The following is a 144179-nucleotide window of genomic DNA, read 5'->3' as shown; positions in this document are numbered from 1 at the left end:
AATATGTTCAATATGTGTTTACTGAATGAACTATAATTGTGGTATTTTTGCTTATATGCACCTCCTCCCCCGCCCCCACTGCACACACACTTCTTAAATCTAAAGCTTCTTGTGAGCAGAAGGCTTATCTTACAAATTGTTGTATCCCTAGCTTCTTGAAGGGTATCTGGTATGTTATAAACATTCAATCAACATTTACTGAAATGGTGAATGAAATTCAAATGCCAGGCTTATACAGGTGTATGGTATCCTCCCATACCTAGGTGAATTCGTTTCTCACCACTGCCTTCCTTCCTGTGAGGTGAGCCTTTGTACCATTCGAACTCCATGCAACTATTCCTACCAATTCCCTCATATGAACTACCTCATACAAACCACTGCCTACTTAAATTCTATCCTCCTTCAAGTCCCAACTGAAGTCACATTCTGTTCACAAACGAGACTTCTTGACTCCTTCAGCCCTCACAGATCTTCATGTCATCCAAACTCAGAGTGTCTATGGCCTTTACTTAAATTTGTCTCTACTGACTCATTCTTCCATTGTTTGCCTCCTTTTAAATTCCTGGATGATGTTATCTATTTCCTTCACTTTGGCATCTCTCACATGTTAATGCCACCACACTCCTTCATCTCGAGCCCTGATCTCAGAGCATCAAAACTCATTGTTTCGCAAGTCCTCAGGCTCAAAAATGTTAAGTGAGTTCATGTTGTTCAATTCTGAAGGTATGTTCATTGTATTGTTTTTGTCATAATGAGTCTTTTTGCCATTAGAGATATATATCAAAATACTTGTGGATGAAATGATATGCTATCTCAAATGTATTTCAAAATAATGTGGGAGGAGACAAAATAAAGCAGGTGTATTATTCTATCTCCTATTGTATGTGTTTGAACTTTTTCAAAAGGTTTTAAAAACTTTTGTTTTCCTCAATCATCACCTTCCATCACTTTGAACCTTCTCTTCTTTTGCTTAAATGCATCACTGTCCCCTGCATCCCAACTTTCTGGGACACTCACCAGGGTAAAACAGAGATTGACATGTGAAGCTGAGTCAATTCAGTTGCTCATGAGATAAGAGTAGAAGATACTGGTGCCAAGTCAATTATTTTTTTTTAAAATTTTTTGACGCAAAGGGACCATCTATATTTTTTAAAGAAAAATGAGAGAGATGAATTATCCTGCCACCCCACAATGTTTCCAACTTTGTGATTCTCTAAAAAGAAGACAAGAGAACATCCCAAATCCGCGACTCTGTTGTTTCCTTTTTTGAACTACATTTCCCTTCTCCTGTCTACTTAGAAACCGTCTACTGAAGCTTTGAGATTCCACTGAAACATCATCTTGTCTGTTGTATTCCTGAATCTCTGTCTCCCATAGGCCGAATCAAATACTTTTTCATCAGAATTCCTATAGGACATTATACCCACTTGTTTTTTTAGTACTCACTGTGGAATATAAGTTATTAGTTTACGTGTGTTCGGCATTGTGCTGATGTGGATGGAGAACTAACTTAGATCATCTCCACAAAACTCTAACCTCTGAGTTTTCCTCTCCCTCTTTTCCTCTCCTTGATCCCCCAGTTAGCATAGTGTATTGGAAAAAGTGGATGTTCAATGAAAGTTTGAAATGAATCAGACAGAATCTAATTTCTTCATATTCGTTGATCCTTTTTTTCTCCTAATAGTCATACATCAAGTCTTCTTTCCTAATCTCTCCAACCCAAAAGGGCTCCTTCTTCTGAACTCACAATTTTTTTTTTTTTTTTTTTTTTGAGACTGAGTCTTGCTGTCTTGCCCAGGGGGGAGTGCAGTGGCACAATCTCAGCTCATTGCAATATCTGCCTCCTGGGTTCGAGCGATTCTCGTGCCTCAGACTCCTGAGTAGCTGGGATTACAGGCATGCGCTCTCATACCTGGTTAATTTTTGTAATTTTAGTAGGAACGGGGTTTCACCATGTTGATCAGGTTGGTCTCGAACTCCTGCCTCAAGTGATCCGCCCACCTTGGCCTCCCCAAGTTCTGTGATTACAGGCGTGAACCACTGCACCCAGCCCACAATTTTTTTTCCCTTCATAGCACACATGTCATAATCTGCTTTGCTTTTGGTGAGATGTATCCCATTTCCTTTCTTGTCCAAGACTTTTGAGGACAATGATCATATCTTTTCCTCTTGCTACTTTCTATACTTCTTGAGTGCACTTGATAAATTTGTTGAATTGAATATTTGAGTGTAAAAGAAATGAGGAGAATCTCTCTTTCTTATATGAGATCAGCAGTACCAAATACTTGATATCCAAGATCTGCCTAAATGATTTCATGAGCTCCATTATTCACTGAGGGAGTAAGGAAGTCTGTGCCGGCTACCACACTTGACAACATGAGTACTCACACAGTTCTTTAAGGTTTTCAGAATTATGCAACGGACTTGAACCATTTCATTACTTAATTCTCACAAAAACACAGTAATTAAGGACTTGTATCTCCATTTTAGAGTTGAAGAAACAAGTTACATTAGTAGCAGTTTCAGAGACGGAGTTAAGAATTTTATCCCAAGCCTTTTTGTAAATCCAACTCCATTGTCCCCTCACTCCTAGATGCCTGTGTATAGTGTATAAATGAGAATGGGCTTAGCCCATCTAATACTTCTCCCCCATTACAGGTATTTTAAAGAAGCATTGTAGCAAAGGGAGTTAGGAAAAATCTTCTGAAACCAGATTGTGTTCAAATTCTGGTTCTGCCTAGCTGTACGACCCAGGACCAGCCAACAATCACTCTGAAGAGGGGAAAAAAAAATTACTTCAATCGCCAGTACTCCACACTACATGTAATGGTTTGCTTTTATTACTACTTTGAATATTTTTTAAGAGTAGAGCATATGCAATATATTTTGTATAACGGGAAAGGAAGAAGAATTTAGTAGCTTTTTGAGATCAATGTTTGAGACTAGTTCTAAGATATTTGTGGCGTTACATCTAAAATCCCTTTCATATTCTCTACAACCTTTCCAAACATACTTATTTTGCAAAATCAGATTGGAAATTATACAGGAATAGTTTTTCTCATAGTATTTCAGTACTTTCAGTTCCATTCCAGCTGGAGTCTAAAATATCCTAGGATGCAGAATTGTAAAATTATGTGAAAACAAAATAATCCAAATGTATTTTTTATCCATTTTCAAAAAATGTGTTTTTGGTTCACATGTGGAATAAAAATAAATGTTGCTATTTACTTGATATTACTGGAATATGAATCATCTCAATAACAGGGCAACACATTGAGCACTATGCTAATGTCTGGTTGTGAAATAAAACTAGCAAAGGTATAAACATGGATATATAATTTATTTAATCATTGAGTCTATAAATATCTATCTCATGTGAGAAGTGGTGCTATAGAAAAAGCACACCCTTTAAAAGTACTCCACATGGGGCTTATACCTCCTGGTATAAGGAGAAATAAAATAAGTGAGTAGTCACATCCTTTATGATGGATGCTGTGGAAGGAATGCACAGAGTGATATGAGCTGCTAGACTGGGAGGCAGAAGGGTGACTTTCCATAGGGCTCATTTGGAAAGATTCAAGCAAGAGAGAGTAGAAAAGACGAGGCAGAAACAGAGGTCTTAGGATACTGACCCTTGAGGCCATTTCACAGAATTTGGTGATACTGTATTATGAAAAAATAAAGAAATATCAACCATAGAGAGATAAATTACCAACAATATTGGGTTTTCTTTTTTTCATTTTGATGCTCAGTCTACATAGATTTTTTTGTTCCTATCAGTAAAATTCTTGATTTGGTTCAAATGTAGTTAAAATAGCTTAGACAAAGGTCAACACTACCCAAGATTCACGTGGTTGTATGTCCCTTTCTTTTTTTCCTTTTGGCATAAAAGTACTACTCATATTAAAAATTGTGGAATAAATAACAGAAATTAAAAATAAAATAAAGTTCACCCACAATCGTGAAACCTAAAAGTGGATGTTATTAATTTGTTGGTCTATTCCTGAAGCAGGTTTGTTTCCCAAGTTCTGTTTGTGGTTATCTAACCTTTGTGAAATGAGGTTAAATAAAGCAGGCAGCAGATTCAGTTTAGAAAAAAAGACAGCGGCAGCAGAGGTCACACTGATACTCAGAGTTCAGATAGTAACAGGCATGCTTTGGCTTAAAAGTTGCAATTGATCAGCAAAAATTGTTGTGGTCAGAACAGTATTGCCAGATAAGTGTTTTGATTTCAAATATTGCTAAATCTTATCTCTCTGAGTAGTTGTGTCAATAAGAGATAAGGTCCTGCCTCACTTTGGAAGTAATAGCTTTAAGAGAAAGAGACCCTCAAGGAATGAGCCTTGTTCTGATGGGCAGAGGCTCCCATGGTGGGTGGTGATGCTTTTGGCCCTGACAGGGTCCCAGCTGGGCCCCAGTCCATAACAAGGCCATGGCAGGGAATACTGTTCATTCATATCATCTGAAACCCAGTTTTTCATAATGATCAACATCATATTTTCCTCTGCCTTCTATCTCTCCAACTCTCAGACTTAGAAGCCTATAGGTTATAACCTGCTTTTCAAGGCAGTACTGAACTTACAGACCTTAGAACCACCCTCCACTAGACAGTGTGAGACTTGTGCTTCAGGGGCTCGGAGCACACAACACTTTCTTCACTTCAACTCTAAAAACAAGCAAAGACATTGAAAACTAAGTACCAGCAGCCGCCAAGTCTTCTAACAAGAGGAGTCTATCCATATCCACTCAAATAAGAATATGCTGATTTGAAGAATCTTCTGCTTGGGAACCAGGGATAGGAAATTAGAGGTAGAGATGATTAGACCACTCTTAATTGTTCTCTCATTTTTTCACTTTACACAATAATGAGACTTTTCCCTTTTGCAGCGCCTAGTGTCAAAGAACTGATTAGACTGAATGATGAACATAGGCTAGGGGAAATTAAAGTACATTGATTTTATCTCAGGAATCACTTGGCAATTATTTCTTCCAAGTGCATGTGTGTGTGTGTGTGTGTGTGTGTGTGTGTATAATCTATCTTCAAAATTATATATAGTATATAATATGTAATCTAGGTATATATATATGCATATACATGTATATATATATTCTATATATTTATCTATTTGTGTGGGTGTGCATTCATTATTGTAAATACTATTCTGTATCTTTTTCATTAAACATAAGCATCTCCCCATGTCATAAATTAATCCTCAAAAACATCTTATAGAATGACTAATAATCGATCATCCAGATATATCATAGTTTGTTTAATAAAAAGTACCCTATTGCTGAACTTTCAGTTGGCTTTCAATGTTATAAATAATACTATAAGAACATCCTAGAATATTTATCTTTTTCTAGTCACTATTGGTTTTTTAGATTAAAATCCCTAGATATAGATCCAGTGTGATCAATCATTTGTAGATTTGTTAAGTTTCTTGACCTATATTGTCAAATTGGTCTTCTCACTAAACCCAGCAGCATTAACTATCTTTTAAAAAATATTTACTGGCATTACTTGTAATAAAATTTAAGGTATAAGTCAGAGTCACTTTTTATTTTCCTATTTCTCTTTATTTCTATCTTCTTAGGAGGTAGGGAGACCAAAATAGGACATGTACAAAATTATTAACCACAGTTAAAACACACACGCACGCACACACGAGCATGTAGTTAAAAAAATGCACACAAGGTTGGTCTATGTGTTTATTTTTCAGAACACTGTTTTCTTAGGGCCATTCCAGTGACCTTGGTTAATATGGCTTTTGAATCCCACACGGCCAACTTTGACTATTTTCAAGTAGAGAAATTCCTAGAACTTATTTGGATACTAATACACTTGAAACAATATGAACCATGGGTTAACATTATGCATTTAAACTACAAAGAAGAGGCCGGGCATGGTGGCTTATGCCTGTAATCCCAGCACTTTGGGAGGCTGAGGCAGGCGGATCACCTGAGGTCAGGAGTTTGAGACCAGCCTGCCCAACATGGCAAAACCCCATTTCTAGTTAAAAAAAAAAAAAAAGCAAAAATTAGCTGGGCATAGTGGCGGGTGCCTGTAATCACAGCTACTAGGTAGGCTGAGTCAGGAGAATGGCCTGAACCTGAACCTGGGAGGTGGAGGTTGCAGTGAGCTGAGATCATGCCATTGCACTCCAGCCTAGGCGACAGAACAAGAGAAACCGTCTCATAAATAAATAATAAATTACAAAGCAGAATATCTGAATAATTTGACTCATGGAATAATGTAGAAATAGCATGGCTTAAACATTACGATTTATAATCTACATTGTGCTTGTTTCATTTAACTATTTCTAAGTGAAATAATTTAGCCTTTGAAATATTTTAGAAACATTTCGTTTTACTAAAATATGTAATGAAAACTTCATTCTGTGGGATTCAGCTGAACTGGTAAAACAAATTCTTTTCCATAGCTGTCAAATCAGACAGCTGCTTTGCTTCTAACAACATGTTATCTTTTTCATATTTGTCATTTCCTTTGTGGAGAGTGTAAACGAGATTGACCAACTTTTCCCCATAATGCTCATTTTCCTCACTCTCTACCTACCTATAATTTATCTATTTTTATACATCCTTCTTATTTAAAATTTTTTTTTATTTTTTTTTATTTTTTTTAATTTTTTTTATTTATTTATTTATTTTTAATTTATTTATTATTATTATACTTTAAGTTGTAGGGTACATGTGCATAACGTGCAGGTTTGTTACATATGTATACTTGTGCCATGTTGGTGTGCTGCACCCATCACCTCGTCATTTACATCAGGTATAAATCCCAATGCAATCCCTCCCCCCTCCCCCCTCCCCATGATAGGCCCCGGTGTGTGATGTTCCCCTTCCTGAGTCCAAGTGATCTCATTGTTCAGTTCCCACCTATGAGTGAGAACATGCGGTGTTTGGTTTTCTGTTCTTGTGATAGTTTGCTAAGAATGATGGTTTCCAGCTGCATCCATGTCCCTACAAAGGACACAAACTCATCCTTTTTTATGGCTGCATAGTATTCCATGGTGTATATGTGCCACATTTTCTTAATCCAATCTGTCACTGATGGACATTTGGGTTGATTCCAAGTCTTTGCTATTGTGAATAGTGCTGCAATAAACATACGTGTGCATGTGTCTTTATAGCAGCATAATTTATAATCCTTTGGGTATATCCCCAGTAATGGGATGGCTGGGTCATATGGTACATCTAGTTCTAGATCCTTGAGGAATCGCCATACTGTTTTCCATAATGGTTGAACTAGTTTACAATCCCACCAACAGTGTAAAAGTGTTCCTATTTCTCCACATCCTCTCCAGCACCTGTTGTTTCCTGACTTTTTAATGATCGCCATTCTAACTGGTGTGAGATGGTATCTCATTGTGGTTTTGATTTGCATTTCTCTGATGGCCAGTGATGATGAGCATTTTTTCATATGTCTGTTGGCTGTATGAATGTCTTCTTTTGAGAAATGTCTGTTCATATCCTTTGCCCACTTTTTGATGGGGTTGTTTGTTTTTTTCTTATAAATTTGTTTGAGTTCTTTGTAGGTTCTGGATATTAACCCTTTGTCAGATGAGTAGATTGCAAACATTTTCTCCCATTCTGTAGGTTGCCTGTTCACTCTGATGGTAGTTTCTTTTGCTGTGCAGAAGCTCTTTAGTTTAATTAGATCCCATTTGTCAATTTTAGCTTTTGCTGCCGTTGCTTTTGGTGTTTTAGACATGAAGTCTTTGCCCATGCCTATGTCCTGAATGGTACTACCTAGGTTTTCCTCTAGGATTTTTATGGTATTAGGTCTAACATTTAAGTCTGTAATCCATCTTGAATTAATTTTCGTATAAGGAGTAAGGAAAGGATCCAGTTTCAGCTTTCTACTTATGGCTAGCCAATTTTCCCAGCACCATTTATTAAATAGGGAATCCTTTCCCCATTTCTTGTTTTTCTCTTATTTAAAATTTAAATACTACAAACAAGACCACTGTACCTTTGACAATAATCCTAAATTCCAATCCCCCTTCACAGAGCCAATAATTGCTACCATGTTAGTGTTGATACTTATACAATTTTGTTCTATGAATTTGTAATAATCAATAGTTAACAATGAAAATAAATAGTGTCGTTTTGTGTTCTTCTTTTATATAAATGGTATAATAATACACTTACTGTGAGACCAGAAATTTGATTGTTTTTGCTTAACCGTGCCTTCTTTCTTTTAACTTGCCTTCTTTCTTTTCCTTTTGCTGCATTATATCCGATATTGCATCATCTAGCAATCTCTCTATACATAGACATTTAATTCTCTTCCAGTTCTTGATTGTTAGAAAGAAGATGGTGCAGTGAACAAGCTTGTACCTGCCTCTTTTTGGACCTAAGCAAGTAGCTCTAAACAAAAATAATATCTCACTATTAAGGATAGTGCTTATTCTTGGTAGATTCTTTTATGAAGACAAATATATTTCCTTTTTTCAAAAAATTGTTTTAATTATAATAAACATATTTTCTTCAGAATGCTTTTCCAAAATCAGGTGAGATGATTAAATGGATTTCCCTCCCTAAATATATTAATGTAGTGAATTCCACAGAAAGATTCCTAATGTTGAGCTATCTTTATATTCCCAAGATAAATCCATACTTCATTATGCTATTTTTTTTTTTTTTTTTTTTTTTTTTTTTTTTTTTTTTTTTTTTTGAGACAGAGTCTCGCTCTGTCACCCAGGCTGGAGTGCAGTGGCCGGATCTCAGCTCACTGCAAGCTCCGCCTCCCGGGTTCACGCCATTCTCCTGCCTCAGCCTCCCGAGTGGCTGGGACTACAGGCGCCCGCCGCCACGCCTGGCTAAGTTTTTGTATTTTTAGTAGAGACGGGGTTTCACCGTGTTAGCCAGGATGGTCTCGATCTCCTGACCTCGTGATCCGCCCGTCTCGGCCTCCCAAAGTGCTGGGATTACAGGCTTGAGCCACCGCGCCCGGCCATATGCTATTATTTTTAATTGCTGTTTTCAATGTGTCACCATTTTATTATAATTTTGTATCCATAGTAATCCTGTTGAAGATAGAAACTTTAATGCAGTGGCTCACGCCTGTAATTCCAGCACTTTGGGAGGCTCAGGCAGATTCCTTGAGCCCAGGAGTCGGAGACCAGCCTGGGCAACATGGCAAAACCCCATCTTTACAAAAAATATACAAAAATTAGCCAGGCATGGTGGCACATGCCTATGGTCCCAGCTACTTGAAAGGCAGAGGTGGGAGGATTCCTTGAGCCTGGGAGGCCGAGGCTGCAGTGAGCTCTGATTGTGCTACTGCACGCTCTGTTCTGGGTGACAGAGTGAGCCACTGTCTCATGACAAAATGACAACAACAAAAAATACTTGGTCATAAAAAATCTGAGTCAGGAGCCTTGCTGGGGGCTGAAAGGTAGGGAAAATCATTACTTTAATACCACTTCAATGTCTATTATTTTTTCTCTATTTAGGTTTTCCTGTTCTTTTGGAAGTTTAATCAAATTAATCAAATCATAGGCTCAACATATAATAAACTGCAGCTTTTATTCACATCAGTAACAGCCAGTTAGAAAATAAAGTATATGCCTCGATGTCTGTTACTATTTTTTCATTAAGTTTTCCAGTTCTTCTTTTGCCAATTTTAGTAGTTTTGAAATATATATATTCCTCTTATTTATTAATTTTTAAAATCCATACTTTATTTTGTCTTAATCCTAATTTTCAAAGGTTGATTTATTTTATATGACCTATTAATGAATTCATTTTTTCCAAATTATTTCGATGAATATTTTAATTTATTCATTAATTGTCATATTTACCTTTCTTGATTCCTTTCTTCGATTTATTTTTGTTCTTTTTTTTAGACCATTAGAATGGTTGCTTAGTTCTTTTATTTTTAACCGTTCTAAGTTGGTTTTTTTTTGTTTTTTTTTTTCCTGTTTTTGAGGCAGAGTCTTGCTCTGTTGCCCAGGCTAGAGTGCAGTGGCGCGATCTCAGCTCACTGCAAACTCTGCCTCCCGGGTTCAAGCAGTTCTGTGCCTCAGTCTCTCGAGTAGCTGGAATTACAGGCACCCGCCATCATGCTTGGCTAATTTTTGTATTTTAGTGGAGATGGCCAGGCTGGTCTTGGACTCCTGACCTTGTGATCCACTCGCCTCAGCCTCCCAAAGTGCTGGGATTACAGGCGTGAGCCACCACACACAGCCTCAAGTTTTAATAAATGCATTTAAGTTGACAAACTTTCCTGAGTATTACTTTCTCTACATATCACAGGTTTTGAGAAATACATTATGATATCCATACACACACACACACACACACACACACACACACACACATATATATGTATTAGATACAGACAGATATAAGCTTTCATCCACAGTTCCTGGCTTATAATTCCCATAGCCCTTGTTATTTCCTAACTGATTAAACAATGAGCATATATTTTGTTAAAGTATTTGGCCTTTGTTCTTGGTTCCTGAAGCAGCTTCAGAATAGTTTCAGAGCAATAATGGTAAAAGATAGTATTTTGTTGTAATGTTGGGGCACTTTAGGCCTCAGAAAATAGAATCTCTCTCTGCCTCTCACTCCCTCCTTTCACCTTCTCCTTTTTCTCCCCAAGACAAGCCACAGAAGCTAAAATCTACTCTAATTTTCCCCAACCTTTCTGTCTTAGAGCTGGCCATAAAGAAATTCTCTGACCTACCTTGTCTGATTGCAGGTCATAAGACCTTCATTTCAGAAGAGGTCCTGCCCATACCTGGAAGGAATGCTACACAGTGAGACTACACAAGAAGACTCTGAACAGATAGGCCTTTCTGGGTTTCCCCTCTGCGTCTATTAGCATCAGCTCTATCCCTTTTGTTCCATCACATTTCTACATGGTTGCTCAGTCTTCAATCATGCCCATTCAGTGAAATCTCCGTAAGAGGCCCAAAGAGGATGGGGTACAGAGAGCTTGGACGGCTGCACACAAAGCAGCTTACAGGAAGGTGAACAAGAACTCATCTACAGTAGGGTGGGAGCACCCTAACTCCACGGGAATGGAAGTTCCTGCACTTGGAATCTTTTCAAACCTCACACTATGGATTACTTTATCTGGCTTTTTATTGATATCCTTTAAAATATCCTTTGTAATAAATGGGTAAATGTGTTTCCCTGAGTTTTGTGAGCTGCTCTAGCAAATTGACCATGCTTAAAGAGGGGGTTGGGCCAGGCACGGTGGCTCACGCCTATAATCCCAGCACTTTGGGAGGCCGAGGCGGGTGGATCACCTGAAGTCCAGAGTTCGAGACCAGCCTGACCAACATGGAGAAACCCCGTCTCTACTAAAAATACAAAATTAGCCGGGTGTGGTGGCGCATGCCTGTAATCCCATCTACTCCGGAGGCTGAGGCAGGAGAATGGCTTGAACCCAGGAGGCAGAGGTTGCTGTGAGCCGAGATCCCACCATTGCACTCCAGCCTGGGCAACAAGAACGCAACTCCGTCTCAAAAAAAAAAAAAAAAAAAAAGAGGGGGTTGTGGGAACCCCAACAGGAAGCTAGTAGGTCAGAAGTTCAGAGGCCTGGACTTGTGACTGGTGTCTGACGCTCGGCAGTCTTGTGGGATCTGACACTATCTCTTGGAAGATGACATCAGAATTGAATCGGATTAGAAGACACCCAGCTGGTATCCACTAGAAAACTGATTGCTTGCCTGTTGGTTGGGAGAAATTTCCACACATTGGGTGAAAGAAGTTTTCTGTGTTGATTGTTGTGGTGTAAAAGCAGAAGAAAAAGTTTTGTTTTTCTACACAGTATGTAATGGTCTTATTTTGAATCTATTCTAAGCATACTTTTTTCAGTCTTTGCTAACATAAAAATTTACATTTTCTTTAGTTATTTAATTTGCTATATAGCCTTATTATCCTTGTATTCCTTGGATACTTGGGAGATGAAATGTTTATTCTCAGAAAATAGGAAAGCCATGTAGACTACAGAGATCATACTGGGTGACCAGAGATGAAATAGTGCGCAATATTTCATTCCTATAAACATGGATCCTTAACGTGTGACCTGGAGAAAATATTATCCATGTAATGTCCTCTAGTCTTCCAAAAAGACTTAACATTCCTTTGAGAAAGAGAAGAACAATAATCAGTTGAGACTGGAACCCAACACGCCGGCTCACATTATTAATATTTTTATTTCTAGGCTCTAGAAAAAAGGCTGCTTCTAATTATACTCAAGGTCCAATGGATTGTAATGTTTTTTAAAAAAATATTAACAGTTCCCTCTTGTAGCCTTGGTCAAACATGAAGCCCTAAATGGGTAAGGATATCTATTGGACTGAAAAAGATATTTCTCAGTGTCTGGGAAAGGAAGAATTGGTCAGATGGTGTGAAGTTCAACTGTGGGACTCATAATCTCTGGCAAATTATGCTGCTTCTAACAAAAACATTCGTGCACACTCATATCCTTTCTTACACCAACTTAATACAGAATTCTGCTAATTTAACTAAGGTAAATGTTTCACACAAAACCCAATTTTGCAGACATTTTATTTTTCTTTTATGTTTTGATTATCACCTTTCAGCTCAAAGGGTTTTAGGGAGCTAGAAACTCTATTTTTGCAGCGCACAGACTTTCTGTTTCTCCTTTTCATTCACATTTCTAAAGATGATTGGTTATGAATTTAATCTTGTTAACACCATGACCGTTTCACTACCAAGTTTTAAGAATTACCTGTTAGACCACTGAATAGTACCATTAGCAAGTAAAGTATATGGGATATGTGAAGTTATCAGGCAGAGCAGTATTTGTTCCCTATCAATGTGTATCTAACAAAACATTACACAGAATACTTTCTGCCTGCTTTGAAAACATTTCGATTCATTTTCTTTTTTGTTCTAAGATGAAAAATATTTACATTTCAATTAAAATTTAACTAAATTTGGCAAGCCATGGGGAGTTCAAAAGTTTGTGAAGGTCCAGAAATCTTAATATTTTATTTGAATTGAATACTCACTTTTTAACCTTAGCCATAAAGCTATATTGGTCTGTTTCCCACTTAGAACTAATCAGTTCTTGTACGTTATTCAATAATTGGTCAAGTACATGTGACCCAGGAGTTGCTGATGTGACATTGTCCTTAAAGAAAGAATATTCTGCAAATAATTCATGATACCTGTAAAGAATTTTTGGGGTCCTAAGTGGTGGAGATAGATTGTGACTGTATTTACTGATTTTTACTAGAAATTTGCTTAACTCACTACCTTAACCCTTGCCTAAATGGTTGTGTTAGCATATACAAATTAAGTATACATATTAGATTTAATTTGTAAGTTTTATTGGTCGGAAAAAAAAAAATCCTTTCATTTTGGCCAGGTGCGGTGGCTCATGCTTGTAATCCCAGCGCTTTGGGAGGCCCAGGTGGGCAGATAATGAGGTCAAGAGATCGAGACCATCCTGGACAACATGGTGAAACCCCATCTCTACTAAAAATACAAAAATCATTAGCTGGGCATGGTGGCAAGTACCTGTAGTCCCAACTACTGGAGAGGCTGAGGCAGGAGAATTGCTTCAACCTGGGAGGCAGAGGTTGCAGTGAGCCGAGACTGCTCCACTGTGCTCTAGCCTGGGCAATAGAGTGAGACTCCATTTCAAAAAAAAGAAAAAAAAAGCTTTCATTTTAAGAGTAAATCCTAGATTAGAAGTAATAGCAATCAACTGCCAAATAGTAAAACCTTGTTAATAACATATTAAAAACTCTAAGGAAAAAACTCTATTTAAGGTTTTTATTAAAAGTTGTATACTTATATCTACCTTTATTCTTTTAAAGAGAAACAGAAAGCCTTGCCTTTGATTTTTAATTAGTAAATATTATGAATTTGTATTAAGTGAAATAGGTTTTCAATTTCTACTTGTGTAAAACATTTACCTGCCTTAAATTACAGTCATGAAAATGAAGACAAAAATCAAAATACAGTCTCAGCCATCAAAGTCAAAGAACATGATCTTTTTTTTTTATCTCCAGGTTAATTTTTAGTGTGAAAGCAAACTATCTTAGGCACAATCACATCCTCTTATAATGGTTAAATTCACCTTGTTTTGAGGAGAAAGGCTGCTGTGGAACTTCTTTTGAGAATTGTATATTCATGTCCTTAGCCCACTTCTTTATGGGATTGTTTTTATTTTGTTACTTGGTTTGAGTTCCTTGTAGATCCTGGATAGTAATCCTTTGTCTAATGCATAGTTTGTGAAAATTTTCTCCCACCCTGTGGGTTGTCTGTTTACTTTGCTGATTATTTCTTTTGCCATGCAGAAGCATTTTTTTAAATTAAGTCCCATCCATTTATCTTTGTTTTCCTTGTGTTTGCTTTTGGGTTCTTGGTCATGAACTCTTTGCCTAAGCCAATGTCTAGAAGAGTCTTTTCAATGTTATCTTCTAGAATCTTTATGGTTTCAGGTCTTAGATTTAAGTCTTTGATCCACCTTGAGTTGATTTTTGTATACGGTGAGAGATAAGGATCCAGTTTCATTCTTCTACATATGGCTTGCCAATTATACCACACAATTTGAACATTTGAATAGGGTGTCCTTTCCCCACTTTACTTTTTTTGTTTTGTTTTGTCGAAGATCAGTTGGCTGTAAGTATTTGGCTTTATTTCTGGGTTCTCTATTCTCTTCCACTGGTCTATGTGCCTATTTTTATACCTTTCCATGTTCTTTATACAGTAGATTATCTTTTGATTCTTATGGTTATTAAACACGGAGCCTGTAGCTATTTGGCTGTTGTGTGTTTGTTTAGACACAGGGTCTTGCTGTATTGTCCAGGAAGGAGTGCAGTGGCACAGTCATAGCTCACTGCATCCTTAACTTTCCAGGCTCAAGTGATCCTCCCACCTCAGTTTCCCAAGTGAGTAGCAGGGACTACAGGTGCATGCCACCACACCCAGCTAATTAAAAAAAAATTTAGTAGAGATGGGGTCTTCCCTTATTGCCCAGACTGGTCTCAAACTCCTGGCTTAAAGTGGTCTTCCTGCCTCAGACTCCCAAAGTGCTGGGACTACAGGTGTGAGCCACCATTCCTGACCAAGCCTGTAGCTACTTGTAACCCAGTCCTGTAAATGCTCAATGGGCCTGGTCTTTGCTCTTTGGCTATGGCTGCTTGCCAGCTAGTTTATAAGCTGCATTGGCTTCTCAGCCCGATACATTTATCTTACAAACTCATTCCAGAGCATAAAAAAGGTACATTTTTTTTTCACCTACATACTTATGGCTATTAGCTCACTAATCCAGCTCAATTATCTAGATATTCTGTTGGTATGCATTTGTTACCAACGGCCACCTGATCCAAAGTGCTGATGTATTTAGTATCTCTTCAATGATAAATTAGTTTTATGTATAGCAAAGACTAGTTTATCCTCTAATTTGATTAAGAGATAGAAAATCAATTGATGACAAGCCATTCACTTACTCTCGTAACCTTAAAAGTCAGTCAATATGCATGTTCTATGTTCTTATTGAATTTAAGGTATTATCTCCGGGAAATTATCTGAGTTGCCAAATTCATCTAGAATTGCTAGAATTAGGCAAACTTACATTACTATATTTTTCCTTCCTGTATATTTTTCCTCCCTGCCCCCTCCCTTTTATCCTTTCGCTCATTTCATCTGCTGAATACAAAGTAAATAATGATTACATTCCATTTACATGGTCACAAGAAAAAGATCTAAATTTCATCTATATACTTGGAAACACATCACTACCAGTCATAAAATGGGAGCTAATATTCGTTGTACATGCTAATTGGTTTACATGTGCTATTTCATGGCCATTCTAGGAGGAATGAATACTGTCATTATGAGTCCTGTTTTGCAAATCGGTATAGAGAGGTTAATTAGACTACCCAAGGTCATACAGATAGTAATAGTGACATCAGGATTCACTCAAATTATCTAACTCCAGAGCCTATAGCCTAGGAGTGCACACTCATGTACACACACATACACTTTCTCTCTCTCTCTCTCTCACACACACACACACACATACTATATATATATTAACATTTAAACTTCATAACTTTTAAAGTAAGCACAAATATGTATTCTATACAAATAGAAAAACTGAGGCACGGAGAGATTAAACAATTTGCTCAAGTTAGCACAACTGGTAGTCAGACAAACTGGGAGCCCAAGCATTTTAGCTTCAGAATCTCTGCTTTTAACTGTTATAGTCTCTGTGAAAAATGCTCATAGCAAAAACATGCCATGTCTAGCAATAAATATGTGTCTATATGGAGACACATTTGCAGAAATAGAATGTACTACAAATATACTTATTTTTGTTCAAAAGCATCTTTATTTTCCATCTCTATTGCCAATGTTGTTGTTGTTGTTGTTGTTTTTTCAGTACTTTTTTTTATACTTTAAGTTCTAGGGTACATGTGTACAACGTGCAGGTTTGATACATAGGTATACAAGTGCCTTGTTGGTTTGCTGCACCCATCAACTCATCATTTACATTAGGTATTTCTCCTAATGCTATCCCTCCCCCAGCCCTCCACCCCTCCACAGGCCCGGTGTGTGATGTTCCCCACCTTGTGTCTAAGTGATCTCATTGTTCAATTCCCACCTATGAGTGAGAACATGCGGTGCTTGATTTTCTGCCCTTGTGATAGTTTGCTGAGAATGATGGTTTCTAGCTTCATCCATGTCCTTGCAAAGGACATGAACTCATCCTTTTTTATGGCTGCATAGTATTCCATGGTGTATATGTGCCACATTTTCTTAATCCAGTCTATCATGCAGTTTCCCAGAGCTGGCAAAACCGTACACATTTGTATTACACAAATTCCACTTACGTTTCTGATTCATCCCAGTTATTCATAATTAATTTTTTGCTGGTTTTTACATTTACATTTGGCTTATTTATTCTAAATGAGAATCAAATACAAAGGGAAGATATATTTGGTGTCTGAGAATGGAATTAAGGTGGATGGCAACTTAAATTTGTGAAATGACATTAAAAAAATCTTAGAAAGATGGATTCAAACACACAGTCTGTTCACACCCAGATCACATTCACAGTATGAGGTGCTAATTGATAAAAACATGACATTGATGACAACAGATTAATTCCAGATACAGTTTCCATAATATTATGACTAGAGGAGCAGTAATGAACTTTTCATTCTTATTATGCAGTAGAGAGAACCATAATTGTTTCACCCAGTGTGACTATTTGATTAATGTTTGTCATTGTCTCCATTCCCTACATTCCATATTCACTCAGAAACTAGGCCTATTTTAAATCACTAGTGTATGCTCAATGTTGGTCCCAGAGAAGGCCCTCAATAAATAATGAATGAATGAATGGATGAATGAATGGAAGTATAATAGTGACTGAAATATAAGTGCATAGAAACCTAAATTCAATCCCTCATACACCACATATGAAGTCAATGGCACCAAGTTTAAGTTTATCTCACCAGATATAGGGCCAAACTGGTATGGTACCTCCTACCTTGATGGAATGGCTGAGTCATGACTAGGAAGACAACTGTGATCAGAGCTGGCAGCATCTGGAGACATTTGTCTCTGTTTATTCCCTGATTCAAAATAAAAGAATCACTCCTCAACTGAAGCTATGACCCTGTGGATCACTCCTTCCTCCTTGACACTATTTCTTTAGTTGGCTCCCAAGACACCACATTCTCCTTGGTTTCTCCTATCACACTCTTCACTCATTTGGGTTCTTTTGCTGGTTTCCCTTCTTCTTCCCCACTTCTTGTCTTTTCATTCTTTTAATAGTGTCTTTAGAAGAGTAGACTTCTTAAGTTTGAGGAAGTCCAATTTATTATATTTTTATTTTATGGAGTATAGTTTTGGTACTACAGCTAATACATCTCTGCCTAACCCAGGATCACAAAGATTTTCTCCCATGTTGTCTTCAGGAACTTTTACAATTTTCAATTTAACATTTAGGTCTATGATCTATTTAAAGTTAATTTTCATGTATGGTGGAAGATACGAATTGAAATTCATATGAATTAGCCATTGGGAAAATACAAATTAAAACCAAGATGAGTTATCACCACACACATATTAAAATGGCTAAAATAAAAATTGCTGACTATATCAAGTGTTGGTGAGGACGTGGAGCAGCCCATACATTGCTGGTGTGAGTACAAAGTGATGCTGCCACTTTGGAAAAGAATTTGTAAGTTTCTTATGAAGTTAAACGTGCATTGCCATATGACTCAGCAATCCCACTCATAGTATTTACCCTCAAGAACTGAAAACTTATAGTCACATGAAAACATGTATATGAATATTTATAGCAACTGTTTTTATAATTGCCAAAACTGGAGTCAGCCAATATGTCCTTCACTGGGTGAATGGACAAAGAGTTATTCACACATACAATGGAATACTATTCACCAATAAAAAGAAATGGACATTCAACAACATGGTTAACTCTCAAGGCATTATACTGAGTAGAAAAAGCCAGTTCGAAAGGTTATATAATATATGATTATATTATATGACATTCTCAAATATAAAATAGGGTGATGGAGAACAGATCAGTGGTTTTCAGGGAAGGAAGAAGGGAGAAACATGACTCTAAGGGGATAGCATGAGAAGGATTTTTGGGGTGGCAGAACTTTTCTGTATCCTATTTTATATGAATCTATACATTTGCCAAAATTCATGTAATGATACTGAATAAATACTGAAAAACTGCAAATCTAATAGAATTCTTATGCTCATAAATATGTTCAGTTGTGCCTTGGTACCTTCTTTTCTCTGGCAATCTACTCATATCTGAAAGTAAATGGAAAACTAGGAATTGATTGATCAAAATTGACATTACTAATGAAGTATCAGAGATATATATTAACTTGATGAGATTAATTTTAGTAGAAACCAGTTCTTTTATGGATAATTTTAGCTTCATTCTCATTCTTGTATTTATTCATACCAGAAATATATATTGAGCACCTACTATGGGCCAGGAAGTATTTTAGGTACTGGGATACAACAGCAAAAAAGCAAAGTCCCTGTCCTCACATATATTACTTTCTACTGGAAAGAAATGGACCAAAAACAAAACAAATAAAAAATCCACAAATAAATATAGGGAACATGAGGGATAAGGATTCCTGTGAAGGAAAAAGCAGAATGGAGGGTTAGAGACTGAAGATGGTTGGGAGAAAGAGAGAGTTGCTATTTTAGATGCATTGGTGCTGGAAGGGGCACCAAGAAAGAGATATTTATTTTGGCAAAAACGTGACAGAAGATATGGCTATCTAGGTATTCCAGAAGAGGGTAGAATAAGGACTAAGACCTTGATGGGATTCTGGATCTGAGGTATTCACACAACAGCAAGGAAATGAGAGCAGCTAAAGCAGCATTAGGAGGGAAGCTGTGGCAGTTTGGTGGCCATGGGTCACATCTCACAGTGTAGTCCGTTTAAAGAGTGAGTGAGATGCAAAACCACTAGCAGTTTTAGGGAACAGATTCAAGATCTGAAATGTGTTTTAAAAATAATTGGGGCCGGGCGCGGTGGCTCACACCTGTAATCCCAGCACTTTGGGAGGCCGAGGCGGGCGGATCACGAGGTCAGGAGATCGAGACCATCCTGGCTAACACAGTGAAACCCCGTCTCTACTAAAAATACAAGAAATTAGCCGGGCATGGTGGCGGGTGCCTGTAGTCCCAGCTACTCGGGAGGCTGAGGCAGGAGAATGGCCTGAACCTGGGAGGCAGAGCTTGCAGTGAGTGGAGATTGCGCCACTGCACTCCAGCCTGGGCGACAGAGCCAGACTCTGTCTCAAAAAAAAAGAAAAAAAATTGCTCTAGACTGGGTAGAGATCAGATCTCAGGGTGGCAGAGAGATAAATTATGGTGCTATTGAAATTACCAGAGTATGAGATAATGATGACTTGAACTAGGTGGGGGTAGAGATGATCAATAGTTTATCAAATTACAAAGCACATTAGCATAAAGGCTTACATTACATAAATATTTCAGTGTAATAAAAAAATTAAAATGCTAATTTTTTGTTCCTCAATAGCCTAGTTAGCATTCCATAACAACGCATTCATTTTTCTCAGTTTGATTTTATTATGAAATTATTATGTATTTTTTTATTTGCAGCATTAGGTTAAAGGTATAATCTATTTTAAGTGGAAAGACACAGCATATATCAAGATCTCTATAAAAATCCAAGGCCATATTTTGGAAGTTATATTAAATATAATAATGTCATAAGGAGATATTTGGAAAAAATGAGATTGATGATTTTCTCCTTGTATCTTACTGGAATTATTTGAGGATAAATAGTTTTTCAGAACAAGCAAGACAAACAAGATCCTCCTCACTGCCAAATCAGTGAACTTCTCAAGTTCAAAAGAACTCTTTGGCTACTGCCTAGAGCCATTTCCTCATTTTTGATGACAGCAAATGAGTGGTTCATTTTCTGTTTTACAGTGTTATGCCCTTCAGCAAATTCTGAATAAAACTGCTGCACTTGTTTGGTGAGAACTTTTTCAATATTTCATGCTGAACATATCCACTATTCATAACCAGAGCAGATAAGTTCAAAGACTAAAGGCAGCTTTCAAAACACAAATGCAAAATAAAATGAAAATATAATAATGTGAAACTTCAACGTTGATTTGCCAATGATCTGTCTTGAGTTGTTTATAAATCTGACCATACCTTTGCAGTGCCAACCCAGGCTGTGCAATGAGACATTTAGGACCAAGATTCCGAACAATTCATGCATGTTTCACAGGCCAAAGTTCAACTCATCGTTTAAAACTTTTACTCAAGACCTTACAGAATCAAGTCATGCTTTCTACGAGTCAAAATATCTGCTGGTGCACTGTTCACCTCCTTGTAAACATTGCCTAATATATGGAGGAAAAAAGTCATATAAAACAAGGTAGTCATGACAAATGTTCAACACTGTCAGCATAGTCAAGAGTCACCACTTCTCCTGAATATATTTGGTGCTACTTCTGTTAAGCAAAATAACTTCCAAACGTAAAATTCTGCTACTTAAAATTCAGGCATAATTTTCCTGGGGCTAATGTATATTTAAAATTTCTACCAATGTCTATGTGTCAGCACTCAACCATGACTTCAGTTTACTGTCAACACACAGACAAAGATTATGCATAGACCATATTGATCAAATTATTTCTTATCAGAGTCTCATTGAAATGCAAAATTGTTAGTACTTAGAAAACCATATGAATCAATTATCCTAATCTGGAACTTGCAGACAGAATGTCAAATGAAATTGTAAAGTCTTATTTTATCTGCATGTGAAATTGAGAGCTGTGAAATATGAGTTTGCTAAGGCTATTTTTGGTTTGTTAATGGCAGTAACAATGCATGCTCATTAAAAACTTATTTTGTCAGGTATGAGTAACTTCTATGGACTTTCTCATCTTTAGCTCATTTATAATAACTTCTAATTCCTGACTTAAACTGTAAGATAGAAAAGAAGACATGGAAAAAGAGAAGAGTAGTTCAGATTCAGTGTTTGAATGTGAGGTGTTTGTAGGACTTTCAAGTAGAGATGTCCAGGAAGCACTGAACTTGTACATGTCATGGTTTAGGAGAGAAACCTGGGCTAAAGATGCAGATTTCTGTCAAAGGATATTGGTGCTAGAAGTAGCTATGTATGTGGAAAAATAAGGAGACACGAGGAAGAAAAGTCCTGGGCACACCAATGTTTATGGGATAGGTAGAAGGGAAGTCCCTGAAGAGAAGGGAAAATAGAGGACAAAAACAGGACATGGTGTTAAGGCTAGGGTGGAAAGCGTTCAAGGAAGGGAGAATGGCCAACAGCATTATCAGGTGATGCTGAGACATCTGTCTCATGAATTTATCTAGTCTAGGTACTTCATATAAGTGGAATCAGACAATATTTTTCCTTTTGTGGCTGTCTTGTTTCACTTAGCATATTATCCTCAAGTTTCATCCGTGTTGTAGCCATATGTCAGAATTTCCTTTCTTTTTGAGGCTGAATAATATTCCATTGCACCAGGATGCCATGGATAAGAATTCTTAATGTGCATCTAGTAACCTAAACTTTATGGACATACTGTCTAAAAAAGTTATTAAAAACTGAAAATTCAATTTTGATTGAATTGGTTGAAACAATTGGAAGGTATAGAGTCCTGAAACTACAAATTAATTTAGACAGTTTCTGATAAATAACATTTGTACTTTCTCTAGCATAGAACAATTAATAGTGGGGGAAACAAAACAATAATAAGAGTTTAAATTGTATGAGTATATGATTATTCAGATAATTTTGGTCTTTCTTCTTAAATGCTGTGACAGTTTCAAAATGAGAAAGATGGGTAGTGGTTGTACAACATTGTGAATATACTGATGCCATTGAATTTTACACTTTAAATGATTAATTGTATGTGAATTTCATCTCAATGAAAAAAATGCTATAATAGTGGAAATGTTCCTTAAGCTTGGAATTGGAGTTGTATTTTTACTACAAATGTCATATCCCATGTGTTGGTATACAATGCTGATACATTTATATTATAATTAAATGGATTGATTTAACATTACAGTTCATTATTGATAAAAACAGAAGGAAAAAGATTTTTAGAGATGCCTTTGCACATATGGTTCTCTCTGCTCAGTATGTTTTCCAAAGTTTGTTCATCCTGCAAGGCCCAACTTATTTGCCATTTTCTTATGAGAGTCTTCCTCATCACATAAAAATAAGTGTTTCCTTCTTTTTATGCTCTATTATAGCTCTTAACCTCTGCCTGGTTGGGTCTGTTCCCTCTGCTGAACTGAAGGTTTCTTGAGAACAGGATCATGCTCTCTTCCCCTTTGTATTTATCAATCATATAGAATATATACAGTCAATGCTGGTTATGTTAAAACTTACTGTATATAGAGCATTGAGCAATGTCCTTCTGATGACAGTCAGTGTTCTTGAAACAGTTAGATATAGTCAGTATAGATCAACCATTCATACATGAACTCACTTAAGGACAAAGGCAAAACACTTGTCCAATGCAAAATTAAAAGCAATATAATAAGCTGGTTATGACACAATTATCTGTAAAATAGTATGGGTGTGTATCAAATTATTTCTCAGGTAACAAAATGCCAAACAGAAAGAATTAATGTGTGCGCCAAATATTGAGCCTTAGATGTGGCTAGGTTTAAAGATCTGAGGATAAAAACATGCAAAACAAGACATTCTGGAGAGAGAGAAAAACGACAAAGGGAAGTGTGTCATGGGATCCTAGAAAAGAGATTCTTATTAGGGAAGTGGGCAAAGATAATCTGGGTCTTTAGAAAAAGATTAGAAACCTCTGAAGATGTGAATAATGACAAAACGTCTGTAATAGAGTTACAAATTTACTCACATCTCCACTCAGATTTGGAAAGAAAATGTTGTCTCTTCATTTCTCTGTACCAGTCAGATTGTCTCCATTACGTACACCTACAGGGTAGAGACAACAAAAAATGAAAAAATCTAAAATATAGTCCCATTGGAAAAACTAAATCCATTAGAGTATTAGTCCCTGGTAAAATGAGCAGTATCTTAGAGGCCCTCTTCTTCAGCCGTTATCTGTTTGTGCTGTGCAGCAGCACAAACCAGTGGTGCCCTGGTCTGCTGTATGGGCCAAGTGGCAGGGGAGCATCTGTGCAGTGTTCTGGCACCTGCTGAGAAAGTGTAAGCTGGGGGAACTCAGGGTGTGGACATTCTGGACTTGGTTAGGACACAGTTGTCTTCCTGTTGATTCAGCCCCTCCTTAAGCCTCACAACCATTTAGCTACACAGCCCCGAACCCTGACTTGAGAGTTCCCTAGACCAGCCTGACTCTCAATTTACTTCCACCTGTCTCCCTCAGGGCACACAGGCACTTGTGAGCCCGATCTCTGACACGCAGGAGGCAGATTACAGGAGGAAGCCACACTCAGGCCTTCTTTCAGTCTACTCTCCACCACCAAGTTGATCTGCTCTGTTGGGCCAGCCAAATATAAGAGTCTTTGGGGGCATCTCATTCCATGTCACACATCTTCTCCCATGAGGACTTCAGCCTGGAAAGAGGAGATCTAGACACAAGTGTCTCTCCGGCTTCCTCAATCTGCCATTCCCTTTCTCTTCCATTCAACTCTTGGGACCAACCGGACAAGATTTTCCTTCTTCCTTTTTGACTAGAACCTCTTTTCCACAAAACTCTATGATTAATCTTGCTAGGCCAGCTTCTAGAAGTTTTAAAGGGGAAAATAAGGGAATTTAGAAAATCCTCTCAGATATGTAGTTTTCACTGTCTGCGCACTGGCTTTGAGAATATCTTTCCTTCTCTGTGTTTTTGTTGAAATTCACCTAATTTCTACTAAATTCCCAAGTCTGACTATGGGAAAAAATATTCACAAAGAAACATAAAAAACATAAGCACATTACATTTCTCAAAATATTACGTCCATATAGTATACCTATCCCCCTAGAACTCTATTCTTTCTCTAACTGGAAAAATATATAGATTATCCTCCTGTGCTCTATGAAATTTTCCTTAAGAGAAAACTGAAGTTTGTTTGATTTCTGAACTTCTAATGCGCTTTCTTTTCATTAATTTTTCCATGTTTGTAGATTCTTTCTTGGTAATTAATGTTACAATCCTTAGTTTTCTAATGTTATAAAAATATGTTTACTTTTAATTATTAAGCAGTTCATAGTATTTTCTGGATCTTAAAAAGAAAAGCTAATTGGGTTTGTAAAAGTTTTGAATCAAATATACTAGCATTTAAATACCCTCTTTGAACTCCATTGTGTTATTTTATTTTCTTTATGACCAGTTCGGTTCACAATGCTGATTTTAATCCAAATATTTGCCTTCCAAGATGCTGGTTCTACCATTTACAATCCACACTGTACCTCTTTGTAGAACACTGCTCAGAATTATCTGCAAAGTGAAAGAGAATTTTATTTTCCTGATCTTGTTTGATTATATTTACCTATTGAATTTTTCATTGTGAAACAAGCCCTATGAACATTTACAGAATGCATGTTTCATTTTTTTTCGAAACTCTTTCTAGTAGAGTTGATTCTATACCAGTTGTTTTTAAACAATGGAAATATAAATATATTTTTGTCAAAAGGAAAAATTTGAGAGTGTATATGGATAGCTTATGAGAAGGTGGCTCAAAAATTCAATTATGTGATTTCATCAAATAAAAAAGTAGTTGGCACAGTTTTGACTCTAAGTACCAGTCATATCAGTGGGAAAGGATATTTAAGCTAGAAGTTATAGACATAAATCCATTTTAATTATTGTGCATTTTCCCTACTGTTCTATCAGATTACCATGTATAGCAACTCGCCATTCAGCAGTTACTCATTTCTAAGGTTGTAAATGTCGAGAAATACCAGACTATCACCCTGGACTCCATAGTGTTGATTGTTTTATGTGTGTGTATGTGGTTTCATACCCCAGTGAGTCATTCTGCCAAGAACCTTGAGAATATCGGTCTAGTCTAGACATTTCAATCTTAATGATTGATGCTCAGCTTTGGCATAAGATTATGCATCATTAGAAAGAGGATGTGGGTGTAAAATGGTTCTGTGCAAATACAAACATTATATACTTAAGCCCACAATATCTTGACTAGTCATTTCTTCTGCTAAACCTTTCCATTCCCACTATTTTTTTTAAATCATCACTTGTATCACCAACTGCTCATCAGTAAACCTCGTATCTCTAGAATAATCTCTGCTGTCCTATTTGTATTTCTAGCATACACTATGATGTCTGACTTAGTAGCTTCATAAAAATCTATTGAATTGGCCAAGTGTAATGGCTCACGCCTGTAATCCCAGCACCTTGGGAGGCTGAGGTGGGCAGATCACCTGAGGTCAGGAGTTTGAGAGCAAACTGGCCAACATGGTGAAACCCTATCTCTACTAAAAATAAAAAATTAGCCAGGCATGGTGGTGGGCTCCTGTAATCCCAGCTACTTGGGAGGCTGAGGCAGGAGAATCACTTGAACCCAGGAGATGGAGGTTGCAGTGAGCCGAGATCATGCCATTGCACTCCAGCCTGGATGACAGAATGAGACTCCGTCTCAAAAGAAGCCAAAAACCAAAACCAAAACAAAACAAAAATGTATTGAATGAATACTGACTTCAAGGGACTCAGGAGAAAGCCATCTTGTATGTACCTCTGATATTTTCATCCAACACTTCTTTTCCTCAATCTATTTCCTAGGTATTTCTACAGCTTCTAGGATTTTGTCACTGTTCCTCACAATGTTCTCCTATTTTGTCAACCAGTAGATATAATAGCTCTGAATGGTCATACATATGTTACTGTTATCAGGGTTTTTTGTTTTATAGGAAAATTGAAGAGAATTGGAGATTTTAAATTTGGGAGAGTGTCTTTGGGAATATCAGTCAATTGAGGATGAATAAATCCGCTAGTGATCATCATAGCAATTCCTATGAAAGTTTAAAAAACCGGATATCAGTTTCACCCCATGCTACTCTTTGGGGGCTCCGATCTTTAGAAGAGTTTGGACTCAACTTGGTAAACACATTTTGAACCCAGTACACCTCTCATGAAACATCTTGATGAGCATGATATAGAGGGCATACCTTGCCAAAGAGTAAAGATATATATTTTATCTTTAATGAGAAAAATGCTGATTTTTCATGGGATAAGAACAGGAAATCCTTTTAGAATCATCAAGGGCAGCATCAAAATGGGAAATATAGTATGGAAAGTTCGATTTTCCTAGGAAGAGGAGAGTAAAAATGCTCTGCCTTTTGAGATTTGGAAAGAAAAAAATGTCCACTGCTTTGTTTGAGCCAAAATCAAGGCTGTATGACAGCTGATATGTTCAGTTGTAATTATAAGCAATTCTATACTGGTTGGTATAATAGCTGCTGCTGCCATATTTGCCCTATTCCTTTTCCTGTAAATAGGAAAAGGAGAGTAAGAGTGTTCTTTGGGTTTGGGGATTTGGAAAGAAAAAATGCCCAATGCTTTGCTTGAGCCAAAATCAAGGCTGTAATACAACTGGTATATCCAGTTGTTAATTCATAAACAATTCTATATTGGTTGGTATAATATCTGCTTTATTTGCCCTATTCGTTTTCCTGGAAATAGAAGAACTTCCAGTTAAGTAACTAATTGGTGAATGCTCAGGGATCTCCAGGACCCCTCCTAGCACTACAGCTTGCTTTAGTCCTGTTTCATCTATACCCAGATTGTGTTAGCCCAGCTGGAACATTCTGAGTTTAGGCCTGCCAAACATGAGGTGGTAGAATCCCTTTCATAGCAAACCAGCACCCAAGATAACAAGCAGAGCTTCAGAGGACCCAGCCCCAGCCAGTCTGCCAATGTCCAAGATTGAGGTCAGCTTCATCCCTTACAACTCTAGTGCTCCACCAGAGGGATTTTACAGCCCCCCAGTTCCTCTGGCATAACTGTCATCATATTTTGAAACCATCTGCCTGCAGAAAACAGCAATCCATGCCCATAGAATTGGTCCACCACAGCCAAGTCCTCATAGCCTATGCTCTACACTTCATGCCTGTGAAACAACAAGGAGTATGAAGATCTTCAACCTAAACAGCTGAGGTGACTTTGGGGAACAGTCTACCATGCATAATGTTGGGAGAGGCCTGTATCCACCCAAGTCAAAGTATTACTGGTAACTTGGCCCACAACTTTCCAAGGCTAACCTTTATTCTCTTTGACAGGCAGGGCATTGAGATAGGAACAACCCAGTCTGGACTGAGACATCAAACATGCAAAAGCACCTGTGAACTGTGGAGAGTTAATATATATTACTTCTTCCTGAAGTGTACTTAGACAAAATACTGAAAAATAAATAATCATGCTCTCATTTGGAAGAAAATTCTTTGCTCTCTCTTTTTTTTTTTTTTTTTTTAATGTTGATCAACTTTCTTCGTGATCTCAATAATCTATCGCCTTTTTTGTCTAGCTTTTCACTATAACACCTATTTCTCACGGTTGTTGACCTCCCAAAGATGTTCATGACCTAATCCTAGGAACTTGTCACTACATGACTATATTATGTTACATAGCAAAAGGTTATTAAGGTTGCAAGTAGAATTAAAGTTGTTTATCATCTGACTTGAAAACAGGGAGATTATCTTGGATTATCTGCATGAGCCCAATCTTTAAAAGCAGAGAAACTTCCCTGACTTTCTGGCCAGAAAGAGACGTGACAACAGAAGAATGGCCAGAAAGATGCAACTTGAGAAGGATTCAACCCAACTGTTACGGGTTTTATGTTTGTGTCCCTTCAAAATTCATTTTGAAACTTGATCTTCATTGTGATGGTCTTAAGATGTACGGCCTTTGGGGAAGTGATTACAACACCAGGGCTCTGTCTCCAAGATAAATGGGATTAATGTCCTTATAAAAGAGGCTTCAGAGAGCTGCATAGTCCTTCAATCTCTTCTGTCATGTGAGAATACAGGAAGAAGGTGCTGTCTTGGAAGCAGAAGATGCAAGTCCTCACCAGATGCTAAATCTGCTGGCATCTTAATTTAGGACTTTCCAACCTCCAGAACTGTGAGAAAAAAAAATCAATTATTTATAATTTACAAAATACCCAGTATTTTGCTGTAGTAGCAACAATGGACTAGGATATGACTATTGCTGACTTTAATGATGGATGAAGGGGACCATGAACCAAAGAATGTGAGCAGCTTTAAAAGCTGGAAAAGGCAAGAAAATGCATCTTCCCCTGGAGCCTCCAAAAAGAAATGCAGCTCTGCTGACACTTTAATTTTAGCCCAGTGAAACTTGTGTTGGACTTCTAACCTATAGAATTATAAGATAATAAATATGTCTTGCTTAAGCCATTATATTTTTGGAATTTGATACTACGGCAATAGAAAACTAGTATACCAACTATCCCTGCCCCGACCCCACAAATACCAAACAAAATAAGTTTTTAATACTAATGACACTACTCTCTTAGGTCGCATTCTCTGAAGCAAAGAAAGATGAAAGCTGTCCCTCTGAATTATCTTTCATTTGGGAGACATTTGCTTTGTTGTTGGTCTCTGGTCACAATAGCCAAGATTCGGAAAAAGTCTAACTGAATAATGCTGTGGTGAAGGGGCTTGCAGATGTTTCTTGAAGATAGTGATTTTATTTCCCTTGGATATATACCCACAGTGGGATTGCTGGATTATACAGCAATTCTTTCCTAATTTTTTGAGGAACCTCCATACTGTTTCCCATAATGGCTATACCAATTTATATTCCTATTAACAGTATACCAGGGTTCACTTTTCCCATATCCTTATCAACACTTATCAGGGATGAGGTGATATCTCATTGTGGTTTTGATTTGCATTTGTATTCTATGATTTTCTTGACGATTAGTGATGTTGAGCACACTTGCATATATAGTATCTATTAGCCATTTGTATGTCTTCTTTGGAAAAAAAAAAGTCTGTTGAGGTCCTTTGCTCATTTTTATGTCTTTTTTGGTCCTTTGGCCATTTGTATGCCTTCTTTGGAAAAAATGTCTATTGAGGTCCTTTGCTCATTTTGGGTTATTTGGATTTTTGCTACTGAGTTGTATTAGTTGCCAATATATTTTGGATATTAACCCCTAATTGCATATATGGATAGCAAATATTTCCAATGATTCTGTTGGTTATCCTTTTATTTTGTTGATTGTTTACTTGTCTATGCAGAAACTTTTTATTTTGATGTAGTCCCAGTTGGTTATTTTTGCTTTTGTTGCCCGTGTTTTCGTTGTCAAATCCAAAAAAATAATTGCCAAGACCAATGTCAAGGAGCTGTTTCCTTCTACTTTCTTCTAGGAGTTTTATGGTTTTCAGTATTATATTTAAGTCTTTAGTCCATTTTGAGGTTATTTTTGTGTATGGTATAAGATAAGGGTCCAATTTTTCTTTTTGCATGTGGATATACAGTTTCCCTAACATTTATTGAAAATTAATTGACCATACATGCAAGGGTTTATTTCTGAGCTCACTATTCCATTCCATTGGTTTGTGTCTGTTTTTATGTCAGTATCATACTATTTTGGTTACTATAGGTTTGTCACGTAATTTGGAATCAGGAAATGTGATGCCTCCAACCTTCTGCTTCTTTCTCAAGATTGCTTTAGCTCCTCAGAGATATTTGTGGTTCCATGTGACTTTCAGAATTGTTTTTTTCTGTTTCTGTGAAAAATGCCATTGGGTTTTAATAGGGATTGTACTGGATCTGTAGATACCTTTGGGTAGTATGGACATTTTAACAATATTAATTCTTCCAACCCAGGAATGCAGAATATATTTCCATTTTGTGTCTTCTTTAATATCTGTCATCAATATTTTATAATTTTCAGCATACAGAACTTTCACATCCTAGGTTAAATATATTCCTAAGTATTTTATTTTTTGATGCTATTGTAAATGTTCTGTTATTTTCACATAGTTCATTGTTAGCATATAGAAATGCAACTAATTTTGTATGTTGATTTTGTATCCTGCAACTTTACTGAATTAGTTTATTAGTTTTAAATTTGGGGGGTGGAGTCTTAAAGGTTTTCTCTATGTAAGGTCATGTAATTTTCAAACAGAGATAATTCTGATTTTTCATTTTCTCTTTGAATATCTTTTATTTGTTTTTCTTGCTGGATTGCTCTAGTAGGACTTCCAGTACTATACTGAACAGAAAGTAGTGAGAGTAGGCACCCTTGTCTCAGGTTCCTGATTTTAGGAGAAATGCTGTCAGCGTTTTACCATTAAGTATGATGTTAGCTGTGGACTTGTCATGTATGGCCTTGTTATATTCCTTTTATACCTAATTTGTTGAGTGTTTTTACCATGAAAAAATGTTGAATTCTATACAATGCTTTTTTTGCATCTATAAATGTAATTATATTATTTTTATCCTTCAGTTTGTTAATGTGGTGTGCTACACTTATTAATCTGCATATATTGAACCATCCTTGCATCCCAGGGGTAAATTCCACTGGTCATGCTGTATGATCCTTTCAGTGTACTGTTAAATTCAGTTCACTAGTATTTTTCTAAGGATTTGTGCTTCAAAGTTCATAAAGAATATTGAACCAATAATTTCTGATAGTGTCCTTGTCTGGTCGTGTTATTAGGGTAAGGCTGGCATCATAAAATGAGTTTGAAAGTGTTTATTCATCTGCAATTTTTTGTAATAGTTTCAGAAGACTTGGTATTAATTCTTTTTTAAATATTTGGTAGATATAACAAACTTGCACATGTACTGCCTGAATCTAATACAGAAGTTGAAATTATTTTTTTAAAATTTTTTTCTTAGATGTTTGGTAGAATTCTACAGTGAAACCATCTGTTCCTAGACTTTCTTTTTTGGGTCATATTGCTTACTTATTCAGTGTCCTTACTTGTTATTGGTATGATCAGATTTTCTATTTTGTCATGATTCAATCTTCATAGGTAGTACATTTCTAAATATTTATCCACTGCTTCTAGGTAATCCAATTTGTTGACATAATTGTTCATAGTAGTCACTTATGATCCCTCGTATTTCTGTGGTATCAGTTGTCTGTCTCCTTTTTCATTTTTTATTTTCTTTTATTTCTTTTATTCTTTTCTCTTTTTTAATTCATCTAAAGGTTTTGGAATTTTTTATTTTCAAAAAACCAACTGTTTTGTTGATCTTTCTATTGTTTTTCTAGTCTCTATTTCATTTACTTCTGCTCTGATCTTCATTATATCCTTCCTTCAGTTAACTTTAGGTTTAGTTTGTTCTTCTTTTTGTAGTTCCATGGGTGTAAAATTAGAATATTTGAGGTATTTATTTGTCTTCATGTAGGTATTTATTGCTACAAATATCATCTTAAAAATGCTTTCGATGCATACTATAGCTTTGGTATGTTGTATTTCCATTTTCATTCATTCGGAAATTTTTAAATATTTTCCCTTTTGATCTTCTTTGACCAATTGATTGTTTGGTAGTTTGTTGTTTAAATTCCACATAATTGTACATTTTCCAGTTTTTCTCCTATTATTGATTTCTACTTTCAAACCACTGCAGTCAGAAAAGATACTTGATGTAATTCAATTTTCACAAATTTGTTAAGACTTGTTTTGTAGCCTAACGTATGATTTATCCTGGAGAATGTTCTGTGGGCACTTGAGAAGAATGTGTGTTTGCTACTGTTAGATAGAATGTTCTGTTTATGTCTATTAGGTCCATTTTGTCTAAAGTATAGTTCAAAACCCAATGTTTCCTTATTGATTTTCTATCTAGATGATGTGTCCATTGTTGAAAATGAGGTACTGAAGGCCTCTACTATTATTGTGTTGCTGTTTATTTCTCCCTTCAGATCTGCTAATATACATGATATGGTTTGGCTATGTCCCCACCCAAATCTCATCTTGAATTCCCATGTATTGTGGGATGGACCTGGTGGGAGGTAATTGAATCATGGGGGCAATTCTTTCCTGGGCTGTACTTGTGATAGTGAGTAAGTCTCACAAGATCTGATGGTTTTATAAAGAGGAGTTGCCTTGTACAAGCTCTCTGTCTTTGCCTGCTGCCATCCATATAAGTCATGACTTGCTCCTCCTTGCCTTCTGCCATGATTGTGAGGCCTCTCCAGCCACATGGAACTGTAAGTCAATTAAACCTCTTTATTTTGTAAATTGCCCAGTCTCAGGTATGTCTTTATCAGAAGCATGAGAACAAATACAATGTGCTTTATATATTTAGATGCTCCAATGTTAGATGCACATATATTTACAATTGTTATATTCTCTTAAAGAATTGACTTCTTTATCATTACATAAAGATACTCATTGTCTCTTGTAACAGTTTTTTACTTAAATTCTATTTTGCCTGAATAAATATAGCTTCCCTCTTCTCCTTTGGTTTCCATTTGCAAGGAATCTTTTTCCATCTCTTCGCTTTCAGCCTATAGGTGTCTTTAAAGGTGAGGTAAGTCTCCTTAATCAGTATATAAATGGGTCTTATTTGTTAAAATTCATTAGACCACTCTTTTGTTGATTAACTTAATCTATTTATATTTAAAGTAATTTTTGATAGGTAAGAACTATTTAAATCTATTGGCATTTTGTTGTTTTTGGAATGTTTTGCAGATTTTGTCCTATTCCTCTTCTCTGTGTTCCTTTGTGATTTTATAATGTTGTATAGTGGTATGCTTTGATTCTTTTTTCTTTATCCTTTGTGTATCTACCATAGATATTTTTCTTTGTGATTATCATGAGACTTATATAACACTTTTTATAGTAGCACCAGTTTATTGTAAGCTGATAATAACTTTGATTGCACGAAACAACCCTACCCTTTAGTCCCCACCCTACCACATTTTATGTTTTTTGATGTCACAGTTTACATCTTTTTATATTGTGTATCCATTAACAAATTATTGTGTCATTATTACTTTGAATGCTTTTGCCTTTTAATCTTTATACTTTAAAGTGATTTACTCACCATCTTTACAGTATAAGAACATTCTGAATGTGACTATGTATGTATCTTTGCCAGTAATTTTTATGCTTTCATATGATTTCATGTTATCATAATTAGCAGCATTTTATTTCAGTGTGAAGAACTCCCTGTAGATTTTTTTGTAAGGCAGTTCTAATGGTGATAAACTCCCTCACTTTTGTTTGTCTGGGAGAGTCTTTATCCTTCATTCATTTCCATAGGACAGCTTTGCTGGATAAAGTATTCTAGGTTGGCAAGGTTTGCTTTTGTTTTTGTTTCTGTTTCCTTTTAGCACTTTGAATATATTATCCCACACTCTTATGGCCTGCTAGGTTTCTGCTGAGAAATATGCTGACACCATTAGATTCCTTTGTATGTCACAAGGTTGTTTTTCTCTTTCTGCTTTCAAAATTCTCTTTTATTTTTCACAGATTATGTGTCATTGAAGACCTCTTTGGTTTGAAACTGCTTATAAACTTTTGAGCTTTATATTCCTGGATATCTATATTTCTTACCAAATATGGGATATTTTGAGCCATTATTTCTTTAAAGAAAGTTTCTGCCCCTTTCTCATTTTCTCTTCTCCTTCTGCTATTCTCATAATGTGTGTATCATACCACTTGCTGGTGTCCTACAAATCCCTGAGGCTTTCTTCACATTTTACTTTTTATTCCTTCAATTGGATAATTTCAAATGACTGTCTTCGAGTTCGCAGATTCTGTCCTCTGCTTGATCAAGTTTGCTATTGACACTTTCTATTGCATTTTTCATTTCATTCATTGTATTCTTCAGTTCCAGAATTTCTGTTTGGTTCTTCTTCATGATTTCTATGTCTTTATTGACCTTTTAGTTTTGTTCATGTATTGTTTTTCTGATTTGTTCAGTTTTCTATCTGTTCTCTTGTAGCCCACCAAATTTTCTTAAAATAATTATTTTGAATTATTTGGTAACTCATAGACATCCATTTCTTTGGGATCAGTTATTAGAAAATTATTGTATACCTTTGTTGATGTCATGTTTCCTTGTTTTTTTCATGTTTCTTGTTCCTTGCATTGATGTCTGCTCATTTGATGGAGCAGTCACCTCTTCTAGACTTTACAGACTGGTTTTGGTGAAAAACACCTTCACATGGAGGTGGGTGCAAGAATGCCATGTAGGTGGGGTGTGACAATTCCAGGTTTGCTGAAGGCACAGTATCTGTGCGGGTCTGTCAGCTGCAGTGAGCATCAGCAAAGGTTGCAGTGGTCCTCAACAGCCAAAGTTCTGGGTGTCTGCAGTGGTGGCAAGGACTGTTGGGATCCTTGATGATAAAGGATGTTGGGGTCCACTTGATCTCTTTTTCTCCCCCAGATAAAGTTGTGGCCAAGGGGATCACTCTGGGTGCCAAGGGTGGCTCATGGACGCTCATGGGGCAGTGGTATCAGTATCTGATGCATGGTCGCTATGGAGTGTCACAGAGTTGGGGTCTAGAATGTAGGCATGCATGTAGGAACTGCAGCTCCAGAGTCTGTGATAGTTGGTGGCATGGGTTTCCAGGGCCCCTGCAGCAGCACTGGTAATACTGTGTGAGGCTTGGGTGTTTATGGAGCAGCTAGGGAGCTAGGGTCAAGAAAACAGGCATTTGCAGAACTACAGCAGCTCTAGAGTTCAGAATGTGGATGCTCCTGCTGTGGCAGTGACTTGCTGTCCTTGGCACATGTGCTCATAACGCTGCCACAGAGCTGGGGTCCAGAGAGTTGGCATGCACAGAGCAACCACAGCTCAAGGGTCTTGGGTACAAATAAGCCTAATATGGCAGTAGCTCTGGTGTCCCTAGGAATAGGTGCTCAGTGTGGCCATGGAGCTGGGATCTGGAGCATCCCAGCTCCATGGATCCTTGTCTGGATCCAGTCTGGATATGCAAGCAGACTGCAGACTGTTGTTTCAAGGTATGGAACAATATACCTATGCACATACCTGCTCTAGCAGTGGCTGTCGTGTCTATGATGCAGGAACTCAGAGAGAAGCCATGGAGCCAGGGTATAGAGCAACAGTAGCTCTAAGGTCTGGAGTGCCAGCTGGCCCACAGCAGCAGTGGCTTTGGTGTGTGAAAATGTACATGTGTGATACAGCCATAGAGTTAGGTTCTGTAATGAGGGTATGCACACAATGGCCACAGCTCTAGGGTTCAGGGTATGCATGGGGTTGGTAGGGCAGTGATAGCCTCAATCCTAGAGTAGCAGAAGAGTGGCTCCTTCTTGGCTAGAGGATTGGGGAAGCAGCTTCCTCTCCTGGGAGGTGCACAGTGTGAATGGTTATTGGTTACCTTAGTGGCAAAAGCTAAGGCATCCTCTGTGGAGCAGGCCACTGTGATCCACATAGATAAACACTAAGGGAACCTCCATTGCCAAAGCTATGGGGAATCCATGGCTGTGGCAGGGGCTACTGAGGTCTTTAATGGCAAAAGCTTCTAGGTCCTCTGAAGAGCAGGCCACTGTGGACTGCAGTGGCACCTGATGCATGGCTGGCATTGGTAGTCCCTGCTTTTCTTTGTTACTAGCCATCTTCAGATGTCTCAGGTATACTGCTCTCTCCAGCAATCCTTTCTGTGCTATTATTATCTGTTTTTTACTTCACTATGTTCCTGCAGGTTTTTATTTGTACTATTAAGCCCTTCTAGGGCTATTTTCATTTGTGAATAGCTGTCTGTTGTTTCTGTGGGGGAACAAAAGCTAGTATCTCCTACTCCACCATCTTCCTGATAGCACTCTTATTACTTCTGTTTTGAAGGATGCAGCAAACTATGATGAGACAGAAATTAAAGAAATCAAACTAACAGACTGATTTCATATCCTGACCTGGTACAGAGAGAGCTTAAAAATATTGTCAGAAAGAAAAATCAGGAATGTGGTATTACTAAAGCTTGCTGAACAAGTTAATTACTTGGAATTGCCAAGTAGATTTATAACCAGAAATGATTTTTTTGAAAGATTAAATATTTTCTTTACAGACTGAGAAGTAGACACTATGACATGTGGCCTGAATCTAGACCTCATAACAATCCAATAAATCCAAAACTGGGTTAAAGAAACCACATCTAACATTATCCCTTTCCTTTCCAAGCCTTCTGCCTCTGTGCTGCTCATGCTTGTCACCCTCTTAGATCAGACAGTAAGAGCTATACCCTGGCTCCCAGTCTCTTACTCTTCTCACCAGCCCATCTCTAGCCATCAATACTCTTTTCAGAAAACACAAATGTGATCTGATCTTTCCCCTGCTCAACATCCTTCAATTATCAACTGGCCCATAAATAATAGCATGTAAACTCTTGTGGTTGGGATTCTCTAGTGTGTGGTTCCTACTTTGCTTTCCAGCCTTACCTCCTGTTTACAATGTGCCCCCCACTGCCACTAACAACTTCACCTCCAATATACTCTAACTGCAAGTGTCTAAACATTTCTTGCATCCTGCTGCCTCCATACAAAATAGAACAAACGTGATATTTTTAATGGGAAATTCGGGGTTTAGTCCATCATTCACCAACTTTGACTTGGTACAAGTCACTTTCCCTCTCTCTTCCTTGATTTCATCATCTATAAATAGGAAACTAGGAAGCATATATACTTTACAGAGCAACAGTCAAGGTCAAAGGAGAATGATGGTGAAAGCACATTTTAAGTTGTAAATTAGCTTCTGGATGATAGTTATTATAAATATGGCCATTCCCCTTCCCAGTTAGATACTTAGCTCCTGTAGGTAAATGCCTTGTCTTCATTTTGATATCTCAAATCTCACAATAATATCCCCTCAAAAAATGTGTGCTGAATAGAATGAAAACATTCTGTATTTTAGGTCCTAACAATTACAACATGCATCATTAAAGGTTTACACGACACAGGGCTATGGAGGACAGAATTCTCACACCCTCACAAATGAATTTTAAAGAAGCCTACAGATGAAAGAATCCATCTCAATAATATGCATTCTGTTTTCAAAAAGTAATTAGGTCAAAGGAATTAGCACTATTATGATAGGTCTTATTATTACTACTTTTCTTATGCTATTTCTAATAATAATACTATTTACAAGGATCCTGGGAGCTACATAATAGGTAAAGTATAGAAAAAGTCAATGACTATTTTGTAGAAATTTTCACACCTTTAGCATTCATAAGATCCATGAAGTATTAGCATTCATAATTCATAAGATCCATGAAAAAGTTTTCAAGATGCATTAGTTTTAAACTAAAGGGTAAAAAAATGAAGGAAAATGGAGAGAAAAAAGAAGATAAAAAGAAGAAAGAAGTTGCCTTTGTTCATTCTTAATTGTATAATTGCATTTTATATTATAGTTACCCTTTCTTTCTTTACAGGTAGTAGCATCTGAGAAGGAAAGAATCAGAGAACACAGATTTTGAAAGCTAAAAGTTTCCTTATGGGTTATCAATTCTGCTGTAGTTTGGATATGGTTTGTTTGTCTCCCCAAAATCTCTTGTTGAAATTTGATCTCCAGTGTGGTGGTGTTGGGAGGTGGGGCCTGGTAGGAGGTGTTTGGGTCATGAATAGATCAATGCCGTCCCTCAGGGGTGAATAAATTCTCACTTTCTTAGTTCTTAGAGAGTTCTTAGTTCTTAGTTCTCACGTCTTAGTTCTTGGAGAGTTGCTTGTTCAAAAGAGCATGGTACCTCCCTTCTTCTCTTGTTTCCTCTCTCACCATGTGATTTCTTGCGCTCAGAATCCCCTTCACCTTCCACAATGAGTGGAGGTAATCTGAGGCCTGTACCAGATGCAGATGCTGGTGCCATGCTTCTAATACAGTAGGTAGAACTATAAGGAAAATAATCCTCTTTTCTTTATACATTAGCCTCAGGTACTCCTTTATAGCAACATAGAATAGACTAACATAAACTCTAAACTCATTTTTCAAATGAAGAAATCGAGGCATAAAGATGAACAGGAATGGCCCAGTGTCTTAAAATCTGATAAGAGCAGATTAACTTTCTGCAAACTGATTTGACAGTTATCTTTAAATATGTATTCCTTCTAGAAAAGCAGACACTGCCACTTCTGTCTCATATAATGGTAACTTTATTTCCTAGAGAGTCTCTCCAATGTGACAGGAAGTGGTTTTCCTAAAGTTATGATTAACAGCCTCTATGCTTTGTGAGGCATCACAACTACAATGCAGGGAACAATACTCTAGTGCCCTCACAGAGTTTCTGAGCCTCCCACGGCTACTAATTTACTATGAGGGAGTAGGTTAGAACTCAAGAAGATTAGATTCTTCTTTATTATATCAATATCCTTTTATTTTGTTAACCTAATGCCCCTAACATTTCCCACCATTATACTTCTTTCCTTCCTTTTATACCCAAAGTCCTTAAAATAAGTGGTGTATGCTTACCACCTCCTTTAACTTTCTCACTGTTTAATCTGCTTTTTGGCTGCTTTCCATATGCCAATATTCTGCATGTCAGGGACTTTCCTTTTAGACAAATTCAAATGTCTTTTCTTAATATTCTCCCTCTTGATTCCTTGGTCATATTACATAAGTTTAACTAATGCCCTTCTTGAAACTCTTCCACAATTTGGCTTTTATCATCCTGAACAACAAACTTTCCAACCAACACTGACCACTCCTCTAATTATAACTTATCCTCTTGTCTCTTTTCTGTGGGTATTTCTAAAGCTTACTGGTCTTATTGCTCTCTTCTCTTGGCAAATTTATCTATGCTGATGGCTTCAATGACCATGTCAATGTTAATGATCCCCAAATCTTGGTCTTTATTCCTGATCGCTTATGAACATTCTAATCTTATAACTCCACCATTCTCTTAGATCTTTGCCATATGCTAACTTATGTCTAAAGCCAAAGTCATGGTCATACTGACTAAATTGTGCTCCTCTCCAATATACCATTTTAAAAAACTAACACTAGAAATTTCTCTTTTTTTATACGTCAAACATATAGTCATCTTTACTCCTACTTTAAAATGATTTGAAGAAAGGAGTATTCAAGAATAAACTGTATTATTTATTCTTTGTTTTCTTGGTAAATGCCTTCATTTCTATATCTGTTGTCATTACCTGCATCCATTCACCCACCCATCCATCCATCCATCCATCCATCTATCCACTCACCATCATGTCCTGGTTTGTCTTCCTCCAGATAAACCTACTCATAAGTGATCTGTACAAAAAACTTGCAGTGCCAACTTTCACTTGATTAAGTATATTAAGTGTTCCTGAATATATTAAGCAGTTCCATCTGATATAACTGTTAGTTTTCATCTGCTTCTAACTTGAATTCTCTCTAAATTAAGCATCATGTGCCCAAGGCTGTGCTCTGTTACAAAAGGGTGGTATCAGTACAGCCTATAGCAGCTGCACTATGTCTTTTGTTCATTCTTATTTGGGTTGAGAGCAGTTCCACAGGGAATAAAGAAGGTGGAGAGAAACGTCCCACTGCAGTGACAGTTTATTTAATAATGTCCTCGTGCCAATGTCATCCTCACTCTTATGAAGTATTAATTCAAAATCTCTAGTTGTCATTTCTAGATTTTGCCAAAGAGTTACTTCCCTTCATGCAGCACAGCTTCCAACAAGATAGAGCCCTTGGCTGCTGTACTTGGAGAGGCTGGCTTCTGTGCCAAAGACATGTATCATTCTGTGTGCTTTCTAGCTGCAGTCTCTTTAAAAGCCAACTGTGGGTAATCATCTCAGGGAATAGGCATCTATGTTGTAACCCTTGAAGAATGTTAGCAATCCTTCATTTTTCTACATAATTTTTAAGTCCTGTTGTTTCATAAGCTTATTTATTCTCTGTCTTCATTTGGCAAATATTGTTTGACAAATATTCTTGAGCTACTACCATTGGATACCAGGTATTTTGTTTGGTTCTGAGAATAAAATGTTAAATCTAATAGACCCAGACTGTGCCTTCATAGAGTGGGGAGGACAGATACTGGACAAACAATTACGAAGAAGTTTGAGGAGTATAATGAGGGAAGTACAGAGTTCTGTAGAAGCACGTGGTATTAGCATTACTATTTCAGTTCCACTACTTGTTGGCAGTAAGATCATAATAAAGTTGCTTAATCTCTCAAAGGCTCATTTCCTCATACCTAAAATTGTGGCCAATAATAGCAGCTGCTTCATAGATTATTTTTATTAGGATTAAAATTTTTTAAATGCATTTAACGCAGAATTTGTCACATAGTAAGTACCCAATAAATGTTAACTGCAATAATAAAATAACATTAATTTTACATTCCAAATCATTTTATTGCATTAATTTATACTTCTAAAACTTTAAATTCTGTTTTTTAAATTCCTGGCAGCTATATGTTTTCACTTCTGACTCAATGCTTTTAAAACTTCTATATGTTTGTCCATTAATTCAGTTCCTCAGGCATTATTTTATTTAACAAATATTTATTGGGTGCCCACTATATACCAGACCCTGTGTCAGGCACTGATAATAAAATGCTGAGCACAACAAATAGGATCCTTTCCCTGAGGAGCATACAGTCTACTGAAACAGAGGGGCATTAAATAAACCATCACAGGAAGAAGTATAGGATGACAAATGGTCTCAACATAGATGTAAGTACATTTAAAGAAAAAAAAGATAATGATCTTTAGCAGGGCAAAGGCAAACGAGATGCAAACTATAAAATTAGAACTAGTCCTAATATCATGAAAATATTATACTTTCTTCTAAAGCCCCAATCCAAAAATTATAAACATTAATCTTAAAGCCTAGAATATGTGTTTCCAAAAAGCTTCTACTTCTTTGCTCTATAAGGTAGCTGAAAAAATCATACTATTTGTTACAGTTTTGCAATGGGCTACATTATTCAATTAATGACAGTTTAAACATGGTCATATTATTTAAAATGATAGCTACACTAAAACTCTGTTAACATTAGAAATATACTACTCTATTTCAATCTAACAATGCCAGCCACAACATACACGCTTGTTTTGCCAGTGAAAACAAGCAGACACATTAATGAATACACTGATGTTTTATTTGTTTCCAGGCCCCAGTCAAAGTGCTTTAAAATGTGGACTCTGGAATCTACCCTAACTGTGAAACCTGTGGCTAGTTACTTAGAATCTCAGTGCTCAGTTTCTTTATTTAGTAAAGTGGGGTTAACAATAGTATCTACCTGAAGTGTTAGAAGAGAATGTGACATGTGCCAGGTGTGGTGCCTCGTGCCTGTAATCCTAGCTCTTAGGGAGGGAGAGGTAGGAAGATAGCTGGAGCCCAGGAGTTTGAGACTTGCCTGGACAATATAGCAAGATCTCATTCTCCAGAATAAGGAAACAAAAAAGACAAAGAAAAGAAGAGAATGTGACATGTATTGAGAACCCAGTAATATTAGGGATGAAATGGTAATATTAGGGATGAAATTAAGCTATAGACTCTAAGCATAATTTTTTTTTTTTTTTTTTTTGAGACAGAGTTTTGCTCTTGTTGCCCAGGCTGGAGTGCAATGGTGTGACCTGGGCTTACCACAACCTCTGCCTCCTGGGTTCAAGTGAGTCTTCTGAGTCAGCCTCCTGAGTAGCTGAAATTACAGGCATACGCCAGCATGCCTGGCTAATTTTGTATTTTTAGTAGAGATGGGGTTTCTTCTGTTGGTCAGGCTGGTCTTGAACTCCCAACCTCAGGTGATCCCCCATCTCGGCCTCCCAAGTGCTGGAATTACAGGCGTGAGCCACCGCGCCTGGCCTCTAAGCTTAAATTTTTAAAAATGAAGGATTTGAGGATATGACTCAGGGTGATCAGTCTCCCTAATTTGCTGGGGACTGTAGGGTTTCATCTGAGGAAGAACTTCCAGTGAGTCTCATGAACCAATGATGAAATGTATGATGAATCAAGAATCATGATAAATCTAATTTGGGATACTTGAGGGTCATGAATTTTAGTCCTTGAATTTTGATTGGTTAACAATATTTTAGTGTTTGCCATATCCCAGAAGCAGAAAGCCAGGAAATAATAAATGGTGCTTCAAGCACACCTGGACTAGTCTACTACTTCCTAAAATAGGCAGAATTTAGCACCTGTCCTTTAACAAAGGCTTGAATAACCATAGCATTTAGAGAGAAGAGTTAAAGGTAAGAGAGAGACCACTGGTCTTTAGATATGTCCTAAGAGCATCACAATAGGTATAGAATGAATAATAATGCTAAATTAAATTCTGGCATTCTTGCTTTTTTATTCTTCTTCTCATGGAAGGTATATATATTATCTTGATGTATTGTTTCCCTTATAAACCTTGAACCTTAATATGGTGTCTAGCAAATGTTTGGTTTTTAACAAAAAATTGTAGAGTTGAATATTCTTAAGGCTGAAGAGATTAACTTTTTATATATATATTTTTTCACTTTACAGATCAGTGCCTGTTGTGAATGTATATATCAATTTAAAGAGAATTGGAAAGTTCCAAGGTTTATTGTCACACAGTTGACTTTGCAGGTTAGTATTTATTTTATCAAACATCACTTACGTGCCCTTTACAAATCTAGCTTTGGGAAATTGCCATGGTTGGTTTTCTTAGCTCATGCTTCATGATGTACATAGTTTTGCCAATTGTTGTAATGTCAATATGGGACATATAATATGCTAAATACAGTACTGTATTTAGCAACTGTTCCAGTAAAGCATTCTCCAGCTGTCTGGGAGCCACAATCCATAGTCTTAAATAGATGTATCTGTCATCAGTTTCATTAACTTTGGATTATATGTGTCATCTGTTGGTTTTGGGTATAAACTGGAATGTGCAAATATTTTTCTCATAATGTATTTTTTTAAAAGGCACACAATTCCCTAGATATTCATTTTATTCCACAAATTCAGAATCCATAAATTTATTCCACAAATTCAGAAACTACAAATAATTTTGCATTTTAATTATACGTTATATTCTCATTTATTTGATCTATTATTTATTATTATCATCTATTTCATTTATTACATCCATTATATTTTCATTTCTGATGCCAGAATCCACCTGTGACCATTAAAGATGTAGAGAGGTTTGTTTGCCCTACATCATTCCCTAGTTCCTGCTGAGCATGTACTTAATGGAAAGCTGCAGCAGAGGACTGGGGAAAGCCTTAAATTGTTGGGTAAATGGTAAAGGAAAGTCTATTTTCATCAAATTGAGAGGCTGAGTTATTAATGTACATGTAATCAACTTAACAGATTTGAGGCAGTTTGCACTGTAAGCACAGATGGGCTAATGATATACAAAAGTAAAAGGAGAAAATCTTTATTAAAAGATCCTACGACACAGAAATATATAAGAAGACATAGACTTTAACCCTGAGTTTCCTCGTTCACAAGGGTAAAAGAGAAACAGGACAGTTATACTTCACTTTGTTTAGAACAATGACTCCCAAATTAGTGCTCCCTAAGGAAAGTTAAAGACAAGTGATCAGGACCTGGGTATCTCTCATCCCTGAGTCAAACAAACCAGTTCCATGTTCACCTGTTTTCCATATTAGACTAGTTGGTAAATGCTTAACAGTGCTGGAGAATGAGAGATGGGAAGGTTTAGTTTGTAGTACCTGAGACTTCAGGGGTGTAAATGTACATACTATGTCCAATTTCAAGTTATCAACATGACATAACCAATCACAATGTTGGGAAGAGATGCGCACAGTTGACTCTCATGAGGTAAATACTTGTCTGGATGACCCGTTGGCCTCTTTAGTGCATCTGCTGTGCAAATTACAATTAATTACCAGTGATATGTTGATCACTCCAAGTATATCTCTGGCTTTTCTTTCTCTCCTTAGCCTTTAGAGTCATTTTCTAAATACCTCTTGGATACCTTTATTGTCAGGTTCAGCAGACAATTTGTACTCAGTATGTCCAAAACCAAACTCACTCCCCCATATATATACATATACTTCTGAATTCCCTCTCTCTTAATGGCATCATTATCTGCCCAATCATTGACAAGGAAACATGGGAGGTATCTTAGAAAACTTTACCTTCCATATCAGTTGAGTATCAAAGACTATTTATTTTACGCACAAAATACTTGCCAAATCAATCCTATTCTCTCCTTCTTCATCTGTACTCCTTTAGTTCAGACCTTTATTTTTGTATTATAATAACCTCCCTACTGGTTTTACCTTTTCCCCTTCATTTCCACATTTTTATGAGTTATTTTACCAAATATCGTTTGTATAACAAAACACTCATTGAAAACTACTCAATGAAAATCCATGGACCTCACAGACACTAAGATGTCTTCCCACAGTTTGCTTCCAGCCTATTTTTTCATTTTCAACTGCCAATGAATCCCCTACAATAAAGATGATAAAAAATAATTTCTGCTTCTTCTCAACCACAAGCTTAAGACAGATACCACAAATTAATCACAACCAAGCTTTCACATGGAATAAGGATATAGCTTCAGAAATCTCATGATTCAACCATGGCTTTCAAGTGGCTACCTACACACTCACAGGAATTTGTTCATGAAAGGCAGCATACTTGGCACCCGTTTATCTTCTCTTCCACTTTTTATACCATAACAATACTTGTCATTCAAAGAACATACCATGTGGAATTATGCCATCACGCCTTTGAACATGCTATTGCTTTTACCTGAATTATCTTCCCCATTCATATTTTTCAGGTATATTTACATTTCATCTTTCAAATTTTCTCTCAGGTGTCACTTTTTCTTTGACATTTCCAAGACATCATCGAATCCCCCAAACTCCAAGGAAGCTAAACCCTTTATCCTCTGTGCATTGCAATTATCTGTATGCTGACTCCTCAACTAGATTGAGTTTTTGTAGAAAAGGGAAGTATCTAATTCATCTTTGTTTTCTTAATATCTAACATATTTCCCAGGACACAATAGGTTCATAATAGGTGATTGTACAATTATTGAAATATACAAGAACACACACACAAACCTGCCTCTAGCCTATTCCTCACCCCAATTAATCTCCCTAGACTAATTAGTTTTAGATGTTTATAAAGTGTAGAACAAATATCAGATTCACCTTTAGTCCCCATGATGACTTTACTATTAGTTAAAGTAAGATGAGTAATTTGGTACTTCCCTTAAAAGATTGAACTGGTTAATTCCAAACCATTCTGGCTCAAAGAGATAAGAATAATCCAATAAGTCAATAAGAATAACCTTACTGCATCAATAGGAACTAGATAGAAATATAACTCTAAAGCTCTATATCCTTTCTTTGTATGTCTTTTAAAAAGAAGCAAAAACATTGAGGTTATAAAATATAGAAAACATTTTTAAATCAGAAAGAAAGAAATTTGTACATTTCAGGAAGATTTTTCTACCACTATATATAATGCTATAACTAATTATAGGATTTTCTTACAAACTTCTGAGAATTAGAAAAAAATCATTCCCTGAGTATTCTTTGGAATTGCCATTTCAATGGTGATGAGAAACATGTATTTGAAAGACAATATGAATAACAATATGCTTTGTCTAATGTCTACTCTCAGTATTTGACTGGTATACTTGGAGGAAATCCATGAAATATTTGACCATAAAATTGTCAACACTGCAAGAGGATTTTCCTTGCCCGATGTAAGGCTGCCAGATATTTAGTTTGAACTCAGATTTATGGATAAATAAGAATCTCCATCCAAACTATGAACAATTATTGTCCTTGATTTCCTATTCGACATCACCAGCAATGATCCTAGGTTCTTAAACATTCACCACAGAAATAACCTAAGTTTATATATGTTGCAGTATAGACTTTTTTTCCTTCTCCTTCCAAGGCTCGTTTTTTTTTTTTTTTTTTTTTTAATTCATTATTTTCTCATTTCTTAAATCAGAGATTCTTAGGATGAGTTTATGGTGTCCATGAACCCTTAACACTACATATAAAACATGTAAAATATATGTATATTTTCCTTGGGAATAGTATAGTTTTAATATTTTTTACAAAGGTATGTGCATCAAAAAACCCATGAAAGACTGCTCCATTAAAAGTTGCTTTCTGTTCAATATTCCCTCTTCAACAATATTTTTCTTTTATTATTTGCTATGTGTTCAATCTCTACAACTGTGAGAGCTTCATTTCCCATTTAGATGATATCCTGATTATGGACAACAGCTACCACACTCAGAATCGCTCTTAAGCTCTAGATCTGTATTTCTTAATGCTACTGGACTGACCCCTTAACCTCATTACGTCATTCCAAAATAATGACTGGAGGCCAATTCATTGGATTTGGCACTGGAAAGACAAAGCAGTCTGCCTCAAAGATGTTTTTATCCTTTACTGAGCACATAGTATGCTCTAGGAATTGTGCTACAGATTTTACCTTAAAAATCGCATCCCATTTAATTCTCCCAACAAATCTGTGAGATTTACAGATAAGGAAACTGAGGTTTAGAGAAATTATATAACCTGCTTAAAATTACGTAATAATTTAGTTGGGAAGACCAAATTTGAATTGATTTTGTCTGTCTCTAGGGTCCAAGTTTTTATCACTATGTACTTCTTTTAATGGTTCATGGTTGGAAGCAGGTCATTGCAATAACATTTACACTATGGTAAGCACAGGATCACCTACTACTTAAAAATCCTCTACAATTACCAGTGGCCTCAATAACCAAGTCCATAGTCTTTGTCATCCTGTAGGCTGGAAATTCATTTGTCCCTCTTGTCTTCTTAGGATAATTATTTTATTTTCATAACCTATTCAAATGAGTGTCACCTTCTAAGTAATTCACTGAGGCAAAATTAGTGAATGTGCCTCCCTGTTTTCCTATAACACTTATGCCCTTACCACAGGGCTTAAATGTAATCATTTGTTTACTGATCTTTCTCCATTCCCAGATAAATCTCTTGGGGAGAGGAGCTATGTTATGTTTCTCTAGCACCAGTGATAATAGTGCATTGCCTAGAACATATGGCAGGGTATTCAGTAAGTGTTTGTATAGTGAATAGTATTCAAGCTTTATCTGCCTTTGATGTTGAGCATCTTTATAGGACAGAAAACCTCAATATAACATATCTTTGATATGGCCATTTTCTGTATACATAAATATCATTTAAGTAATATTACATAAATGCTCCACAAAATATGGATAGCTTTTAGATTTTTATGTATACATTTTACATTGTTTTCTAGAAGTTTGACTTTAACTCTTCAAATGTTTGACCAACTGACACATATATAGAGGGGAAACTATTATATGGGGCTATGAATAAGATGATATTTTCTAACTTGCTTGCTTGGTAAAAGAATATTTGTGTAAAAAATGAGATTTCAGAAAAGTCATAATAATTAAAAAGAAAAAAAAAAAGAAAATACTTGGAAGAGGTATGAGAAAACCCATGACAGTCTGTTCAAGAACAAGATGGCAATGATTAATATTGGAGAGGGGTACCAACGTAATTCAATGGGAGAAACAACAGTCTTTTCAGCAAAAGTGCTGGGACAACTGGATATCCAGATGAAAAATAATGAAGTTGTACCCTTACCTCACAAAATTTACAAAAATTAACACAAAGTGGATGAAATATCTAAATGTAATAACCAGAACTTTGACAAAACTCTTAAAAGACAATACAATAAAAAGAATAACAATAACAAATCCTGGCAAAGATGTAGAAAAATTTGGACTTTCATATGTTGCTGATGGGAACATAAAAAGGTACAGCCACTTGGAAAACAGTGCGGCAGTTCTTCAAAAAGTTAAACATATAGTTATCATATAATACAGTAATTTTTCTAGATATACACTTAAGAGAAATGAAAACATATGTTCTCATAAAAACTTGTATACAAATATTCATAGCAGCATTATTCAAAATAGCCCAAAATAGAAACAACCCAATTGCCCATTAACTGATGAAAGGAATAGACAAATGTGGTATATCTGCACAATGAAATATTATTCAGGCATTAAAAATGCTATAACATAGATGAACCAAAAACATTATGGTAAGTGAATGAAGCTAATCAAAAAGACCATATATTGTGTAAGCCTCCCACCCCTGCCTTTTTTTTGAGATGGAGTCTCCCTTTGCCACCCAGGCTGGAGTGCAGTGGTGCAATCTTGGCTCACTGCAACCTCTGCCTCCCAGGTTCAAGCGATTCCCCTGCTTCAGCCTCCCGAGTAGCTGGGATTACAGGTGCCCGCCACCATGCCCTGCTAATGTTTGTATTTTTAGTAGAGGCAGGGTTTCTTCCTGACCTCAGATCTGCCCACCTTGGCCTCCCAAAGTGCTGGGATTACAGGCATGAGCCACCCCATCCAGCCTTGTATGAGCCTATTTATATGAAATTTCCAGAATATACAAATCCATAGAAGCAGAAAATAGATCAACATTTTCTAATAGCTGGCAGAAGGAGGAATGGGTAGTGACTGCTAATGAGTATGGAGCAACTTTTTGGGATGATGAAAATATTCTGGAATTAGTACTGATAGCTTCATAATCTTGTGAATATACTAAAAACCACTGGACTGAACACTAAAGTGATAAATGTTATGCTACGTAAATTTTATTTCAGTTTTTAAAAAAGTACTTTTTTACATAGCATTGCTGTAAGACTAAATTAAAGAAAGTATGTAAAGTGCACAGGACCTGTATTCGATAAATACTAATTCTTATTATTTTTTTAAAGGATTGAATGGTAAAGATGGCTTTCATTCATTTGGGGGAAACAAAAATAATTACAGTTTATATGAGATATGGAAAGAGGATACAAGTCTGTTAAAATATTGTTTTCAAAATACTTCGTATAGGGCTAATGAATCAAAAGGACCACTTTATCCACATTTTCCTGACAAGTGAAATTTGCGCTAATGTAGGTACACCAAGATGTGCTTCTTATAAGTATCACTACAATAACAAACACCTAGGGATGGACACAGCACTCCATCCAATAACTGTGTGAACTCCTTACCAACTTATTATTATGACTAATATGTTGGTTGCTATATCACATAATAGATATGAAAAAATACAATGTAATCACAATAACAAAGATGTCAAGAGTTTCATATCATCATTAATAGAGCTACTGGCTGTAGCAAAAATATTTTAAATTAGCAAAGCTAACCTATAATGTTTTCACAGGTACAATATGTAGTGGTGAACATATACCTTTAAATAGCACAGCACATTGTAAAAGTCACTCTATGTCATAAGAAGTGTATATAAATAACTGTTTATGATTCTACATCCCTGAAAAATGTGCATGCTGCACTAAATGTTTAATGTGTCCTTGTCCAAAGGGGAATACAATATTAATTTTGTTTTGAGGACAAGTTGACTCTAGACAAAAATAGGTAAGTTAGGTAGGTACAACAATTTTAGAAAATTCTGTTCCTGAGGTGGTGGGATTTTTTGGGAACTTAAGCTTTCTCAAGAACATAATTTTAAAAGACACTCTGTAAATTCATCAAAGTTTAATGATGAAGAGACACAATAAATGTTATGAAGTTTAGTGGGGGATACTTTGGAAGTAAATGCCAAAGATTAAAATTTAGAGAAGACCAAAACCACAAAACAGTTCATAAAGTTTTAGTTGAATGAAAAATTGTAAAAAATCACATCCAATTTCTTCAAATAATTTGTTTCTTCTGAGATTTCAGGTTTAATTTTGGTTATCCCATGACATGTAGTTCACAACACTGGGAAAAGAAGGGAAAAAAAGAAACAAATATATTTTATTTGCATAGTTCATATTTTTAATATTAATGTACATATCTAAGAATGTTTTCTTCATAGAGCTTTCATTCTACTTTTGTTTTATGTGTAATTAAAATTCAAGAGGATTTGACATCCCAAATACTTTTTTTTTAAAATTATACTTTATGTTCTAAGGTACATGTGCACAACGTGCAGGTTTGTTACATATGTATACATGTGCCATGTTGGTGTGCTGCACCCATTACCTCATCATTTACATTAGGTATATCTCCTAATGCTATCCCTCCCCTCTCACCCAACCCCACAACAGGCCCCGGTGTGTGATGTTCCCCTTCCTGTGTCCAAGTGTTCTCATTGTTCAATTCCCACCTATGAGTGAGACCATGGAAACCATCATTCTCAGCAAACTATCACAAGAACAGAAAACCAAATCATTTTTAAATGTTTTTCTGTATATGGTCAGCAGAAAACACAAAATAAAGTGATCCTTCCACCTCAGTTTCCCAAGTAGCTGGGACTACAGGAACGCGCCACCAAACCCAGCTATTTGTTTATTTTTCATAGAGATAGAGTCTCACTATGTTGCGCATTCTCCACCTATCATTTCTTTATTAATTCTAACCTTAATGAAATAGTCCCTGATTTTTAGATTTACCTCCAATTTCCCCATCCCATCTTAAATACTACTCACAAACTGTTCTGAATACTCTTTTCTAAATACACACAAGTTTCCTTCTCAAGAACCCATAATTTCTCCTTGTTCATCAAATCAATTTTAAGTATCAATCCTAAGATACCCCATCAACTAACCTAACTTTGCTTATCTAGTTGTATTTTCCCCATTCCCTAACACATACCTTCCACTTCAATCAGACTAATTTTCTTCATTTCCTCAATGTCAGACTCATACTTCTCACTTTATCATGTTTAATTATAAAACCTACTCATCACTTACTTAAATTGTACCCATTCTATAAGATCCATCTTGTGAAGTACTTGTTTGTGCCATATGTTCTTCACAATAACTTATATCTTGTATTGTTTATGACATTTAATAAGCCACGTTTCTCATGTAATTGAAGAATAGGCTGGTGAAATCTTAAGTGCTTAACCAATGTGCATTGAACTGAACTAAATTTATATAGTTAACTTGAATTTATATACTTCAATATTGTACTGTTGAGGTTAAACATATTAAAAATTACTTTCATATTATTTTATATTATTTATTTGGTCACTTCCAAGTTTTCTCAGTGACAGAGCTCATGAGGTTGAGACCACAGTGAGCTGTAGCTGTGCCACTGCACTCCAACCCAGGTGACGGAGCAAGACCCTGTCTCAAAAATAAATAAAAACAAATGACAGATGAAAACTTTATTCCATCATATGATGTAATTTTATACATGTGGAAGTAAATGAATAAGCTTTCATGCACAGAGCACTGGAAATTTTGATGTAGTTTATTCTGTCCAATATATAAAATTATCTAGCAAAGTAATGAGTACTTAGTGTAATTCTCCTGTTTTCTGAGTTCACCTGTTGAGGAAAAACTGAAGGGTGTTTTCGTAGTCAAGGTTCAAGTGAATTTAAGTCCTGAGGGATGAAAACTAAAGTATATATACACATAAATATTTTAGGGAACTTTCTTAGGAGACACAGACACACAGACACACAGACACACACACACGCGCGCACACACACACACCTCCTAAGAAAGTCTCAAGGAAAAAAATATCAGTGGAATGAGCCCTTTTAGGAGAAGCAGAATAAAAGACTGATTACAAATCAAAAAGCCAAAGAAGAAGCCATAGACAGAAATGGAGACAAGATCCAAAAGCCAGGCTGAAACAGGAGGGCAACGAATCAAGTCAGGAAATAACTGATGTGAAGCACACTGGTGCCTTAATAGGGGCTGAATATGTGGGCTAGTTTAAAGGTGAAAAAGTCTCTTGACTCCATAGATACAACAACACATATTTCTAAAAAGAAATTCATTGAAAAGGGGGAGGAGAATTATTTTATTCCTTTAGAAAGTGTAAGATCAAAGGACAGAGGAACATTTTTCCAAATCTGCTCAAATCTTGCCAGACATGGCATTGTGTCATTCCACTTCCACTTACAGAATTAGCCATAGTGCTTCTAATTATGACCACTGCAAAAAAAGTAAAAATACTAGTAAAATGTAAATTGAAGTGAAAACTATTCATTTATAGGAAAGGTATCATAAAACTCACAGACATTCTTAGAACTGGAGATTTATAAAATCTAGATACCAACTGAATATGCAATTGTTTCTTCTGCATTATTTGCCAAGGAGAACTAATACTTCACAAACTGTGTTTAGACTATATTAGCTGAGCAAAATTAATGACAAGAGAATGCCATGAGACAATTTTGATGGTGGCTTTTCATATCATGAATACCTATCTTTCAAAAGAGGAAGCAATATTAAATATGCTTAATATGGTTTAATCCTCTCAAAGACTTCATAAGGTATGAATGAAATTCGAACGTGTGTCAGTTAGGTTTTAGTACAGGAAACAGAGTAAGTTTCAGGTATTTTAAGTAAACAGGGATTTAAAACAGGGAATAACATGCTTACTAAATCTTTGAAAAGACTAGAGAGAGAGGCTCTAGGCTGGGAATTCAGAAATGTTTCCAGAACACTGTAGAACTGACTTATTAGAGAAAAATGACCTTTGCTTCAATCAGAAAAGTGGGGACTCCAGAAGTCACTACAAAATTTATTGACTTCAAAATCATACCACTGTAGCTACAATTAAGAGATCAGGGAGCCACTACTGCTCACACCCCTACAGCCTCTCAGACCCTAGAACTCGGATGCTGGAACCCATCACAGAAAAATCATGTTTTCACATCTCACTTATTAGCAGAAAACAATGGACGCAGCAGGAAGATGACCTCCACTTGACTTTTGCCTCCAAATTTCAACAAGTGCATCTAATTGGATGAAACTTATTTACATTTAGAAGTTTAATGGCACAGGAATCTGGGAGAATGCAGTTTTTAGCTTTCCAGCTGCTGTAGTATAGAAATACACAGTATGAAAAAGTGCAAATGGTTGCCAGTTGGCCATATCCACCATACTGAGATTCAAAGGTTTTACAAATTTCTTATCCAAGGTCACAGAACTTGTGAGTGCTAGAGCAACAAACTTGAATTCAAAGATTTTGGCCACTTGCCCAGTGCTCTTTCCACTACATCAGTCTACAGCACTGATTACTCTCTGAAGACATTTGCCAAAGGAGACATATTTTCAAATCTTGTGCTAATTATATTTTTCACTGAAGCATTAATTCAGGCATCTGTGAACATCGTTACCTTTTAGTCTTATGTCAAACCTAGTTCTTCTTCCAAACTCAGACTTAATCTTATTTTACAGTAATTACAGTTAAACCAACACTGCTAGGGTTTAATACCTTCGAGTATTTTTCTCAGCAGGCTTGCTGCTTAATCCATTTAATGTCAGAACAACACAAACCTTCTTATTAAAATGGGGGAAAGGACATTATTAGAGACTGCATTAGTGTTTTTTTCTTCTTTGGGGTAAAACCTACCAATACGGCAATATTTGCACCTTATCTTTATTTTCTTTTCCGTTGACCATATACAGAAAAACATTAAAAAAAGAAAGATTTTGGATGTTAAATCCTCTTGAATTCTAATTACACATAAAAGAAAAGTAGAATGAAAGCTCTCTGAAGCAAATATTCCCAGATTTGTACTTTAATATTAAAATTAAAAACAGGAACTGTGCAAATAAAATATTTGGACAAAATGAAAAAATATAATGCCTCAGTAATATCTCATTAATATTCAATTAAATCATCACTTTCATTTCAAATGCACTTTAAAGTAATTTGGGGAACATATTTTAAAATGCACATACAATGACCTAAGTACAAAAATTCCTAACATATACCATAAGAGAAAAATATAAATTACTACCTAACACTTCTGATTAGACTTAAGCAACAATACTGTGTTAAAATTAAAGAGGTGATTAAATTCATATAAATAAAAGGTAGATATCATTATTATAGTTAGAAGAGATTTGATTGTGCTCTTTAAACAAGGAAATAATTATTGTCCAAAAGTTGTTAGATCAAGAGGATCTAGTAGTTTTGTGCTAAGAGCATATAAAAAAAAATATAATAGGCCAGGCGCGGTGGCTCACGCCTGTAATCCCAGCACTTTGGGAGGCTGAGGCGGGCCGATCATGAGGTCAGGAGATCGAGACCATCCTGGCTAACATGGTGAAACCCCGTCTCTACTAAAAATACAAAAATTAGCCAGGCGTGGTGGTGCGCGCCCCTAGTCCCAGCTACTTGGAGGCTGAGGCAGGAGAATGGCGTGAACCTGGGAGGCAGAGCTTGCAGTGAGCCGAGATGGCGCCATTGCACTCCAGCCTGGGCAACAAAGTGGGACTCCACCTCAAAAAAAAAAAAAAAAAAATATATATATATATATAAAATAAACAATGTATGTGGTTTTTAAGGATCAAATAAAGAAGTTATCTGAGTCTTATGTAGGTTAGATTACATCAGTTTCACAGACTATTTATCTCCACATATTAATCAGATACAGAACGTTAACTTTGTAAGAGCTGACATATTTTTAAATCAAAGACAACTATTGTGTTCAGCATAGAAAGCAGTGAAGGCTGTGATTAACCTCGAGAGAAGTTTGGGGTGCTTGCTAGAGAAAACAATTGATCCTGAGATTTTTTCTGAACATTTTTATTTGTCATTGGAACCCATCTTTTGTAAGAGACTCTTTTCACTCCTGAAAGTCATTATGCACTCTCTCTATCTCTGTGTGTACACACACAAACACCTCTATATATAATATACACACATAAAAATGTTGAGGGGTATATTAGAGAGACAGATCGCACAATAAGGCTTTTTCCTTTGCTTTTTACATAGGAAACTAAAATAATAAGTTCAGTTTAACTTCTAAATTCATTCAAATTAGAAACAAAAATAATTAAAAATTGTGATAGCATATTCTTTTTTGTTGAAGGATCTTTCACATTAAAGTCAGCAGTATTATTTGGTAAGTGGGCTAGAGAGTAGAACTTAAAAAATACATCCCTATCTCGGTAATCCCATATATTTAGTATCCTATAAGAAATGACCAGGCTGGGCATGGTGGTTCACGCCTGTAGTCCCTGCACTTTGTGGGGCTGAGGCAGGTGGATCACCTGAGGTCAGGAGTTCGGGATCAGCCTGACCAATACGGTGAAACTCCGTCTCTACTAAAATTACAAAAATTAGCTGGGTGTGGTGGCGTGTGCCTGTACTCCCAGCTACTCGGAAGACTGAGGCTGGAGAATCACTTGAACCAGGAGGCGGAGGTTGCAGTGAGCCGAGATTGTGCCACTGCACTCCAGCCTGAGTGATAGACTGAGATTACATCTCAAAAAACAAAACAAAACAAAGCAAAAACAAACAAAAAGAAATTAACAAAGACCATAAGTTGTAAACTACAGAAGCTGAAGGCACCTTTATAATGACTTTATATATACATAATTATGTATATTATTTAATATGTATGTGTGTGTGTGTGTACATTCTTTTTTAAACACTTGCTTTTTAAACAGACTTATGTTGGACATATATTTCAATGTCAAAGATAGTGCTTTTCATTATTCTTTAGGTAAAATAATGAGGTGTACATGACTCTAGTAAGAGCTAATTGGAAAATAACAACATTTGACACTCCTTTTCTGTTTTTGTTTTCTTATTTTTTGACTATTAATTAAAAGGATGTGCAGAAAAAATATGAAAAATTAAGTGTTAATTTCATGGTGACAGATATTTACCATCTATTTTTTCTGAGCATAACATATAGTAATATAGAACTCAGAAATTACTGGCTCAATGCTATTGTTTATTACCAAATTAACCATTATTATTCTAGTCATCTACTGAGCAGTATAGTTTCCAAATAAAACTTAAATTGCCACTTAGAGACCCGACCCTAAAGATGTAATGACATAAAGTGCTCAGTTTTGAGAAGTGTATTTCACTTTGTGTACTGATGTATTTTCCTCATCTTGTTGAGCAGATACTAAAAGGTAAGAAAAGGGCTATTAAGCTACAGCTATTAAGTACTATTTATTATTATTGAAAAAAAATCACCTTTAGCTCGACTGATAATGACATTTCTTTTAGAAGGACTGAGTGTGTGCCTAAAACCACGACCTACTTCATAATTGGCTAATACCTTCAGTATGAACAAACTTTTTAAGAATAAACTGTTGTATGTGAGGCTATTTCTTTTATTAATATTTCATGTAGGGCATGTTTATAAAGATGTGAGAAAATTCTATCAGAATGTCAACCTTTTTGTATCCTAAAATAGGCAAATATTAATTAAAACAAAGTGGTCTGGGGGATTGAATTACCCTATACTGACCTCCATTTTTCTCATCATCTTGTTAATGCAGTTCTTACTGAAATTAACATTTGTCTGAACTGTTCAAGAGTAACTAAAAAAAATCAAAGTTTGCATTTTATATCATTCATTTGCTTTACATATACAATCAAAGCACTCTAGCAGGATACAGATTGGTGTTTTTACTAATACAGATGTATGTCGACTTTCTTTTAATAGAGGAGATTTGCTTCAAAGAATTATACAAAAAGCTGGCATAAATATGACCACTCACAAAATGTGTTTAAATAATAATATGGAAAAATGCAACACAAATATGTAATGAATATTTGAAAACCCTAGTTTCTGAAGAGTTTAGATAGGGATTGTTTACATTATAATCTACTTGGTATTTCTTTAAATACCAATGTATCCCAAAATAATTATTCGATTCACATGCTTTTCTCTGAAACATATTTGCTTTATGTAATTCTTTATTTAAAGACTCAGATCACCAGAATGAATTCAACCAAAAGCCAGGATTAAAAGAATGTAAGAGATTTGTCCAAGATCTGGGAATAAATTGAATCCTTCCTACTCATTTTCATCAGAAGCCCTTGCTTCTGTGAAGGCAGATGGGAGCTCCATCTACATTCAGGCAGGAAGACCACTCAACTAAAGTTTAAAGTTTTACAAGGAAAATTCCTACAGCTTGCTTTAGGAGGGAAGGGTGGAGACCATTCTGTTTTACAGGACACTCCACCCTCAGCTATATCCCCTTGATTAATTATGTAACCAGATCTCCTTCATCAACTTACCAATCAGGTAATGGCAGGTATTTCTGATGCTTGGTATAGGATCTGAGTGAGGAGAGTCCTAAGAATATTACTTATAGCAGCTGTTTTGCATAGTATTAATGTGAAAAGATTTAACTTGCAATACAAGTTAACATTTGTTCCAAAAGTTTTTTTTAAAAAATCTATTATTTTAGCATGTAAGTCTTATAGACATAAGTCCTGTCTACTGATACATTAGAAAGTCTTAGAAAAGTCAGCGATTATATACAGGAAAGTGGATGCATAAGAACAAGCAAAAAGGTATTAGTAAGGCATTAGAAACTATTACCATCTTAGTAAAATAACTGGTGAATACAGCAAAATGAATAATTCGTGGTTAGTATAAATCAGCTAAATTCTTGAAATGCACAACTAACTACACATATTCTTCAGTCCACAGAGGCTGTACAATGGAGATTTGGGATTCTAACTTTGTTTTTAAACTGGAGAAGTGCAGAAACTTTGAATCTTTTTAAATTTATCTTCCATCTGTTTCCTGTAATATCAAGATTTAGAGCAAGGTCTAAAGCTTCATCTTACGTAAAAGTTAGGTGCCTAATATGTCTCCGTCCTGACCTCCCATGGAAACACTTATCAGGCTTCAGATATTTTTTCCCTCAATTTTTTAACTTGGAAGTACATGGCTATTTATTTTTGCACATATTTTCTTTCTATTGTGCAATTTTTCAACACATGGCAAAGTTGAAAGAATACCACAAATGTTTGTATACCTTTCACAATTGTGTATATGTGTGTGTGTGTATGTGTATGTGTGTATGTGTATATATATATGAATGCTGCAGCATTTATTTCCTGAGAATAAGGATCTTCTGTTACATAGCCACAATACCTCTATCACCCGTAAAATCCCGATTCCAGGACACAACCTAGATAAATTAAACAAAAATTTTTGTGGTGGAGCCAAGGATCAGTAATTTTTACAGTTCTCAAGTGACTACAATACACAACAAATGTTGAGAACCACTGTCCACGTATTAATTAAATTTGTTAAACATTTTCAGTAAAGAATACATTTTGTTTCTTAATATGAATAAGAATGATAGCCTTTTGAAGTTTAGCAAATCTAAATTATATATTTTAGGTCAGCGTTTTACAATAAGTTACTTTTCCTTAAGCTGTTCTTATCAAGTTAATAATTTTCTGTTAAATAAATGTATTTTATCTTAATTTCAGTTTCTTCTATATCATGATTTAAAATGCAGAAAGTATGTATTGTTATATAGATTCCAAATATATTTATCTCCAAAGTTAAATGGATTTTAGTAAAAATGATATTTATACATATATATTTTAATAAAATGTTTAATAAATTAGACATGAATCTTAGCACGTGAAACACAAAGCTTTTTTTATAACTTTCCCCATAATCAAATTTTAAATTAGTGAGAATTAAAGGGCCGGAAAGAAAAAAAATCAAAATCCAAACTTACTGCATGTATTTTAATAATGTACTTTCACGTGTTAAAAACCTAAACGTTTTTTACAACAAAGCATTATCCATAAGTGAATTAAAAAAATTCTGACTAATAACAAATTATTCCTATATTGTAGTTTCTTTGTCAGAATTAAGATTAGCATTATCTATTAATTACTTCTCTGTGGCTTCTATGACACTGTTGTATCCAAGCAACTGAAGAAGACATTAAGCATTTAGATGTCTATGTCTGTTCTTCGGTGTTAAGAGTAAAAGCAAGCAATGTGTAAACTGATTATTTTTAATAAATGAATCAGAACAGTTCAAAGTGAGATAAGTTATACATTTTAGACTGGAGTAGAAGTCACAAGACCCAGATTCTAGTCTATGATTAGCACGGCACTTGATCTCTCTGGGCCTGAAGTTTCTCACCTGTTAAATGCAGGATTTAGTTATGCCAAATGTCCCAAACTTTCTCAGTTCACAGCATTCCTAGTGTCTCAGTAATTTTTTCATGGTGTTGCAAGCTAAAAGAAACACCTAACAGTTCCATTTATTAAACAGTTAAATCCAAACTTATGTTTGTCTATCCTAACAACTTAGTAGCTATTTAAAAAGTAATATACATTAACATTTTTCATTCTTAATGGGATGTGCACATCTGTTGGGCACTTTATAACTTCTCAAATCTTGGAATAAACTTGGAATCCACTACCCTCATTCCTGTTCTACAGTAATTTTCCCATAGTCCTTGTGTTTTATTACAGCAATTTACAAAAACACAGCCTCACAAAGATATGATGATGTTGTCAAAAGGAATAAAGTACAATTTAATGTGTAGAAGTTCTGAACTACTTCAAGAAAGTGGTTTGCATGGTGTCTAACTGATGTCACTGTGTTGGCCTTGAAAATTTAAAATATTCCATGATAGTGCCCCTCTAAGTTTGTGTGGTGCTCCTGGGGTGCCTCAGTACATAGTTTAGGAAGTATAGACTATCCTCTGTAAAATACTTCATATAGCTACAATGTATGCTGTAAACTGTAAAAGCAGAGTATGAGTGAAACAGATAATTCTGAGGGCCTGAAGTAAGGAGCTGCAGAATTGAAGAGGAGATTAAAAAGTGATACATGTTCAGTCTGCATGAAATACCCCTTCCTCCCCAGCTCACCTATAAAATGCCTACCCATGCCTCAAAACTCAGTTCAAGCTCCCTCATAGTAACCTCCCCTTACCAAGTCAAATCCACCTATTATACAATCTCAGAGTATTCATTTCACAGTACTTGTTCCAGTTGTAATTATACATTCATTTGTGTAACTATCTGATTAATTCTTGTCTCTCTCGTTAGAATGGAAGCTCTAAGAGGAAAGAACATGTCTGATATCGCTACCATAACCCACAGTGTCTGGTATATTATATGGGGCTAAAAATCTTGCTTAGTGAAATGAACTGTGATAGAATAGGTTGAGCATTCATTTTGATTATTTTCCTTTATTCAAGAACAGCTGATATTTATAATAGCATTCCTAAAACATTTTTCTCATACTATTTCTCAGGAGAAAGAAACCCATACACATACAGCTGCATCTGAAACCTCAGAAAGTAAGATCAACCCAATTGATTAAGAGGATGTTCTTTGGATAAGGTAATCAAATGTTCACTGACTCTTATAGCCAAATTAATTGTTATGAGAAAAAAAATCATGTAACTACAAAAAAAAAAAAAAAAAACTGCTCACAAAAAAATTTTTAAATCTTAGCAGATGGCCACAAACCATACTTTGAGAACCATGTTCCACAGTGCCAGTACAGGAAGTTTCTAGATAATGGCAGCTCATTTTTTTTAAATGGCATTACACTATACAAGTTTTATTCACATACTAGCAAAACTGTTAAGGTAAGTTCAGTTACTATCAAAATGAATTCTGGGAATTTAATTGATATTCAATTTTAATCTTAATTATGCAAATATCTGTTACTTAACTAAGACTGTGTAACATAATACAGCATATGACTTCTGGATAATGAAAATAACCCTAAAGTTAAACATAAAAAATAAGGGTATGAAAGTCAAAATAAGGTGGAAAATGACTGTACCAAATAGCCAACAACTTTAAAAAGGGTAGGATATTTTTAAATCTCTAAATTAAGATTGGTTCATAGCATTTAGTACATCTCTTTTATGAAGAGGAGTTATAAGCTACAGAATCAATATATTATGTTTTGATATAAAATTTTCACCCTTCAAGTTCCTAGCTAGGAAGAAATTACTCTTTTACATTTACACGTTTTGAGTAAGCACAGATAAATGAAGAAATGAAAGAGAAGGGAAAATAGAGATGGTTGATTTTGCCTCTGCAATTGCTAATTCATAAACATCAAACTTTCCCAGTGTACACTGTCTTCTTTGGGAATTTGCTCCATCTTTTTCCTTAAACTGAAAGCCGGCTTACTGAGGCTATCACTTTCCTATAAGCTCTCCCAAATACTGCCTAATTATTTTCTCTTATCACACATCCAGGATATAGAGTGGAGTCCACCTACTTCCCTGTTGTCACTTCCCAGATCACTTTTACTTTATGCTCTTCTAAAATTAAACAAAGATCATCAACCACAAAACACAGTTGTTCTTTTGTAGCTCATGCTAGAATACCCTTTGTTCCATCTCCTTCATCTTTCTGATCCAAAATTTAGTAGCCTACTACATTTCACCCACCATCCTTCTTTCCTCCAGCTATGGTAGAGAACTGCTCCTCCAACTTTATGTACATTTGAATCACCTGGGAGTTCTTGTGAACTTCGGGGTCTGATTTAATATGGACACCCAAAGAGTCTGCATTTCTTATAACTCTCATAAGAAGCTGTGGAGTACTCTGAACAGCAAAGTACTGGAAGTGCTGTTTCTGTTAGTATCTAAACTATTAGTCCTAATCTCCCATTTATGCTTTGGCACTCATTCCCTCCTGCTTTCGCTATCTTAATATCTATCATTCCTTAACTGTTCCCTCAGGTTCCCTACATAGTTTATCTCCACCCCTCTAAGCTACTCAGTATCACCCATTAAAGAACTAAACCAAAACAAAACTAGAAAACCCTCATTTAACCCTTCACTCCCCCTACATACCATCTGATGTGTCTCTCATCCACAGTTAAACTTGGAAGAATTGTCTGCTTGAGGATGCCATTTCATCATCTCCAGCAATCCTGTACCTACTTCAATGTTATTTGCAGGCCCATTACCCCACCAACACAGCATTCACGAAAATTATCAATGACTACACACTGAGAAGACAAGAATGACATTTTCAGTTCTCATCTAATTTGAATTTCTCAACAGCATTCAATACTGTTAACTATTCCCAATATTTTTCCACATTGTCCTCCATGACACAACACATAATAGTCCCCTTATTATCTATTTTCCTGTCTATTGTAAAGACTTCCCCCCACCCCAAAAAAGGTCAAGAAAACCCCTAGCCTTCAAGTCTCAACTCAAATCTGGCCTTCTGAAGCCTCCCCAACTAGGAAAATATATAGTCCCATTGGTTGTCTACCAGTTAATTGTAATTCTTAGCCACAAGTCAGCTGAACCACCGTCTCTCAAACAGGCGAAGTTAAGCTCTATATTTGGCATATCTTGATATACTTTGTATAGTCTAGCTACAATGAGTTTGCCTATGCGCGAAGATGGCTACCGGCGGGGGGGCGTCGTTACGTCCTACGTCATCACGTGCCGGGATGAGGGTGGGGCCCTCAAGGAAGATGGAATGGAATCCAGATGGGCGGGGGCAAGCATGACGGGGCGGGGCTACGCTGGATCTGGGCGGGGCGGGGCCGGTGAGGGGTCGGGGGTACTTGTGCTATTCAGCCGGTGCGCGCGGCGGCGGGAGGCAGCGGCTGGGGAGTCCCCTCGACGCTCTGTTCCGAGAGCGTGCCCCGGACCGCCAGCTCAGACCAGGGGCAGCCGTGTAGCCGAACGGAAGCTAGGAGCAGCCGGGACTGGTGGCTGGCCCCCGAGCTCCGCAGGCGGGAAGCACCCAGGATTTGGGAAGTCCCGGGAGCAACGCGGCGGCGCCTCCCTCACCCAAGGGGCCGCGGCTACGGTCACGGAGCGCGGCGGCACCGTGAGCGACCCAGGCCAGGATTCTAAATAGACGGCCCAGGCTCCTCCTCTGCCCGGGCCGCCTCACCTGCGGGCATTGCCGCGCCGCCTCCGCCGGTGTAGACGGCACCTGCGCCGCCTCGCTCGCGGGTCTCCGCCCCTTGCCCCCCCTTACGGCGCCAAGCCCGGGCAACTCACCTGGACTGGCGCGGGCTGCGGGAGCCTGCGGTAGCCGAGGCGCGGAGGCGCAGCGCCCACGCCACTGTCTGGAGAGGACGCAGGTGGAGCGGGCGCGGCTTCGCGGAACCCGGCGCCTGCCGCCGCCGTCGTCCCGGCAGACACCAGGTCCCGGGGACCCGGCCGCCAGTGCCCGGGGAGTAGCCGCCGCCGTCGGCTGGGCACCATGAACAGCAGCAGCGCCAACATCACCTACGCCAGTCGCAAGCGGCGGAAGCCGGTGCAGAAAACGTGAGTGTCCCAAGCGCGTCCTCATCGCGGGGGCTGGGCGCACAGGCACGCGGGTGCGGGAGGCAGCCCCACCCCGCCCCCAAATCCCTGCGATCCTGGGGATTAGGTTCATTCCCGGCACTGCCCGTGGAATCGAGGTTTGGAGGCCGGTCGGGAGACCGAGGACTTGAATTCTCGCGTTTTCAATGATTGCATTTTAAAAATTGTCCTTCCACCCATCCTCTTCCCCCGCACCGGTACATACACACCCTCTCACATTTGTAACTTTGTTCTCTCTGATTTGGTCCTGATTTGTTGACAGCTCTGATCTGCCTTGGGCTAATGGATTAGTTAGTATAAACCTGTCTTGAAATCTCCTTCCACTTTTAATATCCGCATGGGGTAGGTTAGAGGACAGTCTTAATTCTCATTCTTGGTAGAGTTTGGTAGGGCGAGATGTTTTAAAGAGCTAAACACGTGCTGACTTTTACGAAGGGGCTGAGTGCCTCTAAAGGTACTTTTTGGTCCCCACCTACTGGCTTTCTGTTGCGCTCTTATTTACTTATTTGGCAGCAGTTTTGTAGCGCTCATCGTGACCATATCGGTAAAGTGGATAGACGTGGTAGCAGGTGGGAGTGGATGCAACGGACAGGATACGGTGGAGGATTTGTATTCTTCAGACATCTTTTTCGGAAGCTTGCTTATCACTTTTGGGGTGGCTTTAGAGTCTGTAACATAAAAGATTTAGAACTGCATTTGAGAGAGGTTTTCATTCTTAACATTTACCTCTAATTATTTTCCCCTTCAAAGTTTTGTTCTAATTGAGTGAGTACAAACTTGCTTTTGTCGTTGTCAGTTGATTTTGGTGGAATATTTGTGTGAGATGGCAAATACTTTATTTTCTTGTGTGTCAGAAAAAAGTATCCGTGCTGGAAACTTTTCCTGTTGTGTGGTGGTTGTATTCATGTATTTGTTCCAATTTTTTTTATTTCTAGTTTTATCTCTGAGTTACTTTAGCTGCATGTTTTTCAAGTTTTCGTAAACAATTTTAAGAACTCTTGAACGTCCTCTCAGACCAAATCAGAAGTGTGCATTTTGCTTAGACTCCAACTGTCACTAATGGGAACCAGAAAAATAACACTTTAAGATTTACATTTAAAACCAGTTATTGGTTTAAAGTTTCATTCTAAAATTTTAGTTTCCTTTCAGAATTTCAGTTATCATAGTTCTTCAGAACTAGACTTGTGAATTGGCATTAACAGAGGATAATAATCTGTAAATAGACTGATTAAAATATGGAAGTTTTATGGTAGAGTGTGTTTTAAGGGAATGTTGTCAAACCAGCAGTTTTCTACCTTGGCAGTTTGAGACATCGGTTTATAATACTTTTAATTTCGTAGAATGATTTCTTACATTAAAGTATGTTTGTCTTATTTGACATTGTCCTTCATGGTTAAAGTTGGGAGGCATCACAAATGTCTGTTCTATGTGTTTATTAATGCAATAATATACTTAGCATCATATATAATAGGGACGTCATAGGTTTTATGTGTATAGTGAGAAAACAGGAAGCTTTCCCTGATGTGTTTTTAAGATACTGGGTTTCAGTTAGGGTGTTATAAAAGGACCTGGGTGGCTTTGTAAACAAAAACAAATGCCATAATTTTGTATTCATTATACAGTTTAACATTTATGGATTTTAGTTACTTTGCGTAAAATGTACTTTTTATTAGATTATCCTAATATACTTTCTTAGTCTTTAATATGCTTGTATTAATTTCTTACAATATAACAAAAGTATTTTTCCCATTCACCCACATTTTATTTTGTTAGCATAGATGTTTATCAGATCTCTACTGAGCACCATATATTGCTTCTAATCATACAAATGCCTTAAATATCACCAGCTTCCTCTGTAAGAAAAGGCTAGTGCTGGTATTTTCTTTATCAAGTGAAAGTGTTTATATAAATTATTTTTACCTGAATGAAAAATTGTTAACTTTATAATGCAGTAAATCAAAGTTTATTTTAGAAATGAAGTCATTAAACTTGATATTAAATTTGAGTTTTAAAATTAAACTACTAGTCTGTGACCTAATGAGCCCTAAAACCTGCCAACATTGAGGAAAATAGATCTTGTTTTGAGCTGAAAATGCTATCCAGACCTACTTAACTTTGACCTCTTAAATGAGAGCCATTTTATGTTATTTACAGATAAAATATGCTGTAGCATAATTACAGGACTGTTTAAAAAGACAACTATTTAAATATAAATTTTATGGAATATATATATATATGTAATATAAATATATTTAAATTATATTATATGTAATATAAATATATATATACCATAAAATTTTGGACTAAAGTAGTTGACAATTGTAACCTGAAGCTCTTTCAGTCTTGAGATGAATTTATTAAGAAAAATCAACCCCCCCTAGTGGCGGCTCTCACGTTGAAAATTATCTTTATTAGTAGGAAATACATTTTAATTGTGTTCAATTTAATCCCACTGAAGTATCTTGAACATAGTAGACTCTCAATAAATGTTTCCTTTCTTTTGGGAGTAATGAAAGTTGGGAAATTAAAGGCTCTGAAGCAACTTTACATCTAATTCATGTTCCTACTTTAAAGAAGAAAATATCAAAGATAACCTTCATTATAGAATCTACTTTAACTTTCCTTAGACTGTTGCCCCATACTTAGTAACCCTATTCAGAAAAAGAGAACAAATACTGTGTTTATTTTATTCTCTTTGGAAATGAAAGTGTTTGTTTATTTTGTCTCATGAAGATAGTCAAAAAGGCCATTATAGAATTAAATAGAATGTTTTTCCCTAGTGATAATTTTGGATATATTTTTGTGTTTTTAAGGTTTTAATCATAAAGAATAAGTTGTAATGGATTTCAGCTTACCTATACATAGAAAGTTAGCACTGTATGTTGGCAAATAATAGGTGTTGAGAAAAGGGGATCTGCACTTTAAAATGATACCAGCTGTAGTGGTGATTAAGCCATCATGAAGTGTCAGAACTGAAAGTCACTTCTGAGCCTTAGCTGATCCTTCTTTAAAATGCATACTGATAAAAACTTTTACTTCTATTAACGTATTAATAATAATATATAAAAGCATTTTCTGTCTTGCTATTCATTCTTTTTAAATGTCATGAATTTCATACATGTAATACTGAATTGTATTACTTACATGATATTCATTAAATGTTTTATATAAATTTATGGTGCTGTTTTTAAAATAGCATCTAAAATAAAAGAATGGGTCTTTTCATTTACACAATTATTTCTCCATCATTTTTCTTTCAAATAGCTTGATTTAGGTAGCATATACATAGTAGTTATGGACACTTGCTTGTTGGGACTATGAAATGAAGTAAGTGAAAGTGTTTAGTTATAGATGACACTAAATGGCAAAAAGAGGAAGCAGGTATAAATTGAAAGCACTGGATCTAAACTGAAAAATGAGGTCTAGTTTCTTCACTGTTATAGATCTGGGCAAGTTTCTCAACCAATAAAGCAGGACAGTCAGCACCTGTACTGCTACTCTCACAACTAAAACGGAACAAAAAATATATATAAACTGTGAAGACTGCTAAAGATATAAATGAAACAGAAACATAAATTCTATTCTTTTAGCTTACATTATCACAGAACAATCAATTCTCCCGTGAAACAGTAAGAGGCAGTATATGATTATGTTCTCAATTACGGCTACAGCTGAAATGTGCTACTTCACTGGTGAATAAATTTACATTGTACGTGCTTACTCATGTATTTAATTAAGACAGTTACTTAGAAGTAAATACCATACAAATCTTTTACAACAGTACCTTTCTACTTCCACGCTTCTTTTAAAATTGATATTTTGCTAGTGGCTTAACATAACAAAAAATGACTGTTTATTAGCACTTATTCTGATAAAAGCGTGCCCAGTTCTTTACATCATTTTCTTCATTTTTCTAATAGTACCAAAGAAAGGTAGTAGGATTTAAGTTTATACATAGGGAACTGAGATTCAAATTCAGAGTTGCTCAGGTAATGAAAAAGAGTTTGGATATTGGATCCCAGGTCTTTTGGCTTCAAAGCTTGTGTTCTTACTGACTTGCGTTCGTACTATCCAGGTGAACAGATGCAGTGATGCATGCAGTACAGCCATATCCTAGGGATTTTCACTGTTTCTGCTCGGATAGTGTTACAGCTGAAATAAATTATTTGTCATTTCCCATACATAATTTGTACTTGCTTATCTCCATACTTGTGTTTTACGTCCTTTCATCTTAGAGTCTTTTCTCCTGTCTTACAGATTTGCTACCTGCCACCCTTCCCCTTTGAAACGTTGTTTGTTTTTAAAGACGGCATAATACTCTGTTGTGCTAATATTCTGTAATTTATTTAACTGTTTTTGTTTTGGGAGGAAATTTTATGCCCAACCATTTAATACTTTAATATTTCAGAGAATACCCTTGGGACATGTAAATTTTTATGCAAATTCATTTTTAAGGACAAAATTCCTGTAACGGAATTTTAGTATAGTAAAGTATGTGTTGTTTTAAGGTTGAACCAAATTGTACACTCCAAGAGATAGTGTCAGATTAAGAAAAATTTGCTAATTACATTCCCATCATCAATCTGGGGATGTGACTGTATCCTTGCATTTTTGCTTAAAAAGTATTATTGTCACTTTCATAGGCAAAAGTGTGGTTGGTAATTAAAGTTATATGTTGGGAGCATGGTTGTGTATAGGAGAAGCACTTACATTAGCAGATTTTCTACTTAGGTTGTCCTTTACATATTCGTTTGTTTTGTCTTACATTTTTCAGTCATGTTTTAGTTTGTTCTTCTTACTTCTTTCTATTGAAATATTGTTTTAAAATGTATTCCTATTAAATAACACTGGCAGACTTCAAAAGTCAATTATATATGTGGCACATCTTAAGTATAGCATGTTAGACCTTATCTTTTGATGTCTTACTGTGGTAGTTAGGGATTTTAGCCCTCTCTTGTCTCTCCTTAACCTTTTTCACCTTCCCCCATCCTCCCAATATGTTTTATCACAATTTTAGATTACATACACATTAGCATTGTATTATTTTTGACTGTATGGTGTTTACTGTTGAGCTAAGTAATATACTGTGATTACATTTTCCTTCCTGTTCTATGCTATTATTGATTTCTTTTCTACCATCTTCCTGTTTATTTGCGTCTGGGTTTAGCTGTCTCTTAGGTTCATTGGAGACAGAGTTTGTGTTTCTGGCTCCTGCTTTTCTTGTTTTGGTGTGATTTTCTGGAAGAGAAGGGTAATTGCAGAAAGCTAGGTATTCTACTGTCACGGAAACAGAAGTGTCTTGCCTGTATTTAAGACCTGATTTAGATGCCACATCTCCATGAACTCTTTTACAGCACCTGTGTTACTGAGCAATATATTATGCTTGATTTTGCCATGTTATAAAATATATTTCCTCCTAGTAGGAAAAAGAATGTCTTTAAAGATAAGACTATCATTTGGCTTTGAAGCTACGAGAGCTTCCCAGTATAGTACCATGCACATAGTACATATTTGAGATGTGCTAATTTAACAATTAACTACCACTTAAAATTTTTTTGGAATGTTTTAGTGATTCTGGTAAGGTAGATACATTTTATGTGGGTTTAAGGGGAAATAAAAACGTGTATTTGCATAGAAGAAGGGGGAAAGGGAAACAATGAGTTTTTCAGGATTATGGAACTTATAGTGGTTTCTAGGCCATATTTCATTTTCCTGATTTTCCCTGCTAATGTCTTGTGCTAGAAACTATGCTGTTTATATTTCATCATCTCTCCTCAGGTATAGCAAACAAAAGGGAAAGGAAAGAACTCATCACAATTATAGGGCAGCAGCAGGAGGGTGGCAGACGACTTCTGACTCATTAAAAGTGGCTTCCAGCCAGAATTCTCAGAAGTTTTTGTAGATGTTTTTGACTCATATAGGGAAATAAAATATCCAGCTGTGTTCAGCCTAATAGTGAAGTTGGGATCTATTTGTGCTATGTGTCCCCTCCATTACATTAAGTATGTAGTTTATGATTGTAAATATTTGAAATTTATATTCAGAGATAAATACGGATGCACTGAAGCTGGGGGAAGGAAATGAAGAATGAATGGGGTTAAGAGTTGGGCTTTATTGGGTGTAGGTAGTATGGTAGGGGGATTTTATTGAGGAATACTTCAGATTTCCTAGCTGTTGGATGGAGAGTAACACCATAGTTAGTGCTGAGAAGTGGGTGCCCAACTCCTGGGGAATGTGAATGGAAGGGCAGTCAGGTACAGGTACTGGAAATAAAGATAAACAAGTTATGGGTAAGTAGACCAAAGCAGTAAGAGTAGATTAAATCACCCTGAGGAAAAATCCGATAGAGCAAACTCAGTACTGTAAGAGGTAATCTCTTGTTAAAAAATGTCATTTTAATCTCATAGGATTACTGAAACCATATCTTTGCATGTCATTTTGAGGTTTTATAACAAATATTATATAAAACAGTTATATTTATGATTAAACTTGTTTAATTTTTTCAGCTTTACTTCAAACACTGGCTACAAATGATGAACTTTATAGACATTTTTGATGGAGATCTTAAAAGACTTTCAAGATAGCATTCAAACTGGCATTGGGCATACTGTTGGGCCTGTTACCGCCAGCAGTTAAGGCTTGCAGGGCTTCTAAACAGAAGCGTGGCATGCAGTCAGCTAGAGTCTTGATTTCATAACAATTTTGGTTACAGATTGGGACAGGATTTTTGAGGTAAAGGTTTCAAAAAATAATAAGTTGCTCCTTTGCCTGACCAACATCGTACGGTCTATTTCAGGAGATATTTGAACTCCAGAGCTCCCAAATCCAATCTTACAGGGATGTTTGTTTATATTTCAAACAGCCTTTTCCTTAAATAATGGTTAGCAGTGTCCTTTGGTATTGATTCGAAGACAATACAAAAGTAAAAATATTAGCATAATCCAAGTCAAGTGTAGTTAATGTAAGATTACTTTCTATTTTTAATTGTTCTGTATATCTTCAAGATGTATGGATAGATATTAAATATTTTCACAAAATCTGTACATTTCTCACAAAATCAGTGAAAAAGTGGGTCAAATGCATTACCTTTGTTAGCTTTAACAATCTGGCATTTTAAAAGCTTCAAATCCAGTACATTTGAATTGTTAAGTTCAGTGGGTACTTCTCAGCCCTGACCTTAATTCCTCTGTGTATTTGACTTTCTTCTATGACCTCCAAAATATTCTACCCTGGTTCTTTTCCTGTCTATCATTTCTCCTCTGTGTCTACACCTCTTCAATAGCCCTATACCTAAGTGTTGGTATTACTGAGGTCTATCCTCAAGCCACTTTTTCCTTTTCTGGTACAGCTCTCATTAGGAAATGTAGTTGTTTTTCCAAGCTACAAATCGCAGAACCATTTGCAACCTGTCCTCACTCAATGGTTTCCTCTTCCTTACTTCCTATACCGAGTTAGTTTAGTTCAGTGAACATTTGAGTCTGGCTTAAATCTCTCTTCAAGCCAGTCCTTTCCTAACCTCACTGTCACTGCCTTTGGTCAGGTTGTAATCATTTCTTTTCTTGGCACTTTTGGTCAGCAAACATTAATTGAGAATCCACTCTGTGTCAAGCACTATGCTAGGCATTAAGGATACAAAAATGATTCAAGCTTATGTAGAAATAAGGGTGTTAGGCAAACAAGCATAAGCAATTAGGTTACTTGACAATGGAAATTTGCTCTCATATTAAATACTTTATAAGACACATAGTAATACATTAGAAATGTAGACAATTTTGCATTATGAAAAGCAAGCCTCAGAAGCTAGTGTGAGGTTGAATATTGTAAAGAGCCAGCACAAGATAGGCAGCAGTACCACATGAAGGGATACCTTTATGTTACTATTGGTTTTCCCTATATCGTAGCATCTTGCCTTGTTTCAGTGTTTGTGTTACTTTCTTCTCTCCAGTGTTTCATAATCATTACTGGAAAGCTACCAAGAGTGCAGGACTGGATTATATACACATTTTCTATTTATGTGAAGTTGTTTTTATGGAATATTCCTTAATGGAAGCATTGTATAAGGCATTTGTATAAGAAGTCAAATGGGGCAGAGTTGCTACTCCATTGTGAGGTTGGTCAGGGAGGACTTCATGAAAGTGATGTACTTGAGCGGGGACTTGAACCGGATGGAACATAACAAGGAGGTTGTATGAAAGCACCAAACCACATGTTGTAACTGTAAGTAATTTCTTAGCTCTGGGGTAGAATAGACAAAAATGGCTTTGACTAGAATAAATGAAGCCAGAGGGGTAGATGAAGCTAGAAAGATCATGAAGGATTTTGCGTGCCAAGCTAAGAAACATGGACAGTTCAGAGCTACTGAAGGATTTTAATCAGAGGAGTGACATAGTCAGATTTATGTTTTAGAAAGAAGTTCCTGGCATCCCAGAATCCTAACTTCAGCGAACCCTGCCCTGCTTTCTGTATTCTCTATCACCAGAGTCAGCTTGGTAAAACACAGGCTAATCTTGTAAATCCCAGCTCAACACTTAAGAACAGATGCCTAAGTCCGATTTTCTACTGTTACTTTGCTATCTCCTCTATCTTGAACATTTTTGCATCAGACACCCACATGGCTCACTTTGTTTTACTCATGTCTGTGCTGAAACATCTCATCAGAGAGACATTCCTAGGCTGTCCAAACCAGCATCACCTCTGTCACCCCTTAGTTTCTTACTTTGCTTTATTTTTCTTCTTAGCACTCACCCGCCCTAAAAGTTATATGTTTATTTGTTTATTTCTCCATCCTCCACCTAGGATGTAAGCTCCATAACTACAGGAGCTTTTGTATATTTTGTTCACCTGTAAGTGTTCTGTACTGGGCACTTGATAGGTGTTCAATATTTGTTGAAAGAATGTGGCCCCAACCACCTTTCTTCATTTCTCTCTTTCTCCCTGTGTTTCTCCCTTCAGATGGGGGAATTCTCACAGTTCACCAATGCTTAGTTATGCCTCCTCCTGAAATCCTGTCCCTCACTCAAGATCCATCTCAGATACCACCTTTTCTGTAAAATCTTTTTTCAAGCAGTTCCTGCTTCTGCTTAGCTCCCATAGCACTTTTTGAATATTTAGGAGAAAAGTGTTTACCTGGGCTGTCCAGGATGTGATGGATATAAATAAATACTTGTTAGCAGTTATTAATTAACCAGTAGAGAATTACACAATGAGGTACACAAGCATTATAGGCAAAGTTTGAAATTCAGTTGGTTAAGTGGAGAAATGCAGTAATTAGGTGTGACTTGAAATTTGTTTATAAATGCAATATCATTAGGGGAAGATAGCTAGGGGAACCATCACCAATTTCTATTATATACACAGTTGTACAAACAATCTGGAGATGGTATCTGTCAATACATACATACACAGACATACACACATACACACATCATTTTACCGATGTATTACCTTTTTTGTAGAAATATTTACTTTTCATCTTCTTTCTGCCTAAAGTATTACTTCTCCACATACATCATTGAAAAGAAATTATCTAGAAATGTTTCGATTGGGTCATATTAATAGCACTATGCCCAGGCCAATTTCTCCTTTCTAAAAGCTGATATAATTCCATTTGAATTGTCAAAAATGTCTTTGTCATAAGAAAATGCTGGATAATGACTTTTCTGGCTAACAGGAAGGTATAGAGGTATAAGGTATAAATTAATTTGGTTTTCCAATTCAGCATGGGTATCTGATGATCCTTAAATTCACTTTAAGTGATTAATGTCTGCTGTGAAATCCTGGCTAGGGTCTTTGTGTGAAGTTGTTCCACTTCTCATTTCTGAACTCATGTTCCTCTTTGACCCATGAGTGTCTTTCTTCTCAGGTGAATATCATGCTAAATTGTTTAGGGTTTCATTGAATTTTCTAATTGAGACACAAGCTATGAAAGCTAATAATTAAGTAGAATTATTGTCTACATGTAAAAGCAAAAATTGCCAGTAATCACCATTAACCTCTAATATTTGCCAACAAGAAATGTAAATAGCAAAAGTCAAATTTATTCTTCTTTTAATATTTGAGGACCACATTAGATGGCTAGAGGACCATCTGCAGGTGCCAGAGGGGCTTTGGGACATTATCTCTAATGAGTTGAAAGTAAATAAATACAGGAAGCTGGTGATATGAAGATAAATACTTTATTTAGGGTTGTCCCTGTTTATTGACAACATCAATGATGCTGAGATGCTTCCTGTGGAAGATAGCAAAAGGAGTATGGTTTTCATATAATTCATCACAAATATCTCTTTTTTTTTTTACCAAACAATGGCTAATGCATTTGAGAGGGGGAAACAAATCCCAGTAGATCTGTTAATTGGGAATCACTATACTACAAATGCATGAAGTATAAGCAAACATTTTCCTATGATGAGTTCATAAGCTTTTTAATGAAATATTAGGAAGAATTTAACCCATTCCCTTGTTTTTCTTAAGATGCAAAAGGAAGATTTTAGAAAGACTTATGTAAACTTTAAGTAGACTTTAAAAGTTTGTTGTGTTAGAGAAATATTTGAAATGTTATGATGCAATACAAATTTTTGCTTTATATTTTTTAAAGGATTTTTTATGATATTTTGTTTGTTTTTCAGAGTAAAGCCAATACCGGCTGAAGGAATCAAGTCAAATCCTTCCAAGCGGCATAGAGACCGACTTAATACAGAGTTGGACCGTTTGGCTAGCCTGCTGCCTTTCCCACAAGATGTAATTAATAAGTTGGACAAACTTTCAGTTCTTAGGCTCAGTGTCAGTTACCTGAGAGCCAAGAGCTTCTTTGATGGTAAGACAGAAGGTTTAATTTGTCTATGATAACTTATAAAAAATACTTGTATTAAATATAGCTGTTTCTGTGTTAATAACTATAAAAATTAGCTATATTTGGAAAATTTATTGCTGTATAGTAAAACTTCAGTGGCAAAGCCAGATTTAGAAGTTTTTATTTATTTATTTATTTATTTATTTTGAGAGAGAGTCTCACTCTGTTGCCCAGGCTGGAGTGCAGTGGTATGATCTCAGCTCGCTGCAAGCTCCGCCTCCCAGGTTCACACACATTCTCCTGCCTCAGCCTCCCAAGTAGCTGGAACTACAGGTACCCACCACCACGCCCAGCTAATTTTTTGTATTTTTAGTAGAGATGGGGTTTCACCATGTTAGCCAGGATGGTCTCGATCTCCTGACTTCGTGATCTGCCCGCCCTGGCCTCCCAAAGTGCTGGAATTACAGACGTGAGCCACCGTGCCCGGCTGCCAGATTTATGAGTCTTAAAATCAATTTTCCAGTTCTATTCACCCAACAGATGCAGCCACTGAAATGATGCATGGTATCATTCTTTGAAAATCATGTATTTAGAAGTTACGCTCAAATTGATTATGTCCAATTCCAGTTTCCCTTCTACTTCAATATTTAAAAGTCTGTCTTTTAAAAATAGAAATTAAAAAAGGATAAAACACCATCTTGCTAGATTTTCTGTGTTTTCATAGATATCTCATTTTATTTATCCCTCCAAAGTTATGTATATTTCTAATCTTTTTTTTTTTTTTTCTGAGGTGGACTTTCACTCTTGTTGCCCAGGCTGGAGTGCAATGGCACGATCTTGGCTCACTGCAACCTCCAACTCCCGGGTTCAAGCGATTCTCCTGCCTCAGCCTCCCTAGTAGCTGGGATTACAGGCACCCACCACCACGCCCGGCTAATTTTTTGTATTTTTATTAGAGACGGGGGTTCACTCTGTTGGCCAGGCTGCTCTCAAACTCCTGACCTCAGGTGATCTGCCCATCTCAGCCTCCCAAAGTGCTGGGATTACAGGTGTAAGCCACTGTACCTGGCCTATTTCTAATCTTTTACATTAATTGTAGACTGACTGCAAGATATATAATTAAAACATGTTTTTCACTAGAAAGAATATTTGAAAGAGTCAATAGAATTTCATTCATTATCTGTTGTGTCACTGAAAACTGTCATTAACCAAACCAGGTAGCATCCCTATAGCTCAGTTTCCTCAGCAGTAAAGGTTAGGATTTTTGAGCTAGGTGGCTGGATGATATTTGTTAGCTTTAAATTGCAATGGAAGTTTTTGTTTGCAAATGATGTTTCAGTGTATTTTCTCATGTAAAATTTATTTATGATTTCTCTTTTATCTGTCTAGAAGGCAGAAATAGATTTTTTTTAAGGAAATGGTCTTTTTAAAATGTTGTATAATTTTACTAACCATAGCAAGTTAATGGTAAAATCTCAGTGGGCTATGTCAGTTAGTGCTTCTCATACATTAATGTGCTTACAAATCACATAGGAATCTTAAGATGCAGATTCTTGTTCAGTAGCTTTAGGTGTGTCCCTAGATTTTGCTTGTCTAACAAGCTTCGAGATTATGCTGATCCTGCTATTCTGGGTCACTAGGAAGTGCCTAGACAACATGTTTATTGATATTCGAATTGGTAATTTGTGTTTAGAATACTGCAACAGTTAATTTCCCTTTAGATTTATGTTTACATAATGTGATGTGTTTAGTCTGAGCATCTTTTTATTTATTTGCTTGCTTGCTTGCTTGCCTGCCTGTCTGTGTGTTCTTTCTTTTGGACAAAAGCTATTTAGTTTAACAGTTGTGGTCTGGGCAATATACAGATTTGAGGATAGTGATTTCAGGAAAGATTATATATTTCAAAGTTTCATAGTACACAAATTTTCTCTGACCTATATAAAAAGCGTTTGAATTTTCAGTTGCCTCTATACCAAACCCTTCATCTTGGGAGAAGAGTTATGAAGTATTCAGTGATGTGTCTGTAAGTATGTGTTTATTAGCTGTAGTCATTTAGCTGATATAGTTGGAACTAGAACTCAGGTTTCTAGATTCCTTATGTTGTTTTTCCTGACCAAATAATACCTATATTTTTCTCTGGCAACCGTTGCATAGCAAAGCACTAAGGATTTTTTCCTAGATCTGTGGTTCTTAAAAGTGTAGTACCCAGACAGGCAGCAACAGCATCACTTGGGAACTTGCTAGAAATGCTAATTATTGGGTCCAACCGTAGACCTATGTAATCTAAGGTGATAGGACCCTTGGTGGTAGGGCTAGATGCATGTTGAAGTTTAGGAGCCACTGCTGTAGATTGTAACTTCAGGCCTCCTCCCAGCTTCACGGAATGCTGTCCTAATCCCTAGCATTTACTCACATGCTGTGCTTAGTGCTTGACCATGTGGTGGCGTTCTATGATGTATAAGACGTGGTTGCCACCCTTAGAGACTCTGGAGTCTAGAAGCCAAGGAGCATTATTCCCTGACTCTGATAAAGGTTTATTGACTTGAGTCATTTTACCTTTCCATTTCTTGTTCCTTTATAATGGGGAATCAAATATATATGTTAAAAAGAAAAAAAATGTGTAGGTTTTTCTTCTGTTTAGAAGTAGTATGTGTGTATCTAGGCAGATACATACAAATGTGTGTATGAACACACATAAACAGATATATTTCTATATTTAATGTCTATATTATGTATGTGTGTTCATGTATATATACACACAAACACATACATGATTGGCTATGTGTCCTGTTAGTCAATGCCTCCAGTAAAGGAGATCTCAGAGTCTATCTTATAAAGAATGCCATAGTTTAACACAGGGTTCATCATGAAATTGTTAAAAACTTTTTCTCAGTTCTTCATTAATGAGTTTGTCTATTTTTTATTCTGGTTGAGTGTATTTGACAGTAGGATCTTATTACCTATTTGCATGATTCCTTCATCAACTACGTTATCTTTAATGTTAGTTTCTTTTCAAACTGCATTGCGCATAAGAATTACCTAGAAAGTTTTGTAAAATGCAAATTCGAAGGCATGCCCCTGCTGATAACAAGTAAGTTCTATGTAAAACCCAAGAATCAGTATTTTAACAAGCATGTTACGGAGTCTGAGGCAGTGATTTAGCCTAGCCTTGATTATGCCCTAAACAAGTTAATTTTTTTTTCTTTGCCTTCAGAATGACAAATGCAAACATATAAAATTTAAAGAAGTCTGTAAATATTTTTGCTTGGATTTTAGTGGTGTACATTCAGCCTAAGCAGTTTATTAGATTGTTTGATACAGAAACATACAGTTAGATGGAAAATGAAAATAATCAGGTTTTTTTTTAATGCCCAAATTTCCTCCAGACTACCAGTGGTCTGGAAAGGCAATGCAACATTTCAGAGCACACAGAGAATGAAATTATAAGGGTAACCCTTATTAACTGAAAAAATGGTAGATGCAAACGAAGAGACTTGAAACAGGCTAACAATGATTAGGATTTTTGTGTGCAGTTGGACCCACTCTCCCACTATTAGGGAAACAGTATAGCGAAGCGAAGGGAAGCTCAAAGTGAATAACAGGATGCAAACAGGGGGTGTGTAAATTCCTGCGGAAAGAACAATATAAACGAGTAATCATACAATCTGGTTAGAAAGGAAACTCAAGTTTTACTGTAACAATAGATATTTTTCCAAGAAAATACATCTATTTATTGCAAGTTTAAATAATCCAACTTGGATGGATCATCTTAAAGTTTGGAACCATGACTGTACTGCTGCTGCTGTCTGAAAAGCAACACTGAAGTTTTAAGTACTATATTAATATTTATCCATTTCTAATTAATTAAAACATTTTGAAATATAATTTAAAAATACTTGAACAAGGCTTAGTAATTTTTCAGTTATTATAAAGTTGAAAATAGTTTATTTGACATGATTTAAGCATTACATTTAAATATATTATCTCTGAGATGGAGGGTATTTTAAAAATTTAAATAACTTAATGATTACAATCAATAGTAGTTTATTAATAGAGACTAGGATTTAGGTGGTTACAATCTAATCTTTGAAACTGGTTGATGTGAAGAGAAAGGATTGTTTCCTCCCATATTATGTCTCTCAGAATTGTTAAACAGTGTACACTGGGTTTGTTGACCAATCTAATCAGCATCGTAATGTTTCATTCTTAATTTCAACATATATTTAATACAATTTTTAATGAGATTTCCTTACTATTTTTTGAAATGCCCATTATTATGTAAATATTTTGTTCAAATTATTCTGTTTTTATACAGCTACCCCAAAATTAAGAATCTGGGAATGACTGCTCTCTCTTTTCTGTTTACATGCAAACACCTAATGAGCCTGACAAAATGGAGCTTAGGGATCTGAGTTTCTGGTTTCAAAGTCTTGCATTTGCAGCTGTCATAGGGAATAGTATTCTTCTAGTTATTTTCAAAACAAGGTAATGTTAGAGAAAATCTAAGTCTTGAATCATTATACATGCTTAAAATAATCACCATTTTATAAAATGTAGAATTATTTACATGTTAAAATATTTTACACTCATTAAGCCTAAAAATGCTGTGGGAAGAGAGGATGATAGTTATATTATGTGATGATCTAACATTTATTTGACCCCATTGTTTATCATGGATCTTTCTTGACTTTATTTTAAATTAAAAATTACAAGTGCTCTGCTCTTGGTCTTCCTTTTGCAGATGCTTTAACAGTTCATTCCCAGTTCATTAGGTTTTCGAAAGAGAGCTATTGTGTTTATTCATCTTCAGCTTGTGCATTTCTCCGAATTTCAGTTGTTTTGGTATCTCTCTAGACCGGAACATTATTCTTGAAAAACAAGTATATGTACATGTGTATATGCAAAGAATAAGCTTGAACAAGCAGTAAAAATGAATGTTTTATAAAATCTAATAGATTTGTATGTCTGCTTTTTCATTCATGAGAATTCTATAATTTCATCTGCTTTGCTATAATTTTAAAATTCGCGTATGTCAAGTAATTTACCAGTTTCAGTATCATAGTATCATAGCACATGTTGTTTCTTAATTCTAGGACTATCCGAAATAGGTTTGCTTGCATAACAGTTTAGCACATTTGAAATCACCAAATAAAGTATTTGTTGAATTTGATTTGCCCATGGCATTATCCATCTTACATGGTGATTTAACTGTTGTCTTTTTTCCTAATTCACATTTTTAGAACATGAAACTCTTAATTACAATATTCATCATAACTTTCATAGGTAAAACTATATAAATCTAGGTTCTTTTACAATTTTAATTTAGGGACTTTATACAATAATTATAAATACAAAGAATAATAGTGCATTCTTATTGAATGAATATACAAATCCTGGCTCTATTTAATATTGTGACCTCTTTGGTTCAGGAATTTAATCTCTCTTTTCCTCAGATACCCCAATTTAAAGTGTAAGATTTTTTGCATTATATGAATAAACCTAATATGATAGAACTTTATATACGATACTTTTATCTCTGCTTTTGTTTGCTTTGACAAGTATTTTGAAGAACACAGTGACAAATATCTGAGATTCAAACAATCTAAACTCATTGCATCATTTATTATGTATTTTGCTGCTTTCCTGTCTCTTTTAAATTTACTGATTTAATGGGTTTCTCTTTGATCATTACCTAGTCCTGCATGACTCTAGAATCTTTGCTTATTTGGCCATGAACAGGTCTAGTTAGTCATGAATTTTTTTCTTTTTAGGGAGACTACCATTGGGCTAACATTAAAATCACCAACTTTCAGCAATTTTCCTTTTTTAGAAAATTTTCAAATACAGACATTTAAATTTCTGTAGTTAAATCTTAGGATATTTCGTGAGGGTTTGTGCTTTGGTTAATGGAAACGTACACCTTCATGTTATAGTGGTTTAGAAAATGTATTCACATATATTATTACATTAAAGTCTGTGAAGAAATATTTAGTTAGTAATATTTATGGATTATTTTTAAATCTTGCTCTTTGACAGCCTTTTGACTTTTTGATCAATGAATTTTAATGAGTAACTCAAATTCGTTTATTTGCTCATGGCTGGATATTTAGATTTTAGAGTCATTATATCGTCAGAATAACATTTTAAGCCATGAAAGTGAATAAAATATTCCAGGGGGACAGCATGTAGAATAAGAGAAAAAGTACGAAAGATAAGATGTTTTAAGGATAAGCAGGGGTGGTAAAAAGTGAAATCTGTGGAGTATGAAAATATGCTAAGGTGATAATGAGTTGACTTCAAGATGTCTTCATTTGATGTGTTCTTAAATTGGAGAGCCAGAGAGAAAACTGTACATGAAAGTGTAAACATGAAATGAAAGTGTGTACAGAAAAATAGTAACACTAGAGAAGGTGATTTCTGTTCCTTGTTTGTCCATAGAGGCCAAAAAGCCATTCAGTTGTTAGCAGTGGGAGATTAAGAGGAAGACAAAATGTCTGGGCTCCATGGCTCATGCCTGTAATCTGAGCATTTTGAGAGGCCGAAGCAGGAGGACTGCTTGAATCCAGGAGTTCGAAAGCAGCCAGGACAACATAGTGAGACCTTGTCTCTACAAGAAATAAAAAATTAGCTGGGCTTGGTGGTGCACTTCTGTATCCCAGTTACTTGTAACGCTGAGGTGGGAAGATCTCTTGAGCCCAGGATGTCAAGGCTGCATTGAGCCGCGATCATGCCACTGACCTTCAGGAGTGAGACTGTCTCACACACACCCACAAAAGACAGAGACAAGTAGTCTAATGGGATTGGTTGACATAAAGAACCTTAATGAATTGTACATACTGAATTCTTCAGGTATTTTCCAGCCTGAAATTTTCCCACACAATTGTCATTTTTACATAACGTTCTGTTGTCAGTTGGATTTTTTTATCGTGTCTAGTTTCTGTGTTATGGAGACATTTCATCTCTTTATCTCAGCATGGTAGAGGGAGATTGTGTTTTGTGATGAAAGCACTGACAGGCAGGAGCTGTGGATGCTAGTTCAATGAACTAATCTTGTGTTTTTTGATAGATTTTAACCTCACTGTTCCACAGGGTCTTCATCTTCTCAGCATGTTTGATAATGATACTTGCTTGCCCTGATGTGTTAGGTTTGTAGTAAATTAATCCTAAAAATGAGAGATCTGTGAAAAAAAATTTATAATTAAAATTGTTACTGTTATGGAAATCATAGTTATTTCCTGCAGAATCCTGATATTTCACTTATTTTAATGGCGAATTTTCTTTTCTTTTTTATAATATGCATAAGGGCCTTTACAGACCTGGTATTAATATCAATTGAGAATCCCTTTGTTTAGTTAATTTCATATTTTTGATTTAGAGATGGAAATTTGTTAATAAACTGTTTTTCCCCTTTTTGATATAATACATAATAATTTACTTACATATACTGTTTTCTTTTATCGAAAGTGGCACATACTCAAATCTAGATGCTTGGAAAAGCTTGCTTTGGTGAGGATACAAAATTTGGGCATTGTATGCTACTTGGTATAATGGGATACATGTCAAATTTTGTGTTATTGCGCTATGTCTTAGTCTTAAGTTAGGTGCTTCAGTTTTTGTATTTGTAAAATTGTTATTATTTCCCGAAGACATTCACAATAATAACTGTGCTTAACAGCATGGAATGATAATTTTAAGAAGTATGAGGTTCTAAGTCTCTGTTTCTCAAAGAGTGGCACCTCATTCTCAGCATCACTGGGGAACTTGTTACCTGTGCAAACTGTAGAGCCCTATCCTAGACCTAATGAATCAGAAATTCTAGAGATGTGGCTAAGCATTATATTCGAAGCCTTCCAGGTGATTCTAATGTCTGTGAAAGTTTAAGAATCACTGTTCTCACTGAGTGTTTACATTACATTACTAAAAATGCAATTTGAATACTACTCTTGTATATATGAAAAGCTAAGTGCAACTCATTCCCCACTGAAAAGGTCAATTAACTGCTCTTGTTGGTTCCATTAATGCAGAGATTTGTCATATAGTTATAGAGGAATTGTATAAAACTGAGTGCGGACCAATGAGTAACTGGAAGAATGTATAATCTTCGGAAGTCAATTTTCACGTAAGAGTTTGGATAGAACAAACTTTTAAGGACTTTTTGAGATGGAAAATGGACTTTTCTAGATTTGCTAAAAAAGACAGTAACTCTAGTTTCTCAACCTGCAATCAATCATAAATATGTAAACTAACATTTGCATTTAAAAAAACTGAATATTCTTCCATTCTACAATGATGATTAGAAATTTGTAGGCAGAAAAGCAGTAGTCTATCAGTATAATTAGAAGGTACTAGACTATGTAGACCTAATCTCTGTTTCCTAGGAATTTAGAATATAACATAGTTTTCTTTAGTTTCTTCCCTCCTTCCCTCAAAAGAATGCTTCTTTTACAAAAGAAGCAGTGTATTGGAGTGAAACATGTATGTTTTACCAGTAGGTATGTAGAAGCAGCTCCTTTTAGGTACACTTAATATATTATTTGGAAATACCCATGATACCAGACTAAACTAAACTGGGAATGTTTCTTAAATTTAAGAAATACTGCATTACTTAACCCTTTCTAATTTATAAAAGTTTATGTGGTTGGTTGAATTTTATAAGTCATAGCAGTGCTCTCCTTTATGTTTATGTCAATATGGAAATGGAATTGAATTTTCCCTGCCAAAGTAGTAAAGAGGATGGTAAATATTATGAAATATATTGAATTTATAGCAGCATTTAGGGACTATAAGTCTTGCTTTCCCTGGCAAGACTTTTATCCTGTCATCTATTTAAATGCAAACTATAGTAACAAAATACAAAATACAGTTTACCACTATTCAGTATTCCTCATGAATTTTTTTTTTCCTTGACCAATTCAAAGCATGTGATATGAAGAGATTTGGCTTTTAGGGAGCAGTGGAAGTCTGAGCTTAGATGTCTAAGGAAGGAAAGTACCATATTAGGAAACATGGATATGGTTAAATGCATGTGGGAATAAAACTTGAGTCATCTGCAGTATGGCCATTTGATAATGCTGTGATGTATTTGCACTCTAAATTCCATCATTTTTTAGATTAAATTCTTATTTGTATTGTATGACTCCTTCATAGATTTTTCAATGAGGAAATAGTGGAAATATTTTGGTGGTTTACTATCTTAACATTCTACTGAATGTTCAGAGTTTGATTCTCCCACTTTGGGAAGTGGTACATATCCTCACTGATGGGGAGGATTTTAACAAATGCCCATTACGGTACAGCAGCTACTTCCCAGCTGGTGACTTATTTTCAGATACGACATTTTGTTTCTATAGATTGTCATAAATTTAATTCCAGTGGTGTAATGTTTAAAGTGTCATTATGCATATAATTTATGTAACAATTTACAGTTTTGAAGTATAGTTGACCCGTGAACAATGTATTAATAATAACATGAGCAGCCGATTAATGTGTATTTTGTATATGTATTATATACTGTATTCTTAAAGTAGGCTAAAAGAAAATGTTATTAAGAAAATCATAAGGAAGAGAAAATATATTTACTATTCATTAAGTGGAATGGATCATCATACAGGTCTTCATCCTCGTTGTCTTCGTGTTGAGTAGGCTGAGGAGGGGTTGGTCTTGCTGGCTTGGGAGTGGCAGAAGCATGTCAGTGGACTTGCATAGTTCAAACCCATGTTGTTCCAGGGTCAGCTGTACTTTCAAATGTGTCGTATAGTTATCATAGCAATCCTATTAGATACTTATTACTGCTCTCCACTTAAAGCTGATAAAATACTCAGTTGCCTCCTCAGGGGCACTTTAATTGTAAGTTTCTCATCATGGTTTGAGGGTGTATAAACTCAGCATAGACTTCGTTACCTCTGTCCTTGATTGTCAGTGATTGATCCCAGGTATTACCCTGGTATTCTACATGTTATTTTAGTCTTCACAAGAATTTATCTCAAGAGGTAGCATTGTCCTCATTTAAAGATGAGGAAACTAAAGGTCAAACATGGTTAGCATAGTGGGCAGTGGTTAATAATAGCTCACACACTGAGGTCTGGCTACCTGAGTTTTTGTCTAAGCTCTGCCGCTTAAATCTCTATGACCCTGGGAACATTTTCTCAACCTCCCTAAGTCTCAGCTTCCTAATATATTGAAAGAACAATGTCAGTCTCATAGAACTGTTATGAAGATTAAATAGGATATAATATGTGGAAAGTGCTAAGTGTACAGCGTGTGCCCAGTATCACATATGATTACTAAGTAAAGTCACTCCGATGGTAGGAAGCAGCTCTTGAGATAGTGTCTCAATGTCACTTTCTTACTCATTGCTTGCTTTCTAATCACCGCGAGAATTATATACCTGAAAATGAGTAGTGTTGATAGAGCTTCTAGTAATTTTAATAAGTTAGAGGTAGTAGGCATGAGAGCAAGAAATAGAAGAAAAACTTCATGCAGGGGTAGAAATTACGTAGTTTAGGCTGAGAGGCCATGGCATAAAATTTGTTTCCTAAAAAAGCACAGCAGTGTTTTTTAAATGATTTTAAAAGTCCACCCTTCTCGGACTCATCTTTGCACAATATTTACTTAAATGATTTACCAATGATTAACCTTAAACACAAGAGCAACAGAAATATTTACATATTTGTTTTTGGTAGAAACCTCCAGTAATCATTCCCACAAATGAACTTGTCACTTTTCCTACTTATGTAGTAGTTATACATATTAAATATCATTCTTCCAGCGTTTGGAATTATAAGCATTGTTGTTTAGAAAGAATTTGTTCTTTTTATTTTTTTCTCTACTTCAAGATCCTGTAATACTTTAATTAAACCCTATTCTGGTACTTAGTATTTTTTGACATTGTTTTCTAGTTATTTCCACAGCTTATATGCCCTACTTAAAGACATGATCTGACTCTAGTGTCTAATTACATTGGCTAATACCCTCAGTGCAAGCCCAAGAACAAATTATAAATTACTCTGAGATGAATGGTCTCTCTCATTGCTTAGTCGTCTTCTCAGCGATCAAGTAGTTATCTCTTAATATTTATGTTTTTCTACTGCCAATGACTCTAGGTGGAAGTAATACTAATTGTGTTGATTAAATATTAATTTTAAGAGATTTCCAGCGATAATTTAGATATATAAAATCTGACACTGTTATTGTCCATTTTTAGGCTTATTTCATAATATAAGGGTTTGGTTTTGTTGTTTTCTTTTTAAAAGCAAGTATTACTGATGCTTGGTCTAACTCTTAAATTGTGCTTCATACCAGAGCTTTTAGAAAAGTAACAGAATGTAGTTGACTCTGACATTGTATGGTTTTGTGCATTCAAGCAAATGTGGCCATTAGTAAGCAAGCAACAACATAACTTACAGAACAGAAAGGGAGAAAAGGCCATTCTCTCTTCTACCATTCTCTCTCTGTACAGATTAAACATTTCCTTTGGTCTTGATGAACTGTTAGGTCAGTTTGCCTCACTGTTTTTTGGCCTAAGGAAATCTGTTCTCTGGCCTTTTGAAGTTATATTCAGAGACTGTGCTTTTGGCTGTTTCTTGCAAAGAGATATGTTTTAACTTCTGCAAAGGCAAGAACTTGGCATGAGATTCTGGTGTGACACGTTCACTGATGATTTACCAGAAAATACACTGCAAACATGAAAGACTGCAGACAGGTTTTATATGTGGTACTCTGCTCAAACTGAGAGAAAGTCTAGTTATTAGTAAATCTCCAGTTTTTTCACTGAGCTGGATGATTTAGTCACATAAACATACGGTGAAGTATGTCTTAAGAGGACTGCCAGAGTCAGTTTTATTTAATGGTTTCTCTTATTCAAATATCACAGGTTAAAAAAAGGTCAGAAAGTAGAAAGTATCTAAAAGATTATACTTTATAACCAGGGAATCCATAAGCTCTGAGAAATATTTCTAGTAATTAAAGCTACTGTTTGTTGAACTACTATTGATCTGCTGTGTGTCAGAAACTTTACATATATTCTCATTACTCTTCACAACAGCCCTGCAAGATGTGCTTAAAAATGTTTTTTTAATTACCACCTCACATATTAGGAGACAGGTTCAAATAACTCCCACTTTTAGTAAATGTCAAAGATAAGATTTGAGCCCAATTCTAACAGTTACCAATATCCACATGCTTTTAAGTGAGATAATATTTGAAAGTGCTTGGCAAAATGTTTAAGTAAGTGGTAGCTATTATTATTTCTATTCAGCTGTGCTTCCTCCCATACTATAAATATATACATAACACACACACACACACACACACACACACAGAGTGAGGAAAAAAAAAAGAAGAAATAGCATTATAACATGCCACCTCCAATAGTAAGCATCCTATCATGCCATCAGACTTTCCTTCACATATATAATCCACAAGCAGTTAGAAGATATAATAGAGAAGCCACTCTACAGCTGACAAGATGTAATACCTAGGAGTAAATATAAAAATGCCTGTGCACATCTTTTTTGTAGACAACTTTAAAACATTCTAGCAGGACAAAATATAGACTTAAATGGAAAAAAATGTGTGTTCTTGTATAGAATGATTCAAGATTATAAAGACATTAATTCTCCATGAGTTAATTTATAAATTTAACATGAACCTATTAAATAATAACAGTAATTAACAGTTTTTACCCAAATGCTGGACAAGAAGATTCCACACATCGGAAATACATCTCAGTAGGTGCATAGTTGCTTTTGTTCTCCTCACCACCACCAGTTCCCTGATATTTAGATAAATATATAAAAAGTTGGAGTCATTTTTGTAGGTTACATTATGGAGAACTTTAATCTCCTAAGAAAGGAGGTGGGAGTGGAGAGGAGTGTTTATAACACTATTGTGCAGTTCTTTGAAACTCCTCAGTTTTGTGACAAAAGTCATATTGTGAACTCATCAACAATTTTTAACCATCTGTCAGCTGACAACTTGACTAAGTCCTTCAGTTTTGTTACTAGCATAGAATAAGGAACTACCCACTGGCAACAGGATTACTTACCTAGTATTTATTATTTACCTTGTATTACCCAATTACTAAAAATACCAGTAGATGCCAGTATTTCAAGGTGTCTTTGTTTGGTGTTCAGAAGTTTTCTATTATAGCTCTTTACTTTTGCTTACTTTTAAAATCATTATTTTTCCCTTTTTTGCATAGTTGCATTAAAATCCTCCCCTGCTGAAAGAAATGGAGGCCAGGAGAACTGTAGAGCAGCAAATTTCAGAGAAGGCCTGAACTTACAAGAAGGAGAATTCTTATTACAGGTAAATTTTCATAAATATAGTTTCTTACACTAAGGACAGTTGTAAATGGAAAATGAATTAATAAGTGTTTTAATAATTCCCAGTTTATTTGGGATTCACTCAATGTTTTTTGTCAGTTTCATCTGAACTGCAATAGTGAATGATGCTTAATACATGAAAAAATGGAATTATAGTCATGCATCGTATAATGACGTTTCAGTTAACAACAGACCACATATACGACAGTGGTCCCGTAAGATTACACCATATTTTTTACTGTAATTTTTCTAGTTTAGATATGTTTAGATACAAAAATGCTTGCCATGTGTTAAAATTGCCTACAGTATTCCGTATAGTAACATGCTATACAGGTCTGTAACCTTGGAACAATAAGTTACACTGTATAGTGTAAGTGTATAGTAGACTATACCATCTAGGTTTGTGTAAGTATACTCTATGATGTTCGCGTGATGATGAAAATCACCTAACCACATATGTCGCTGTTAAGTAATACATGACTGTATATGAAGGAGATTAGTTAGAGGACTGGTCCACCCCTTCTGTTGTATTAATATTTCTTCAAACAGAAAGAACTCCTAGAGTATTTTAAAGGTTCTAATTTAAGATGTTGAATTTATATATACTTTTTATGGAATGTATCTCTATTAAAATTGTTAAATGCGGCTGGGCACAGTGGCTCACGCCTGTAATCCCAGCACTTTGGGAGGCCAAGGCGGGCGGATCACGAGGTCAGCAGATCAAGACCATCCTGGCTAAGGTGGTGAAACCCCATCTCCACTAAAAACACACACAAAAAAAATTAGCCGGGTGTGGTGGCTGGTGCCTGTAGTCCTAGCTACTTAGGAGGCTGAGGCAGGAGAATGCCGTGAACCCAGGAGGCAGAGCTTGCAGTGAGCAGAGATTGTGCCACTGCACTCCAGCCTGGGCGACTCAGCCTGGGCAACAGAGTCAGACTCCATCTAAAAAAAAAAAATTGTTAAATGCATTTCTCAGTTTAACATACTTCTTAACCCAAATTTCATTTTGTCAATATATTATAACTTACATTTTATTTTAGCAACTGTTTGTGATTTATTCACATACTAAAGATTTTCTCAATGGTAGTCCCTATTTTTATACTTCAGAATTTAGTTTCTAATTTGCCTGTGAAAGCATTTTGAATCTTTTTTTACTCTTTTTTTTTTTTTTTTTTTAGAATTGATGCCATGATTGATTCTCACTTAAAATTCTCAGATAATTTTTTTTTTAAAAAGATAGAATAAAGATGTGTGCCATGTGTGCTATCACAACTATGTGATCATTTTCAGTTTCACCCACTGAACTGACTAGAAAAACTAACTTCACCATTGTTACAAAAAGTAACCCTAAGTTTTGGTAACTCCACTAGTTCATTCGGTGAATGGTGATGTGCCTAATAATATAGCATTTTTTATTACAATTGCGTAATCACATTCAAATTCCTCTTAGCAAAAATTAACTTATGTTAAACAAAGTAAATCTATTAAAACATGAGTCCTCCCCCAGCCCCAACTGAGGATCTTCATGTATATATAAACCCAAACATAAAGACTGTATTCAGGTCATAGGAAAGCATTTTAATAATTGCTGCTTATGATGATTAAACACACCTCTTGGGTTATCTACTAAGGCCATAATGAAATCCTGTAGTTCAGGTGAAATAGACAAATATGGACTGATCGCCATAACACTTGGCAAGTTGGTTTAAATTATGGACCAATAATTTTTATTTTTTTCCCAAAACGTTTAGACAAATTGTGTACATACCCTATGTCAGGAAAACAGAATAACGATAATAAGAATGCAAAGCTGTAAAGCTATAATTATATGGAATATATATATTTTAAATTATCTGCAAATTGGTAGCCCTTAAGAAGTTAAAATAAACTTACCTGTTTATATTGAATACCATTTGTAGATTGCTCTCTAATCGGAAGACTCACATACTATATGATTTTCTTAGGATTGTGCTTATATGTTATCTTTTTATGAAGAAGATGACTAAAAACATTATAGATATGTGAAAATGGCTGTTTGATTATATACAATTGCATAATGACATCTGACTTTATATTGCAACCTACAGTTATCAGCCAATTACCCGTACAATGTGGAAGATGTTACCAGAGGTTCTGTATACCATATGGCCTAAAACTTTTGAGGAGAATTATTTTCCTCTGCTTAACAAAGGCATATAAGGAAAATGTTACAAAATTTTTTATTAAAATGCTGGGGCAGTGACTCACACCTGTGATCCCAGCACTTTGGGAGGCTGAGGCAGGTGGATCACGAGGTCAGGAGTTCAAGACCAGTCTGGCCATCTCTACTAAAAATACAAAAAATTAGCTGGGCGTGGTGGCGGGTGCCTGTAATCCCAGCTACCCAGGAGGCTGAGGCCCGAGAGAATCACTTGAAGCCAGGAGGCAGAAGTTGCAGTGAGCAGAGATCACGCCACTGCACTCCAGCCCGGGTGACAGTGCGAGACTCCATCTCAAAAAAAAAAAAATTTTTATTAAAAATTTAAGACATCTTTCTAGGTTAGCTTCAATTTATTACTATTTTACGAGGAATAAAAATGAAACAATGCTAATAACTGTGTCTTTATTTACTTCACATGTTTATTTCGTAAGTTTAAAATAAATTATATCTCTTGCTATTTAATACTGTACTTGTTAAAATCTTGCAGCTTTTTCAGTGACAGCAGTTGAAATTTTATGTAACAGTATTAATTGCAATTTCTCTTAAATAGTAAGTGAGCTCAACATAATTTTCAGATAGGTCGAGTGAATCTTTGTGACTAAGACTAAAAGAATGATGATCTCTTTTATTTAATTAGTATATTAATTCCTTCTGTTAATTTATTAAGACAAATCAATACAAGTAATAACCTTGTTCCTCCTGGTACTTGAGATCATTTGAGATATATAAAAATTGATATGCATCTATTCTTTCTAGATTTTTATTTCTAACAATTAACATTTGTCTAAAGAGATTTGATAACTGTACTTCAATTATCCTTCTGTCTTCCGGCGTATACACCAATGAGTTTATTGGAATGTGACTAAATTTGTTTCACTGTTTGAAAACGTATGATGTTCTACAAAATAATATGAATGTGATTAATGGATAATCTTCCTGAGAAGCAGATATTTTCAGAATAAATCAGTGCAATGACGGATATATGGTGTTACTGTCAAGAGAATTTAAGAATATCCAATTTTGAGTGTGTTAATCATTAAATATTGAAGTTCTTATGGGTAGAATCACCATTGTTTATCCTAAGGGAATTGCCGGGTATTACATATATTTGTAGTCAAAAACCTGAGAGCCTGCTTGTGGTTAAAGGGACATGGATGGAGTTGGAGGCCATTATCCTTAGCAAGCTAACACAGGAACAGAAAGCCAAATACTGCATGTTCTCACTTATAAGTGAGAGCTAAATGATGAGAACACATGGACACACAGAGGGGAACAACACACACTGGGGCCATTTAGAGGCTGCAGGGTGGGAGGAGGGAGAGAGGATCAGGAAATATAACTGATGAGTACTAGGCTTAATACCTGGGTGATGAAATAATCTGTACAACAAAACCAAATGACACAAGTTTACCTATGTAAAAAACCTGCACTTGTGCCCCTGACCTTAAAAGTAAAAAAACAGAACAAAACAGTCAGAACCATACACCAATTTGGGATCGATAACACATAAAGGCAGCATATCATGTTATTTAAGTGGGTATGCTTTGGAACCAGACTGAGTTTATCTCCTGGATCAGCCATTTTCTGGCTCTGTGACTTTGGGCAAGTTACTTTTAAAGGTATAGTCCTTGACTTCAGTTTCTTCTATTGTAAAACTGGAGCATGGCACTTACCTCATTGGGTTTTTGGGAGAAATAAACCACTCAAATACATAAAAACATTTAGAAAAAGGAATACTAAATAATAGTTGTTATCTTTGTAGTCCAGTTATCAGATAATACAGATCAAGAATCTTGAATGTGGAAAGTAATTGGAGTGAAAAGAGAGAGAGCCACTGTATTTCATTTATTTCATCTGATAATGAAGATATTGACTAGACTAGATGTGAGCATCATAAGCACAAGGGCAAAGCCTTGTTAACTCTTAAATCCTAGTACTTAGCATACATATTTCCCCTTGGGCATGTAATAGTTTATTATGTGTTGAATAAATGAATCACTATTATTTGTATAGCTCTTTATAGTTCTCAAAGCATCGTGATGTAAATATTTATTTGCGTATTTCTACAACCATATAGCATTGTACCTTATTACACGGAGTGCTAGCTCTGTGCCAAGCATTGAGTTAGGTGGGATATTGTCATCATGTCTACCTGATGAAGTGCCAGTTTTTGAAATAACACTGAAGCCTAAAAAGGAGTAAATACCTTAACCAAAGCCACACAGCCCCACAGCTAGTAATAGACGGAGACAGGAGTCCAGACCAAATCTGTCTGACTACACAGTACAATTCTTAAACTAAACCATACTATATTTCTCCTTACATGAAAAAGAGGGTGTTAGAAGACATTAGCTATGATCACATAGTAAAGAATAGATCAAATACCAAATTGAACTCAAGGAGAAAACAGTGAGGGCTTGTAGAATTAAAATATATGATAATAATAAAGTGACCTATGATACGATTGTTATCCAAGAGGAGAATAAAGGTATTAGTTGATATTGGACTTGAATTATCAAGTAATAGAAAAAGAGACTATAACTTCCAAACTAAAGAGTATGGGCTAATAATAATGGACCCAAAGCAGGCAAAACAGAGAAAAAGAAACATTATACATACGGATGTGCTGTGAACAAATAGAAATAACAAATACAAAATGATAAATTTAAGTATATGTTCATAATGACGTTAAATTTTAGTGGACTAAATTCACTGTATGCTTGCTTTGCATGTGTATTATATTTTAATTACATATATATTATGTATATATTGTTTTCCTATAAAAGTCTTAAAATGTTCTGTGACTTAAAATGTTTGTGTCAGTGCTTGAAATGTGTTTGTACAAGAAGAGTTTTAGTGTTCCCACTTTAAGAATCTAATCAACATCTTTGCCTCCAGTTTCCCCCTAAAAAAAAGCAGTGTGATAGACTATAGTGAATGTCTAAATAGTTTGTTCTTTAAAAAATATGTACAATATATTTAAAAGAGAAAATCTGAAACATGAGGAAGAAGATGAATTCCATATTCTACCAAAGTTATTCTGATTGAGCATTAAATTTAGCTGTTTTTCCGTAGACAAATCAAAAGGTATGAATAGGTATTTCTTAGTCCAGGAGTGTATGTTATGGCTGTGTTTGTGAAATGTAATTATTTTAACCATTTTGAAGAGAAGATTTTTCAGAGATAAAAGTAATAACTTTTATGTGACGGTCAATATTAAGTCATATTACTAATTTTAGAACTTCCTTTCCTTGTAGGCTCTGAATGGCTTTGTATTAGTTGTCACTACAGATGCTTTGGTCTTTTATGCTTCTTCTACTATACAAGATTATCTAGGGTTTCAGCAGGTAAGTATGTATTACTTATGTCATTTATATTATTATATCATTTACTTTTCATGTATGTTATACTTTTGGACACAGTTGACCATTTGTATGTATAAAGTATCAATATATGCTGTAGAATACATTATGTATTTGTAGCTAATAATTTTTTCTAATATTAATAATTTACTGCACTATTAATTCCTTTAAATCTTTATGCGATTCATGGTTATTGTGTTTCTTCTTTTGCTTATCAAGAATCTCATATATAAGAAACTTTCAGGCACATGGGGTCTAGGGGATAAGATCAAAATTATTTGGCATCAATGGATAGCAGAGTATATATGACAACTATGAAATGAATGAGGTGCTGTATAAAAAGTACAAGTAAAATCCTATGATTTATACCTTTAATTCTGATTTATGTGGATTACGGAAGATATCCTAAATCAAATGGTATATAAGCTGACCTAAATATTGTGTAGCAGGTGGGTGGACGAGAGAACATACGAATATAGAAGTACTGTAAGCTCTAGACTGGAAGTCATTGAAGGAAACTAACGTGACTGGCTTGTTTAATGTTATTGAATGAATGAAGAATAGATGGAATTATAAATACTTGACATATTTGAAGGACAATAACATCTTTTATGGTTTAAGAACAGATTGTAACATTTGAATGCTTGCTATTCTCGTATATCTGGTTCTCAAATTGCAATGTGCACAAGAACTCACCTGAAGACCTTGATAAAACTTGGTCATCTCTGAGACCCATTGCCAGATGTTCTGAATCAGTAGTTCACAGTGGGGCTCTTGAATTTGCACTTCTATCAGTCTCACAAAGCTGCTGGTCTTAATAACAGTTATATAGACTAGAGCTTCAACTATATTGTATGTCCTATGGAGACCACTGAAGGCTTTTGTAAAAGGGGATGTGCATTTCAACTTGTGTTTCAGATGCAACTTCTGGAAATTGTGTAATGGCATCAAGATGATTTAATATGAGAAGATTAGGTTCCTAGGAAGATTTAAGTGTAGATGACTAAAATAGTGGAATCTAGCTACTACCACAAAGTCTAAACTTCTGATTTGTTGCATTCTAAAGAAAATATATTAATATCCATAGAAAAGCCTGTTTGAAGCCAAATGAATTATATAACTGTCTTAATCATGATTTGATATTGTGATTTATATCAGTAAGAAAATCAAAGAGATCAGCCATTTTCCAATCCATTTTTTTTCTCCCATATACACATGGATTTTTTTCCTAAAACAACATTCATATCTGACACAAGTGGTAGATTAAGACACCATTTTTAAAACTGCAAGTTGTGACTCGCTCATGGGTATGCAGTCAAGACAGTGGATCACCATCAAACTGTTTTTTAGTTGTTTAGGATGGAATAAAATAATATAGAATACACAGTATTATCTCATGTAATAATGGTAAGTGTTTTGTGAAACTTTTCCATGTGTATATGTCTATGCATACACCTGTGACAGATAGAAATGTGTTTTTTATTACAACTTGCAGTTAAAAAAAAAAGAAAACTCTGGTTTAAGCACTAAGGGCTCAACACTATAGTAAATGGTGAGAGGCAAGAGGAGGAAAGTGGGTTTGATATAGTAAAGGCACAATCCCTTGCTCTTGTGGAATCTACTTGGAGTGAAAATTTTATACGAAGAAAATTTTAGAGAACAGTGAAGGAAATACCTAAAGAATACCATTAAGCTTAGAGAAGTCAAAGAGGCCTGGGTGGTTAGGAAAAGCTGCGTGGAAGAGATAAGAATCTAAAAATTAACAAATGGATACGAAACATAAACAGATTTTAATATGTTGCATTTAAGGAATGGGGAGGTGACTTATTTGAGCAAGAGCATTCACGTTGGGAACTGATGACAAGTAACTTTTGGCTTATCTGTTGTAGTGCCAGTCTGTCTAGCTTTTTCTATCTTAGGAGACTAGGGAACTTTAGGAATCATCCAATTTGTATTCATCACCACTAGCAAGCACCCACTAATCTAAATAGGCTTTAAAATTAATTTAGTAAGCCATATTTTTTTAATCAGTGCTTTTGTTGTATTCCTTGTATCTTTTTTCTTTAGTCTGATGTCATACATCAGAGTGTATATGAACTTATCCATACCGAAGACCGAGCTGAATTTCAGCGTCAGCTACACTGGGCGTTAAATCCTTCTCAGTGTACAGAGTCTGGACAAGGAATTGATGGTAAGAACTGATGGTACAAAAGATTGTGTTGGTAGTTTTTAAATATGATTCTGTGAAAGGAGGCTGGGAACCTGGAAGGTCATAGAACTCCATGATAGGGAAGTAGTGGAAAGATATAAATCTGCAATCATAGGCCACAGTGAGCCTGATGAGCTAAGGAATATTTTGGCAAATGGGAGCCATTAATGAGTTTCAGGCAACAGAGTATTGCCATACTCAGTAATGTATTTTATAAAAATAAGTAGTACCATCATGAAAGATGGAAGGAAGGTACACAAGGTTGATACCTGAGTGCATGTAAATTATTGTGTTTAAAATGCACCAAAGAAAAAAGTAAGCTAGCATATGCAAGTATAAAAATGCTTTTCTCAATGCAAAAAATGTTTTTGGAAATTTCTTAAAGTGTTAAAGAAAACAAAAATACGTTAGAAAATGTGAAAACTGTTGACAGTGATAGCTCAATAAAAATTACACAAGTTCTATCTGATAAAAGTGATATTTAATAAACTTTTAGTTTCTTGTCATTAGCTCTTCTGAAAATGATTTTTTTGTGTTCAGAATACAGACTCCAGTTTAGAAACTAATACAAATTTTACCTACGCAGATGCTTAATTTTACAGCAAAATGGAAAGTAAATTTGTTTTGCCTTTATTTCTACAGAAGCCCCTGGTCTCCCCCAGCCAGTAGTCTGTTATAACGCAGACCAGATTCCTCCAGAAAACTCTCCTTTTATGGAGAGGTGCTTCATATGTCGTCTGAGGTGTCTGCTGGATAATTCATCTGGTTTTCTGGTAAGGTACAAAATCTTATGATACTGGCTCTTACTGTGGTTAAAATAAAAGCTTGAGGCAAATTTAATTTAGCAAAATTTAATTCATCAAAGAACTGTTCCCAAATCAGGCAGCCCTTGGAACCAGAGAGGTTCAGAGAGCTCACATAAAAACATGGGCTGGAGCATTTATGAACGGAAAATGCAAGTGAGGTACAAAAATAGCTTGATTGATTACAGCTTGGGGTTTGCCTTATTTGAAGATGATCTGATTAGTTGGTCACCTGTGACTGAGACTCAGCTATTTGGTTACAAAAGTTCACTTCTACTGTTAGGCTTTCCATTCGTTTATATAGTAAATGAAGTTGCAATTCCTTGGTAAGGACTTAAGGAGCAGAGGCATCTTCAGCCCAAATTTGATTTAACATTAAGTTATAGAAAAAAAAGTCAAGTGAAACCAATTTTCTTTGGTTATCTTTGATTTCAGCTTTAAAAATCTGCCAAATAATTTGATAAGGTAGCATTTTAAAATAATTATTTCTGATTTTGACTATCCTCTATAATTCAGAAAACTGTTCTTTAGAATATAGTAACAAAGATTGAGTGAAATAACATGAAGCCTTGTGTTTTGACTATTTTAGGATTTTTAAGATAGGAGAGAATTATGTAACCCCTTTTTAATAGGAGGATTTAATGCCTGCTAGACAGAAAAATAATGGCCTTTCCATATGTCTCAAATAACTGCCACATAGAAAAATGATTGTATATTCGCAATTGTAGAATCATCATCTGATAGGAGACACTGTTTCTTGTTGCAAAGTCTGAACACCTGCATAGGAGTTTGCTGTAGGGAGCAGCCTAGGATTCCTCAGAATGGACTTCTCTGTCTCTCATTGTATCCTTAGTTTGTGTCACCAAGTACAGGAGAAGAGAATACAGAGTATATTGTATACTTTTTGTGAATAACAAGGAATTTGAAACAGGTAATCAAATCTTAAATTAAGCATTACCAAGCAATGATTTTTGTTTATGTGTTTATTTCTGAAGAGGATTTTGCTGACCCAGAATTAGAATTGTGCTTTGAGGTAGTTTTCTCAGTATTATTGCTCATGAACAATTAGTATGTAGAGTCATGTGCTGCATAATGATGCTTTGGTCAGTAACAGACCACGTATATGATGGTAGTCCCATGAGATCATAATGGAGCCAAAAAATCCCTATCACCTAACGATGTCATAGCATTACTCACATGTTGATGGTGATGCTGATGGAAGCAAACCTGTGTTGCCAGTCATATAAAAAGTATAGCACACACAATTATGTATGACACGTAATACTTGAAAGTAATAAATCACTATGTATTTATGTATTTACTGTTAATCATTATTTTACTTTATTTTTTAATTTATTATACTTTTAATGATTTTATTTTAATCATTATTTTAGAATAAGGTTAACTGTAAAGCAGTCTCAGGCATGTCCTTCAGGAAATATTCCAAAAGCAGATCACAGGAGATGACAGCTCCATGCATGTTATTGCCCCTGCAGACCTTCCAGTGGGACAAGATGTAGAGGTGGAAGATAGAAACGTTAATGATCCTCACACGGTGCAGACCTAAGCTAATGTGTGGGTTTATGTCTTAGGTTTTAACACAAAAGTTTAAAATGTAAAAAAAATTTTTAAAAAATGGGAGAAAGCTTATAGTATAAGGATGTAAAGAAAGAAAATATTTTTGTGTAGCTGTACACTGTGTTTAAGTGTTATTACAAAAGAGTCAACAGTTAAAAGTGTAAAAGTTTATAAAGTAAAAAAGTTACAGTAAGTTGTGCTGGGATTACAGGCATGAGCCACTGAGCCCAGCCTAAAGGAAAATATTTTTTATAAATTCAGTGTAGCCTCAGTGTATAGTGTTTATAAACTCTAATAGTGTACAGTAATGTCTCAGGCCTTCACATTCACTCACCACTCACTCACTGACTAAACCAGAGTAACTTTCAGTCCTGCCTGCCTTATTTACAATAAGTACTCTTATACAGGTATACCATTTTTTATACTTTATTTTTACTGTGTATTTTCTATGTTTAGATACACAAATACTTACCGTGTTACAATTACTTAAAGTATTCAGTATGATACCATGCTGTACAGGTTTGTAGCCTAGAAACAAAAGGCTATACTGTATAGCTTAGATGCATAGTAAGGTATACTGTCTAGGTTTGCGTACCTACCCTCTGATGTTCACAGGATGACGAAATTGCCTAAGGACACGTTTCGTAGAACATGCCCCTTTTGTTAAGTGACATGTGACTGTATGTCTGAGGTGGAATACCTGTGTGCAAGAGGGTCTTTTCCTCCTTGCGCTGCTATTATTTTGATGTCAGAACCATCCCTTGGACTGGTTGATACTGTTTTAACCAATTAAATATATCATGTTCATGTTTAAGTTGCCTTTGTTTTCTCCTGTCTTCTAAATTTATTCCATATCTTTACTCAGTAGAGCTCTGCATTCTTTATATGTTTTCATGATGATTCATTTTAGTGTTTTAATAAAATTATATTTTGTCTCTATAGAAAAGATTACTATGAACTATGCAATATGCTATGAGCTGCAATATAGTTCATGTGTGCTTGAAAATGAATGTTTAGGGCTTTATTACCATTCAGGATATATTGATTGCGTGGTGTGCAAGGAGCTGTGCGAGGTGAAAATGATAGGGTAATGGCAAGCTTGGAAAATTATATAGGTATTCATGTTATGACCATTTAGGAACAAGGAGTGGTTCACTTATCCCTTTAGAATATTTCTCATATTACTCTTTGGGATAGTTTTAATGGGTGTCCCATGGAGACAGGAATGAAAGAAACTAACAGTTCTCAGCTTCAGGAATATTTGTGGAATTATCAAGAACCCTAGAAGCAGCCATAATGGAGCCTTTTTAAAAGGAACTTTCATATTTTTAATTTTAATGAACTTTTTTTGTTGTTATTATTTTAAGGCAATGAATTTCCAAGGGAGGTTAAAGTATCTTCATGGACAGAAAAAGAAAGGGAAAGATGGATCAATACTTCCACCTCAGTTGGCTTTGTTTGCGATAGCTACTCCACTTCAGCCACCATCCATACTTGAAATCCGGACCAAAAATTTTATCTTTAGAACCAAACACAAACTAGACTTCACACCTATTGGTTGTGATGCCAAGTAAGTGAGACTTTTTCACTTTTATTCTATCAGATGTACATTATGTTTCAGTAAGTCTCTCTTAGCATATAAAACATACATTGTGGACTGTACGTAATATTGTTTATTATTAGATTGGCTATTAGCTTTTATTCTTTCAGTGTAGGCTTTTACAGTAAAAATAATTTCATCAGGCTCACAAATCATCTTTTTAATTTTTTGCAAGACTTGTCTCAGATGATGATGCTCTTATATATTAGTAAGGTTTGTTCTTCTGATGACATTTATGTTGGTTTGTTTTACGTTTTTAAATGGCACAAATGTTATTTGATTTCTAGCCCCAGAAGTTTCAGTAACTTTCAGAAAATTGTGAGCAAGCGTCTCATATTAAGCATTTATATCGTATCAAAATATATCAGTGCTTTTCTCCTTTCTAATGTGGGAATGCAGAGAGGTAATTTGAAAAACCTTCTTCCCTAAAAATAGATTATAAAAACGTTCCAGATTTTTATTAAAGATTTTCTGTTACCCATACATGTGCGCTATTCGATTCAGTTTTAGCATACTAATTTCCGTGGTTTTATTCAGGAAAAGAAAATAGGCTGAAACTGAAATTTGCAATCATAAGCAAGGAAGAGCGGTTTACACAGATGTGTTTAATTTCATATCTACTTACTGATGTGAAATTCTAAATGTGAACTAAAACATTGCAGAAACTAGCGTAAAACCAATGAATTTATCTTTGTTATTTCATTTATATTAAATCATAATTCATTCTTATTTTACCTTTTTAAATTTTAAACAGAGGAAGAATTGTTTTAGGATATACTGAAGCAGAACTGTGCACAAGAGGATCAGGGTATCAGTTTATTCATGCTGCTGATATGCTTTATTGTGCTGAGTCCCATATCCGGAGTAAGTTGTAGTTCCTTATGAACATGTCAGAAAAAAACAGCATACACTGTAGTACATGTTTCAAATTCTTATGTAATGTAATGTGTTTAAGTAAACTATATGGATAAACTTCTACTTAGTAACTTATCATCATGATTAACCAGGGTTACACTCTTTGTTCATTAACTTGTCTACACCTGCCTCATAGAAATATTGTTGTTTAGTTATTAAAAAATAACCATTTGGCCCATGAAGTTTTGCTTGGGAATTTTTTAATTACATTGTTATCAATTCATAAATCTATGTTAATATTGTAACAATAATGTTAATAACTCTACTTTAAAATTATAAAGTATTAGCCTGTAGGAAAATATTTCCTGTTTAAAAATAATTTTTTAATCTTTTTTGTCCCCAATTTATGCTCTCTTTCTACTTTCCTGTGTTACTAGAATTGTCTGGTACATAATCTTCCCTTTAACATTTAAAATAATAAATTTAGTCTGAAATGGAAAAAAAACTCTGAAAAACCATTTCCATGCCTTTTTTTGTGTGTGTTTAAAATGTATCATCTTTGGGGATAAAGGAAATACATCCAGAACTATGTCACAAGAGCTTTGTTTTAGGAATATTCTTTAATATATTGATTTGGGGTTTGATAATTTAATTTTTTAATTTTATTTTAGTGATTAAGACTGGAGAAAGCGGCTTGATAGTTTTCCGGCTTCTTACAAAAAACAATCGATGGACGTGGGTCCAGTCTAATGCACGCCTGCTTTATAAAAATGGAAGACCAGATTATATCATTGCGACTCAGAGACCACTAACGTAAGCAAAAGAATGTTTCCTGTTTTTGTTAACAGTTTTGTTTTCATAAGTCCTCTTATGTGAAAGCATAAAAATAATTCAAGCAGAATTTAGTCTGTAAATAAAAACTGAAAAGTTTAGGTAATTTGTCTAGAAAGAAGAGCACAGGTGAGAGACATTGAGAAGACAGAATTGACTAATTTTATTGAGCAGCTACATGTGCAGAGCTATAGAAAGAATAGTAAAAGAAAACACTAGGGTTTTATCCTGGGCATATGAAGTACATATGAAAAGCTAGTGTCATTGGTAAAATAAAAGAAAAATATAACAATGCTTTATTTAGAATATGTTCTCTAAACCCAGCAGTGATTTCAAGAGTTTCTTACATATGTTACAAATGAGTCCTTTATCAAATATTTGTATTGCAAATGTTTCCTCCCACCCTGGAGAATTGATTTTTGTCTGTGGCTTGAGGTAAGGATTATATGTATACCCAATTGACCAGTCACATTGAAAAGGTGATTTACTGAGAAGGTCATCTTTTCCCCACTGCACTGTATTTTGATCAGGGGATTTTGTCTTTGGTTCTCTGTCTGGATTGTGTTGTTCAATTAATAGTTCCATTGGTGTAGTTGTCTATTTTGTCTAGCATTACACAGTCCTAGTTATTCTATCTTTATTATAAATTTCTATGTCTGAGTGTGTCTTTATTTTGTTTGTTTCGCCTTTTTTGTTGTTCTGCTTGTGAAGATTGCCTTGGTTCTTCTTTGCCCTTTATAATTCCATATACATTTTAGAAAACAGTTGTCTGAAAATCTGTTGAGATTTTGAGTGAGATTACCTTGAAACTAGATCATTTGGGGAGAATTAACATCTTTTTAATACTGAATCTTTGAACCCATGAACATGGTGAATGTATGTGTGTATATAAGTACCCATGGAAGTATATGAGTATGTGTGTACAGATGTATATGAGTGCGTGGGTATGTGTGTACCTCTACAAATTTGTCCTTCTCGCTTGATCAATGTTTCTAGAAGGCACCTTTTTTAAATTAGACTTTATTAGTCTTTATTAGAATCCAACTTTTGGTTTATTGATTTTTTTTTCTATTTTATACATTTGTTTTCAGTTTTAATTATGTCTGCTCATTATTATTTTCTTCCTTCTACTTTCTTTGGGTATAATTTACGATTTTATCCAACTTTTAAAATATATATACTTAAACATATATATCAGTTTCCCTTTAAGTACAACTTTACAACCCTCATCTTTTGCTATCTTATTTTTATTTAATTGAAAATACTGGCTAATTTTCTTTTTATTTTATTTTTATTCACGAATTATTTAGAAATACAGTGTTACTGTACTTTTTGGTGTTTGGGGATTTTTCTAGTTGCCTTTTTGTGATTGACTTAGTAACTTAGTTCCACTATAGTCAGAAAACGTTCTCTGAATGAATTTCAGTTTTTTTGAAATTTGTGGTGGCTTATTTTATGATCTAATACACGGTCTACATTGGTAAAATATCCCATGTAATCTTGTGAAGAATACATGTTCTGTCATTTGGGAGTATGTTGTTCTTTTTGTATATCAGAAGTCTAGTTTGTTAATTGTGTTCATATTTCTATACATTTGTTATTTTGTGTGCTTCTGTTACTAAGACATGTTGTTTTCATTTATTTATTACTAATGGGGGCATCTTTTTACATCTTTCTAGGATATTTTTCTTTTATAAATTACATTTGTGTCATTTACCTGTTTTTCTGTTGAGTTGTTTGCCTCTCTCTTAGACACTATTGGAGCTCTTTATTATGGATATGAAATTATATATATATGTTAAATTATAAATTATATATGTTACAAATATTTTATTTAAGAATTCTATTGCAAAAATACAAATACTTTAATATTAAATAACTTTCATATTACTAATTATGCCAATCTTTGTCTTTATAGCTTCTGGGTTTTATTAGAGAGGTTTGTTGTTTCAGATTCTTAAGTTTCTAATTCCTAATTTTTTTTATTTTGTTATTATTATTTTTTTGAGACAGGATCTTACTCTATCACCTAGGCTGGAATGCAGTGGCACAAATGTGGCTCACTGCAGCCTTAACCTCCCAGCTCAGGCAGTCCTCCTGCCTCAGCCTCCCGAGTAGATGAGACTGTAGGCATGTGCCACCACGCCTAGCTAATTTTTATTTTTTTGTAGAGGTGGGGGTCTCGCCATGTTTCCCAGGTTAGTCTCAAAATCCTGGGCTCGAGCAGTCCGCACACATCAGCCTCCCAAAGTGCTGTAATTACAGGCATGCACCACCGGGCCTGGCCCCTAAATTCTCGTAGTCTGTTTTTATGTGTAGAGCTTTATTCCACACAATTTTGTTTTTGTTTTTGTTTTTGCATGGTGTCAGGTAGGGATGTAATGTGACCATGGAATTAACTAAATTATTTTTAAAAAATTAAATCATTTAAATATGCTTGTCTGAAAAACAATTTTATAGCACCAGTCATGAGAATAATTGAGGTGAAAATAAAATATGCCCCCTTTTGAATTCAATCATAATGTATTTTGCTTGATGTTTTTCTTTCTTTAATAATTTTTATTTTAAAATGTTTGATAGAATTTTCTCTAAGACTTTTTTGTACACAACTTTAGAGATGAGGAAGGAAGCGAGCATTTACGAAAACGAAATATGAAGTTGCCTTTTATGTTTACCACTGGAGAAGCTTTGTTGTATGAGGCAACCAACCCTTTTCCTGCCATAATGGATCCCTTACCACTAAGGACTAAAAATGGCACTAGCGAAATAGACTCTGCTACCAAATCAACTCTAAACAAGGATTCTCTCAATCCTAGTTCCCTCCTTGCTGCCATGATGCAACAAGATGAGTCTATTTATCTCTATCCTGCTTCAAGTACTTCAAGTACTGCACCTTTTGAAAACAATTTCTTTAACGAATCTATGAATGAATGCAGAAATTGGGAAGATAATACTGCACCGATGGGAAATGATACTATCCTGAAACATGAGCAAATTGACCAGCCTCAGGATGTGAACTCATTTGCTGGAGGTCACCTAGGGCTCTTTCAGGATAGTAAAAACAGTGACTTGTACAGCATTATGAAAAACCTAGGCATTGATTTTGAAGACATCAAACACATGCAGAATGAAAAATTTTTCAGAAATGATTTTTCCGGTGAGGTTGACTTCAGAGACATTGACTTAACAGATGAAATCTTGACATATATCCAAGATTCTTTAAGTAAGTCTCCCTTCATACCTTCAGATTATCAACAGCAACAGTCGCTGGCTCTGAACTCAAGCTGTATGGTACAGGAACACCTACAGTTAGAACAGCAACAGCAACAACAGCATCACCAAAAGCAAGCAGTAGTGGAGCCACAGCAACAACTGTGTCAGAAAATGAAGCATATGCAAGTTAATGGCATGTTTGCAAATTGGAGCTCTAACCAATTCGTGCCTTTCAGTTGTCCACGGCAAGACCCACAACAATATAATGTCTTTTCAGACTTACATGGGATCAATCAAGAGTTCCCCTACAAATCTGAAATGGATCCTGTGCCTTATACACAGAACTTTATTTCCTGTAATCAGCCTGTATTACCACAACATTCCAAATGTACAGAGCTGGACTATCCTATGGGGAGTTATGAACCATCCCCATACCCTACTACTTCTAGTTTAGAAGATTTTGTCACTTGTTTACAAGTTCCTGAAAACCAAAAGCATGGATTAAATCCACAGTCAGCCATAGTAACTCCTCAGACTTGTTATGCTGGGGCCATGTCGATGTATCAGTGCCAGCCAGAACCTCAGCACACCCATGTGGGTCAGATGCAGTACAACCCAGTACTGCCAGGCCAGCAGGCATTTTTAAACAAGGTAAGGGTGTTATCAAACTGAATAAATCTTTCAGTGATTCTTTTTACCTTATAGACATGTTACACATTTTTTATGTCAGCTGATTTTAATCTATTTTCCATAGCGTTCATGGAGACAGCATTTTTCATTATATCTGTGACTACCTTTTTTTTTTTTTTTTTTTTACAAGCCTGTACTTTTTCTAGTATGTTACTAATATATCATTCACCTGATTCATGAGAGAGAAAGATACGAAGGACTGAAGCAACATGAATGTGTCCTTAATATAAGATGACCTAAATTACCAGGTGAAATTAGTTTTTAGAAGTATTATGTTTAAAATAGATAATTTGGTTTATTCTTTCTGGATTCTTTAAAAATATGGCAATTTAAAAATTCAAACTTTAAAAAGTATTGCAATTTTTAAGAATAATTTCTTCAAAGCTCTATTTTTTTTATATATGTTTGAAATTGAGTTAAACTCAAATGTAAGTGTACTTTCTTACAATGCCTTTGAAACTCTAGATTAATTATATCCCTGGAATTCAGTCCTAGGCACCTCCATGTTCTCGAGCTATTCCTCCACATTACCTCCCCTATCCTCATTTTATCCTTTAAGGTAGAATGGCTTTCTTTTCTGCCTTTCTTAAAAGAGGTAACTCAGCTGGCTTTCTGTCATGGAAATCAAGCTTGATAGTGTATTTTTGTTGTTTAAATGTGTCATCAGAATCTATATGGCAGTGAGCACACTTTAAAAATGATCACTGAAAAAAAAAGTTAACGTAATGTTAATAGCTGCTGTCTCTGGCCACTCAGGAATATATCATGTTTGCATTTATGCTTTTCCATTAGAATATATTTAGTTCATTTTAAAGGATATTTAAGTTTAGCTTTAAAGAATATCTTGACTAAAATTAAGCTCCTTGGCCCCTGTTTACTCTGTATTAGAGTATAATAATTAAAAGTATGACCTGAAGCTTTATCTTTAATTGTATTTTCTGGCTTTTTTCATACATTTTGCTTGTGTAATCGTTTATGAGCTTTTTAATAGAAAATGATGGTGAAGATTTTTTCTTATTCTCATTCCTTACATCTTTCAATTGTATTAAAATTGAATAATATTCAGTTAGTCTATCTCAGAAAATTGCTATGAAAGTATATTTTACTCTTGAGTAAAGCAAATTGTCCAGAAGTTAATTCTGTAAAATTACATTTTGAATAAGGAGTTGCATGAGTAGCACGTAAGTTCTTTGCAGTGTTTTCCCCTCACTACTTTTTATTGTTTCTTTGTGAATAAACAAATAATTCTGTAGACCTACATACACTTCAGAGTAGATGTTATTGAGCTAAGACACTCAATATTGAGCCACTGAGTCGCTGTTGAGCCCTTGAAATGTGGCTAGTCCAAATTGAGATGTGCTGTGTGAAATACACATTGGATTTTTGAAGACTTGGCTTGAAAAAATAATGTAAAATATCTCATCTTTTATTGTTGATTTCATGTTGAAATGATTAGTTTTTCAGCAGCCACATTAAAAAAGTAAAAAGAAACAGGTAAAATTAACTTTAGTAATGTATTTTATTTAATCTACTGTGGCCAAAAATTTAAGTTCTGTATGTGACTCACATTATATTTCTGTTGGAGGACACTGTCTGTGCAGTATGTTTAAAGAGAATGGCTGACATGAATTGTGTTATGAGTAATGAGAAAAAATCATTTAAAACTCACCATTATCCGGACAGGTAATACTTTTTATTTAAAGAATTTACAGTATTGCCATTCATTGAAGAGACAGGTTATATGACTTTTACTATAGATTTTATATATGTTTTGGAGGATCTGTGAAGTAATTAACATTTTGATTACTGAAGCCTGTTATGTAGGCTTTACAAAGGTAGATTTTATTTGAAGCAATTAAGGCTATGATTTTAATCTGTTTTAAAGTTTCCAGAACTTCCACTAACTAAAATATAAAGGCTCTATAATCTATAAAACTCTACAGAGCTGTGCATCTTCATGCCGTTCCTTTTTATTTTTCTTTTTTCTACTAGCAGTTATAGAAACCAGATTCATTGCAGTGTGAGAAAACAAGAAAGGGCATTTTCTTTTGGTAACTTGATTCTGTAATTAGAACTATGCTTTCAGTAGTATTAATTAAAAGTATGAATAAGGAATCAGTTATGAAAATCATACCTGTGATGTAATATTTTAGGAATATTTAGAAACATTTAGAAAATCAGAAGCTACCTTTTTTGGAAAAGTTTTGCTTTCCAGTGTAAGATTCCTGAATATAATCAGTTCATTGACACCTATAACTTGAAACCTGGTCAAAGCAAACCTACTTATGACAGAGAATATTTAACTGTAATTCCTGACTGGTGCTCTTTGACCCATCAATTCCTGCCTGACCCAAAGGCAGTCTGAAATGAGACAGCTGTATCACTCATCTGTACCATGTTCAAAATTTCCTGTCAGATTAATGGAAAAACAGGTTATAAATGCAACTAATACGTAATATGTCCTCAGTATGTCTTCACTGTGTGAAAGATTTAAATTTAGCAGCAGTAAAGGAACTTAAAGTTTACAACTCTCAGGGGTAAGATTCTAAAAATACATGTTAATATGTCATTTAATGGCTTAAGATACTTGGAAGATCTATTCCAATAAGTTGCATCACCATTTTTGTTTTCAGTTTCAGAATGGAGTTTTAAATGAAACATATCCAGCTGAATTAAATAACATAAATAACACTCAGGCTACCACACATCTTCAGCCACTTCATCATCCGTCAGAAGCCAGAACTTTTCCTGATTTGACATCCGGTGGATTCCTGTAATTCCAAGCCCAATTTTGACCCTGGTTTTTGGATTAAATTAGTTTGTGAAGGATTATGGAATAATAAAACTGTCACTGTTGGACGTCAGCAAGTTCACATGGAGGCATTGATGCATGCTATTCACAATTATTCCAAACCAAATTTTAATTTTTGCTTTTAGAAAAGGAAGTTTAAAAATGGTATCAAAATAGTACCTATACTATAGTCATTAAGGTAGAAAGTGTACTGCCACAGAGTAGTGAGATACCATCTACATTTCACATTCTTCTGAGCACCACAAAATATGAAAAACTTTATCAGGGAAACTAAGACTCTTTTAAATTAGAAAGCATTCTTTATTTGAATTATTTCTGTCAGAATAAAAATAAAATACTTTGAGTTTTGAACTACTGGATTCTTATTAGTTCCCCAAATACAAAGTTACAGAACTAAACTAGTTTTTCCTATCATGTTAACCTCTGCTTTTATCTCGGATGTTAAAATAAATGGTTTGGTGCTTTTTATAAAAAGATGATCTCAGTGCTCTCCTCCTCCACTGTTCATCTAAGTGCCTCACATTTTTTTCTACCTATAACACTGTAGGATGTATATTTTATATAAAGTATTCTTTTTCTTTTTTAAATTAATATCTTTCTGCACACAAATATTATTTGTATTTCCTAAATCCAACCATTTTCATTAATTCAGGCATGTTTTAACTCTTCTACTCACCTATTTTCTTTAGGTAAAGGGCAAATAATGATTGAAAAAATAATTATTTATTACATAATTTAGTTGTTTCTAGACTATAAATGTTGCTACGTGCCTTATGTTGAAAAAATTTAAAAGTAAAATGTCTTTCCAAATTATTCTTAATTATTATAAAAATATTAAGACAATCGCGCTTAAGTTTCTCAACAGTGTTTTCAGAAGAAATATACCACTCTTTACCTTTATTGAAGACTCCATGATAGTTGAATGTTGCAATGTGAAAAATCTGCTGTTAACTGCAACCATGTTTATTAAATTGCAAGAAGCTTTATTTCTAACTTTTTAATTATATTAAGCAAAATACCCATTTCAATGTGTATAAATTGTCTTTAAAAATTGTTTTAGACCTATAAACCTTGATAATATATTGTGTTGACTTTATAAATTTCGCTTCTTAGAACAGTGGAAACTATTTGTTTTTCTCATATTTGAGGAGTGTTAAGATTGCAGATAGCAATGTTTGGTGCAAAGTATTGTAATGAGTGAATTGAATGGTGCATTGTATAGATTATAATGAACAAAATTATTTGTAAGATATTTGCAGTTTTTCATTTTAAAAAGTCCATACCTTATATATGCACTTAAATAATTTGTTGGGGCTTTTCATACTTTATCAGTGTGTCTTTGTAAGAAATAAAGTAATGAATCCAACTGCTTAAAGTTGATATTAAGAAAAAGACAACCACACAGTTCATTTACCTTCAAACATTAGGTTGTTTTTAATGATATACTGATCTTCTTTACCAATAGGCAAATTAATCACTCTACCAACTTTACTGTCCTGAAATGGCTTTAAAAAAAAAAATGACACCATCTTTTCTTCTTTTCTTCTTCTTTTTTTTTTTTTTTTTTGAGACAGAGTCTCACTCTGCCGCCCAGACTGGAGTGCGGTGGCACAATCTTGGCTCACTGCAACCTCTACCTCCTGGGTTCAAGCGATTCTCCTGCCTTAGCCTCCCAAGTTGCTGGGATTACAGGTATATGCCACCATGCCCAGCTAATTTTTGTATTTTTAGTAGAAACGGGTTTCACCATGTTGGCCAGGCTGGTCTCAAACTCCTGACCTCAGGTGAGCCTCCCACCTCGGCCTCCCAAAGTGTTGGGATTACAGGCGTCAGCCACCACACTCAGCTATTCTTTCCTGTAGCTATGAGAGCTGAAGAACTTAGACACATTTTACATGTATTATTTTAAAATCTGATGGAATCCCAAACTGAGATGTATTAAAATACAATTTTCGGCCAGGTGCAGTGGCTCACGCCTGTAATCCCAGCACTTTGGGAGGAGGGCGAAGAGGGTGGATCACAAGGTCAAGAGATCGAGACCATCCTGACCAACATGGTGAAACCCCGTCTCTACTAAAAATACAAAAATTAGCTGAGCATGGTGGCGTGAGCCTGTAGTCGTAGCTACTCGGGAGCCTGAGGCAGGAAAATAGCCTGAACCCGGGAGACAGAGGTTGTAGAGCTGAGATCACACCACTGCACTCCAGCCTGGCAATAGATCGAGACTCCATCTCCAAAAGAAAAAAAAAAAAAATATATACAGTTCTTATTTCTTTTACTTTTTTTAGTAAATTAATGTATATAAAAGTGTCTTCGTACAAAATATCTCTCAGTTCTGTGTATTTTCAGTCAAAACTTTGAACCTGTAGAATCAATTTAAGTTTTGAAAATTTGTCTGAAACATTTCATAATTTGTTTCCAGCATGAGGTATCCTTTTAAGGATTTAGACCAGTGGTCTAGATTAATACTCTATTTTTACATTTAAACCTTTTATTATAAGTCTTATATAAACCATTTTTGTTACTCTCTTCCACATGTTACTGGATAAACTGTTTAGTGGAAAAATAGGCTTTTTAATCGTGAATATGATGACAATCAGTTATACAGTTATACAATTAAAAGTTTTAAAAGCAATATTGTATATTTTTATCTATATAAAATAACTAAAATGTATCTAAGAATAATAAAATCACATTAAACCAAATACCCATTTGTCTGTATTAAGTGCCAAACAAAGGATGCTTAGTGCACCGCTACATTGAGAGATTTATTTCTAGATGATGTGCACATTTAAGGATATGGATGTGTCTCATTTAGTCTTTTCCTATACCAGGTTTTTCTTATAATACCTGAAGACTTACCAGTATTCTAGTGTATTATGAAGATTTCAATCATTACTATGCACAAACCAGTGTTTTTCGATGTTACTAAATTTTAGGTAAATGCTTTCATGGCTTTTTTCTTCAAAGTGTTACTGCTTACATATATCATGCATAGATTTTTGCTTAAAGTATGATTTATAATGTCCTTATTATCAAAGTTGTATACAATAAATAATAAAATAACAAATATGGATAACATGTTTTAATGTAAATTCTTCTCTCTGGTCCACGTAAAGGAAATTATCATTTATACTATAGTATTATAACTATGTTAGATGAGGGCAATCTACAATGCTTAGTGATATGTTAAGTCAATAATTCATAAACTTCTTAGACAATTTTGCTCCCAGTGTTTGACCTTTATCTGGATATAAAAAACACTCTCAGTAGCTTCATAAATTAAAATGCTTCTGAAATGAACTTTTTTTAAGCCCTGTGTTATCAGTGTAGTAGTGTATTTTAGATTAAAATCCAAAATCCCATTTTAATAATATTTTATGAATATTTCTGAAGAAATTTGAAATAACCCTTGTTAGCTGTATTTTTTGCTTAGTTTAGAAAAACCATTGCCCAAACTTAGTATTTCTGTTTAATAAGTATAAATGATATGGAAGCCTTTGGCCTTAAATTCATGACTGTTGAACATTCATGAAAAATTCTGCAATTAGAATTGATTGAAGAAAAATTTCTGAGAAGTTTTCATTCTCGTGACAGTTATTTTTCTATTACATTTATATCTCTTCTTTACAATTTGATATTTTTCTCCACTAGCATATCATAAGTTAGCATCATACTTAATTCTGAACATTTTAGACTAACCCTCAGTCTTTAAGAATTACCTAAAATATTTAGTTTTAACTCTTTGATCTGAAAAAATTCCAGTAAAAATCCAGATAACCTGAGTGCATCTCTGCTTGCACTTAGGTGATTTCTGTCACCATGAATGACTCTAGATTGTCCAATTTCACCAGCTCTACCAAACACCGACCCAGGGATGTTGGCCACTGACAGGACTGGATGACATCTGTCTAATTTCTTTCACTGTCTGCAGATGACCTTGCTTCCGTTTTTCCTAATAAAATTGAGGGTATCATCCTAAGTTTGTCTGTACCTTCACCTCAGCAATTCCTCTATCCTTGGACTTACCTATGGTATGTGAGGAGGAGAGGTTCCTGAACTCCAGGGTTAGCCCCTGTCCTTTCTTATTCTCATGCACACAGCTTTGACAACTCCCTTCTGAGAGGCTCTCCTTTTCTGTAGGATCCCCTGTGAATAGATCCTCCTCCATCCTGGAAAAAAAAATTACTTGAACCTGCACTTCCTTCTCTATTAAATTACTTCTTTACCTTCTTCCTTTGTAACAGCTTTGATATCCTGAAATCTGGTTTTGTTTTCCATCCTTCCATTATACTGCAGTGTTGGTTCACCAAACTTCTTACCATAGGCTCATTTTCTATGGCCCTGCAACCAAATTGACTACACTTTCAATGAACTTTTTTCTTCTCTTCCATGACATTAGTTGCCCTATAAGCTCCTATTATCCCTTCTCTTTCCTTTGTTAACCACTCATTCCTCCTCCCACCTGGCAGCAGGCTTAGTTTTGACCATTTGTAGCTCTTTCTGTATGTACTATCTAAGAAGAAGTGATTCAATGCCTTACCTCTGATTGACATTTGTGGAGCAATTCTTTCCCTTAGAGAGCAGCATAGCATAGCTAAGCTAAACACATAGACGCTGGAGTCAGACTACTAGGTATAGATCCTGGCTTTGCCATAAATAAGATATGTCACTGGGAAGGTTTCTTACTTTCTCTGAACCTAAGATTCCTTTTCTGTAAAATAAGACTAACAGTACCTGTCTCACTGGATTGCTGGAGGATTCAGTGATTTATATAACATACTTAGCTGCCAGTAGCCAAAACTGGAATAATGTGAGCAACTAAATAAGTGATGATAGCATTAGACTACAGCACAAAGAATATCCATGAATCCATACTGATATAAATAAAATGGTTGAAAAATAAATGGGGGAGAAGGAGCACATCTTTCCTATAGAAGAATCCCAAATAATATTGGTAGCTACTATGCTCTCTGATGCGTGATCTTAGTTCTCCTCCCCTGGAAATATGAGCTAGACTTAATGACTTGCTTTTAAGGAATAGAGTACAGAAAGAGAAGAAAATAACTTTACATTGTTGAAATCTGGCAAGCACTACTTTAACCAAGTGATCAAGGTTAACATCACCAATGAAAAGTCATGTTGATATAACATGATTTACCTGATAGAATGCTTTGAGAAGTGTAGGTCTCAAAGCTTCCGCATAGTATTCCATGCTGCCAGTTTTCCCAACACCATTTAGTAAATAGGGAATCCTTTCCCCATTGCTTATTTGTGTTAGGTTTGTCAAAGATCGGATGGTTGTAGATGTGTGGTGTTACTTCTGAGGCCTCTGTTCTGTTCCATTGGTCTGTGTATCTGTTTTGGTACCAGTACCATGCTGTTTTGGTTACTGTATCCTTGTAGTATACCACATTATCTTTATCCAGTCAGTCATTGATGGGCATTTGGGTTGGTTCCAAGTCTTTGCTGTTGTGAACAGTGCCACAATAAACATGTGTGTGCATATGTCTTTATAGTAGAATGATTTATAATCCTTTGGTTATATACCCCCAGTAATGGGATTGCTGGGTCAAATGGTATTTCTAGTTCTAGATCCTTGAGGAATTTCCATGCTGTCTTCCACAATGGTTGAACTAATTTACACTCCCACCAACAGTGTAAAAGCATTCCTATTTCTCCACATCCTCTCCAGCATCTGTTGTTTCCTGACTTTTTAATGATTGCCATTCTAACTGGCATGAGATGGTATCTCATTGTGATTTTGATTTGCATTTCTCTAATGACCAGTGATGATGAGTTTTTTTCATATGTTTGTTGGCAGCATAAATGTCTTCTTTTCAGAGTATCTGTTCATATCCTTCGCCCATTTTTTGATGGGGTTGTTTTTTTCTTGTAAATTTGTTTAAGTTCTTTGTAGATTCTGGATATTAGCCCTTTGTCAGATGGATAGATTGCAAAAGTTTTCTCCCATTCTATACGTTGCCTGTTCACTCTGATGATAGTTTCTTTTGCTGTGTAGGTGTAGTAGCTCTTTAATTAGATCCCATTTGTCAATTTTGGCTTTTGTTACCATTGCTTTTGGTGTTTTAGTCATGAAATCTTTGCCCATGCCTGTGTCCTGAATGGTATTGCCTAAGTTTTCTTCTAGGGTTTTTATAGTTTTAGGTCTTACATTTATGTCTTTAATCCATCTTGAGTTTTTTGTGTAAGGTATAAGGAAGGGGTCCACTTTCAGTTTTCTGCATATGGCTAGCCAGTTTTCCCAACACCATTTATTAAATAGGGAATCGTTTCCCCATTGCTTATTTTTATCAGGTTTTTCAAAGATTGGATGGTTGTAGATGTGTGGTGTTACTTCTGAGGCCTCTGTTCTATTCCATTGGTGTATATATCTGTTTTGGTACCAGTACCATGCTGTTTTGGTTACTGTAGCCTTGTAGTATAGTTTGAAGTCAGGTAGCATGATGCCTCCAGCTTTGTGGTTTTTGCTTAGGACTGTCTTGGGTATGCGGGCTCATTTTTAATTCCATAGAAAATTTAAAGTAGTTTTTTTCTAATTCTGTGAAGGCAGTCACTGGTAGCTTGATGAGGATAACATTGAATCTATAAATTACTTTCGGCAGTATGGCCATTTTCACAATATGTATTCTTTCTATCCATGAGCATGGAATGTTTTTCCATTTGTTTGTGTCCTCTCTTATTTCCTTATGCAGTGGTTTGTAGTTCTCCTTGAAGAGGTTCTTCACATCCCTTGTAAGTTGTATTCCTAGGTATTTTATTCTCTTTGAAGCAGTTGTGAATAGGAGTTCACTCATGATTTGGCTCTCTGTTTGTCTGTTATTGGTGTATAGGAATGCTTGTGATTTTTGCACATTGATTTTGTATCCTGAGACTTTGCTGAAGTTGCTTATCAGCTTAAGGAGATTTTGGGTGAGATGATGGGCTTTTCTAAATATATAATCATGTCATCTGCAAACAGACAGTTTGACTTCCTCTCTTCCTATCTGAATACGCTTTAGTTCTTTATCTTGCCCAATTGCCCTGGACAGAACTTCCAATACTATGTTGAATAGGAGTGTTGAGAGAGGGCATCCTTGTCTTGGCCTGAAATTTTCTTTTTTTGTTGTGTCTCAGCCAGCTTTTGATATCAGGATGATGCTGGCCTCATAAAATGAGTTAGGGAGGAGTCCCTCTTTTTCTATTGTTTGGAATCATTTCAAAAGGAATGGTACCAGCTCCTCTTTGTACCTCTGGTAGAATTCAGCTGTGAATCCATCCGGTCCTGGACTTTTTTTGGTTGGTAGACTATTAATTACTGCCTCAATTTTAGAACTTGTTGTTGGTCTATTCAGGGATTCAACTTCTTCCTGGTTTAGTCTTGGGAGGGTGTACGTATCCAGAAATTTTTCCATTTCTTCTAGATTTTCTATTTTATTTGTGTAGAGGTGTTTATAGTATTCTCTGATGGTAGTTTGTGTTTCTTTGGGATCAGTGGTGATATCCCCTTTATCATTTTTTATTGTGTCTATTTGATTTTTTTCTCTTCCTTATTATTCTGGCTAGTGGTCTATCTACTTTGTTGATCTTTTCAAAAAACCAGCTCCTAGCTTCATTGATTTTTAGAAGAGCTTTTTGTGTCTCTATCTCCTTCAGTTCTGCTCTGATCTTAGTTATTTCTTGTCTTCTGCTAGCTTTTGAATTTGTTTGCTCTTGCTTCTCTAGTTCTTTTAATTGTGATGTTAGAGTGTCAATTTTAGATCTTTCGTGCTTTCTCTTGTAGGAACTTAGTGCTATAAATTTCCCTCTACACACTGCTTTAGCTGTGTCCCAGTTATTCTGGTACGTTGTGTCTTTGTTCTCATTGGTTTCAAAGAACTTCTTTATTTCTGCCTTAATTTCATTATTTACCCAGTAGTCATTCAGGAACAGGTTGTTCAGTTTCCAGGTAGTTGTGCTGTTTTGATGAGTGAGTTTCTTAATCTGGAGTTCTAATTTGATTGCACTGTGATCTGAGAGACTGTTTATTATGATTTCTGTTCTTTTGCATTTGCTGAGGAGTGTTTTACTTCCAATTATGTGGTCAATTTTAGAATAAGTGTGATATGGTGCTGAGAAGAATGTATATTCTGTTGATTTGGGGTGGAAAGTTTTGTAGATGTCTATTAGGTTCGCTTGGTCCAGGACTGAGTTCAAGTCCTGAATATCCTTGTTAATTTTCTGTCTCATTGATCTAATATTGACAATGGGGTGTTAAAGTCTCCCACTATTATTGTGTGGGAATCTAGGTCTCTTTGTAGGTCTCTTGCTTTATTAACCTGGGTGCTCCTGTATTGGGTGCATGTATATTTAGGATAGTTAGTTCTTCTTGTTGCATTGATCCTATAGATGCCCTTGTCTCTCTTGATTGTTGGTGGTTTGAAGTCTGTTTTATCAGACTAGGATTGCAATTCCTGCTTTTTTCGCTTTCCATTTGCTTGGTAAATATTACTCCATCCCTTTATTTTGAGCCCATATGTGTCTTTGCATGTGAGATGGGTCTCCTGAATACAGCACACTGATGGGTCTTGACTCATTATCCAATTTGCCAGCCTGTGTCTTTTAATTGGGGCATTTAGCCCATTTACATTTAAGGTTAATATTGTTATGTCTGAATTTGATCCTGTCATTATGTTGCTAGCTGGTTAATTTGCTCGTTACTTAATGCAATTTCTTCACAGTGTTGATGGTCTTTACAATTTGGTACATTTTTGCAGTGGTTTGTACCAGCTGTTCCTTTCCATTTTTAGTGCTTCCTTCAGGAGTTCTTGTAAGGCAGGCCTGGTGGTGACAAAAATCTCTCAGCATTTCCTTGTCTGTAAAGGATTTTATTTCTCCTTTGCTTATGAAGCTTAGTTTGGCTGGATGTGAAATTCTGTGTTGAAAATTACTTTCTTTAAGAATGTTCAGTATTGGCCCCCACTCTCTTCTGGCCTGTAGGGTTTCTATCAAGAGATCCGTTGTTGGTCTGATAGGCTTCCCTTTGTGGGTATTCCGACCTTTCTCTCTGGCTGCCCTTAACATTTTTTCCTTCATTTCAACTTTGGTGAATCTGATGATTATGTGTCTTACGGTTCCTCGTCTTGGGGAGTATGTTCATGGTGTTCTCTGTATTTCCTGAATTTGAATGTTGGCCTTTCTTGCTAGGTTGGGGAAGTTCTCCTGGATAATATCCTGAAGAGTGTTTTCCAACTTGGTTCCATTCTCCCTGTCACTTTCAGGTACACCAATCAAATGTAGATTTGGTCTTTTCACATATTTCTTGGAGGCTTTATTCATTCCTTTTCATTCTTTTTTCTCTTGTCTTCATGCTTTATTTCATTAAGTTGATCTTCAATCTCTGATATCCTTTCTTCTGCTTGATCAATTCAGCTATTGATACTTTTGTATGCTTCATGAAGTTTTCATGTTGTGTTTTTCAGCTCCATCAGATCATTTATATTCTTCTCTAAGCTGGTTATTCTAGTTAGCAATTTGTCTTTTTTCAAGGTTCTTAGTTTCCTTGCATTGGGTTAGAACATGCTCCTTTAGCTCAGAGGAGTTTATTATTTACCCACCTTCTGAAGCTTACTTCTGTCAATTCGTCAAACTCATTCTCAGTCCAGTTTTGTTCCCTTTCTGGCAAGGAGTTGTGACCCTTTGGAGTAGAAGAGGTGTTCTGGTTTTTGGAATTTTCAGCCTTTTTGCACTGGTTTCTCCCCATCTTCATGGATTTATCTACCTTTGGTCTTTGATGTTGGTGGCCTTCGGATGGGGTTTCTTTGTGTACATCGTTTTTGATGATGTTGATGCTCTTCCTTTCTGTTTGTTAGTTTTCTTTCCAACAGTCAGACCCCTTTGCTAGAGGTCGGTTGGAGTTTGCTGGAGGTCTACTCCATACCCTGTTTGCCTGAGTATCACCAGCAGAGGCTGCAGAACAGCAAAGATTGCTGCCTGTTCCTTCCTCTGGAAGCTTCACCCCAGAGAGGTACCCACCAGATGCCAGCCAGAGCTCTCCTGTGTGAGGTGGCTGTTGACCCCTGCAGGAGGCATGGGGGTCAGGGACCCACTTGAGGAGGCAGTCTATCCCTTAGCAGAGCTCAAGTGCTGTGCTGGGAGAACTGCTGCTCTCTTCAGAGCTGGCAGGCAGGAACGTTTAAGTCTGTTGAAGCTGCACCCACAGCCACCCCTTCCCCAAGGTGCTCTGTCCCAGGGAGATGGGGGTTTTGGAGATGGGGGTTTTATCTATAAGCCCCTGACTGGGGCTGCTGCCTTTCTTTCAGAGATGCCTTGCCCAGAGAGAAGGAATCTGGAGAGGCAGTCTGGCTACAGTGGCTTTGCTGAGCTGCGGAGGGCTCTACCCAGTTGGAACTTCCCCATGGCTTTCTTTACACTGTGAGGGGAAAACCACCTACTCAAGCCTCAGTAATGGTGGGCATTACTAACCAAGCTTGAGCATCCTGGGTCGACTTCAGATTGCTGTGCTGGCAGCGAGAATTTCAAGCCAGTGGATCTTAGCTTACTGGGCTCCGTGGGGGTGGGATCCGCTGAGCTAGACCACTTGGCTCCCTGGCTTCAGCCCCCTTTCCAGGGGAGTGAATGGTTCTGTCTTGCTGGTGTTCCAGGCACCACTGAGGTATGGGGAAAAAAAAAAAAAAAAAAAAAAAACAACTCCTGCAGCTAGCTCAGTGTCTGCCCTAAAGGCCGCTCAGTTTTGTGCTTGAAACCCAGGGCCCTGGTGGTGTAGACACCCAGGGGAATCTCCAGATCTGTGGGTTGTGAAGACCATGGGAAAAGTGTAGTCTCTGGGCCGGAGTGCACTGTTCCTCATGGCACAGTCCCACACAGCTTCCCTTGGCGAGGGGAGGGAGTTCCCGGACCCCTTGCATTTTCTGGGTGAGGTGATGCCCCACCTTGTTTTCGCTCGCCCTCCATGGACTACACCCACTTTTTAACCTCCTAAAATGTTCCTTTCTTCTTTTATCTCCTAACATCATCCTTATCAATGGCCCTTCTTGCTTTGTTCTCATAGCTTCTACACATCAACTATAATAACCTATTTTTCTGTTCCAGCAAAGTACAGCCACACCTCAGACTTCGAGCATTTGTAACTGCCTTACCTCTGTCAACTTAGTATCTCCTTTTCCAATCTTTTCTTCCTTATTCAACTAGGTCTGCACCCTCTTGTGCTCCTTGAGTGTACATTGTTTTTTCATAGTTCAGCAGCCTGGACCTCAGTAGGCCTGACTACCATCTGTTTATGGAAAAAAGAAGAAACAGACTTTGGTGGAGAATTTAAAGGGCCCTCAAAACTAAATAGCACCCCTCTTTTTTATTTGAATTTTGAAGCTTTTCAGAAATAACTTGACAAAGCATAAACAGATAAAGAAGGAGGAGAAAAAAGTCATCATTCTTTTAAAAACATGTCATCATTATTAAACATGTCACCACAACTTAGCCTGAGAGCCAAAGGAGGACGGCCCACCCCATTCCCCCAGCTCCAATCTAAACCTAAGAACAGACTATTCTGGGATACTCTAACTGGGAAGAGCCAACTTACGTTCCATGTCACTGACTCCTACAATTCTAGATAGACAAAAACGGAGAAAGAGACCAAGTTCTTCATGCCCGGTACCATTGATAGATTTGCTTCACATATTTGAGGAGTGTGGACAGTGGCTGCCGCCCACTTTGCCCTTCTACCATGGGGAGAATTAAGTGATGATGAGAAGGGATATTTCCCTAGACCCCTTCATGGGAGCTGTGAATGGGAGGCTCGTTTACTCAGCCCGCAGCTCTGAACCTTTCACGGAAGGGGGGGCATGCAGATCAGCAGGTGCAGGAGCAGGGGTGAACGAATGCTGGAACCGGCCAGTTGCTCCTCTCAGGCAGAAGCAGGTTCTGTGCAGGCCCTGCAGCAGTGTCTAAGTGTGTTACAATGCTCTTTTAGCTCTGCCATCTGGGAGGGGGCATCTGTGACCCCAGGACCGCAGAGGGCATGCGTCACAATCAGTGCTCTTTTAGAAGTTGCCATCTGTGGACAGCTAAGTGTTAACCAGCTCAGTGGAGGATCAGAGTGGCAGCCTTTTACACCCTGCCCTCTTGGTGCCCACGTTCTTGTCTGACATCCAGGAAGAATCAGGTCACACAAATGAATTGAAGGGTGGTGTATATGGAGGATTTTAGTGAGTGGAGGAAGTGGCTCTCAGTGGGTAGGGGAGCTAAAATGGGAATGGAGTAGAAAGATAATCTTCCCCGGGAGTTCCACCACCCCGGCCAAACCCTTCTCTAAAGTCCTGCTGCCAAGCCGTTTATCTGACATACAGCTGCTGCTTCTTTCCTTCTCTGCTGCTCCTCTCTGCTCTCCTGCCAGTGGAGCTTGGGGATTTTATGGATACAGGGTAGGGGGTGGGGCAGGCCAGGGTGGCTTTGGAAAAGGCAACATTCGCGTGGGAAAACACGGACGTGAAGTTCTCATTTAGGGCTGTGGGTTCAGGCTTGAGGAACCCTTGCCAGGGACCCCACCCTTTCTACTTAGTATTTCTCTGCCTCCTGTCCTTTTAATGAGTCAAAAGGCTAAGAAAATTCATCCTTCTTCATGGAAACCTCATAATAGTAAAAATATTTTTCTATCAAAAACATCACCTCCGCCACCACCACCGTCATCATCATAATTATAAGGCAAATGTATAGTTTTACCCATTGAGTAAAAACTTTTCCTAAGGGTTCTTTACACTGCCCATTATTCTATCGGTGCAGAAGTAAGTCAGCGTTCAGACTTAAAATATACTTGTCCTTTCTGGCAAAATTCTCTATAATTTAATTTGCTTACTTCTTGTTTACACTTCCAGGAAGCACAGAATTCAGGTTTTTTACTTATATGCAACAGCTTCCTCCTGCCTTTATTTCAGGCAAAAGTATGTGTGTTTCTGCCTTAGTGCTATTCCTACTTCATTTGTTACATCCCTCTTGATATCACATCCTTTTTTTAAAGTTTTAATGTAAGCTGCCACGTATTCTTTTATGGTAGGATTTAAATTATCCAAATAAGGATGCAGAAAGTAAATACAATGACGTAGAATATTGGAAGTGAACTATGCTATCCATGAGTACCGTTAGATAAAATGTTGGCAAATAAAACTTTGCAGCCTTTACAGGAGATGAATTGGCTCAGTGTAGAAGTAGTGCCTCGGTAAAGGAATGATGGCCATGAATAGTGGTTTCAATCCTGTCTTTCCAGAGGCTATCATTTAACTTATGGTTATTTCCAATGTCTATGAAATTCTTTGCTTTTTGGCCTCTTTCATGTTCCCAGTCACGGTTGTCTTAAATCATCTGTTATTTCCTATCCTACATATTATCTGTTTTCCTTGCTGGACCAGAGTAAACCAAAGTGGCCCCAATTGGAAATTCTTGAGAGAGTTCACTGGGTGAATCCATGTGAAGTATCCTCTTAATACCTTTATAAAAATAAACGGGTGAGACTGTGGGGAGCTTGTAAGTCCTTCCTTTCATAGGTGGGGTCATATTAAAACTGAGTCATTAATACCAATTCTCACAGGATGATGAGAAAACCCAAGTTATACACTTAGAGCTGAGGAAACGAAGACCAAAGAAGTAAAGTAGCCTGTTCATGTCACACAGGTAGTGGCCGAGACAGATCTAGGCTTTGCACCTGCTAATTAAGAGCTTTTTCAGAGAGTAGACCTAAAAGCATCATGTATGTGCTTTGCTCTGTTTTTCTGCCAGTTGCTTAATTTGGGTTATTTCATTTACTTACTATATCCACATAGGGTTAATACAAGTACCCTAGTCTTACACATGATTAAGTTATAAATTTTTTTAAAAAAGAAATCTTATGTTTAAAAGGCAGTTTTTCAAAAGACCCATGAAGATGACTAAGATAGCTGAGGTAGACAGAAGAGGTACTTAGCATGTGTGATTAAGTTAAGGACATCGAGATGGGGAGGTGCTAATATAATCACAACGGTCCTTCTAAGAGGAGGGTGGAGGAGGGGATGTGATAACAGAAGAAGAGGTCAGAGAGAGAGATTCGAAGATGCTATGTTGATGGCCTTGAAGATAAAGGGTCATAAGCCAAGGAATGCAGACTGCCTCTAAAAGCTAGAAAGGGCAAGGAAACTAATAATTCTCCCTTAGTGCCACCGGAAAGAACACAGCTCTATCAGCACCTTGATTTTAGTACTGTTAAGATAATACATTTGTGTTTTTTAAGCCACTAAGTTGTGGTAAGTTGTTACAGCATCAATGGGACACTAATACAATAGTTACAGATCTTAACGAAGCCAAGAGATGCATTTACTCCTCCATTGCTAGAGAAAAATAGGAGAGCTGTTTTCTGTACTTCTCCCTGGCTTTGATAACTTCTGCAGGGGAGGACAGGAAGGTCTGGCAGCACTTCATGTCTCTCCTCTCCACTCTCAGATGCCTTGGGACCTACAAAAGAACCTCCACTTCACGAGGCTGACAGTCGTGCCTTCTGAGCCCCAGCCTTGCCTTGGCATTGCAAAGAAATGTGGAAGAATAGCCAACTCACAGTTTCGTTGCAGCCTTGCCTTGAACAGATGTTTAGCTCATGTCAGAAGCCAGGAAATGCATTGCTTACAGCCCCACTTGTGTTTCTGCAAAAGGGTCCTGATAAATGTCTGGTCTTTGCAAATAGTCCTACAAATTGGCCTGATTCCTGGAAGAAAAATGGCTGTATTACAGTGGGTGAGACATTATATAAACAATGTCAGTTACACATCTTTAAGTGTTAGTTCTGCATTTAAAATTAACAAAGCTATTTTGGGGACACTTTTTACAGCTATACATCTTAAGATGTTTGTATATGAAAAAAACAAACAAGTTTTTACCTATATCATATTATCATCCAATAAGGTATAAGAAAAGACTATTAAAAGAGAAAAGTGACCCAAAACTGTCACAAAAGCTCTTCTTTCCTGGATATAGTGCAGCATATATTTGTTCAGAACTTTATTGCACAGAAATTTTACATCCATTATCAGAACTGATTCTGACTAGTACACTAGAAGGTGAGTTGTTATGAAAAAGGGTGACTCCAATAGTATTAAATGCCACACAGCTAATAACTAATGATATCTTTTATTTTTTTATTGATTTATTTTTTTTTTTGATGGAGTTTTGCTCTTGTTGCTCAGGCTGGGGTGCAAGGGCGCAATCTCAGCTCACCAAAACCTCCACCTCTCGAGTTCAACCAATTATCCTGCCTCAGCCTCCCAAGTAGCTAGGATTACTCAATTCTTCTGACTTCCAAGTTCAAACGTTTAAAAATATCTCATGGTGAGCATTTTTTCATCTGTCTGTTGGCTGCATAAATATCTTCTTTTGAGAACTGTCTGTTCATATCCTTTGCCCACTTTTTGATGGGGTTTTTTTTTTCTTGTAAATTTGTTTGAGTTCTTTGTAGATTCTGGATATTAGCCCTTTGTCAGATGAGTAGATTGCAAAAATTTTCTCCCATTCTGTAGGTTGCCTGTTCACTCTGATGGTAGTTTCTTTTGCTGTGCAGAAGCTCTTTAGTTTAATTAGATCCCATTTGTCAATTTTGGCTTTTGTTGTCATTGCTTTTTGTGTTTTAGACATGAAATCCTTGCCCATGCCTATGTCCTGAGTGGTATTGCTTAGGTTTTCTTCTAGGGTTTTTATGGTTTTAGGTCTAACATTTAAGTCTTTAATCCATCTTGAATTAATTTTTGTATAATGTATAAGGAAGGGATCCAGTTTCAGCTTTCTACATATGGCTAGCCAGTTTTCCCAGCACCATTTATTAAATAGGGAATCCTTTCCCCATTGCTTGTTTTTGTCAGGTTTGTCAAAGATCAGATGGTTGTAGATGTGTAGTATTATTTCTGAGGGCTCTGTTCTGTTCCATTGGTCTATAGCTCTGTTTTGGTACCGGTACCATGCTGTTTTGGTTTCTGTAGCCTTGTAGTATAGTTTGAAGTCAGGTAGCATGATGCCTCCAGCTTTGTTCTTTTGGCTTAGGATTCACTTGGCAATGTGGACTCTTTTTTGGTTCCATATGAACTTTAAAGTAGTTTTTTCCAATTCTGTGAAGAAAGTCATCGGTAGCTTGATAGGAATGGCATTGAATCTATAAATTACCTTGGGCAGTATGGCCATTTTCATGATATCGATTATTCCTATCCATGAGCATTGAATGTTCTTCCATTTGTTTGTGTCCTCTTTTATTTCATTGAGCAGTGGTTTGTAGTTCTCCTTGAAGAGGTCCTTCACATCCCTTGTAAGTTGGATTCCTAGGTATTTCATTCTCTTTGAAGCAAAATGCTCATCATCACTGGTCATCAGAGAAATGCAAATCAAAACCACAATGAGATACCATCTCACACCAGTTAGAATGGCGATCATTGAAAAGTCAGGAAACAACAGGTGCTGGAGAGGATGTGGAGAAATAGGAACACTTTTACACTGTTGGTGGGACTGTAAACTAGTTCAATGATTGTAGAAGACAGTGTGGCGATTCCTAAAGGATCTAGAACTAGAAATACCTTTTGACCCAGGGATCCTATTACTGGGTATATATCCAAAGGATTACAAATCATGCTGCTATAAAGACACATGCACACGTATGTTTATTGTGGCACTATTCACAATAGCAAAGACTTGTAACCAACCCAAATGTCCATAAATGATAGACTGGATTAACAAAATGTGACACATATACACCATGGAATACTTTGCAGCCATAAAAAAGGATGCGTTCATGTCCTTTGTAGGGACATGGATGAAGCTGGAAATTATCATTCTCAGCAAACTATTGCGAGGACAAAAAACCAAACTCTGCATGTTCTCACTCATAGGTGGGAATTGAACAATGAGAACACTTGGATATAGGAAGGGGAACATCACACACTGGGGCCTGTTGTGGGGTGGGGGTGGGGGGGGATAGTATTAGGAAATATACCTAATGTAAATGACGAGTTAATGGGTACAGCACACCAATATGGCACATGTATACCTATGTAACAAACCTGCACGTTGTGCACATGTACCCTAGAACTTAAAGTATAATAAAAAAAAAATATGGTGGTCTTTGAGAGGATACAATAAGTGTTGAACCACTGGTTTAACTACATTCATCAAGGATATACAATTTCCCTTAGTTTCTATATTCAACTATGGGCTAATTCCAAGAAATAAGGCAGGATTACTGTTGTAGAATCTATTGAGGAGTTATTATTCCCATGGTTAAGGAAATTGAGGCTAGAATGTGAGATAATTAATGCTTATTCTGTCTCAAGTGCCTCTCATTTGTATAGTAAATTAATATAACCAGATTTTAGAATGATTTGGCCATTTGGCTGACCAGTCTTTCAGGACGTTTCTCTCCTTGATTCAAGTGAGATATGAAATTAAATGTCTCTCATTGGACATTTGTGCCATATATTATAGGATATTCAAGATGACTGTTTTTTCCAGAATTCCATATTTTCTGGAAAAGTATGTGTGCCTCTGCCATTTACAAAATTTACTTTTACATTTGTGTATGTATCGAAGAAAAAGCTTAAATTGCAAATTGGATATTTAAAAAGTTATAATATTTCAGTTTTAAATGAAAGTAACACAAGACTTGAATAATAGACTCCCATATTTTCCTTCAATTTGCAAACTACAGCATTTAAAAATTCATTTCAAAAGTTAAATTACCCAATGAATTTTATAGTATAGAAAGGAAATTTCACTTCTGAGTATCATCCATATGCCTGACTTTTAATAGATAGTAATTTTTTACCAGCCGTTTGGAGTTTTGAGAAGGCCATACTTCCATTGTAAACTTGTTTGAAGTGTAGATATATCAGAATATTCTATTCTGGACTAGGGCATGCAAGAACATTGAGTTAATGTCTACTGTTCCTGTAACATTTTTCACTATGACATTTTCTTGGTGATTTTAATCTCGATAGCACATTGAGTTGATATCTTCAGAAACATTCTGCAAAATGTTTTTCAATGTGTGTTTTACAAAATATCAATCACACAAGATGTTAAGTTCATTATCAAATAAGTTTGGGAAACACTGGGCAAATGAAAGTTAATCAGATTCCTTTACTACAGGTCTCTAATGTATTAATATGTGTTGTAATTTTCCAAAATATGGAACTTGGTATGCAATATTTTTCAAACTCATTTGACACTGAAACCATTTGCAGAGCTTATCACATGGTGCTAGTGTTCCAAGAAAAATACTTAAATAAAACCTGACTTATGATAAAAGATCCCAGTCTCTTTTCTTGTATAGTCCCTGTGGCCCAGAGTTCTTATTTAAGGTAGTCCTTGGAATACAAATGATGCATCTGTCCACGTTAAACTTATCTGACATTTCTCTGCCTAAGCAGACAGATTTATAAAAATTTCCTATACTCTTCTACCCCGTCCCCCAATCTAGTTTTTCACTATGTGGAAGATTTTTATGTTATCTCCACACCTGAAGTATATAATCTTTATAAGTGATATGGTCATTTCTCCATATCACTTATAAAGATAAGTGATATGGTTATTTCTCCATATCACTTATAAAGATATTCTTAAATTTTCTTTCACTCAAACTTGACTATCAGATAACTCTGTGGTTCAGCCCTATCATTTGGGTCATCGGCAGAAAGTGTTTCACTGAGGTTTGTTGTGTTGTTTTTATCTTAGTTTCCTTATAAGACATATTACTCTATTTACTCTAGGGTACATAGTTAAACCTCTTAGAAAAGATCCATAGGCCTTTTACTTAAGTGTTAGAACTAAGAAAACAGCCTGTTTTCCCCTAACAAATTGTAAATGATTCCCTTTTTATTTTGAACACCAAGAAGCTCAAAACCAGATCAGGACACAACTAGAGTAATGGATTATGTCCTTACAAGTCTGCACAATTTTGTTATTATTTCACCTCTCACTAGCTTGTGTTAACCTGCTACTCTCCATTTTTTCTGCTGTTATTTTGCATTTAGATCTTCTGTTCATGCTACATACAATTTTTTTAATATATTCTTGTTCTAATCAAATTCAAGTCCTTCTCCATCCCTTCTGCCCCCAACACACACACACACTTTTTGAGAATGATTTTGAAAAAAAGAACAAACCAAAAAATGTAAAGAAAGGAAGAAAAATCATTCTGGTCACAACCCTGACTGCTAGAAGCTGTGGTACTAGATACAACTGATGCTGAGAGAGCATTTAACATTCATAGTCAATTTGGAATTCCTGTCAATAAAGTTCATAGTAGCTGATTCTTTTTCTAATTTTATAATGGTGGCAATATACCCATTAAAAGATCTAGAGCCTCCAATTCTCCTTAATTGCTTTAGTTAAAAATCCATGAGTATTTAAAATTTGACACAAACCATCAATACAGTTATGAATGGTACAAGCTGACTTTACGAGGCAAGCATAGCATTTCCTCACCACTTAAAAGGAATGCCCCTTTCATCTCTATGTAGAGCAAGGGCTTTCATCCTCAGCACTATTTGTGCTAGAGAAGTCTTCTGGGTAGAGAAGTCTGTCGTGTGCATTGTAGGATGTTCAGCAGCATTCCTGACTTCTACACCTATAGATATCAGTAACACGCCCACCTCCAGGTGTAATAATCAAAAAACGTCTCCAGACATTGTTGAATGTTCCCTTGGAATTGAGAGGAAATTGCCCTTAATTGACAGCCACTAATAGAAGAAGGAGCACTTCCAAAAGGACAGAGTTTGCTGTGTTGGAGAAAATCCAGGAAATGGACTGAAGTGGTCGTTTTCTGAAAAGTCCTGTGTCACATCTGTGTCTTTCTCTTTTCCAACTGCCCCCATGAAATTAGTAAATGGCTGCTTACTCTGTAGAGTTGATCCTGGCAGAACATGGCAGTTAGAAGGAAGCTACTTATTCATGCTGAGTCCAGAGAAGAGAGACCTTTGATGCAATAAATTATATGCAGTGAATAAGAGTTTATAGTATGTTGATGACCAAACAGTGGTAGGATTGGTAATATTATGTAATCAAAAATTGTTCATCTTTTTTGTTTCAGCTTACAGAAATAATATGTGTCCACTGTACAAAGTCAAGCTTTAATAAACGTTCAAAAAAATCTACCAAAGCAGCACTTGCTAGTGCGAAAATTTCAGAGTAAAGGAATGCTTGAAATAAAAAAAGCAAGGCCAGGCATAGCAGCTCATACCTGTAATCCCAGCACTTTGGGAGGCCGAGGCAGATGGATCACTTGAGGTCAGGAGTTTGAGACCAGCCTAGCCAATGTGGTGAAACCCTGTCTCTACTAAAAATACAAAAAATTAGCCCGGTGTGATGGCACATGCTTGTAATCCCAGCTACTTGGGAGGTTGAGGCGGGAGGTTCGGTTGAACCCAGGAGACAGATGTTGCAGTGAGCCAGGATTGTACCACTGCTCCCAAGTGAGACTCCATCTCAGAAATAAATAAATAAATAAAGCGAAAGTACCATCTCCCTAAGCCAGTCTTCAAAGGTAGCCATTTTTAATGACCTGTGACTGATGTATTAATATATACTTTCATATGCTATTTGTAAGCAATCATTTCAATGTAGTGTGTGTGTGTGTGTGTGTGTGTAGCTTTTTCACTGTTAAGGTGTTGATTGCATGACTGTATATGTAATTCAGGTGTTTTACAAGAATATGGATAGTGATTTAATGTATTCCTAGAACACAAATTATCCAATCTATTCCCTATTAATGAGAATTTAGGCTGTTTACATTTTTTTACTATTTGACAATGCAGAAATAATTATCTTTGTGCATCTTTGTGCACTTTTGGAGACATTTTGTTTCATTAAATTCTTAGTATTGGCATATCAGCAACAAATGTACATTTAAAATGTCCAAAAAGTAACTGCCAATTGCTCTCCAGACAGTTTAGATTGTAACAAAGCAAACTCCCACTACAGTGCTTAAAAATTCATCAAGTAGTAATGATTGCTCTATAATTTTTACCGTTATGATAGAAGACTGAGATTCTTTTTTAAACATATTTTACAAATTAAATAATAATAGTTACAGTCTCAGAGAGGTGATTATTTGCCCAAGTTCATAGGAATAATGAGTAGCAGAGCTGAATCACAATCCTGGGCTGTTTCACTCCCAAGTATGCGCTTTTCTTTTCTCCAGTGATTCCCAAGCCAGCAGATCATTGGAAACACACACAGAGCTTTAAAAAACACAGCTTTGCTCCAGCAGAGATCCATCTGCATTTTTTAAGTTCCTTGGTTGACTCGGATATCAGCTCTATCTCTAATTAGATATAAGAAAGTGTTATAAAGTTAACATACTCAGTAAAGCAGGCTGACCGGCTGGAAATTTAACCTGCATGTGTCTCTTCTGTGGGTGCCCTTCACAGAGGGGCAGGAGGAGTGACCCCTGTGGCTCTTTAGCCAGGTATGGAAGAGAAACTTTCTCCTTCCAGGAGGTGGAAGGGCTAGTCTGTTCTATGTCTAAGGTCCAACCTCTTCCTAATGGGACAGTGGGAATGGAGTAACCTCATCATGGAGTGAATCCATCAGTGGAGGGCTGCTCTGGCCAAGCAAAAAGCTGAACATATGTGGGACTGCAATGGCAGTGAACCAGTGTGAGCAGAGCCTGACATGAGGAGCAGCACGGGGTCTGCAGTAGCCACCAGTTTGGAAGCCAACCCCAGGCCTCCAAACTCACCATCTGCCAGAGGCAAGGCTTGAGCCTTCCGAATTATTGAATGACCAGAGAGAGAAAGTAATCTGGACTTTCTGCCATCTGATGGTTGGCAGCTGGGCCCAGTTCTAATTTGACTTGGGAAATAAAGAAATGTGGCATTATTCACAACTTTAGATCATAGAGCAGTTTATACTGGCTACCTATACAATAGTAAACATATATTTTTTGTATACCCTAGTATAGGAAACTATATTAAGTTCAGTAAGTTTATAGTAAGTAAATATAGTAAGTTTAGTAAATATAGTAAGTTTATAGTAAAAATAACTTTTATTTTTCTACTTTAATTACTCCATCTTTTTCAAAGGAAAAGTAACTTTCAAGGTCCCTCCAGTACTTTATAGGAACAGAGGTGTGGTGGAATCTGTGATTTGGCTTGCCAGTGTGATCTTGCAGTCTCTCACTCTTTTCTATTTTGCATGTGTTTGTAAATTTTGGACAACCAAATATTTTATTTAAAATATTAGGTTATATATATGATGGAACATTTTTATATCCTCACATGTAGGCTAATACCCAAATATATATGTTTTTCCAGCTCTGGGGTATAATTATTGAGGTACAATTAACAAATAAAAATTGTATATATTTAAGGAGTACAATATGAGGTTTTCATATATGTGTGCAATGTGAAATAATTACAGCATTCAAGTTAATGCAGTCTCTTGAGTGCACCAAGAAAAGCAAAAGTACTATCTCCCCAAATCACTTGCCAGAGGTAGTTTTTGAAATAAGTTGAATTGTAGATCATGTTTTATCTTTGTGAGCTGTCCTATAAGATACTCCCACACCCAGCCTCTCTATATTCAGACAGTGTTTACTAGAATGTAGCTGGACGACCTCTACTTCAACACTCGAGTGAGGTGGCCAGGAGCAGTGGGCATGGCCCAGGAGCTACCCCTTGGCACTCCCAGGCAGAGCCCACTTCTGCAGACTGTGCTGGTTCCGAATAATGGGTTAATTTATACGCAATGTTCAGGCAAACATTGAGGCAGAGAATACCAATGCAAAGAATAGGCCCAAGTGCCAACCAAGGGGCACACCCCTTCAGTAGGCTCAGTTTCGAGATTGGAGGTGGAATTCCATAAGAATTCAGTCACTGTTTATTAACATAGTTCTGTGCAACTCTGGCATCTGCTGGCCAGAGACCCTCTGGTTTTTACGTTTACCCTCAGCAAGACAACCCAGACTGTATGGATTGTGTTTACACTGGAAAAAAAACATTGTATTCCCTACAATGCGAGAAAAGAAGTTAGAGATCTTCTCATCTTCACTCCTTCTTTATACAAATGACAGTACTGAAGCTCAAGAGGTAAACCAACTTTCCCAATCCAGCATTGCTAGTCATAAACAAATCCCCACATATTTTGATAAGAATAAAATCCATTTTATTCGCAATCTCAAATGTTAGGGCTTTATTACCATGGAATGAAAACCATTTCGGTACTTCTTGATCTTGAATATGTGTGGGAATCCTTGAAGGATCTTGTCACAATGCAGACTCTGATTCTGTAGGTCTGGGTAGGGCCTGAGATTCTGCCTGTTAACAAGCTCCCAGGTGGTGACCCAACTACTGGCCTACGCTTTTGAATATTGAACATTTATAGGCAATGCCTTGCCTAGTGTGGGTGGACTTGAGCCTCCAGCAAGAAAATATGTAGGACTTTCCACTGTTAATAAATTTCCTGGTATGGTGAAGAGTTCCCATCAGAGAATTCTTTTGCTATGCCTAAGAATAGCAAAAGAATAGAATTTCAGGTGAGTGTTTTCTTCAGAAATAAAGTAAAACTAAGAAGATGGATCATTTAAATGTCTTATATTTCTGTAAATGCACAAATCATATTTCTAAATGTCCTCGTCAGAGAAACCTTATCATAGTTAAGAAAGTTTACATCTGCATCTCCCACTCAGTTTGAGCATGCTTTACTTCCTCTTAAGTAATAATCAACATTGCAAAATTGCAACTAGGCAACCAGCAAAATGTTCACAGGGAACACAACTGCTAGCTTTCACTCATAACAAGCTCCCTTCCCTAACCCATGTCATTCCCTGCATGAGCTTATTCGTGGGTTTCTCAGCCTTGGCACTATTGATGTTTGGGGTCATTGTTGCAGCGGCTGTCCTATGCACAGAAGGTTGTTTAGCAGCATCTCTAGACTCTCCCCACTAGATGCTGGTAGCAGTCCACCCCCAGTTGTGACAACCATAAATGTCTCCAAATATTGTCAAATGTCCCCTAGGAGACAAAATTTCCCTTGGCTGAGAATCACTCCTCTACAAAAAATAATTTATACTATGTTGGAAAGGACAATGAGCCTAAAACATCGATTTATATAGTTTCAGATCAGAAACAGAGCTTTACTGCATTTGGGGGTCACACACTGAGACAGAGTCTCACGGTCACCCAGGCAGTGGCATGATCAAGACTCACTGCAGCCTCGACCTTGTCTCTACAAAAAATAAAAAGTTAGCTGGCTATGGTAGTGTGTACTCTTGTAGTCCCAGTTACTCAGGAGACTGAGGTGGAAAGTTTCCTTGGGCCCAGGAGGTCAAGGCTGCAGTGGAGTTGTGATGGTGCCACTGCACTCCTCCAGCCTGGGTGACAGAGGGCATAGCTTGTCTCAAAAAAAAAAAAAAAAAATTTCCTATTCCTTACTCATGGCTTCTCAGCCATGTAGCTAAATTCTGGAACAGCTCATGTGCACAGTCAAAGTCAGCTTACAGTATACTCCACATTACTTTTGAGAGAGAATGTTTTACTAACATTTAACTGACGAAAAGAAAGAGCAAATTAATCAATCAGGTATTTGCCTAAATGCTGAACAAAAATGATCTACTAAAGTAACCACTTGTTCTTAGATCTGTTATCTCGCTCTTAAGGGAACTCTGAAGTAAAACACATATTAAGTACTTCAAAATTCACTTCCTGTTCACAGATTCTCTAACATTGTCAAGATGTGACAGCCTGAAAACATGTCATGCAGACACTAGTTATTTACTGTACTAATATTAAGAACTGGAGGCCCTGGCACAGGGCCAGAGTGAAGGGACCTTTTCTACCCTCTTTTTTACTGAAAGGGAGGAAAAGGCATTCTCTCGGGTCTAAGCTGGAGGTGGCATCCATCACCTGCCAATGAACAAGATCTGCTGCTATGCAGCTGCCGACACCCCTTCCATTCACACCCAGCTGATATTTATTGTATCCCTACCATGTGCCAGATACTAATCTAGGCACTGCCACGTAATTTATTTTATTTTTAGAATAACTCAGTACATTTGGGCACAAATGGGGAATCTAAGGAAAAGGATTTGCCTAATAATGCCAAACCTATTTTATAGCCCTTGGCACTTAAAAAAATTTTTAAGAGTATTTGAATGAATTTTAAGTATTAATTATGTTTATTACATTTATTACTTACTTCCTTGCTTGATTTCTTTATGTGATAGATGTACTTGAAGAGTTTGGAAGCAATTGCAGTTTTGTAAGTTGACTCACTTTTGAAATGTTTTAGTGTGGCTCCATGATATTTATGACTCATGCAGCAAATTTGCCTCTGATAAACAAAACAACCTTTGGTAAAACGACTAGCCACTCTATCTGATTTTTAATTCTGAATTTTAACTTAGTGATTTCCTTATAGATGAACATATATAATATTTTCTCAAGTCATCAATAAAATCTAAGCCAACAGTAGTTTGCATTTTGACAGCAATGAAGTAAACTTAGCTACTTGGTGTAGGAATCAATATCAACACCAATACTTCAACCAATCAAATGAAATGTACAGCTGTATGTCTTGAATGACATCAATGTTTATATTAGTTCCCTATGGCTACTGTGACAAATTACCAAAACTGAATGGTTTAAAACAATGAGAATTATTTCTCTTATAGTTCTGGAAGTCAGAAATCCAAAGTCAGTCTCCCTGGGCAACCATCAAGGTGCTGGCAGGGCTGGTTCCTTCTGGGACATGGGGAGAATCCATTTTCTTGCCTCTGTCAGCTTCTCAGGCCATCTGCATTCTGTGGCCCTTGACCTCATTCTCATGTCATCCCAATCTCTTGCCTCTATCTGCTGTTATTCACTCTGATCTCCTGCCTCCCTCCTATAAGGACCCTGTGATTACATTGGCCCAACCCAATAACCCAGAATAATCTCTCACCTCAAGATCTATAACTTAATCACGTGTGCAAAGTCTCTTTTACAAAGCAAGGTACCCATATTCACTGGTTCTGGGAATTAGGACTTGGCTGTCTTTAAGAGGCCATTATTCATCCTATCACAACACTGAAACAAACCTCAAACTAAACTTAGTAAAGGATTGGTAGAGAGCCAACTAATTACCTAAATCAGTTTAAGTAATTAAGAAATAGATCTGGAAAAAATGCAGCGACTGATGAATTTTAATCCAATGTGCCAGTACAAATCTGGGACTTTCCATTTTTACAAGAAACGCAGCAGTGAGATGAAAATAATCCTTAAAACATCACTGAAAGGTCCTGTAATTATAACTTGCTCCCTGGAAACTAAAGGAAAACTAAAAGAAGTATCCAGAAAACCCTAAACTTGGCTGTACTTATCACAGACATTGGTAAGTAATAATATCATACAACATTCACTTTGGATTATTATCTAGAAAAATTGATTAGCTTGACTGAGGCCATTATTTTTTCCCAGACCCCATTTATAAGCAATGCTATCTATTGATGAAAAGCTGTGTGAAAGTAGAGTGTGGCGTGGATCTCTTCTCCGTAAGCAACCTGCTCTAACCACCCTGAGTGAGCCTGATTAGATGCATTCTTTGCTAAGCAAAGGGCACTTTGTTTATTTTTTATTTATTTACTTATTTTATTATTATGTTTTAGCACAACTTGCACAGTAATATTCAAGGAAAAATGATTGAAACCAAGCATCTTTGTCTCACTATGGAATGAAGTTAAACAAACATAGTTATGCATCTATAGTGCTTTAAGCACGGGTAACAATAAAATACTTCAGTTAGATTGTAACAGTACATGCACTGCAAAGTGCACTATTTATTTATTTATGTATTTATTTGACAGGGTCTCATTCTGTCACACTGGCTGGAGTGCAGTGGCACTATCTCGGCTCACTGTAACCTCCACTTCCTGGGTTCAAGTGATTCTCATGCCTCAGTCTCCCAAGTAGCAAGGATTACGGGTGTGCAGCAACACGCCTGGCTCATTTTTGTATTTTCAGTAGAGCTGGGGTTTTGCCATGTTCCCAGGCTGGTCTCAAACTCCTGGTCTCAAGTGATCCGCCCGCCTTGGCCTCCCAAAGTGCTGGGATTACAGGTGTGAGCCACCGTGCCCGGCCACAAAGTGCACTTTAAATACAGTTCTATTTATCTTCCAACAGGTATAAAAACCATTATAAACTATATAATGAATTGGTTGTACCAGTTTATTCAATAAATATTTAAACAGTTATTAAGATGGGAATTATATACTTTGAAGGAAACATAATAATGGATTTTATCCTTGAGGCTAAAAAGCACTTGTGGGGCTTTTGGTCTCCTCCTCTTGAACAGATTTGTGACTGTTTTCAACCACTACAGTTCAGCAGAAATTATGCAAAATAATTGTCCAAAGTAGGGACAGAAAAGACCAGGAAACTGGAAAGACTGTGGATGTCAGCTGGAGTAAACATTCACTCCCAGAGCCCCAAGCTGCCAGGTGGAAAGCCCAGCTATCCTGAGGCTCAGAAAGTATGAGGAGGAGGCCAGGCCATGTGGAGAGCCCAGGTGTAAGGTGTTGAAGTTGCCAGTCTCAGCTGCAGCCAGGCTTCAAGTCATTCCAGCCCAGCCAAGATCCATCAATGAAGAAGCCTCCAGATAATTCCTGCCCGGTACAATCAAGTCAGCTGGAACTGCTACACTGCCCAGTAGAGATAAACCACACCTGCCTTGCAATGTCCAAGTTTCTGACTCATAGAATCTGTGAGCATGATGAAATGGTGGTGTTTTATGCCACTAGGTTTTGAGATGATTTGTTACACAGGAAAGATAATCAGAAGAGTCTTCAAGGCTGACTACAAATTAATGTAATATAATGTCAATGAAACTTTTTGTGTTAACATGAAATTGTGACTGAAGCCACAAAGCTGACAAAGTGAAGTGTTACAAGTGTATCAACTCTCAATAGAGCTGCCCAATAGAGGGCCAGGCCAAGCAGCAGCACATGGGCCATTGTGCAATCACACCAGCCACTAATGTGTTTGACAGGATACTTATTTTGCAAATCTGCATTTATCATTAAGTATAAAGAGGTGCTTGCCTCACTTTCAATGGTCAACAACCTAAGGTGACTTAAAAAAAATACTGATGCCAAGTCCCTCCCCAGATGGATTGAATCAGAGCTACTTAGGGTGGAGCCAAAAGGCTTGTTTGTTTTTTAAAGCTTCCCAGGTAATTCTAATGTGTGTGTAGTCAGGTATGAGAACGATTGCAAGCAAAAGCAGCTGAGGGAAGCTTTCCAAGGAGTAGGCTCAATAGTATGAACTGCAAATACCTGAGAAGGGAAAAGTTCAGCCTTGTGCTGGAAAGTGGTTTAGCATGCTGGAGCTGGTTTTCTGTTTGGTAGCCCTACAACTTTGGTCCAATTACTTGACCTCTGGGACTCAGATTCCTCCCCTTTAAAATGGTGCTAATAATAGCACCTACCCTCTGTGAGGAGGATGCCATGAGGACAAAGAGATCATCCCCATCAGCCGAGAACCCTGTTCCTCTAAGGTAAGTGCTCAATAAATGAGCTGCTATTAGTACAAGGTTATGTTGGAAATTTACGATTAAATAGTGCCGTATAATGAAGTTCTTTTTAGTTTTTCAAACACTTCGTACTTCGTGAATGTACCTTATTTCAGCTATAGTTAGTACCCAAACAACTTTGCTAGAGTAACCCACTTTTTATCAGATTTTTCTTGGTATCAGGAAAAGTTGTGCTTTGCCAGAGCAACCAGTTTTTCATTTTTTCTTAATTTGGATGCAGTGAATCTTGTGGTTAATTTATCTCTCTGCTTTGGCATTAGAAAACTAAACTGACCCAAATCTCATGACTGAATAAAACTGGCCGTATTATTCTCTCCTTGTTTTTTCCATTCCTCCTTAAAATCTCAGCTTTGATTTTATACTTTTATGCAACATGTACATCTTTTTGGAAGGTGACTTAAGCACTTGCTAGGATGGAACCAAGGTAAGTTATCTGTATTAGGACAGTTTTTCTTTTTTTTTTTTTTTTTTTTGAGACGGAGTCTCGCTCTGTCGCCCAGGCTGGAGTGCAGTGGCCGGATCTCAGCTCACTGCAAGCTCTGCCTCCCGGGTTTACGCCATTCTCCTGCCTCAGCCTCCCAAGTAGCTGGGACTACAGGCGCCCGCTACCTCGCCCAGCTAGTTTTTTGTATTTTTTAGTAGAGATGGGGTTTCACCGGGTTAGCCAGGATGGTCTCAATCTCCTGACCTCGTGATCCGCCCATCTCGGCCTCCCAAAGTGCTGGGATTACAGGCTTGAGCCACCGCGCCCGGCCAGGACAGTTTTTCTATGATGAGGTCCAGACTAACAGGCAACTGGTTAATTGAAAAATGTAGTTAAAGCAGGGAGTCCTTAAAACATATATACACATCTTAAATTTTTTTAACTTATACAAATGTGCATCTTTTAATTAATCTTTTGGTATACAGGTTGTTACAAGTCCTTGTCTTTAGATATGGATCTACTGCTAGAACTTGTCACTGTTTTTCTTGTATCTCCCACACCTGAAATTCATCAACTACTGTACCCACTTTTTAAATAGAATGAGAACTGAGACACTTTTAAAGAAGAGTGCAGAATCGTCCTAGAATGTTAATATTTTCCTCCCGATTCTTTAACAATTTTCTTGCCCACATCAAATTTAAAAACATTCTTAATTACTTCCATTGTCAAAATATTTTAATACTTTTAACCAAATTTTCATAGGAACAGTAAATTTCTTGTTGCACTTCATTTGTAATACTGTTATTCTGAGGTTTGGGACAAATAAATTGAATCTCAGGACACAACTGGTGGAAACAAAAGAGCCTGAGGCTACTGTCCCTTAGCCTATTTGTTGTGAATGTCCGTGTTCTGCCACTTTGGTCTGTATGTTTTGGACAGAGTGGGGAGTTTTGTATAAATGGTTGATACAGAAAAATAGCTAAACAAATAGGCCCATATAAAAATACATAGCTAAACTTAGCAATGAGAACTTTCAGAGGTATCCAAATATACAAGTATGTAGAGGAACACGAGTGGATGGCCATGGATGAGTATGTCTGTGTAGATGGCTGTGTGAGCATGTGCCCACGTTTTCCCATAGGTGATTGTTTTTATTCTCTTCCTCAAAATATTGCTCTTGCAAAGATCTGGCAGTACCTTTCATCTGACTGCCATTTCCAGAATGAATGTAACTTTCGTTTTTATATTGGTTCCATGTGGTTCAAAACTTGTTTCCTAAACTGATGTTTACTGTCCTTTAATATTTGTGGGAATATTTTAGATGTTTATCCAAATCTAAAAAAGAAATTATAACACAGCATGCTTGGGAGAGCACACACATGTTATTGGTAAGAAACATTCTTTCCCGTCATGACTCTTTTAAAATTTCCTGATTATTGTGCCTCAATTGATAGAGGAAATATTCTTGACTTGGCAGATTAGCTTCATAAACTAATGAATCTCCTGAATCTGGCAGATTTAACACTGAGCAATGAACACTACTAAATATTAAAGGAAGAGTGCAAGTTCTACCTCATCTGCAGACAACTGCAATAGGTAGCAACTTTGTCACCTGAGGCTTTCTAGAACACTCAGAGAAAAGGAGATTTGTTCCACCCAGCGTGGTAAGGAAGGGTCCTAGTGATGGGTATAAAATTCTTTTCAGGTGCACAACAAAACGCATTTAAGACAAAAGCTTTTATCTGATTACTATTAAGTAAATCAGGGATTTCCATAGAAACTTACGTTTCAGGTGTATCTTAAGCATGGTATTTGGACCAAGGTCCTGCACCTGCAGCTCACTGGAGTACAAATTTTCCCGTTTAAATAAGGTAATTTAAAAGAAAGTAACTTTCCCAAGATTACCAAATAATGCAGCACAGAGAAACCTGATTGGGGTCCTTCCCTTCTCTTTATCAAATATTAAGGCACATTTATTCTTTGGATCCCTTTATGGGTCCACCTCTGCCTATCTTAATGATTAACTACACAAGCTGGAAAAACTTGTAGAAATATATTAATAACTTATTTGACGATATTAAGTTCACTTACAAAGTTCAACTGGTCTCTCAGCTCTGGGTGTGACCACAGATCACAGAGTTCTGAGAACGACTGGGAAGCATGTCTAACAGAGTGTGCTTTTCTATTACACAGCTCTTAGTTCTGGGGTTTTATGGTAAATCCTAAGGTTTCTCCCAAACTACTTTCTTCTAATGCAGCTTTTGGTATATGAATATTCTATGGGCGGTATATTTTCATTAGTAATGTCTATTAAGTATAAGTTAGAATATATGTCCCTAAATACATGTGGAGAAATGTTAAATCTTTAGGCAAATAACATACAAAATAGTCAATCATCTTTATTGTTTTTCCCCAGAGACCATTTAATAAGATATTAAATGGCCAATTTTAAATATTGTGTTAAGGCAAAGCTGGTTATAGTTCACAAAAGGAATGTCAGCAAGATGAGTAAACATTATTTGGGTCACAGCCTAGTAGTCATGGATTGAAGAGTGATAGTGACCTAATCTTAAAGTCTTAGAATTTAAAGCATGAAAACACTTAACAGCATTACTCTCTCAAGTGTGGTTCTTGCCTCCCAAGAAGTACACAGGAGAATCTACTGGAGTACAGGGAGTTAACACCAGAACTTAGAAATTTAAATTTACATTGTATATGAAGGGAAAAAAGACAAACTTTAGTCGATTCACTCGACAACACCAATGCTATGGTTCATAGTGAATCCTTGAAGTCACAAGACATAGACTGCTTGTGAGGTGCTCCAAGGACAGGAAGGGAGCGCTACAGCCCAGAGTAGAGAGGTAGAAGTGTCTGTAGTCATTCATTACCTTCTAAAATTTAGAGACCCATTGCAGTTTATGAAAAATTTTTGTTTCAATATTCTTCTACATGTCACGATAATTTTTTCTTGATTTTACTAATAAACTTCGTTGCTTTTGTTTATATTCTAATAATTTTATTCACTTAGTTCTTTAAGTCTGAAAACAAAATAGTTTGAGTCTGTACTTTATCATGTTTTATTGAAATGTTCCAAAATGTCATTACAACTTGCAGTTTAAATGGTCTATTGGAGCTTCATCAGCCTTTAAAATAAATGTCATATCTTGAGTTTGAGCTTCTCTTCTGCATCTCTGAAATATATTTTAGAGAATTTAAAATATCACTCTCCCATCTTCCAAAGTCTGAACAACTTTGCAATGGACGGACCATCTCATTAAATCAGATCATTTAAAGAAAAATCCAATTTGGTGTGTGTATTTAAAATACCCCACCTTTGAGACAAACCTGGGAAATATATATAGATAGATAGATAGATAGATAGATAGATAGATAGATAGATAGATAGAACTGTTGAAAAGGTATGCAAATGGTCCACAACTTCAGGGTGTCCTGAAGGTGAGTCCTCATCTCATGACACTGACAGAATGAGCTGCTCTCAGACATATTCCGTGTACTTATTAAAAAAGAATGCTGTCTATGTCTTTCATTACAGCTCTATTGTCAAAAGACTATGAATGTTGTCAGTTGTTCATTGTCAAGGTACAGTGTCCAAAACTACTTTCTTGAGTAAAGTCATAGCCTTCAGTTGGCAAAAAATGGTAAACATTACTCCTATGTTGTCTGTTTGACTAGTTGCGTACAATAATCAATTGATTGGTGTTTGTCACATCCAAGGCAGAATCGGCAATAATGGACTCATATTTGATGTTTGTTTATATCACTTAATGAGACAGCCAAGTGTAAAGGGGTTCCTGGAAAAACTCCAACCAGCCTGTGCACTGGAAGGTGTGCCCGTTGGGGTGGAGCCACAGAAGTTTGTGCCATTTGCAGTAGGGAGGAGCTTGGACCCTCCTCTTCCTGGGAGGAACCTGGGATTCAATCTGCGAGGCAGGAAGGATATACTGGCAGGAAGGATATACCAGCAGGACTCTCGCTCTGCAGGGTCCCTGTTTCCCTTTTTTTTTCCTTTTTGCCCAATAAATTGCATTTTCTCAACCTTCAAAGTATCTGCGAGCCTCATACTTCATGGCAATGTGACAAGGACCCTGTTTTTAGCTGAATTAGGTAGAAAGTCCTATAACATTATTTTGTTCATGTTTTCCAATGTTCTCAATTCTCATTAGTAGTTGTGTATACAAGTTACCACTCTTTTTTGAATCCTGACTTTTTACTGGCAGTCTTGCAAAAATAGATACAAATCAGCAATTCATTTAATGATTACATGATTTCCATGAGATTTTCCTTTAGGAAAACCATATCTTTATCATGCCCTTTGAAGAACAACCATTTTTATATAAAAATAACTACAAAGATCATTCTTTAGTACTTGAAGATAATACCAAATGCTCTGTCTCTTCTATTTATTATTCAAGATGCTTGTCTGATGGATTTTTATTTTATTTACGTGTAATCCAAGCAAACATGGTGTTCTTTATCGTCTGTCCTACCAAGATTTCTGAGGTCCCTTGGTGTATAGAAAGCCCATAACTGTCTATTTTATAAACTACTTTAACCCGTAAACTTGTAACAGCTTCAGAGAGGTTAAGAACTTTTTTTTTTTTACAATAGAAGTATCTAAAAGAAAACTGAGTAGATTAAAATATTTAATATAAATGTTCTTCTAAACTTTCCATTTTAATTAAAGTTTCCACACAGTGAGCCCCTTTTAACACTGAACATATTCTGCTTTTCATTAAATGGTAAAGTCTAATAGAACTTCAGAGATCAGATAAATCCTAAAAATCCCTTAGGCAGAGCCAAATTAAAGCAAAATTTTGCAGAAAGTGATTCCTCCCCACCCCACCAAAACATCCATCCCTCCTCCTTCTATATCCCCCAAGGTATACTTAATCCAAATCCCACACATATTTAATTTCAATTTTTTGGTGCAATTGCTCATAAAATTTAGCTCAGTAGAGGTCAAAGCCTCTCCCTTCTTTTGTCAAAGTGTGTTAACTTTGTATTACTCGCAGCAGAATAGCTCCCTTTTCCATAGACCTTCTATATCTTTAGTGAATTAACCTGCCATGTAGTTCAAATCACGTATCTCTACATTGCCACGGTAAACAATGAATGTTTAGAGATCAAGTCAAATCAACTTAAATAGAAATAAATGAGAATAGCTATACGGCATGATTACAAATGAATGTTTTCCTTTGGATCATTTATTACCATCTTATCAGAAAATAGACCAAAGACCAAAGTTCTTATTTCAGTGGGAAGAAATGTGATGATTCAGTAAGTTGCTCTCTACAGAATCAATAGAAAGCAGATGTCTTATTCACATACCCCTAACAATCTTGCAGTAAGTGCTGGTGCCTAGAAACCCTGTTTGTAAGATCATATATAGCGTGTCTGCATCTAAAGGTGGATTTGTGTTATTGGAAATCAAACATGAGGGATTGCTGCCTTACCCCATTTCAACACTAGGTAAGCGGGATGCATTTTGTCTATCATAACTTTTTAGAGACAGAGTCTTGTTCTGTTGCCCAAGCTGGCTCAAGCAATACTCCTGCTTTAGCCTCCCAAGAGGCTGGGACTACAGATAAATGCCACTGTGCCCAACTTGTTTATTGTAACTTTGAGTCAAAATAAATTTGCCCTGATTTATGCCCAGCTTTAATGTTACTACACCTAGCTTCTGTAACAAAGATGCAACGTTAAGCTATTCTTATGCTTCCATGGAATATCTTACCTTGGTCAAATTAATTTCTTCCCAACTTAACCACTAAGAAAACAGAAAAAATAGAGGGCCAAGATAAGAATGATATATGAAATAGACTGTTTTAATCATGAAGTGGACAGAATGAGCCCTACTGATTTTCTAGATTAAGGCCTTTGTTACTGTGAGCAATCATTTTGGGAAACTGCCATCTAAAGTACATGGATGAAAGCAATATTTTATTACTTATATTAGCTTGTATTTCTTATTAAAAATTAATCCACGTCAATTATAGAAAAATAAGGATATTACAGGTAAGAAAATACAAGAAAATACACAGTAATCTGTAATCCCACCAGCAGGAAATAACCATGATTAGTTAGCCTTCTGATACACAGGCTTCTAGACATTACAAATTTCTTAACCTAAGGGCTTTGTGCTGCTGTTTGCTCTGCTTAAGATGTTCCTCAGATCCGCATGTGGCTTCTTAATTCAGACCTCAATTCAAATGTCACCTCTGAGGATATGCTTTCCCTGACCAGTCCAGACGAAGTAAGCCCCAGCCCATCTTCCCAGTCATTTTCTAGCACATTACCCTATTGTATCTTCTCTATTTCCCTTAGCAGTACCTGCATTTCATTTGTTTGTGTTCGTAGCATGTTTCTCTCCACCTCAGTCACCTGTTATCTCCAGGACCTACAACAGCATCAGGCATATTTTTTTCAGGAAATATTTGTTGGCCTGCTGACTGAAACTGACCATACCCATGAACATTTTATTTTGTCAGTAAATATTTTCCCAGAACATCTTTTGGTGGGTATATCCAATTGCTACATGCATATAGGTATATGATGTCATAAATTATTGTTATGAGTCTACAATTACAGGACATTTTGGTGGTTTCTAGTTTTTACTATGCTAATTTTATAGCGATAAACATTTTAATAGCTACATGGGTATGCACATCCAGGATTATTTCCTTAGAAAAATGCCTAGAAGTAGGATGGCTGTATTAAATGGTATATACTTCTTAAGACCTCTGACAATATGCATTAAATTATGCTGCAAAAATTTGAAACCCATTAACACTCCTATTGATGTAGGACAGTGGTCAGTTCTCACACCTTTGCCAATCCCTGAGTATTGTCATTTAAAAATCCTTGCCAGTGTTACTTTTAGTGTGAAAACTGAGTTGAAATGGCAAATATTGCATGTGCTTGCTTGTGTCAGGCTAGCATTGAGGGAAAGTGATTAAAAGTATGTCTCAAATTGTTCTTCAGGGCCTTCATCATGACATGCCTTTAACTGAGCACCCTCTCACTGGCAACTAGACCTCTTCTTGTTATACATCTTTGTGCTAAAACTGAAACTGATTTGGCTCCAAATGAGCTGCTTTAAACTGTAAATATTATGCAATTCATTTAAGTCCAGTAATGTTCTAAATTTAGATCTCATTATTTTTTGTTAACATCTAAAAATTATGTTAGGAGAAATACGTCTTAGGCCAGAAACTAATTTGATTTGGCTAGGGTACAGTCAGCCCTCTGCATCTGTGGGTTCTGTGTTCATGGATTCAACTAACCACAGATACAAAATATTTGGAAAATAAAGTGGATGGTGGTGTCTCTCCTGAATATGTGCATTTTTCCTTGTCATTATGCCTTAAACAATGTGGTATAACAATTATTTACATAGCATTTACATTGTATTCAGTATTATAAGTAATCTAGAGATGACTTAAAGAATACAGGAGGGGATGT

The 144179-nt window shown here is 36.2% G+C and overlaps 1 protein-coding gene and 1 long non-coding RNA gene across 3 annotated transcripts; one reads left to right on the top strand and one right to left on the bottom strand.

Moving 5' to 3' along the window:
• Positions 1-23422: 23422 nt before the first annotated feature.
• Positions 23423-63398, bottom strand: LOC112621225. 2 transcript variants are annotated; one of them, XR_003118688.1, is made up of 2 exons: positions 63144-63199; positions 23423-23494 (listed from the first exon to the last, which is right to left on the bottom strand). It is a non-coding gene; the product is annotated as an uncharacterized LOC112621225 (long non-coding RNA). The 2 variants fall into 2 exon arrangements; XR_003118687.1 differs by lacking the exon at positions 23423-23494 and adding an exon at positions 49910-50151 and having other exon boundaries at positions 63144-63398.
• AHR (aryl hydrocarbon receptor) lies at positions 62724-110798 on the top strand. The gene is made up of 11 exons (XM_025380573.1): positions 62724-63413; positions 74078-74265; positions 87443-87549; positions 93024-93113; positions 95196-95319; positions 95980-96110; positions 99086-99288; positions 100073-100182; positions 100845-100986; positions 103620-104868; positions 107541-110798. Exons 1-11 carry the CDS (start codon positions 63349-63351, stop codon positions 107682-107684), a joined length of 2553 nt encoding a protein of 850 aa, XP_025236358.1. The 5' UTR covers positions 62724-63348; the 3' UTR covers positions 107685-110798.
• Positions 110799-144179: the final 33381 nt, after the last annotated feature.

The sequence above is a fragment of the Theropithecus gelada genome, chromosome 3 (genome assembly GCF_003255815.1).
Source record: "Theropithecus gelada isolate Dixy chromosome 3, Tgel_1.0, whole genome shotgun sequence".
NCBI lineage: Eukaryota > Metazoa > Chordata > Mammalia > Primates > Cercopithecidae > Theropithecus > Theropithecus gelada.
The sequence above is the reverse complement of the archived record's forward strand: the minus strand, read 5'-3'. Positions and strand labels throughout refer to the sequence as shown.

What these genes read in the sequence shown, in the direction of transcription:
- AHR (XM_025380573.1), top strand. Translation starts at nt 63,349, where the DNA reads ATGAACAGCAGCAGCGCCAACATCACCTACGCCAGTCGCAAGCGGCGG. An exon ending in ATTATCTAGGGTTTCAGCAG is followed by an intron (nt 93,114 to 95,195) that starts GTAAGTATGTAT and finishes TTTTTTCTTTAG; the next exon opens with TCTGATGTCATACATCAGAG. An exon ending in TGCTGAGTCCCATATCCGGA is followed by an intron (nt 100,183 to 100,844) that starts GTAAGTTGTAGT and finishes ATTTTATTTTAG; the next exon opens with TGATTAAGACTGGAGAAAGC.